Source organism: Myxocyprinus asiaticus, chromosome 34 (genome assembly GCF_019703515.2).
Source record: "Myxocyprinus asiaticus isolate MX2 ecotype Aquarium Trade chromosome 34, UBuf_Myxa_2, whole genome shotgun sequence".
Classification (NCBI taxonomy): domain Eukaryota; kingdom Metazoa; phylum Chordata; class Actinopteri; order Cypriniformes; family Catostomidae; genus Myxocyprinus; species Myxocyprinus asiaticus.
Genome location: NC_059377.1, coordinates 6,547,806 through 6,670,209, shown reverse-complemented (window position 1 = coordinate 6,670,209; position 122,404 = coordinate 6,547,806). Strand labels below are relative to the sequence as shown.

General features: G+C 40.3%; 1 protein-coding gene and 1 pseudogene across 1 annotated transcript; both read left to right on the top strand.

Moving 5' to 3' along the window:
• Positions 1-46,855: 46,855 nt before the first annotated feature.
• On the top strand, positions 46,856-76,523 carry LOC127425754 (uncharacterized; annotated as a pseudogene).
• An 826-nt stretch (positions 76,524-77,349) lies between these two features.
• On the top strand, positions 77,350-87,868 carry LOC127425704 (terminal nucleotidyltransferase 5A-like). The gene is made up of 2 exons (XM_051671956.1): positions 77,350-77,723; positions 85,386-87,868. Exons 1-2 carry the CDS (start codon positions 77,568-77,570, stop codon positions 86,409-86,411), a joined length of 1,182 nt encoding a protein of 393 aa, XP_051527916.1. The 5' UTR covers positions 77,350-77,567; the 3' UTR covers positions 86,412-87,868.
• Positions 87,869-122,404: the final 34,536 nt, after the last annotated feature.

Below are 122,404 nucleotides of genomic sequence, written 5' to 3'. Positions count from 1 at the left end.
TTAAAAAAATTAACTATAGCCTAAACACATTTTGAAACTTTAACTACAACTTTCAAAGTAAAAATGAGTGTTACTATAGTAAAATAAAATTTATAATTTTAGGAAGGGTGATTATATGTAGATTGAAAAGTCTTGTAATTTATGTTGGTACATGCCACAGTGTTGTTTCCCCTTTTCCTCATCAGTGCTGTTTAATGTCAAGGTTGTCTAGCCGTTTGAGATGTTTTACTTCCTTTAAAGCGCTGTAATGTAGAACAATCTGTGTAAAATTTTGAATGGGCTGCATAAATTTTGTGATCTGCAGCACAATATCAAGGGAAGCCTGGTTGAATACAGCATGCCATCAGGTCTGATCTATCCTATCTCTGGAGCATGCATAATGATAATGCATGGATGATGAAGGAAGCCTGGTTCACTCGCATGAGTGATGGCCCATGCCACACTCAAACAAAACAAGGCTTCAATTGCATCGTGCTAAAAAACATATATCGCCTTTGTTTCAGATGAGAAGACTATTTACTGCTTATAAAGCACTGAACGCAAGACGTATATAATTTAATTTGCTTTGGCGGCCCTACATTCACAGAAATTTCAATGCTGGAAAAACCCTGAAAATGTCACCCGCCAAAGTGGCTAGTAAAAGTGACGGGGTTACCCACCACTGCCATTTCTAGCCACATTTGGCTTTAAAGGTGCAATATGTAACAATTCTCATGTAATATTTGTCTTTTTTTGGCCAATGTGTGAACGGCTTGTAATGCAACTTAAAAAATGAGCCCTTCACAGACTTCCTATGTTGCCTGTTAAAGCCTGTAGACTGATTTTCACGCGAAGGGAGCGGGTCACATTTGCCGGGAAAATCCAAAGGATGTGACGTTTATGCATGCTCCCAAAATGCTTCTCTTCCCCTATTCAACAGTGACAACAAACTGCAACACTAGGTAACGTTATCTTAGAGATGGAATCCAGAAAACAGCCGGCTCCCAGCACAACACTGACTCCTTCACAAACTCTGAGTAAGCCAAAAAAACATTTATCTACTGAATCCCGTCTGGCTAAGCGGGAACGTGATTGTGGTCGAGCGAAAACTAGAGTGAACATCGGCAGGGTATTTGATTCCTGGAGGGACCTTCGTTCAGTTTTGGGGATCAAAACCGACCCTGAATTGGCGTTCTTCTTATTGGACAGGTAAGCTCACATAACTGCAAAGCATGTGAAATATAGTGCCATAAGTAATTTTAGCTAAACTACAATAACACATGAAATGAATGCTAGACAATGTTCAAGATAATGCAAAAAGCTCCATTCATTAGTGTAACATGACTTGGTTATACAGAAAATATATACAATCTATTATTATAAAACAATAGCGCATCGATATATCAAAATGACAGTTGTGATGGAATCACATCAATACTGAATTGTCAACATATTTATATATTTATAAACAGCTACTGTCATCATCCATCAAATTTATTGATTTTATTGATAAAGCTGGCTAGCTAGCTAACGCCGACATAGGCTATCGTATAAATGCAGTCAATATATCATGCAAAGAAACGTGATTACTTCAAACTACAGTCTTCGCATAGTCAGACCTATATCCACACTTTGTTTTAGCCCTGTTCCAGCACTGGAGAGTCAAATATAATATACAGTCTCAAAGTTTGTAGTAAAACAATCATAACTGTGTCATTTTAATTATGCTACCTCATCTGTCAGCATGATGCTGGTGAATCACGTTCAGTCTCTTTGTACGTTATGTCATTGTTTTGGTCGATGCTTGCATCCCTATGGAGTGTGTGCACGAGCACCAGCAACAGGTAGCTGGCTACAGTTCACTTAATGGCCACATGTGTCATTAATATCAAGGGTTTCTGAATCTTACATACTGCACCTTTAATGTCAAGCTCTGTTTATCAGGCCAGTCATATAATGAGTCAAGAAAAAGAAATGGAAAATGATGGCTGATATTACTTATGGTTCATTCGTTTGAACATTGCACATGGAAGCATTGCATTGTGGGATACAGTCTTCAGCACAGTGTGTTCTCTTGCATTCTGCACATTTTAGGAAATGTACAGTAGTTGTTATCTGGGTACTCCAAGGTTAAATTCAGAATCACATACTGTACTGCTCTTACTATCTGCCATTTTCTGAATTTAGCCCATGCATACAGAAAATTGGCATTCTACTGACATGTATCGGCGTGGATGGAGCATTAAACCAGTGTTTCCCAATCTTTTTTTTTTTTTTGCCACGGCACACTTTTTACGAATACAAAATCCCATGGCACACCTCTATCCCACTATCCCACATAACCATCGTCAATAGTTTTCCTTTTCAAGAACTTGTCCATGTTTTCTGTCCATCTTAGTAGCGTGTTTACTTGTAAAGTTTGAAATTCGGCTATGCAAAAAACACAAGTCACATAGGCATGCTGTATAATGAGGTCACAGGTGGCAAGAGCACTAATTGGGTAGTGAAAAAACAAGCATATTATTTTTTTAATTAAAATACTCTGACAGTGGGATTGAGCTTTCTTTCACGGTTTCTTTTAATCAGGATCTTATCTGAAAACAAGCAAAGCATTTTTTTCTGCAATCAGAGGGCATTACAAAAGATTGAACACAGAAGGAAATTTCCATTGTATCGATAGTTTTAGCTGTGCAATAAGATCATAGTAACCAAAGGTAAAAGTAAAACTATGATTAGCAGTAACCATAAAACAAATTATGGCATTTTTCGTAATAAAAACACATCCAGAAATTAAATTGTTTTCCCTCACTACCCCGATATATTGATAAGTTCATGGTAAATATTTTTTTAATATCTGTGATGTGTGGATTGAAACCTTACCATTTCTGTCTGTTCATTGGGCAGATTTCTCCTTCATTCCTTTTCAGTGCTGTTTAGAATGTTGGGGCCGTTTAATACGATTTTAAACTAGTTAAACTAGATCATCGACACATTATGGGTTTTCACAGAGGTTTTAAAGAAATAATCAATGCCGAATCCGCGACCCTGCCCGTGCTTCACGCGGCACTTCTCGCACACTCAGCCGATGATCTGCTCAGCTGAGCGCTCGAGACTGGTCCTTGTGTAAATGCACGTCTCTGCACTGATCTGTCCATTGAGCAGCGCTGACTGATCCAGGTAGAGCCGTTTCCTTTCGCATTTCACATTTGCCGTTTGATATTTCTCATACGCAACAAAAAGGATAATGCACTATCAGAGAGTCAGCCAACTTTGTAGTTGCACCGGTGCGACCCCTTGCAATATTTACAGGTGCATCTTAATAAATTAGAATGTTGTGGAAAAGTTCATTTATTTCACTAATTCAACTCAAATTGTGAAACTCGTGTATTAAATAAATTCAGTACACACAGACTGAAGTAGTTTAAGTCTTTGGTTCTTTTAATTGTGACGATTTTGGCTCACATTTAACAAAAACCCACCAATTCACTATCTCAAAAAATTAGAATACATCATAAGACCAATAAAAAAACATTTTTAGTGAATTGTTGGCCTTCTGGAAAGTATGTTCATTTACTGTATATGTACTCAATACTTGGTAGGGGCGCATTTTGCTTTAATTACTGCCTCAATTCGGCGTGGCATGGAGGTGATCAGTTTGTGGCACTGCTGAGGTGGTATGGAAGCCCAGGTTTCTTTGACAGTGGCCTTCAGCTCATCTGCATTTTTTGGTCTCTTGTTTCTCATTTTCCTCTTGACAATACCCCATAGATTCTCTATGGAGTTCAGGTCTGGTGAGTTTGCTGGCCAGTCAAGCACACCAACACCATGGTCATTTAACCAACTTTTGGTGCTTTTGGCAGTGTGGGCAGGTGCCAAATCCTGCTGGAAAATGAAATCAGCATCTTTAAAAAGCTGGTCAGCAGAAGGAAGCATGAAGTGCTCCAAAATTTCTTGGTAAATGGGTGCAGTGACTTTGGTTTTCAAAAAACACAATGGACCAACACCAGCAGATGACATTGCACCCCAAATCATCACAGACTGTGGAAACTTAACACTGGACTTCCAGCAACTTGGGCTATGAGCTTCTCCACCCTTCCTCCAGACTCTAGGACCTTGGTTTCCAAATGAAATACAAAACTTGCTCTCATCTGAAAAGAGGACTTTGGACCACTGGGCAACAGTCCAGTTCTTCTTCTCCTTAGCCCAGGTAAGACGCCTCTGACGTTTTCTGTGGTTCAGGAGTGGCTTAACAAGAGGAATACGACAACTGTAGCCAAATTCCTTGACATGTCTGTGTGTGGTGGCTCTTGATGCCTTGACCCCAGCCTCAGTCCATTCCTTGTGAAGTTCACCCAAATTCTTGAATCGATTTTGCTTGACAATCCGCATAAGGCTGCGGTTCTCTCGGTTGGTTGTGCATCTTTTTCTTCCACACTTTTTCCTTCCACTCAACTTTCTGTTAACATGCTTGGATACAGCACTCTGTGAACAGCCAGCTTCTTTGGCAATGAATGTTTGTGGCTTACCCTCCTTGTGAAGGGTGTCAATGATTGTCTTCTGGACAACTGTCAGATCAGCAGTCTTCCCCATGATTGTGTAGCCTAGTGAACCAAATTGAGAGACCATTTTGAAGGCTCAGGAAACCTTTGCAGGTGTTTTGAGTTGATTAGCTGATTGGCATGTCACCATATTCTAATTTTTTGAGATAGTGAATTGGTGGGTTTTTGTTAAATGTGAGCCAAAATCATCACAATTAAAAGAACCAAAGACTTAAACTACTTCAGTCTGTGTGCATTGAATTTATTTAATACACGAGTTTCACAATTTGAGTTGAAATAAATGAACTTTTCCACGACATTCTAATTTATTGAGATGCACCTGTAATTGCATTGTTAGGAAAAATGGTTGCAAAATTAGTCGCAGTCCGGAGCCCTGATTTAGTTTGTGGAATCTGATCATTTTCCACGGCACATCTGACAATCATTGACGGCACACACACAGTGGTTGGGAAACACTGCATTAAACAACAGCTAAATATTGAAGTGTAGCCATTGTAGAAATGCCCTATTCACAGGTGTATTTCATCATAACCATCAGTGATTTATTCTGTAACTGAAAGCGTCTGATAACAGGAGGTAGCCGAAATAAAGTGAGTGGTTTTCTGCTGGTCATGTGATTTCAACTTGTTGGCCACAGCATGACTCGAGTAAGTGTATATCATTTTAAATAGATTTTTAAAAAGCACTATTATTTTATTTTGATTTATTTTTTTACAGGTAAAACATTTTAAGAGGGTAACTAAGTGTATCTTTAAGGTCGTGGAGAATCACTTCTGACAGAGTAATTTAGTTTGCGACTAGTTAATATCTAGTTCTACTAGTTTAGATGCTAAGAGAGATGATACTGATTTGTAAAAGTAAAAAATGATTACATTTTCGCCTTGTGTATTGTGTTATGTGACCTGTGTTGTCTATTCCTGCCTGATCAGTCTTACAAGCTCACAACAATTGCACACTAGATGGCGATAGTATCCACTAAATCCTTGAGACATCTAGAGAACACGAGGGCCATGAAAAGAGCATTCTGCAAAGCAACTTTCAATTTCAAGTGATTATTCATAGGTGGTTTATTTGGAATCAGTGCGTACATCATGATTAAAAAAAAGAAGAAGCCCAAAATAAAGGATATTCATTCAACAAAGTTATTATCCTGACAGTTGATAGTTTCTGATACCATTAAAATGTTTTATAATCTTCTTCTGGAACTGATTGGAGACACATTTGATATTTTCCAGGGTAACCACATAATTAGATATCTGCACTGCATTTGGAAAAACAGTTTCAAGTATTGCTAAAAGTGTTAGAAATAGCATACTACCATACTACGTGTACTATTTCTGTTGTATATACTATGTGCAGTATATGCACATTTTCTAATATCTACTTATAACCTACTATATTTCCACTTGACCTTCCATTTCTAGTGTGACAAATGAACGTGAAGCAATATCAGCTGCAATTTATAGCATCCCTCATTATTTCATCTGACCGCCAAGAATTAAAACATTTTGACACAAAAGTGGATCAAATATTCAAAATAACTGTATTTTTGAGATGATAAAGGATTCCACTTGCTGAATTAAACATGCAACGTGACCAGGACATGTGACAACAATGTAGCATAATTTTGAAAAAAAATATTAAGAAGAATCCAATATATACTGCACAGTATCCAGTAAGCAAGGAGTACAATTTTATTCCATAGCTAGTGGGTGCCTATTCATGGTGACTCGGTGAGTAACGCAACATTGTATCCGCATTTTCACAATTATATCATCTGAGACATTAAACTGTTAATGTGAAATGAAATGTAGCGAGAGGTAGGCAAACCCTAAATCAGTGCCAACCGCAGAGGAGCAATAGCTGCCAAGGAAATGAGTTCGTATTCGTGTATGCATTTGATTCAGTCATATTATGTGAACTGATCTGTGTTTGACATTTGACAACCACAATTTGTACAGCTCGATTCAGCTGAATGAAGTGAAATCAAATCAAAGCTGATGAAATACATTACCACCACAGCTATTTAAAAAAAAAGAAAAAAGAAGGGTAAATTTAAATTACAGGAGAACAGTGATGCGTAGAAAAAAGGAGTCATGCAGCCAGAGTTTTAAAGAGCTTATAATTGGGCCCTATAAAACATTATAAGAAGTCGTAAAACTCTCTCTCTGGCTGTGTTCGGAATGTAAAACAAACGTACTGCTAAAACTGTTTACTGCATAGTACATACTGTATTTTGCCTGCCATTTCTAAGTCCGTGAAACAATATGCAGTATGAAAAACATTTATGCAAAAGGACGTTTTCAGAATAGCATGCAACCACACAACTCTTACTATTTCTGCGGTATATAGTATGTATACTGTGCATAGTATTCCAATTTTCTATATGCACAGAACACCTGGATGACCTACTTCCTTTTCCAAAATGTGTAGTATACATCACAGAAAACTGTATCCCATAATGCAATGTGCTCACCATAACCTATGTGGAAAGCAGTCCTCAAATACTGCATTCAATTTCATGTGCATGTTTAATTCCTTAAGTGTGGTATCAACTTGTCATCATGTCAGGTAAAAAAATTGTTAGTTTGCATTTTTAATTCAGTTGATCAAATAATGGGTTAAATTTAGCAAATGTAGTAGGTCATTTGGGTATTCTATGCATACAAGAGATACTAAGCAAAGTATACATAGTAGCCTTTCAACCTTTTCAATGACGTACACAATAACAAAGGAATTACAGTGCTACTGCGCATGTCTGGTCCTAACGCATTTTTGGTAGTGGCATTTATATAACCCAGAACTGTCCAAAAAAAAAAAAATGTAAAAAAAAAAAAAAAAATGAATAGCTTTTTTAAAACAAACAAACAAAATTTCTATTTTTTTAGTCTAACTGAAACAGAACAAATAAGATACATACAAAAACAAAAAAATCTATAGGGTCTTATAGGATCTTATAATTTTTTCCTTCCCGGAAAGGTTGGGAATATTTGATAGCTCCCACCATAGTCAATTAAGTCTGCAAGCACGTGACTTGCGCAGCTTTATTCGTTATAATGGGAGGTCACTTTAACTAGCCAGCTAGACTCTACCTATCAAACTTGGAGTTAGTTGGCACAATTTTTGCTTACTTACAAGAGATAAAATGGGTGCTACATAACCTAAAGTATCTCGCTGCAGTCTCGCTAAAGTATTACTGCTCCAGTCCAGACGTCCATTTGTGTTTTGTCTTTCAGAAAATCTAAACACTTTAATTTGTTAGTTCCAGGCTTCCAATGAGCATCAAGCCACCGAACAACATAGTACACATTTTAATGTTGACATTTTATGGCAATCATGTTATTGTCCAAAGTATACTTCGGTTTTGACGTGAACTCTAGGTGTATGTGTACTGAGCAAGTGACATACATTTTGTGATCAGCGGAGTGCTCAAGCACTCTAACTGCATAGTCTGCTAATGCACCTGTAATTATTTGCACTAAGTAGTAGGTCCACAAGGTGGCAACACTCACCATTTGGTCTTTGCTTTCACGAAGAAGGGCAGGAAGACTATGTAAACGCCGGTGACAACATTAGACGAAGGTGGAAACAACAACAGTGGATGTGCACATAAAGAGCGCATGTGTTAAGAGATACCTGCATTTGTATAACTCGAGTCTGAAGGACTATAAAGACATCTTAATGGGTCTAAACTCCTGAAGAGAAATAGTCCAATATCTTATAGTAGTTGTAGCGTGCATGCATCAACCACCTGTGCATGTGCGCACAGTCAAATCGAGTGTACTTTGAAACTAGGTACAAGGGTACTAGACAAATCTAGGGGGGCAATGACCCCCCTCGCCCCCTCAGACCCGGCTATGCTTTGAAAGGCTAGAGCATTCAACTGTACGCATACGCTAGCATTCACATCAAAACCAAAGTTTACTGTGGGCTTAACGTTACCACTATGACTAAGTACTTTCCGTTGTTGCAAATGTGTTTGATAACTAACCAGAAATGTTCTTGGAAGATGTCACTTCTCACACCAATAAATATTTTTTTAAATGGTCTAAATGAAGCAAAAATAGTAAGAGTAGTATGGTATTCTGACTTTCTCTCTGAGATGGGTCCCTGCATGCCGTGTGGCTTTTGTTAGTTGTTTTAGTAGCAGATGAGACCTGTAAGAGGATCTTGACCATCTCCACATGGTGTCTACTGCAAGCGCTCCTGTTTATTGGATCTGATGAGCGACAACTTAAGAGGAGAAAAGTAACTATGTAGCATTTTATGAGCTCTTTAGAAAAATAAATATGGTTTTGGAGAGCAGCCAGGCGGGGGGTTGCGCACATATAGCTGGCTGGTATGAGATGTGAGGGAGATCCCACGTCTGGGGTGCATGAGAGGTACCTTTGTCTGGCCAACGGAGCTCCAGGTCACAACTTTTCAACACAATTTACTATACGCTCCTCGCCGCGTCTCGTGTTACTCCAGTCCTGCCGAAGCATGTCAGATGGCAGCTTTCCAGAAACACGCTAAAAAAAAAAAAAAAAAACGATCAAACGATTTCATTTTTGAAGTGAGATAACATGTCTCTGAGTACACACATGTATGTCTGAGAGTTTCAGATGGAGGCAGTATGTTTACCATGTCAGCCATCAGTACACCCGTTCTCCTCTGTTGACCCTGCTGGAAAAAACAGCTTAAACAAGCTGGTCTGTTGGCTGGTTGTAGTGGAGTTTTAGGCACTTTTCAACTAGTCAGGCTGGAATACCACCTTAAACCAGCTAAGTCCTGCAAACTAGCTTAGGGTCCTTTAAACTGGGTTTTTTTCCACAGGGAACAGAATCATAAAGCTTCTTTATGGGGCAGATTTGTGCCACAGTGAAAGTGACTCTACAGTGGGTAGTCACATATTTCTGGTGTGTGTTTGGAGATGTGGTACATTATGTCTCTTTTTGGGACTGGACAGTGTGTGAACTGCCCTTCCTGTCTGGCTGCCTGTGGCTGAGCGAAAGGAATGGTCTGAGACTCCTTTGTGTGAAAGTTTGCATTTTCTTTGCACAACATTTGTGTGTTTTAATGGAATAGTTCACCCAAAGGTGATGATTTTGGCATTTTTACAAATTTTCTTCCAAAGCCATATGGGATATTTTAAAGAATCTCTGAGCTGCTCTTTTCTCTTTTCAGAAAATGTCAAGCTCCAAAAAGGACAAAAGGTTAAAAGGTAAAATCAGTCATTCAAAAACCCCATATGATTGACCACAAATCTGAAAACTGGGGGGCAAGTTCCCCTTAATTGCTATAGTGGTTACATAAAAGCATCCTTAAAGTACATAAAAGTCTTCAGAAGAATATAGCACTTGAGTCGTATGGAGCTTGACAGTCAATGGTAAAAATATGCTTTTACATTTTTCACCAAATAAATTTTAATTGCCATCGACTGATTATCCAAAAAGTTTAAGAATTCAAAGTCACAACAGTTAAACAAATCACAGGATTAGAAACGAGGTGCATTAATTCTGATCTTGCCTAGGTCTCAAAAAGTAATTGTTTAAATAAAGGGTTTATTTCTTTCAGCTGAGGTGAAACACCCATCATTAGATTGAACAACCAAGACACGTATACACGTGTATACGTATACATACACTCATGCAGTGTTCTAACCCTCTGAAATGATTCTGATCTCAGTTACACTGGCACACTAGGAATGCCTTTGGTCTTTATTCTACAGCACATGATGGTAAAGGTGTGATTGGGTGCCGTAGATGGTTAAATTATTTGATATGACCAACTCTTTGAGTTTCCTAACAGTAGAGTTTCTGCCCAGTCTTCTAGTCAAAACTGCTCTGTCCAGTTGGATGGGAACTGCTCGTAAACAGTAATTTTAAAGTCATTCCACAGATGCACAGTTGGAGTAGTGTCTATGCTTTGCCTGAGCTATTCCAGATCACTAAACTTCTGGTTTAAAGCACTTTGGGTCATTGTCCTTATCGGAAAATGAATAATCTTCCATGTCCCACTGCTCTTATGAAATTCTGCACATCTCATTGGATCTCCACTTAGCTTCATACATTCTTCTTTCAATCTTTATGAGTTTCCCAGTCCCTGGCGAAGAAAAGATTCCAAAAGCATGAAGCTGTCACCACATTAGAGATGGTGTTTTATACAAAGACATTCTTGGTGCCACCTACAGCAATCTGTTGGCCTCTTGATGGGCACCTTCTCTTCAGGACATAGTTAAGAAGGGCAGTCCGCTCTGGGCAAGTTCACAGTTGTCCTACATGTTCTCACATTTTTAACAAAGGTGAAAAATGCCCTCACTGGTATTTTTTAAGATCCTTCCTTCGTGGCAATGTTCTCAGGGAAGATGTTTCCAGACCCATATGTATCTAATGTACTTTGAAATCATATGAGATTTGTAGATCTTGCTATCTATCACAACGCTCTGATTCTACCATATTTAGAGAATCATAGCTCTGCAGGCTCAGGTGTCGTTCTGGAATTATTTCAATCTGTGCTGAAATGTCAACTTGTCAGCTGAGCAATATTGCTAATTGTTCTTCTTCTAACCATTCTCCACCTTATTCAGAAAGTGCATTAGCATCAGTTCTCTTGAAGAGACCTGATTTATAATTGTGACTGCATAAGCTCAAGGTGCATGAATTAAAGTAAAAAAGAATATGGCAGACAGGCTGAACCAGAGTTAAAAAGGTTAGACCTCAAAGTTAACAAAGCCATGTGAATATGTGAAGTGGAGGTCCTCAGTGTGCATAGCATGAGTTATGAGTTAGTTCCAGAAGCTTAAAGGGAAAAATTCAGACACTGTAGGAGATGTGCATGCCAAGCATTTGTAGAGTTTGCCAGAGAAAAAAAACAAACAATTCTCTTTAAGAGGTGGCTAATTTTGAATAGCTTTGAATAGATTTGATTTTTGTTTGAAGACTAATGTCAGCTTAAAGGGGTCATATCACGAGTAATACAATTTTCCTTGATATTTTGACATATAAGAGGTCTTCTACTATAAAAATCATTCTGTACATTTCAGAACTCAAAACTTAATCCCCAATGCAATAAAGGCAATAATTATTGAAACCAAGCTACAAAAATGCCTTGTTCTCTACTTCCTACATCATTTGGGGGCCCTTAAATTCATGACCGCATCTACAGAGAAAAAACATCAACACCTACTTTGTCATTGTATCCTTGGCCCCGCTCACTGGTGCTTCAGTTCGTAAACTGAGAGAGAGCAGGACAGACAGGCCTAGTGTGGCCTAACTATTCCTGAACACCAAAGAGGACCCATTTTGACTATTTTTAATTATTTTTGTATAAGCATGCACTAGACAGATGTCTTTGACCACTGTCATGTATCTGGTGCTACATTTAAAAGATGCGGTGTCAAGTTACAACTCTGAAATGGAGAGCCCATTCGATTTCATCAGCTGCTCTGGGTCTTGCTGTTATGAGCACAAATGCATCTTGGACACATTCTTTCACTCACCTGCGCTATTTTTTATTTGTTGGTATATGTAAACAAGCACGAGATGGATGTCTTTGACCGTTTTGATGCGTTTCCAGCGATGCGATACTGTATGTGTGTGCGTCTACTTCACCGTGTTTTGGACTATGTATGTGTGTTTTTTTCGGCTTATATCAGCATAGATTGCTTGTGAACCAGTCATAATATGATTCAAGCTTTGCAAATGAACTGTTATTGAAGGATGGGATAGTTGAAAACACTTGGACTTGATCAAAAACATAAGTAAACTGCTTCATTCATGAATATTTCAAATGTCATGACTGTTTGATTGTTTATGGTGCTGAGTGTTAACAGTTGTGCTTGAGATGAACAGTGTAATATATTCGGATGCAATGTGTTAGATGTGCATTAAGTATAAACCCTGAAATTTTGTTTTATAACATTGCAGACCTTGTACATTCTCTTCCGATTGAGTTTCAAATATGGCTGTATTTAAGGGGCTGAACGAATAAAAGAGCATTTCATGACCCCTTTAACTGAATATATTTCTATGAATAAAAGGTTTTTCACATGAGAAAGAAAAAAGAGCTGCCACATCTCAAATGCTGCCACAAGTACTCCGAGGGTACAGATTTCATCAGATGAGAAGCAAAGTTTTTTACTGCTCTAAAGCTGATCATTTGTTTGTTTAGATAGCTGAAGACATACAGTAGTGTTGCCCCTTCCTGAAATAGCTGGCCCCAGAGCTGAAAACTCGAATCTGAAACTCGACTTAGACTGACTTGACTTACAAATTAACAAATGACTTGACTTAAACTCCAAATTACAACACAAGTATTTCAATCTACAATGAGCATTTACATGTTCTTACACAACTATGCTTAATAAGCCGACAATGTGTGTGGTAATTTAAATGACTTAAACACCATTTCTTGATCATAAAGGTCATAAACATTTTAAGCACAAACCGTTTGGCACACATATTTTTTTTATTTTTTTTGCCTATATCCTAGACTTTGCATTGAATTTAAACATCTTTACTTTCATCTTTTATTTTCATTCAGGACTTGGGAATAAAGAATAAAGGGAATAAAGAATGTTTATTGAAACTGATATGCATCAAACACTACTCAAATTAGCAGGGAATAAAGCCCACAATGAGCTATGAGCTTAAAAAGCACAATACATAGCTCTTTAAATGATAAAATCACCCACATTAAAGTCAAACAAAAATAATTAATCTGTCACTGCCTGTAACATACTATTGTATTCTTAGCCAATGGAAAATACATAATTTAAGTGTCAAACCTGATATGTGCTCTGCCCGGGCAGGTTTGCATTTTCATGTTGAAGCGAATGCTAGTATTGTCATGTGCATGGAGTTATACTGCCTCTTTATTAACCTATTTGGGATGCTTTGATTTTTAAATGGTTTAGCACACCAGAGTAAAAAACAAACAAACAAAAAAAAAAAAACATTTGATTACCATTTATCAAGTGCTGAAACTTTGCCAAGTGAAAAACAATCTGGAATCATGTGGAATGGTGTAATAGTCATATGAAGTCTCTCTCTGCAACCTGAACTTCTTTGGAATAATTTTTTGTGATACCTGAGTGCAACAAATGGTGAAACAGAACGCAGGTGTCTCATTTATTTATTTATTTATTTTCTTTTTTTATTTTCTCTCCTTTTTCGCCCCAATTTGGAATACCCAATTCCCAATATGCTCTAAGTCCTCGTGGTGGCATAGTGACTTGCCTCAATCTGGTTGGCATAGGATCAAGTTGCCTCCGCATCTGAGACCATCAATCCACGCATCTTATCATGTGGCTTGTTGAGCGCATTACCACAGAGACATAGCACGTGTGGAGGCTTCATGCTGTTCTCCACGGCATCCACGCACAACTCACCACGTGCCCCACCAAGAGCGAACCACATTATAGCAACCATGAGGAGGTTACCCCATGTGACTCTACCCTCCTTAGCAACTGGGCCAATTTAGTTGCTTAGGAGACCTAGCTGGAGTCACTCAGCACGCCCTGGATTCGAACTCGCGACTCCAGGGGTGGTAGTCAGCGTCTTTACTCGCTGAGCTACCCAGGCCCCCCTCGAGATGCATTTATAAACACTGAAGTTATTTTTAACTTGACATGGTATCACGGCACTAGACTCTGACAAAAACAGTGAGATGTGGTGCAAAGCTGTCAGACTAGCGTGTGTTAACATAGAAAAACAATTGAAAAATAGCGCAGACACAGGCAAAAACAATTGTAAACAGCCCCTAACTCGCCCTATACTTGAAAACTGACCTGAACCTGGCCCAAAACCGGTACTGTTGGGCTCATATTGGGTAGAAGACCTCTACTGCATGTGTAGAATAAGCGAATAGTGATTTTGGTATTAGAATACAGGCACTTTGAACGGTTAACCGAATGTCGACTATCCGTAAACATGCCTAGATTTGACATCAAAAGCAGAGAAAAACCCGTTGATTTCAAATCTTATGTAAACATAGTTTTCATGTATTGTAAATGTTTTTATTAAGCTCATTTTTGGTAGTATAAATTTGTACGATTTCATCACGTGCAAATACCCGGAAGTCTAATGCGGAAACGTGAGTTTCGCGCTTAAGGCATTAAGGACATGCTTATTAATATTATGCCCTTACCCAAACCCCTTAACTAAACCTAACTGATCAGTAGAGTGTGTAAACATGATAGGAAGCTGTTGTGTGTGACAGAAGCAAGTCATTGTCGCGTATTAGATGGAAACTATGTCCAGCGATGTCATTGGCTGTAGTGAAAGTCATACAAATTCATACGAGTGCAGTCGTACAATATCATACAAATTAGCCAAATTTAGAAAAGTTGTATGAGTCCTTATGATTTAGCTGTGAGAGTGTGTAGGGTGTGCACATAAACATGCTCAGGAAGAAATCTTTTCTCTGAATATCGTGACACTGTTTAGATAAAAGTGAGTCTTTTGTGCAGTGTTTCTATCCTTACTTGAAAACAACAACTTGAAATATATCTAAGTAAATGTAATTGTAAATTGTAATTAATTGTCCTGCAACATGGTTAATGTAAAACAAACCTGCAAATAGAAAAGTATTAACAAAAGGGATCTGAGACTTGTCTTGGACAAACAAATAAGACTTGAAAGACTTGAGACTTGGACTCATGACAGAACACTTGAACATGCATGACTGGCTCTAAAAGCCTGAATATAAATGATGAAATTGTTAAAAAATTCTTATTACATGTATGTCTACACATGCATAGACTTGTAAAATCAGAGATCATGTCCTAAATCTTCCTGATTTATTTTTGACAAAACATAGCCTTATCCTGACACTAGTGTTTCCATGACCACAAAAGAGCAAAAACCATGACCATAGTTTTTCACAGGTGGTAAGGGTTTGGATGGTTAACATGGGCATTTAGCCTCTGCAGATAGTTGCATAACTAAGCCTAGAAGAGGTAGATGCCATAACACCAATTATGGCAAAATGGTGCAGAAGGGTTGCTAATGAAAGGCTCGGACATCTATGCCTTCTTGTGGTGCCATCAGCCAATCAGCATTATCAGGATGTAATTTTTCAGATACTTCAGAGTAATTAATGGCATGGCATTTAAGGCTCAGGTTATAAAAAATTTGATACCATCACTCAACCAGATTGTTTTCCTCTCCCTCATATGGAGGAATCTGACAGCTTACTATGCACTGTGACAGTACACTGTGATGCCTTTTGGTATGAAGAACGCTCCTGTGACTATTCAGCGCTTGGTAAACCAACTACTACTTGGATTTGCACATTGTGAAGTATAATGGGATGATTTAGTGATCTTCTCTTCAAACTGCACTGAACATATAGGGAAGTGTATATCACTTTGAAAATACCAGCCTCACCATATACCTTGCCAAATACCAGTTTAGAAAGGCAACAGTAATATACTGTATCTTGGCAAGCAAGTTGTAGAGATTGATGGTGCCAAGTGGTTATGGACTTTTTCAGTGTTTTTTTAGTTAGAAATATTCAAAACAACTCTTTCCATTTAGCATTAAATACTTTTTAATAATAACTTTATGTAATTTCCTTTGGCAACTCAGGCCATGTCCCTTTTTTACACTAAATCTTTTTTTGCACTCCCTTTATCAGCAGATAATGAGTAATCCTTTTATGTTGGGGTCTGTTTACGGTTAGACCATAAATATTTGGCGTAACAGAAATCTTATATTTTTACTTCATATTTCACTTTGACATTACAGCATAGTTTAATTTTGGCTGTGCCAAAAACCAAGATGTTAAATACATCATAGTTCCATAAAATCTGTCCAAATCCCATGGTAAGTGAAAACTTTTATAGGCATTGTCTGGATATGTGTGATGGTATAGATGTTATAGTTTATATTGACAGTAAAAGTTTAATGCTTTGTCTGTGGCATTTTCATGTAATTGTTTATCCATATGTCCTGATGACAAGGTTGTCAATCTCTTGATTCTCAACTCACAGACTAGATCGAACTCAATTAGTCTCATTCACTCATGTTGATATTTGAGTCAGGGCCTTTACCACCATAAATGTCCCTGCAATATTCAAGTTAGTGAATCAGTTTTTCAGTGGCAGATTCTTTAACTATTCACAAATTTGCCTTGGCCTTAGTGTGAGAATAAAGGGAATAATATAACTGTCCATTACAAAAAGCACTGTGGCGTTACCATGGTGCAGTGATGATATCAGATGGTAATACCATGGTATGTATACTTCAGTACTGAATGATTAACATATTCATATGCCATGGTATTAACATAGTTTTTGTGCTTGTGCATTCAACATACACAGTAAAAAGAAACTCGAGACACCATTTGGGGTTCCTCACATGCCACACCAGAGATACTTCAGGCACCCTTTAACCCTTAAATGCATACATTGGGTCTTTAGAGACCTGGAACCTCATCCCACCCCCTGTACCTCATCCATTTTTTTGGAGTTGTGCCCACACCTCTTTAGTATTTCTCAAACTATCTCTTATAAATAGTGTGACGCACAAAAAATGACAAAATTGCATAAAAAATAAAATAATTGTTATAATGGTTTAAATGTATAGGGCCTCTAGAGGCCGAGGTATGTAAGAGTGTCTTTTTTATTTTATTTTTTTGCACTAATATAAATTATATATTTTTAAATTATTTAATATATATTTAAGTTTACTATCACAGGATATCGTCTTGGTTACTGATGTAACCTCTGTTCCCTGATGGAGGGAATGAGACGTTGTGTCGATGTAGTGACACTAGGGGTTCCAACGGGGAAGTACACATATGGAATGATACCACAGGAGGACCCTATCTACAGAGAGGGTATGCAGCACAGTGGCCGAGACAGAAAAAGCTTTGATGAGGGGAAACACAGGTTTCACCTAAGGGGGAAACTGAACAGTGGAAACTCATTATACAGGATTACCAAAGGGGAATCACCACGCATGGAGCACCGAGCCCAAGCACATGGGCTCACCTGAAAAGGGGAATACCATGAGTACTGGGCCTGGTGGCGTTACGATCTATTAGGGGTTCAATCTTGAGAGCCCCAATAACCTTTGCTTAAAATAGAAAAGGCCAATAAAAATTGGCGAGTGGAATTTGCATGCCACTCTCTGCCCTGGACATATGGGTATAAAAGGAGATGGCATGCATTACTCATTCAGATTTATGCTGAGGAGCCGATAGAGAGTCCCGGCCATGTCAGCGGCCGGTTCAGTGCCGCGACAGGAGGGACACAACGTCTCATTCCCTCCATCAGGGAACAAAGATTACATCAGTAACCAAGACGTTCCCTGTCTGTCACTCACTCGACATTGTGTCGATGCCGCTGAGTTCGTCACCGGACAGTGCTAAAGAATTAAAGAGGCGTCCGGAGTTCACCGGTGTGGGGAACTGTTGTGGACATAAAGCGCACATTATCACCTTTGAAAAAGGGGAAAGGTGCAATACAAGTGGTACACCCAACCGGCCGCCCGGTCTACCTGCTGTTACCGCGTAACACTCGGGTCGAAACCGGGTCTATGCGTAAGTTATAAAACCTCGAAAAGGTATTGGGCATAGCCCAACCTGCAGCTCTGCATATGTCTGCTAGAGAGACCCCCCTTTCCAGTGCCCAGGAGGAAGCAACACCTCTAGTGGAATGTGCCCAGACCCCCAAGGGGCACAGCAAGTCCTGAGACTGGTATGCGAGAGAAATGGCATCCACAATCCAATGGGCCAACCTCTGCTTGGAGACAGCTTTCTCCTTCTGCTGTCCTCCAAAACAGACAAAGAGCTGCTCTGAGCGTCTAAAGCTCTGCGTGCGGTCCAGATAGATGCGCAGGGTGCGAACTGGACACAGCAATGACAAGGCCGGGTCTTCCTCCTCTGAAGCGCTTGCAGGTTCACCACCTGGTCCCGAAAAGGAGTGGTGGGAACTTTGGGCATGTAACCGGGCCGTGGTCTCAAGATCACGTGAGAGTGTGCCGGCCCAAACTCCAGGCATTCACTGGTAACAGAGAGCGCCTGCAGGTCCCCCACCCTCTTGATGGAAGTGAGCACCACCAGGAGGGCCATCTTCAGATACAGAGTGCTGAGCTTGGCCTGCTCCAGGGGCTCAAACGGGGCTCTCTGTAGGGCAGGTAGGACCACAGAGAGATCCCAAGAGGGGATCAGGCACGGTCTAGGAGGATTCAAACTCCTCACACCTTTGAGGGACTGCCGTCCAGTGTATCACGGTGAGCTGCTATGGCAGCCACGTACACTTTCAGGGTAGAGGGAGACAGCGTCTCTCCAGACCTTCCTGAAGAAAAGACAGCACAGATCCGACGGCACATCTCTTTGGGTCTTCCACACGGGAAGAACACCAGTTAGCGAAAAGATGCCACTTCAAGGCATATAGCCACCTTGTAGAGGGGGCCCTGACCTGAGTGATCGTGTCAATCACCTGCTAGGTCTTCCATGTCCCGTCCAGGAGTCAGATGTGGAGATTCCAGAGGTCCAGCCGCAGGTGCTGGAGTGTGCCTTGCCCCTGAGTGAGAAGGTCCTGCCTCAGGGGAATGCACCAGGGAGGTGCTACTGTCAGGAGCATCAGATCCGAGAACCAAGTCCGGTTGGGCCAGTACGGGTGCTGTGGCGCCATGCCCACCTCTGGACTTGAGTCTGTAGCCAGTGCTGAAGCAGTCTCATATGCATCAACCCGAGGGGGAGGATGCCATATGCCCCAGGAGCCTCTGAAATTGTTTCACTGGCACCGTTACCTTCTGCCTGAAGGTCTTCTGCGTTAACATCCTGAATGGAAGCCTGTGTAAGGCCTTGTTCAGGGCATGCAGGTCCAAGATTGGGCACGACCCTCCCCCTCTCTTGGGCACGATAAAATAAGGGCTGTAGAAGCCCTTGCGCAACTTGGTTATGGGGCCGGGCTCTATTGCTCCCTTCGCCAGAAGGGTGACAACTTCCGCCCGAAGGACGGAAGCATCCTCGCCCTGCACCGTAGTGGAGCGGACGCCACTGGACCGGGGCGGGCATCTGGTGAACTGGATCGCGTAGCCACCATGAGGGACTGGAGAGCTCTAACCAGGCTTCCAGCCTCCCTCCGGGACAGCGGCACCAGGGGGATGACTGGACTTACCGTGCCCAGGTAGGGTGGTTCGCGGAAAGGCAGAGCAGGTGCCCCAGCTGGAAGACAGCCCAGGGGGGACGTGCTGCTCCATAAGCCCGCATTGGTGGCCAGTGACTGGCCCTAGAGACCAGCACACTTACCTGTTCACCGGCTGTCTCTCGACGGAGAACGAGGGAACAGGAAGTACTCACGTTCACCTGATTGACCGGAAAAACATCCAGCGCCTGACCGTTGCGAGTGCGCTAGCCCAGGGAATGAGGAAACTGCTCTTTTATTGACCATGTGGGTGCCGAAGTCCAGAAGGGACTCAGCGATGTCATACTCACCACACGCTGGCCCAGGGGCGATGGTGGGGCTGGAGAGATGTCCCGGGCCAGACCGGTCAGGAGCGGTCACCTCATCCCTGGGCGGGCCATGTCAGGACCGCCTCGAAGCACATTTGGGGTTCTTGGGGGCCGACTGACGGGCAGGTGGAGCCGACTTCCCATGGGAGGATCTTTTTCTCTGAGGCCGGCATACGGGCTCCTATGGTACAGGAGCCGGGGCCGGCACCGCAGGGGAACAGCTCTGGCGAGAAGCAGATGGGGTGCAGGACCTCAGTGGCCTGAAAGCGCGCCATGACAGGATGTGTTTAATTGCCTCAGTCTGCTTTCTCACCGTCGAGAAACTGATGGGTGAAATCCTCAACGGTGTTGCCAAAAAGCCCCCCTTGGGAGATGGGCACATCAAGAAAGCGGACTTCCTCGGCGTCACGCATCTCTGCAATGTTGAGCCACAGGTGCTGCTCTTGGACCACAAGCATGGACATCGTCTGCCCCAGGGCGCACGCTGTGACCTTCATCACACATAAGGCGAGGTCAGTCTCAGTGCGCAGTTCCTGCATCAGCCCTGGGTCGGTCCTACCCTCGTGAAGGTCTTTTAGTGCCTTGGCCTGGTGGACCTGCAGGATGGCCATGGCATGCAGGGTGGAAGCAGCCTGACCCGCGTTCTTGTAAGCCTTCGTCATTAAAGAGGAAGAAAACTTACAGGCCTTGGAAGGGAGCATTGGTCGGTCACGCCAGGTGGCTGCGCCCTGCAGGCATAAATGTACCGCTATGGAACGCTCGACATATCCCTTAGCTGCTCCGCCGTCGAGGGTAGTCAGAGTGGACGAGCCCGCGAAGTGTATACGGGCAGTAAAAGGTACCTTCCACGCCTTCGTTAGCTCCTCGTGCACTTCCGGGAAGAAAGGCACTGGAGCCCAGAAACCAATCATCCAGCCGTGAATGCTCAGGGCAGGGTGGAGGGTTCCACTTCAGCCCGATGTTCGCAGCCACCCAGGCAAGCACGGCTGCCATCTCAGCATCCGACTCATCCTGTGCTCTACCACCCATGGACGGGAGCTCAGAAGATTTGTTCACTTCCAATAGCAGAAGCCCACCCTCTGATGCCGTGACTGAAAACTCATCCTTGTCGCGAGCTGCGAACGACACATTAAACTTGCCTTGAGGCAGACCACCTGCATCGCTCGACAGCTCGTCCGGACAGAACGAGCGTGCTGGGGAATGGGAGGTCTGCAGGGGTTGAGCCGGCGGAAACGCTCCCATGTCCATATCCAGATCGCCCGCGGTGCTTGCCGACCCGGCCGGCTGAGCGTTAGCCCAGGACGGACCAGGTTGGGGAGCAGCCGCGGTGGCTCCTTGCTTCATGAAGGAAGCGACCCGTGACCGCAACGTTCTCATGGGCATGTTCTCGCAATGAGAACATAACCCTTCCACGAAAGCCGCCTCAGCGTGCTGGCGCCCCAGACACTCAAGGCAAATTTCATGGGTATCCGGAGGGGAGAGATAACTGCTACACCCAGTAGTGCAAACGTGGAAGGACATCTTTAAAAAGATGCCAAGCATTTGCGCGAGCTCTTTTAGCAGGAAATATACTCTTTCTAATATACTCTTTTAGCACCGGCAGACTCAGGCTGCCGAAGCACCCAGGGGAAACACAGCACCCAACCGTGTGAGGGTGACCGCCGATATGTGCCGTAAGAATCCAGAAGCGTAGCAAAGAGTGAGAGGACGAACACACATGAATTCGGCTCCGAAGAAAAAATCTGAATGAGTGATGCATGCCATCTCCTTTTATACCTGTATGTCCGGGGCAGAGAGTGGCATGCAAACTCCACTCGCCAATTTTCATTGGCCTTTTCTATTTTAAGTAAAGGTGATTGGGGCTCTCAAGATCAAACCCCTAGTGTCACTACATCGACACAACGTCGAGTAAGTGACAGACTGGGAACTATTTCTTTGTGTATTACAAGAGAAATTAGTACTATATTCATACAAATAAACACTATATCATGTTGACTTTCTGTGCAACAATGAACTATCAGCAATGGAGAATTATCCGTATTTTATATGTATACATATATACATGTTATTTCTTACTCAAGGTGGCACTGATGTTTCAGTGATTGACTTGATTTATATTTTAAATTGCTATTTGATGAAGACACAACACTGAAGTAAACTATAGCAAGTTTAACATCTGAACAGTATGAAATGACTATTGTCATTTGGGTGTACTACTGAAATAATGTAAGTTGTGCATCTATTAAGACTCAACATGTGCCTGAGAAAATACACATAAGATAAACACAAGCTACACATAAGTTACACATACGTAGATAATGTGTTATGTGTAACTCAATATGTGTTTTACAAACAGTTGCATCTCATGAAATTTCAGTGTGAAAATAATGAATCCTGTTCTTGATTCATCCTGATTTGTTGCATTATCTCTTTAATGTTTGAAAAATAATATATTTTATTTGATTATTTTCTAATTGTCTTGAAAATATTTGTAAAATTTGACACTATCTGGGCATTTTGTACATCAATTTTTTTATAGATATAAGTGCCAGGTCTCTAAAGACCCGAATATGTAAGAGTGTTTGGGAAAATTACAATGCATTCAAGGATTAAAGGAGCCTAAAATTTCCTATTTATGTATCAAACGAACTTCAAATACAGATGATACGTAACCAGAATTAGCTCTTCCCCACCGTGGTTGCAGTGACTGTCCACTTGCTGCTCTAAACCGCAAGATGGCACTATAACCATACTGTTTCAACATGCTGACGCTGGACGCATCAAAGCTCATTCTTGTGAGAAGTAGATTGCTACTAAGTTTTATTTTCATAATGCACTAATAAACACCAACAAACTTTGTGTGTCATTAGCTTTTAAAGAATGTGAATGAAAAGGAGGAGGTTGTGGATGAAGCCCTGGTTCATACAGTGTGAGAGACAAGGAGCTTATGTATATGTGATTAATATTTTTAAAGCCACTGTTTTTACAGAGTGACTGTGAACTAAATGTAAATAGCACTGACTGCCTTTACATTCTGACCATTTGCTCTCCAAATCAGAAGGAACAAGTCAAATCTATAGAAAACCACCTGTATTTAGTCAAAGAAGTTCTGTGAAGAGTAGAGTGTTTGAAGTTTGCTTTAGTTACGAGTTACCTTGCTGTTTTCCAATTGACTCATTCCCCATTTAATTTAATCAAAGACATACACTTTATTTTATTATACATTAACAAAGTAATTTTAACATGGAAATAAAATGTCTAAAGGGAGTGTGATAACTGAAAGTAAACATTTTTCTCTCAGTTCTATCAGAAAGACTCGTAGGCTTTTAAGTTGACATGACATTTATTTGATGAAATTATATTGAACCACAGAATATATTTTCTCTGTTGGTGTAAGCCCCGTCTGGCGGTCCCATGAGATTGCTACTCGAACCATCAGATCCTGCCAGAGATAGGAGGCAGGGGGCGAGAAGCCTACCCCCGTGCAGGACGGGACTCGACTGGTGGCGGTGGGGAGATGGAGGTTGCTGTGTTGGCACACTGAAACAGCAACGAGGCAGATTGAAAACAGACTTTTAAAGCAATGGCTGATGTATGATTGGCTAGGAGCTAACTAGATCATGGCATGATGATGTACAGCTGTGAGTCTCCTGCTAGAACTACGCTTATGCTTACATTGATCGGAGGGGCTCAGTGAAGTTAAGGGTCTGGTAAGGGGCTGGGAGGGCGACAGCGGCCGCTTTCTTCAGTGAATCAGCCGTGATGTGCGCTTTCTGTCTGAGGAACGGGTTGGGAATCTCATTCTGTTGACGACAGAATCCCTTCCTTTCATGGACCTGCAAGGATACCATTTGCTGAAGCTGATTTCCCAAGGGACACTGCTTATGACTGTATGACTAATTAACTGTGTTTATAATTATGGAGTGACTATTTGCAGAAAGAGTAAATATCATTGCCCACACAGTGTGTTTACTTGTGCTGCAGGTCAGGTGGAACCAGACAATACTAGCCTTCCTGGGCAGTTCGGTCATTTTTGACCGATTTCATTATATATATAATGATTTCCTCAATTTGAGTGGTACAAGACTGTGACTTTTCCTAGACTTGTAATCTAAACACAAAAAATGTGGACTTGATTGAATGAGTGCAAGTAGTTGTAAAAAAAAAGGTGACATATTTGCTGTTCGTGGTCAAAATTGACCAATCATTGAAAAATATGGGAGAGACCATGACAAAGAGCAACTTTTGTTTTAACAATTTGTCAAATACAGTCAACAAATTAACCTCAATCCAGAAAACACACAAACACAGAAATGAAGAGGTAGGACTAGGGGTGGGCAATATGACCAAAACTTATATCACGACATGAATAATTTTATATCACAATAACGATATATATCACCATATACAGTAGTTAAATCTTTCAAAAAAAATCTATAAAAATTGGTTTATACAGTATATCAAATATCCATATTTTAATGCCTATTTCTGAATAATCCAGTCAGTGAACTAAATACTTTATAAAAGAAAACTACTTACTCTTATTTAATTTTCTCTTCATTTGGAACTTGATAAACATAGTCAAAGTAAAATAAAAAATACAAATAAAAATAAAAAAAATAAAAAATCAATTTGGCTTTAAATCAACCTTACCATAATGCTAAATTTCACATTATGCCAAATTTCAGTCTGATGTTGTTGACTAGTATTATTACTCTTATAAACTTTCCTCAAGACACTCGACATCTTTTGAAAGCAATACAATAAAGAAAATAATCCATAAGTAAAAAAATGTCAAAGAATAACAAAAAAGTTCATTAGGCTCTCAATGAATTAAGTAATCTCTGTAGAGAATATTTGAATATCTGAAGGAAAACATGGCCGGTTTGTTTCCTTATATCAAACATCATTCAAACTGAATTTTATTAAAGGTTATGATGTGTTGTTTAAAAAACCCACATGACACATAATTGTTGGCGCATGACAGTGTTTTAGCTGTTTTCCTCATCAGTGTCAGGCAGTCTCGCTGTTTAAGATGTTTGACTTCATAGCGCTTTAAGGTAAAAAACTCAGTAGAATTCAAATGGGTCATGTAAATTTTGTGGTTTGTGCCGGGATAGGAAGAAATGGGATTAAGTAGCGTGAGTGATCCCGCTTTGCGCTCTCCCGTCTCTGGAGCACAAACGGGAAACCTGCTAGACTCGTGCACATCTGTGTGCTTCAGAGATAGCACGTGACAATCATGTGAAATAAAACTATGCATGTTAGATGAGAAGCATATTTAGAATGCGAGATGAATGTCATTAAATTTGCTTCAGCAGCTCGTATTTTCGCTTGGGAGACGCAAAAAAAATTCTTAAATTCTCACATTCTCACATGAAGCTGCTCCGCCTTCCTTCTCCATTTCTATGACAGAATGTGTACCACGTACATGTAACGTGAATAGAATGAGGGGCACATTTCTTGCCATGAGACGGTAATCCAAAATTTCTACTGGTTTATCAGGTCTACCGGTATATCGCCCACCCCTAGGTGGGAGTATAAAACATCCAGAGTGCAAAACACACACACAAATTAATTGGTGAGACTATAACATAAAAGCAATTTTTTGAAATTTGTCAAATAAAATCAAGAAATCAGCCATAATGCAAAACACACACACACACACAGAAATGTGAGGGTGAGACCACAATACACCCACAATGCAGAACACACAAATGAATGGGTGAGACTAAAGGCCTTTGCACACAAAACGCGGATCTTCGCTGTGATGAAGATTTTAAATAGAAACAATAGATTTCTATAAAGCCATTCACACCTGGAGCGAACATTCACGCACCTACAAAGCAAGTTTTTTTTAATTTATTTTTCTATTTGGAATGCCCAATTCCCAATGTGCTCTAAGTCCTCGTTGTGGCATAGTGACTGGCCTCGGTTGAATCTCAGTTGCCTCTGCATCTGAGACCATCAATCTGCGCATCTTATCACGTGGCTTGTTGGGCACGTTGCCACAGAGACATAGCGCGTGTGGAGGCTTCACGCTATTCTCTGCGGCATCCAAACACAACTCACCACACGCCCTACTGAGAGCAAACTACATGATAGCAACCACGAGGAGGTTACCCCATGTGACTCTACCCTCCCTAGCAACTGGGCCAATCTGGTTGCTTAGGAGACCTGGCTGGAGTCAGCACACCCTGAACTCGTGACTCAAGGGGTGGTAGTCAACGTCTTTACTCGCTGAGCTACCCAGGCCCCCTCAAAGCAAGGTTTTTTTACGGTAAGTGTGTTGAATTTTTTCTTGCCTGCCGACGAAATGACCTGACAAATAGAATCCAATAGCTTTATCAGGAGCTGCTGCAGTAATCAAAACCAGGGCAACTGGTGGCGCTAATACACAGAAAGCTGTTTTGAACTATGACTTTAAATGCTGAAGTAACTTGAGGAAGAAATCTTGAACCAGCAGTGAGAATGTGTATTTTATTTGCGCCAAATGCCTTGAAAAATGAAGGATCTTTTCTCATATGGGTTCTCTTAACATGTAAATGAATTTGCTGCATCTCTGTAAATAAATAAATAAATAAATAAATAAATAAATAAAAAATAGTTTCCCTTACAGAAATTGAGATTTCATTGCAAATTTGCCACTTATGGTATTCACATCCAAATGAGCTTTGCGGCAATCTTGGGGCAAATTGTAATATTAATATTAATACTATTACTGACTAACAGTGCACTCTGCATATATGTCTTTGTATCAAAATGCCTTTGTATACCAAAAATGACTGTGCTGTCATAAGGTCAGACTAAAGATGGGTTTTGTTTGTTGAGATTAGTGTTTTATTGCTTGAATTACTCTTGGATTCCAAGTTTAATTCATAATATAACGTAAGGTTTTTGTACAAATGTAAATAACACAGGTACTGTAGATGAACATGGCAATAAGATATACTCTTGTTCCAACTGACAACATATGTTTTACAGTCATTACTTTATGTGTATCACGCAGTGATTTAAAAAAATATGTTAGATGTATATGGAAGATATTAACAGTATTGTTCTAACTGATAACAGTCGTATATTTTTTAAACAGTCGTTACGCGTTTACATAATACAGTGATTTTAAACAAATGTATATAACACTTAAATGTGCATGGAAAAGGCATATTACCAGTATTGTTCCAACTGATAACATTTGTTTTGAGTTAATATTATTTTTACACTTGATTTTATCTTTTCACCCCTCAGACTGTGGTGAAACCTATAGATGTTCAGTTAACTTTTCCAGCAGGTCAAATTCAATAGTTTGTGAAAGTGGCTTGAAAGTTTTCTTTCTTATTGAGCAAATAAACAACAAACTCACCATCGCTGTGGCAGCTTGTAGAGAATGCATTTTATTTTTTCAGTCGGCTCGCTAGAGAACTTGGTTGTCTTTCTTACTGTGATTTCATTGTTTACTATTGAACTTGTCAAGTAGTTCTTCCCATTCAACCCTCTATGGACATGTTGGAAAAGAAAGAATCGCCATTGGCTAGTACATTTTTGTTTTTACTCACTAGACTTTTGAAGAAGTAATGCAACTGAAAACTAAAAAAGATATTAAGCAAATCAGAAGGGGTCATCTTCACATATCTATGGTATTACTAGCCCAACTGGGGTAGGGAGCCGTTTAGATCTTAGTTTTGAGGTGAAAAATGTGCTGTGTGGGGTTTTGTGACACTCTGTTTCCAAAAGATTGTAGGAGATTTGGACTCGTTGAGATGACATACCTGGAATTTTACACAAATTAAAACTTGAATTACATTTACACACATCCCTCAGTATGATTGTCTCTGCTCTATTAAGACCAGGTTTCCCCGAATCTTGTGTCAGTGGATACATTTTATATTGCAGGGGCATGACTCCATTGTTGCCTGACAAGATCAAACATGATTGATTAGAGTAGCAACAATAAATTGATTTTTTTTTTTTAAATAATAAATTAATTAAACAATTTTATACAACGGAGTCGAAAACAGTGTGATAAATTTACTTAATCAATATATAATATAATCAATATAAAATATTATTATTTATGTGGTCAAATATGTATTTATGCAATAAAGGCATACATATATGCAATAAAGGCAGACATAGCATGTCTGCTGGATGTATTTTACTTTCCACATGTATTCAAACAGAAAAACAAACAAAAAGATAAGTTAAAATAAGTTTCATACCTGCAGTCTGTTGCGCCAGTGCCAAACACGCTACCACACGCTACTCTTGCCATCAGAGAACTATGAACTACTTTTTACTCAGTGCACCCTCTGTTACTTTAAACATATATCATATGTAATAACAAAACAAACACATGTACATGTTTATTTGAACCACTCAATGTTAGTCTACCACTTCTGGCTAGCCGGGTCAAATTATTGCTGTTTTCCAAACTGCATTTTTGCACCCTTGAAGGGCACTTGGCGAAGGGACGCCACTCGAAAGGTCATTTCAAACAAAAGTAAGAAAGTAAATTTTTTCACAAAAGACTCTTTCACAAGACTTTTAGTGAAGGCTTCATTTAAACTGTAATGCTATTCTCCCTTTAGAGTGCCTACATCGAGAGCTCTGTCTTTCGTAGTGAATAGGGCATAAGGATGATCACTTGTGCTCAAAAGTTTGCATACCCTTGGAGAATTGGTAATATATGTATATATACCATATAGGTTATAACAGAATGGCACAATCATAAAGCAAAACATGGCAACAAAGAAAAACATTTTATGACCCCTGTTCAAAAGTCTGCATACCCTTAGTTCTTAATACTGTGTATTGCCCCCTTTAGCATCAATGACAGCGTGCAGTCTTTTGTAATAATTGTTTATGAGGCCCCAAATTCTTGCAGGTGGTATAGCTGCCCATTTGTCTTGGAAAATGCCTCCAGGTCATGCAAATTCTTTGGTCGTCTTGCATGAACTGCACGTTTGAGATCTCCCCAGAGTGGCTCGATCATATTAAGGTCAGGGGACTGTGAAGCCACTCCAGAACCTTCACCTTTTTCTCCTGTAACCACTGGAGGGTCAACTTGGCCTTATGCTTAGGGTCACTGTCATGCTGGAAAGTCCAAGAGCGTCCCATGCGCAGCTTTCGTGCAGAAGAATGCAAATGGTCTACCAGTATTTTCTGATAACATGCTGCATTCATCTTGCCATCAATTTTCACAAGATTCCCCGTGCCTTTAGAGCTCACACACCCCCAAAACATCCATCATGCTTCACAGTGGGGATGGTATTCTTTTCACTATAGGCCTTGTTGACCCCTCTCCAAACATAGCGCTTATGGTTGTGACCATAAAGCTCTATTTTGGTCTCGTCACAATTAGTGTCACAGAAGCTGTGAGGCATGTCAAAGTGTTGTCGGGCATATTGTAACCGGGCTTTTTTATGGCATTGGTGCAGTAAAGGCTTCTTTCTGGCAACTCAACCATGCAGCTCATTTTTGTTCAAGTATCGTCATATTGTGCTCCTTGAAACAACCACACCATCTTTTTCCAGAGCAGCCTGTATTTCTCCTGAGGTTACCTGTGGATTTTTCTTTGTATCCCTATAATTCTTCTGGCAGTTGTGGCTGAAATCTTTCTTGGTCTACCTGACCTTGGCTTGGTATCAAGAGATCCCCAAATTTTCCACTTCTTAATAAGTGATTGAACAGTACTGACTAGCATTTTCAAGGCTTTGGATATCTTTTTATATCCTTTTTCATCTTTATAAAGTTCCATTACCTTGTTACACAGGTCTTTTGACAGTTCTTTTCTGCTCCCCATGGCTCAGTATCTAGCCTGCTCAGTGCATCCATGTGAGAGCTAACAAACTCATTGACTGTGATTTATACACAGGCACTAATTGCAATTTAAAAAGCCACAGGTGTGGGAAATTAACCTTTAATTGCCATTTAAACCTGTGTGTGTCACCTTGTGTGTCTGTAACAAGGCCAAACATTCAAGGGTATTTAAACTTTTGATCAGGGCCATTTGGGTGATTTCTGTTATCATTACGATTTAAAAAGGAGCCACACAACTATGTGATAATAAATGGCTTCATATAATCACTATCCTTAAATAAAAAACAAAAGTTTTTTTTGCATGATCAGTCATATTTTCAAAATCAATGCCAATATTTCACAATTTCTGCCAGGATATGCAAACGTTTGAGCACAACTGTATGTATATATATATATATATATATATATATATATATATATATATATCACCAGTGTTAATCATAATAACTCTTACTTTCTTCACACTATGGTGCAAAAAGTGTCCCTTTGCGCCATCTGGCATTGGTTTTGCAAACGAGTCTCACGTGTGAGAATTCACAGTGTTACGCATGGAAGTATGGATAATATACAGTATCTACTGTATATTTCAGAAGACTCAAATCCTCTCTCTTATGATGGGCTTACTGAAGAAACCGTTGATAGTCCTTAGAGTTCTTTAAAGTTTTCTTTAGAGCAGGAACTAAGAATACATTTCTCAGAGAACCAAAAGGGTGTCTGGAGGACCTCCAAAGGCATCCACCAGTGAGGCAGCTGAAGAACCCCAAATGGTGCCTTGAAAATCTTTTACATTTTACAGCCCCACAGCAGTTTTGGCAAGCCCTCTTATACTTCTAAAAACTGCCACTGAGGAGTCTATAATGGCTTCTGAAGGCAAGCTGATACCTCATGCCTCACTCAGAGTCTCGGAAACTAGTTAAAGGCAACAGACTCCATAACCTCCCCCTCCTTAAAGGGAGATAAATACTTTACTGTTTTCGTCTCATTCCTCTTCTTTCTCTCCTTGTAAATATTCAGTGGCCGGCACCCAGATACCATGTGAATGGAAACTGTAATGGCAGGCCTGGCCAGCACGTGTGTGAAGCTGTCAATTCTCAGTACTGCAAACCCGAGAAAGTGGCAGGATAAGAGATTATGCTTTTCCTTTGGGCTCACCCTGTGATTATCACAGTACCTCTGGTTTTAGGACTTGTGTTGTGATGGAATTCCAGTAAATGGTTGTGGTGGTATGTGCTGGGACTTAAAAAACCTGTCCAATGGAATCCATCATCCTTCAGATCTCTGCCTTTCATTGCCTTATTCTAACTCAACATCTTTGCCAACTCATGCTATCAACTGTATCAGTCCACTCTCTCTTTTGATTTCTTGGTTTATAATATGTTTCTGTTTGCATAATCTCAGCCCCAGATAAAATGTCTACAGATTGCTCACTGACCATCTGATGTAAATTGTGCACAAAACTGGCAAACAGCCAACTGAAATCACCATTTCCAATCAGATTGGCTGGCTGCTAAGCAATTTCCCTGAGAAAGGGTGCACATGTTTAATCAGTCTGTTAGGGAATAAATTAGCACTTCAAAGAATACCATACATGTCCAAAGACATGATAATACCCTGGTAATTTTTGTGGTGTAATATCTAGCAATGAGATATGTAACCCTGCCCATTACCTTTTTGAACTGTTGCCTTCTGGCCGAAGCTTCAGAGCTCTGAGCACCAGAACCGTCAGGCACAGGAACAGTTTTTCCCCTCAGTCTATCCATCTCGTGAACAGTTAAACTGCCCCATTGAGCAATAACTATGTGCAATACACAGTTTAGTCTTTTTTTTATATTTATCTAACACATCCAACCTCTTCTGCCATTTCATTCCTCTGAAAAAAAACAAAAAAACAAAAAAAAAAAAACATTTGCACTGTATATAACAGATTTGTATTTGCACTGTACATAACAGATAACAGATTTGTATTAGATTGCACTACGTATGTGTATGTGTGTATGTATGTATGTGTGTGTCTGTACGTATGTGTATAACTATTTTTTATTTTTTATTATTATCTATGTCTTGCTGCTGTTTTTGTATTATTTTTGTATTGTTGTACACTGGAAGCTCCTGTCACCAAGACAAATTCCTTATATGTGTAAGCATACTTGGCAATAAAGCTGATTCTAATTCTGATTCTGATACTATATAATGTTGATGAGTTGAGGGGTGTGGAACCTTGTTTGGTCTCATCTCCTCATGTTTGAACCAGAAATCATCTATGGGCACAATTTTCATCAACTGGGAACAAACAAGAACTTCTGAGGATCAGTAATTCATTGGATTTGCCAAAGTTGCGAAGGTAATGGCATTAAATCTTTGTAAATATATTGTGGTGCTGCTGACAAGCCAGCATGCCTTGCAGCTGTGTGAGATCCAACCAAGTTTGGTCTAATAACTTGATAAGACTGTAAAGGTGTGTGTAACTGACTTCATAATATTCACTTAGTAACTAGTAAATAATATCCTTAAGTATGTCTGCATATTCTGTTCACACATTGATAAACGTTACATTAAAAAGTGAACTATGGCTGGTCGCTTTCCATGCCAGTCAGATGGCCTCTTACTGTCTAAGTGGGCAGCTTTTGCTCAGAATAAGCTGCACAGTGGACCAGACCTTATTCAGATAGTCAAAAGTTTGGCTACACAAGGATATAGGATACAGAATATTCTCAAAAACATAATTTAACCAAAGCCTTGAAGGTGGGCAGAGCATCGGTACAAGGCTGTGAATTCAGAGAATTCGATTAACCAACCATCCAATACGAAGTACACACCTTTGGCAAAAATGGTTTGAGTCCAATGTGAAAGTGGGTGGGGTTGTTTACTGGCTTGAACCCATTCAACTCAAACTGGTACACTTTTGTTGCCCAAGGTTTTTGGGATAGATGACCTTACAAAAATTGAGAGTTCACTGAAAATTTGCCGCAAACTTGCCGCAAATTCGCCACAGATAATTTTCACATGCAAATGAGGTTTGTGGCAAACTTGCAGCAAATTGTCCATTGTTGCCAAAGGTTTGCTGCAGGTTTACCACTACTGGTAAAGAGCTGCGAACTTCTGGCAAAAATTTGCGGCGAATCACAAGATCATTTGCATGTGAAAATATCAAGCTGCAAATTTGTGGCAAGTCTGCGGCTAGTTTAGATTTTTTTGTAAGGGTTGCCTCTGTCAGGCCTCTACAAACTCATTACAAAGATCACAGACACTTCCTGGAGGCTCAGTTAAAGGCCCCCTGCCTTAATCACTGTTCACCATCAGATATATTACAAAGACTTGGGTGGTCTAGTGCAGTAGCTGATATTAAGGTGCAGGTTGGTTTAAATGTGTTATAATGGAAGATTTCATTGCTCACTGTTTGTTGGGTAAGGGATAGCATTAACTATCTCTTAATGCAATCCCTTACCCAACAAAAAGTGAGCGAAGTAATCTTCCATTATAACACATTTAACCCAACTTGTACCTTGTAGATAGCCTGTGTAACAAAAAATCTAATTTCACATGGGGTTGTAAGAACATGGTGTTAGCAACACCAATGTCATGGATTCGATTCCTAGGGAACTTGCATGCTGGCAAAATGTAAACCTTGAATGCACAATTCTCTTTGGATAAAACAGTCTGCCAAATTCAATGTAAATTTTCTGTCTTCCAGAGGAATGCTAAAAGAGACTTTAAATTGATGTATCAGCCAGATTATGTCACTGAATTGCCTGAGCTTGATTTACTTTCTCTAGGGAACCCCACCTGCCTGCTCTCCAGGTTCCAGGGGCTTGCTGGGTCACTGCCTTCTGACAGAACCCTCTGGTAAAAAACTGCTGTATTTGATCCGTTTCCTATAGTCTTACTCGATAAGGTCCCTTGAAGCAATCCAAACTGTTCAACTCCTTTCTTGTGTTGTTTGCCAAGTGGAAAAAAAGGTTCAGTCCCTCTGAAAGGAGGTATCTTATATAGCCTGTTTGCATGTAGTTGTTCTGTTTGCTTTTGTTACCTTTTGAGTCTTCACAGGACAAACAAGAAGAAGAAAAAGAAAGAAGCCTGTAACCACATGGTTGTCAGAGCAGCAATTGAAAGTTTGAATTTAAACCTTCAATTAAGATTTTTACACCTGGTTGTAACATGACCAATTGTATTTGGATTTCAGACATTTACAGTACTGTATAAGTGCAATGTGGTCACACGTATTGCATGTGACTGAAGTGGATGAATCTAAAAATGGTTTGGATCCTAGGGGTGTAAATCGGATGTTTCATCACAATACGATCTTATATTGATTCTCTTGGCCTGCGATCCGATATTTGCTGATACTTCAATGGCTGCCGCAATACAATTTTGATTTGATTCGATTCAGGGCCCTGCAATCGATATTCCGATATTATATGCCTATTTTACACAATCAATAAAAAAAAAAATTTGCCCTAAAATGCAACAAAAATATAATTTGAATATTTTATTGAGCTCCCTGAAAAGTGCAAACGTAATATCCACATTGGGATATCCACAACAAAATAAGGTACTTCAGATGTTGAAAAAAAAATTATACAGATAATAATATAAAAAATAATGTCACACACAAGTGATCATCAATCGTTTGATTACAGCTTATTCTTCAGTTTAATCAAATTCAAAGTACTTACGTACCCATGACTTGTTTCCAACTATCCGTGCTATCCGCGGTTTTCTTGGCTACAACTTCCACAGTTGTAATGAAAAATTCTGTTACAGTTAACTGGGATAAAGGTAAGTAAGGGTGTTGATGTGTAGATGTGTAAAGTCTTATAACTGATGCTGGAGCTGAGCAGGTGATTTCTCTTTCCCTCATTAGTGCTGTTCAGAATGTCGGTGTTGACAGTAATGTTGATGGTTGAACTGCTCCATGGTACTTTAAAATAGCAAATTCTCATGTAAATTTCAAATGGGTCCCATGCGCAATGATATAGATGGAAGCTGGAATTAATCATGCATGTGAGCTGCTCTGCGTTTGTCATGAGAGCCCAGCTGATGCACTCACATGGATCCTGTCAATGGAGCTCGCACTTCATGGGAATCCCGGTTGACACGTGCACAGATAGCAGAGCACAATTTGGCTTCAAAGACCCCGTGCACATCCGTGTCCCACATGAAAAGCATAAGGTTGCTTCATCACCTGACGGAAATGCGTACGGATGTGGCTGACAAGAGAGTGTATATATTTTTTTCGCACCTTTTCTCCCCAATTTTAGAATGCCCAATGTGCTCTAAGTCCTCGTGGTGGCGTAGTGACTCGCCTCAATCCGGGTGGCGGAGGACGAATCTCAGTTGCCTCTGCATCTGAGACCGTCAATCCGAGCATCTTTCATGTGGCTTGTTGACCACGTTATCACGGAGATGTAGCACATGTGGAGGCCCCTGCTATTCTCCGCAGCATCCACGCACAAATCACCATGCGCCCCACTGAGAGCGAGAACCACACATAACCACGACGAGGTTACCCCATGTGACTCTACCCTCCCTAGCAACCAGGCCAGTTTGGTTGCTTAGGAGACCTGGCTGTAGTCACTCAGCACGCCCTGGATTCGAACTCGCGACTCCAGGGGTGGTAGTCAGCATCAATGCTCGCTGAGCTACCCAGGCCCCCTGACATGAGAGTATTAAAATAAAGGTACATCTTACAAAAAAATGTCTATATCGATATTTACGTGTTGTATCTATAACATTGGATTGTTGGTCATTAGATCGATGCATTGAACCAGATCGATGAATTGTTACACCCCTATTGGACCCTGTTTACTGTACACCTGTCTTCACATCATCCTGTTTCAAACTGATCACCCAAATGCATCTTAATACCAGGTGTATGTCAGAGCTGTAGCCTAGTGGGCTGCACTCATGACATGTGGTGGTGATGCATCACGGGTGACCCGAGTTTGAATCCTTGCTTGTGAGGTCCTTTCCCACTCTTCTCCTTCTCATTTCCTATCACCTCTCTACTTTCCCTATCCCATTAAAAAGCCAAAAGGCCATAAAAAAATACCAGGTGTAAATGGGGTCTTGATCTTGAGATCTCTCAAAACCACAAAACATGGCCTTGGTCTGGGTCTCATTACTAAGTGTCTTAGTTTGGAAACTCTAAATATCTTTCAAAGATTTGATGCCACTAATCTCACAAATGTTGAAAATACAGTGATATGTTTTTCCTCAGAAGTGCTCATTTTATAAGTTTAGAATTAGGGTGTCTGGTATTAATCTGGGTCTTAATAGGTTTTGTATTGGTCTGGTCGGGGTCTTAGGGGGTTAGGTATTGGTCTGAGTTTTAGGGTGTCTGTTATTGGTCTTGGTCTTAGGTTGTTTGGTATTGGTTTAAGCTCGGGTTTTAGGGTGTCTGTTATTGGTCTGTGTCTTAGGTTGTTTGGTATTGGTCTAGGCTCGGATTTAGGGTGTCTGTTATTTGTCTGGGCCTTAGGTGGTTTGGTATAGGTCTGGAATTAAGGGGTTTGTTATTGGTCTGGGTCTTACAGGTTTTTGTATTGGTCTGGGTCTTAGGCTGTTAGGTATTGGTCTGGAATTAGGGTTTTGGGATTGGTCTAGGTCTTACAGATTTTTTTATAGGTCTGGGCCTTAGGCTGTTTGGTATTGGTCTGGATTTAGGTGGTTTGGTATTGGTCTGGGTCTTGGGTTATTTGGTATTGGTCTGGAATTTGGGGTTTGGTATTGGTCTTGGTCTAAGGTGGTTTGGTATTGGTCTGGGTCTTAGGGGAATCGGTTTTAGTCTGGGTCTTAGGGGGTTTGGTATTCTGGGCCATAGTGTGTCTGGTATTGGTTTGGGTCTTAGGTGATTTGGTTTTGTTCAGGTCTAAGTTTTAAGGGGTTTGATATTGGTCTGGATATAAGAGTGTCTGATATTGTTCTGGGTCTTAGGTGGTTCAGAGTTCACAAGGGGGACGCAGAACCTCATATGCTTTGAGGCAGTCAAAGATATATCAAATGCGCTATACCAGAAAGACAGCATCCTCATCTAACTCAATGAGATATAAGCAAAAATTTCAACATAAACATTAAACATCGGGTCCAATTTTTGTGCTTATGTTCTTGTACTTCTGCTCGTTAAAATGCTCTGATCCCAAAAAACGATACCATATGATGTACAAATGTCATTTTGTAAACATTCAGCACACAAATGTATCACTAATGTTTAGTTATGAGATATTCACTGTTATACTACTACTACTAGTAATAATAAATCAATAGTAATTGTATTATATTAAAGCACTATCTCACATCTGTCATGCTCTGTTATGCAGCACTTTATTTGACAAAAATAACTCCAATGTTGTATTTTGGATTGTGCTGTGAGGTTCTGCACAAAACCACTTAATTTGATAAAAATAATATTATGTTGAAAATGTATTGTTCTATTTTCATTTGATTAAAGTTTTAATGAATTCATTTATTTAGACACCATATTGATGATAAAATTGAAATAAACTGCTGATATGGAATTCAGAAAAAAAGCAGGTATCAGTACCGGTGTGTACCAAAAAGGAAGTATCGCTACTCATATAGTTTTTTAATGGTATCGGGACAAATCTTTCCTTTTGTGCGTCTCTCTCTCCCCCACGTCACTCAGCCACACCCCCATCACCACATACCCCATCGCCTGACTCAGGCCGGGGAGCCATCCGGCCTGTCACTTACACCCCTACCCCCCATTTCTGGAGAGGAAATCCGCAACAGACATCTGCGTTCCCGGCCTGTGGACCACCACAAACTTAAAAGGCTGGCGAGTTAGATACAAACAGGTGATCCGCGCATTGGTATCCTTTATGCAATGGAGTCACCGGAGGCGGGCGTGGTCCGAACAGAGGGTGAAAGCTTGTCCCAACAGTAGTACCGGAGGATGAGAACCACCCACTTGATGGCCAAACACTCCTTCTCGATGGTGCTGTACTTAGTCTCTCTCAGCGTGAGCTTGCGACTAATGTACAGGAAGGGACACTCCTCCCCCTCCCCCATCTGGGATAGTACCGCTCCCAACCCCCTGTCCGATACGTCTGTCTGCAAGATAAAAGGGAAAGAGAAGTCAGGTGAGTGTAATAACGTGAACGCCTGCTGACATGGCTCTGTCCACTGGACCTGACCTAGTGCCCCCTTTTTAGTAAGATCAGTCAGTGGGCTGATGACAGTTGAAGAGTTAGGCACAAACCTTCGATAATAGCCAGCCATCCCCAGGAACTGTCTCACCTCCTTTTTGGTCTTAGGTCTCAGGCAGGCTGCAATCGCTGTGGTCTTATCAATTTGGGCCCACACCTGCCCATGACCCAAGTGGAAGCCCAGATACCGTACTTCCACCTGTCCAATTGCACACTTCTTAGGGTTTATCGTGAGTCCCGCCCATCTCAACTTCAGGACAGCCCTCAGATGCTGTAGGTGCAGTGCAAGCGGTGTGTGGTCTAAAGACTCTGTCCATGAGCCGCTGAAATGTAGCCGGGGCCCCAAACAAACCAAAAGGAAGGGTGACAAATTGTGGGTGACTCCGGAACCACCATCGCCAAAGTCACGGGGCCTCTCTCCATGGTTTTATGAGATTGAGGTGGTAAATCTGACGTGCTCCGCCTCTATCCGTCCGATATCCGTCATAATCGATTTCCTTGACTCGCCGTATGATCTCAAAGGGCCTTTATCACTTGGCGAGTAATTTAGAGCTCAATGTGGGGAGTCAATGGAAGGGGGCGTAATGGCACTTTTTGGGGTGGCTGCAGGATTCACAAACTGACATTCACGCCATGCCACACTACACCTGCAAACATCCCCGCAAATGCCCAGGCAATAGAAACAGGCCATCTGACGATCTAGTGTTTTTCCTTGCCCTAAGTGACCTGCCATCAGATTATAATGAGCCATCTGGAATAACATATCCCAATGGCTCTTCAGTACTAACAGTTGGGTTGTATCCTCCTTTGTCTTAGCATCCTGCATCACTCGATACAACCAATCCTTAATAATTGAAAAATACGGATATGCGAGTGCAACGTCCTCCTGACGTGGAGCTGACGTAGACGGCCCTGGCTCTGCATCCCCAGCCAGTGTGTCCCACACCACACATACCGATACACTTTGTTGCAGGATCCATCCACACACATTTCCCTTAATAAGGCAGTAAATGCCAGCCAATTAGTTCCCAAGATTAGTGGATGGGTGAAGCGGGAATAATGGTTTTGTCCCCGAAATTGAATAGTGACTGTCACAACAGGGTAATTTTGGATATCCCCATGCACACACCTTACCTGCACCCACCAGCCAATATCCAAAGCCTCACATTGAACCAAGCTTTGGTGAATGGAGGTTTGATTACAACCTGAATCCACCAAGGCTTGATATGTACCCCCTTAATACTCACAGGTATCCGGTATGCTCCTGCTTGATCGAGGGCGGCCTGTGGTGCATCAGGGATCCGGACCAATATCTCCACCTCCATCATGGGGCATCTGTCCTGGAAATGCCCAGGTTCCCCGCAGCTCCAGCAGACCAGCCCAGACTTCACGCCCACACCTGCAGTGGATTTACCAGCCTGTGGGGGAAGAGCGGAGAGGGTTAGGGAATGGCCAACGGGAGTGGGGAACTGGTTCTGGGGTAGGAATTCCCCATTTCCAGGGAACAGGAACAGGATGAAGGGAAGGAGAAGGGGAGTGAGGAGAGAGAGAGGGAGAAGAAAAGGGCTTGTCGGCCCCCGAATATGCCGCCATATGTTTCTCAGCCAGCTGGACCGCCTCATCCAGCGATGCCAGGCAGTGGCACTGGACCCATTCCACCATCCCTTTTGGTAGTCAGTTGATCAACTGCTCCAGTACCACCAGGTTAACTACTGCCACGGTATCGCATTCTGTTGCCAGCAGCCACCGCCGGCAGGAGTCAAGGAGCTGTTGGGCAAAGGCACATGGGTGGCCAAGCTCGCCAAGCGTCAGTGAGCAGAAGCACAGGCAGTGCTGCTCTGCGCTGTGGCCGACCCATTGCAAGATTGCTCGCTTCAAGTCCTGATACCCCAGGAGGTTGGCGACGGGTAGTTGTTGGGCTGCCAGTTGCACTTCTCCTGACAGCCGCAGCAGCAGGCGGACCACCCAATGGGACTCTGGCCATCCCACTGATTCTGCTGCACGCTCAAACAGCTCCACAAATGCCTCCGGGTCATCCTCTGGTCCCAACTTGGTGAGTGCGAAGTAGGCCATGGCGGGGCGGCGGCTGAGGTCGCGCCGTTGGAATCACCCTGAGGTATCAAGCTCCATAGAACCTGCCAGTCCTCTGCTTGAGCTTGAAGGATAACCCAGAATCGCTGCTCCTGTTCCTGGTGCAGCTCAAGCAGAGCCTGATATTGCATTTGGTGGATGCTGGCGAGGGTCTTGATCAGATCGGCGAAAGGCAAGGACTCCATGACGGCGTATCTTCCTCCAAATTCTCTGGTTTCGGCACCACTCTGACAGGTCTCTAGATTTCTTCTGAAGGAGGAAGTGGGAGCCGGGTAAATGACCAACGTAAGTCTTTTATTTAACAATACTTTTCAGTGTAAACACCAAAATGGTCTTGCTTTTCAGCACAACAAATGCACTCGGTCACACACACAGGTTTGTGCGTCTCTTTCTCTCTCTCCCCTCCGGCGGTCTGGATTGCCTTTTATCCCTATCCACTCTCACTGCAAACACAAAACAGTTGTTAGAGGTGATTTCCCACAGATGCCAATCCTTACCGTTCTGTCTCTCCCGGCCTCGCTCTCTGCAAACATCGCTCGGCCACGCCCCCATCACCACAATTAGGTATTTTTAAGCTTACAGTCAGACTTGCTCTACATGTGTGGAGAAAGAGGTTCATTACAGACTGAAAAGTGATCTGTCAGCAGACTGTGGTCTCCAGCAGTGGAAGCTTTTACACTCAAATGGCTCACCATGAAACACATCAAGCTCCTTCCCTCCCACAAGCTCCAGCAGAGAAGTTCCCAGTACCCTGAGGGAAGCCTGGAGAGAGGGGGGCGCCATCAGTTAGATCTGTATGGAAAACCTCTGAATCAGCTTTGTGAGCAAGTTTCTTATATCTGTGGCTAGTTATAGCAGTTGTAAAGGTATGGCAGGGTTTACTGCTAGTGTAAAATCACTCTTCATCCATCAGAGGGCCGCTATTAATTATTTCCAGTGTCTGATCACACAACAGCACATCTAGAAAACATTTAGTTGACCATAAATACAATGTGACGTGCTTCCTATCTTCCTTTCTGGCTCTATTCATATTTGTTTGCTGCTTAATAACCTCTTAATATGACCCATAATCGCTGAAACATCTCCCATTGTGTCTTTTCCATTAACATTGTGGTCGCAGTTTTTTGCACAGTTGCACAGGTAAAGATCAAAGTCTTATGTAATTGTGTGTAAACATTTACTATGTCATAAATGCTGTCAGCACTTTCAATTTTAATGATTAGATTTAATGTATGTGCTATTCCAAAGCAAAGTATGAATGTTCTTTAGGTAAACACAATGTCATAGCTAAGAATAATTAATTAGGTATGCAAAAAAAGTTTTCAGACCTCAGGCACTTTAGTTTGGTGCATTTTTCTTTGATTGACAAACAAGCAATTTTGAATTAAAGTGATAGTTATCACAAAAATGCCAGATGTGTATGACTTTCTTTCTTTAGTAGAACAAAAATTAAAAATTTTTGAAAAATTTCTCAGCACTTTAGGCCCATACAATGCAAGTGAATGGGTGCCAAAATTTTGAAGCTCTAAAAATCACATAGGTCAGCATAAAAGTAATCCATATTACTCCAGTGGTTAAATCAATGTCTTCAGAAGTGATTTGATAGGTGTGGGTGAAAAATAAGATCAATATTTTAGTCAGTTTTTACTATAAATGATCCTCCCTGCTCAGTCAATCTCCACTTTAACTTTCACTTTCATATTCTTCTCCTTGATACATTCTACATTCATCATACATACGCCCCCTACTGGGTAGGGAGGAGAATTTCTAACAAAAATTGGCTTAAATATTGATCTGTTTCTCACCCACACCAATCATATCACTTCTGAATACATAGATTTAACCACTGGATTCTTATGGATTACTTTTATGCTGCCTTTGTGGTTTTTGGAGTGTCAAGTTTTTGGCACCCATTCACTTGCATTGTGAGGACCTGCTGTGCTGAAATATTCTTCTTAAAATCTTAATTTGTGTTCTGCAGAAGAAAGTTATACACATCTGGGATGACATGAGGATGAGTAAATGATGAGACAATTTTTTTGGGTGAACGGCTCCTTTAAGTATTCTATCCGCAACTCACTTTGTATTTAAATGTTTAGTCATTTATTTATTGAGTCCATGGCATCATATACATTTTACAGGATTCAATTTTAATTGCTTTACAATGCAGAACAGTAAAAAGGCTAGATAGATTTGTACATATTACAGAATATGTTTAATTGTCATGGTTAGACAAAAAGGCCTACAGTATACTAATAAAAATAGACTGTATAAAGCTTGATTTACAGAGGGTCTATTGCTGTAGAGACAATTCACCACAATCTACTTCAAACAAATTTATCTTATGAGAACAAATGTCAATTTATGTAATAAAAACATATATTTTCGAGTTTGTTGGATGGGTTTATTCATTACATAGCTTAACACAGCAACACTACCTAAATCATGCAGGATTACACTGATGGATCAAACTACTAAACTCCAAATCCCTGGTATGATGTTGGAATAAAAGCATGTTGTTGCTGTCCCTGTGCTGTTTTGATGTGTGTTGGCAGGTATAAACGGTGGATGAGGAACTCAAAGCCGTGTAGCTGTGATTACAGGCTGCTTAATGTGAAAGTGTCCCCCTGCAGGGGCAAGACCACCCTCGATAAACCACAGTCTCCACTTACATTTCAGCACATTAATGAGAATTATGCGTGTGCTTATATCGTAATTACAAAAATTACTGCCAAGAGGCATCACACATTCTATCCTGGGATTTTCAACCTTTACGTAATGTTGTTATCTATTTAAGCTAGAAATAGGCTCATCTTTTGTGGTTGGGGACTTTTGAAACATTTACTTCCTTAAAGTTCCTTTCCAGTGAAGGTATGCCTGAATTTTAAAGGAGCACTAAATAATATTTTCCTCATTAAAATAGTCTTACTCATAAAGACCAGTTAATGTAGTTTGAAATTCCAGTAATGTCTGGCAAACTAAAGATGCTTGATTTTGTTGTTGGATGAGAGCAAGAGGCTTTTTTTCTTGAAATCCGCCCAAACAACTTGTGGTGATGTAGGTGACATCTGATTGTAGTTTTGGAGACTTTCTGTCCCCAAGACCCAACTCATTTCTGCAGTTCTCCAGCTGAGAATTTTTGGCCACTCGAACCATCCTCCTCAGCATGCATGGAGACAATATAGACACACGTCCTCTTCCATGCTGATTCTTAACATCTTTAGTTGATTGGAACTTCTGAATTATTGCCCTGATGGTGGAAATGGGCATTTTCAATGCTTTAGCTATTTTCTTATAGCCACTTCCCATTTTGTGAAGCTCAACAACCTTTTGCAGCACATCAGAACTTTATTCTTTGGTCTTACCCATTGTGATGGATGACGAAGGGAATTTGGTTTGTGTGTTACCTCTTATTTATACCCCTGTGAAACAGGAAGTCATGGCTGAACAATTTAATGTTCCTAGTCACCCAGTTTTTTTTTTTAATTTGAATGGGAATATACTTCAGATATGTTTTATTCATAAGAATTTCTAGGGGTGCCAATAATTGTGGCAAACGTGTTTTAGAGAAATTTATTTATTTAATTATGAGATCCCCCCCACACTTTCAATTAGTTGACTTCAATTAAAGGTTATATTTTTGTGAATATTTTGAATGAAAGATCAAAAGGATAAACAAGACATATTTTTTCACAGCCTTCTTTGGGTGCCAATATTTTTGGCCACAACTGTACATAAAAAAATTACTAAATGCACCTTTAATACACAGCAAATTCAACAAGATGTTTACATTTTCAAACCTTATAATATTATGTAATCTTAGGTAAAATTTTCAGGTAACCTAAAAATGTGCTCCATGTGTTAATCTACATTAACTGGTTTTATTCAATTACATTTCTTTATTTAATCAGACTAATTAATAATACATTTGTCAAGGTTGCAGGTAGGAAGAAGGTGAGGACTCAAAAGCAGAGAGCAATATGGGTTTTAAAAAAAACTAAAAAACTACCCCGATGGGGGGAAATAATTCCAGCCCTGCCAGTCGCCTATCCAGGACAGGAGGGTATGTGACTGGCTGGGCTGAAGAGGGAAGCCTAAAAGACAGGAACTGGCAGGGAAACAGAAATGAGGCTTAGAACAGAAACCGACGAACTCAAAAAACAGACCAACCCTTACGAAAATCGAATTCATGGCAAATGCAAATGCAAAAAAAAAAAAAAAAAAAACAGCAAATTTGCCACTGATAATTTTCACATGCAAATGAGCTTTGCAGCAAACTTGCGGCAAATTGTCCATTGTTGCCAAAGGTTTGCCGGAGGTTCACCACTACTGGCGAAGAGCTGCAAACTTCTGGTAAACATTTGCGGCGAATCTCAAGCTCATTTGCATGTGAAAAAATGAGCTTTTTTAAAACTAAAAAGACTTTTTAAGGGTCAGGGAGAACACCAAACCAACAACTAAACAGGGAGAACATCCACAACAAACTGGCACAGGACATAGAACACTGGGAGATTAAATAGGGAAGGAAATGAGGAGGGTAACAAGGGAAGGCAGGTGAAACTAATAACTAATCACAAGGCAAATGAGGTTTCACATAAGACAGCACAGACACAAGTGCAAATGTCAATGAGAAAACCAACAAAGCCATGAGCACTCACACAACAAAAGATGCAACATGAGTGTCAGGATGCAGCCACTGAAAAACTAAAATCAAGACCTGGATCTTAACAAAATTACGTTACAATTACAAAAGTAATTTGTATGGGTTAGACCAAGAATAAATCAATTATTGAGGTAACAATCATAAACCGTAGCAGACTGGCGGACATGGACCCTTGAGCCAAATGCACACTACAGGACTTGCAGTCACTGCCCTGCGACTCACAGTCTTTTTTTCCGTCGTACTGGTGCGCACAGTACACGACTGATCGCAGACTGGGTGTATCAACTACACAACCAGCTCCGCTGCTTGTGGCACTATACGAGCCAAATGTCACACTTTAAAATTACGGGAACGAAATTCATTCACAAACTAGCGCATCATTGAAGAATAGCTCGTGCCCATTTTTTGCGTTTATTTGCAAGGGGAAAAAAAAACTGCAAAAAAAAAAAAACTGCAAAAAAAAAAAAAAAATACACTACACTTATCACATTCTTATGCAATTGTGAGAAACAATAATATAACTTGAAAGATCTTTGACACAGGCTTAAGTGATTTGACTATTTTGTGACCATTTATCTTACATTAGAATGTTATAGACACAGTTATTACCTTATTTAAATTAAGTTAGGACTGAACGATTAATCAAAATAAAATTGAAATCACGATATGACCTACAATGATTATCAAACCACAAGTGTTGTGATATAGTGGACGTCACGCGCCGCTCGCTGCGTTATTGTGTTGCGCAACTGTTTTTTTTTTTCAGTCAGTTCGGTCAAAATCACTTTGGTCTGTCCACTTGGCGGCCATCTTTGGAATGCTCCCGGGCATCTATTATCTATGTAAACAAGTGGCGTAATAGTACTGCTCCAATCTACTTGAATGGGGAAAGACCAAAGTCTCCAAAATGGTTGGTCAAGATTACGATTAAAGAACATATTTCAAATCAGTAGTAAAATTGGACCAACAGCGGTATCATAAATTGTGCTTCTTTAGCTCAGATCGCACAACCCCCACCCCCCTCTGTTTTTCAGGATGGTTTAGCTAATGCGCATGTGTGTTCTCAAGTTGGCTGAGAGGCGATGTCTGTATGTATAAGGTTAGTGGCTCCGTCTTGGCCTTAATAGTCTCTGCTGGTTCGGTGTGCTAATTTACGATGAGCGTGTTATATTTACAGTGCTCTAGAATCACTAATTCCAAATGTGCTTGGCTGCTTAAAGTTAATATCCAAATCGAAATCATATCACCGGGTTTTATTGGACAGAATAGTGGATGAGAGCATTTCACTGCATTAAAAGGCCCTTGTAAACTCAGCTACAAACAGAAACGTCTTCCTGTAGTGTTATTTCCATAATAATTTCTTATAGAACAGACAATGCAACTAAAATCTTATGTGATCTTTTTTTTTCCTTCTGATTAACACTATTTATTGATTAACACAACTGACAAAGAAAAGCAAAACATATATTCACAGAATAACATTTAACCCCCATTATTCCCTTTCCCACTCCCAGTCCCCAACCCCACCCTGACCCTCAACAAATATCCCTGTGGTCACACTTGAATATACACACAAAAAAAAAAGAAAGAAAAAAAGAAAAAAATATTAAAACAAATAATCACACACATTTAAAACTACACTTCTCTCTCCACTGCCCCTCCAAAACAAAACAAAATAATGATGTAAACTGGGCTGAGACCCTATAACAAAGTGAACAAATACAGGTACACAGCAGATACATAAAGGTACATAAAGTCAGCTAAAATCAAAACAGGGTGTTTATTATGCAGTAGTGATGCACTGACAGCTGTCCAATCATACACACATTTTCATGGCAGGGGTACGAAATTCTAGCGAACCATAATCCTACCCCTTCCTCAGAACAAGGAATACCATATGTTTCCAATAAATAGACAATATTATGGTTATATATTTATAATGACTTTCATGTGGATAAATATATAAAGGTAAAAAAATAAAAAAAATAAAAATTCAGTGTAATCAAATGAAGATCACAATTTAAATCTAAAGACAGCAGTGTCAGGAGTGTGCCGTTTACATTACTGACATTGACATTAGGAATAAGAAGAATATTTTGTCTTGATGGTTAAGTTTATTTAACACTTCCCAGATGGCAGTCTTGGGAGTGGCACAGGTGGCAGATGACCTGCAACAGGATCAGTCAGAATCAATCAGGGATGCAGGTACTGTGTGTGTGATTTTTTTTTTATTGTTGCTGTCACCAGCTTTTTAGTAAGGCAAGGTATTTCCTTCTGTGGACATGAAGAAGCAGAGTCCAATGGCAATCAGGGGAACTTTTTTGAGTTGATGAAGCTCATGGAGCAATTTGACCCCTCCCTCCAAAGCTACAAACCACCCTCAAATGCTTCTTACCTCTGTCCTTCCTCTCAAAACGACATGATAAGAGTGTTGCAATGTGGAAGTAACCGCCAGTATAGTCTAATAATACAAAAATGTATGCAGTTATGGCTGATGAAGCAAGGGGTGGCCGTGCTGAGCAGCTTGTTTATGTGTGCGTTATGTCACAACTAATGGCAGAGTAAAAGAGCACTTCAATTAACTGTCCAGCCTTAACAGTTTCAATGAAGAGTCGATCACAGATGCAATCAAAAATATGCTTGAATCAAAGAGTTTGAATAATCTCCTCTGTGTGGCTCAAACCTATGATGGGTCTTCAGTAATGAGAGGTGGAGTTGGAGGTGTTCAAGCTCGATTCCATGAGAAGCACCCTAAATTTGGTACTTTATCACACTTGTAAGGCTGTGCCAGAAGCAGACAACTTTTTTGAAACATTAGGGAGTGTGTATTCTTTCTTCAGTTTTTCACTAGGGAATCATCAAGCATTCCATGACACATAAACACAACTGGGAGAACAGTGAACTTGTCCAGCTGTGTAAAACTAGGTGGGCATGCCAGCTCAACTCAGTCAAAGCTATGCTTAAAAATCTAACTGCTCTGTTAAATTGCAACACCTACAGCAGTTGGACTGCTGTCCAAACTGTCAAGGTTTTCCAGTGTCTACATGCTCGTGATGTTCAAGTGTCTGCCATCTGCTACAGAGGGGCTCCATAAATACCTTCCGGAGAAGTATGTGGTATTGGCACAAGCGACACTCTACAAAGAAGCTGTGTTTGAAACACTGACATTAATGCAGAGCAGTGACGAAATGGCAGAAAAGCTCTGCAAGGAAACAAAAAGTAATTTGTGAGTCCAACAATATATCAGAGACCCTATCTGGTCCCTGGCGTAAGCAGAGGCGAATGGAGGATTACACAGTGGACTCCACTTTGGGTACAAGGGCTCTATGTGATACTGGCAACCAGCTTAGTAATCACCTTTTGTATCCATGTCTTTACTGCATAATAAATAAGAACAACAGATATTCTGGTGTCTGTGAAAAGCTCATGAAGGGCATTCAAGCTTGCAATCCAGCAGCTGATGTCTTTCTCAGTGAGGATTCTCTAATCCTCATTGCAACACATTTCAACATCCCACTTTGTACAGAGGTGAACCTGATAGTGAAACAGTTCCAGGCAAAGAAGAAGAGAGAGGTTGCCATCTCTGACATGGCCAGTATGTACAAACTCCTAGACCCTGACATGTTTCCCACACTGAGATTGGTTCTTCAAGTAGCAGTTACAATACCAGTCAGCCGTTGCAGTTGTGAGAAACCCACAAAGAGATAGAGACAATCAGATTCATCCCTTCAAAACAGAAAGATAAACAGAGCCATATATATAAGATCAAAGAATATTAAAAACAATCATAGAGAAGGATAGAAAAGTCACCAAGAGAAACAAAATCAGGCAGGAGAAAAGACACAAGCAGCAAGACAGCAATGAGAGAAGAGAGGAGAGACTGTAGTAAAGAAAAAATTGAGAGATATACAGTAGTGCCAACATAAAGAGAGGAGTAATGAGAATCATTCTTTCCAAAAAAGTAGAAGGTAGGCATAATAAAGACGAAAGGAAAAAAATATAGCTGCAAGCAGCAATTGTACAGCATTAACCACAACCTGAAGATCACATATGACATAAAGCACAAACACACACATGACATTTCACATCACCTCAGGATGGATTTGAACCTATGACTTTCCATTCAACAGGTCACTGCACTGTCCACTGCACCACAACATTAATGGTCACCAATGGGACATACCAAGCATAGAGCAATCACAGCCAATCATCATAATCAACTTCGTATTCATGTAACTACAACAAACTGAAAATAAAAATTTGATTGGAGAAAAGCCCAGCAAACATTTAGTAAGCATAATGGAAAGATCTCTGTAACAACATACATTTTAACTTCATTTGTCTAGGTGGGGTTTTGATCCAACAACCCTTGAAACTATAATCCAGTGCTATAACACACAGAGCCACTCAGTTGACATGCTCACTGAGTGGCAAAGAGACTTCCTAAGGTTAGAGTCAGTACACAAGTGTAGGTTATCTTTTCAACTATAGGTGGCGCTGTCTCCAAACTGATCAGTTATCCTCAGGACATGATGTTTATAATGCATAACATTTTTCTTTTAAATCTGACAATGCTTTTAAAAGATATATCACTTTTTAGTAAAATTCAATGTGGCGGAGGAACAGTATGGCTGATATGGGAAAAATACCGTTATATCGTATCGTTGAAATCTGCATGACCTAAGGAATCCACAGACACCAACCCGATACTTTTAGGACATACGGTTCAAAAGTTACAGGCAAAAATAGCCATAGGTGATTTTTTTTTTCATAATTTTTTTGACCCATAGGTGGCGCTGTCTCCAAACTTTGCGTGTACCCTCAGATCATGGTCCTGAAGAAACATACCAAGTTTTGTTTGATAGGACAAACCGTTGCCGAGATACAGCCTCACATCCAGTTTTAAATCAACCTTGTTAACTTTGCGCTGCCGTAACATTTAAACAAAGGCAAAAATCTAAATTCTTTAGTATTATTTCTGTGTGGCTCGGTCTGGAGATTTTTTTGAGCCATGGTTTGGACAAATCGGACAAAGTTTGAAGGATGTAAAACTTTCAAACTGTAAACATCAGTATCCAAGATGGCAGCTACTGTAATGGGCAGATTTATAATGTATGCGGGTTCATTGCAAACATTAAGAGGAGAGTATTCAGACAAAAAAATAATTTTGTTTGTAGAACAAATGGTTCAAAAGATACACGCAAAGGAAATTTGAATTTTTGGACTGGTGGTGGCGCTATGGAGTTTGTCCTAAAGGTCCCAAATTTATTATGGGGACTATTCATGACCACCCCTATCAGTGTGCCAAATTTCATCATTTTCCTACAAATGGTTCTATGGCAGATAGCCCCTCATCACAGGCCAGTCTTCGAGAGGACCACATACTAATGACCGAGGTTCCTCTCCTAGCATACAAACTGCCAACGAAACACATGCATTCCCTCTTCTCTGTTTGCTACACAGAGTGTTGTGCAAGATTCGGGAAGACAGGGAAACTGTGTTGCTGGTGGCACACAGTGGCCCAACAGCATTTGGTTTCCAGGGCTGGTAGAGCCCATAGGAAATTCCTTTGAGGGATCTGCTCTCGCAAGCCCGAGACACGGTCTGGCATCCCCCTATGGAGCTGTGGAGACTTCATGTCTGACTCCTGAACGGGGCTCTTCAGGCACAATAGGGTTATCGCACATGGTGCTCAACACCATCCTGTAGGTCATGGCCCCCTTGACAAAGCAGCTGTAGAGATTTTTGGCTGACTGGTGTTCCTCCTGTGGTTAGGACCCAGCACGTTACCCTGTGCAGACGATACTCTGCTTCTTGCAAGAGTGCTTGGATGCAGGACTTACTCCATCTCACTTAAAGTGACTGCCCATGACCCCATGGGTGGTTTGTCTGTGGGGAAACTTGAAAATTGCATGGTGTGAGGTGGCTAAGACCCTCTCGACACGCTACTGTCCCATTCTATGGCTTCGTGCAAGTATAAAATGTACATACGGGTTCCCCGTTTGAGCTATTAGAGGTGGTAATCTTATGCATACTCATTCAAAAGGTTTGGTGTCTCAAAGCAAAGAATTTACCACTGAATAGTGGAGGCCATTGTGCTCGCTTAATGGTCTAGGACTGTTTTTTCCTCTTCTCTTCCCACTATGTGTGAAGCAGAGCTATTCATGCAATGTTCCATTCCCAGAATGGCTAGTGTCAATAGTCTCTTTCCACCATCGGGCCGAACGGTTCTGAGCACGGTGAGGAATGGTTACAGTAGCTTTTCCACCTGGGCACGATTCGGCACGGCACAATTAGAAACCATTCTCGGCCCGGATTTCTCAGCACGGTTAGACAATCGTGCTCAACTGTGCTGGTGGAATGCCTGTAGTGATTTCACGACTCACGATTGGTCATCTTTCAGTTGCCAAGGTTACTCATTTTTTTCTTTGTAGCTGGCTAACGCACTATTTGGGCAAAGTCAACACTTCTCATGTGGTCCTTAAACTCTTGTGTTACCAAACTGATGTATTTCTTGTGTACATTTGAAGTCTGTTTTCAGCACCACAGTGGAAAAAAATCCGTAACTGTGCCAGCTGGCCTGGATCGGCACAGAATAGAACGGTTTCGCAACAAGAACAGTTCGGCCCGATGGTGGAAAAGAGGCTATTGTTATACTATTACCATAATTGGTTTATTTCTTATCCCTCTTCCGTTCTATTTTTCAATACGAGGGGGGAGTAATTTTAATACGTTTTACTACCCTATTGGCTAGTAGGCATTGTCACATGCATGTAAATCAGGAGCATGGCGTTATGGTATATGCCAATATGTACAGTATATATATGCCAACACCTATGTAATTGCCGTGTTTGAATAGGGATTCAAAGTACTCCTAAGAGGAGCTCCCATAGCGTCAGCTACTGACGCAGCATATCATTTCTTCTTTTCAGGGAACTGAGGTTACCAAGTAACTGAGACATTTTCAGCACAGTTTTCTTGTGTTGTTTAATCTTAAGTATTAAATATTAATCTTTAAATGCTTTATACATGTATAAATAATCAATATCAGTAGTATATTCAAATATATATTTTTTTAGTTAAAGCTTGGTCTACTACTTGGTAAACACTACTAGCAAGCTCCAAATACTGTTGTATTACGGCGGTTTCACATATCCTTCTTGAACAGGGCTTGAGCAGGGCGTGAGCAGCGCATTTTCGTTTCGGCGCCCATGTTAACAGATTGCACCCTTTACATTCAAGCATGTGTCACGAAGTGAAGCATCCCAGAAGCATCCAATACGCGGCAGTGAACAGATAGTTTTGGCGCCAGGCCTATTTTTGCCGCTGGACTCAGCGTGAGCCTGCTGTGGGTGCAGTAGAAAACTAAAATAATCAGGAGATTATAGAAAAGAAACAAAAGCAAATAAAAATTATTTAAACCAAATCTACAGCACACTGCAATTTATATGTCCGCATACATGCAAAAACAAAATAACTAATTAAAGGAAATAATAAATAAATAAACTGCAGGACTTTTGCATGTGTTATCTGAACAGAGACAGTTTAGAAGAGACAGACCACTGGTATTAAAATGAATGGGAGAAATTGGAATGCCTGACTTACAGGTAAAAGAGCCAATCACCTTTTAGATAAAGACATGGCTTGTCAATCAACTCAAGAACGTGCATGCGCATTAGCTGATCCAGCCTAAAAAAATGTTTTTAGCGTAATCTGAGGTAAATCAGCACAATTTATGATACTTTTGTTGTCAGATTTACTGCTGATTTTAAATATGTTCTTTGATCGTAATTATGACCAACTGTTTTGGTAATTTATTTTCCCATTCAAGTAGATAGGAGCTGTACATTTATGCCACTTGTTTACAATGAAAGAGCTGCCTAGCCTGCTTGAGAGCGTTCCAAAGTTGACTGCAGAGTGGACTGACTTGCCTTGAAAGACACTTTGATATATTAACCAATCACGACCAAGCATGCTGATAAACAAGTGCAAGTGACTTCCCGCCATTGCTGTAGAAAAGAAACGCGGCCAATGTGAAAGCCCAAATGCAACACGTTGCTCACGCCTTGCTCACACCCCGCTTACAGAGTATGTGTGAATCCGGCGTTTGCCTAATCTTCTATCAGTTCTGACAAGAAATCTTATTTTTCACAGAAATAACAAAACTCTTGCCAAAACCAGGGTGTAAATCAAGTCATTGATTTTATCAGAAAAGCTTTTAAAGATATCAGGATTAATCGCAGATGAACTTCAAAGTGCAGCCGTATGTCAGCTATGTAACGCATGTTTCTCACCATCACTTCAAACACACAGGTCTTGATAAATTTATGTGGCCATAAAAGAGGATTTGTGGCCTCTCGCAAAGTGTTTGACATCTGTGCTCAATTTAAAGCAATCCGTATACAAGCGTGCAGCGGCCCTTTGTTCTCTTTAGGGCAGAGGGGCCATCAGTAGGGGTCCATGCTGTGGCTGCATGCTGCAGTCCAACCGTGCTGGGGCTCATCTGGAGGTGTTGCCTGCAGCAATTTCCCCTTTAGACTCTCAAGGCAGTTTAGCAGGATCTGCTTCTGTTTTGGATTGGAGTGGGGCATAAAAGCTTTATTGTTTATATTCAGTTTTTTTTTACATCTTAAATAAGCACCATAAATATGCTTCATAACACCTTGGTAACTGTGTCATAGGCAGCATTTGTAACTAGTGATGGGAAGTCCAATTCTTTTCCACAAACTGGTTCTTTCACATGGTTCAATCCATGAACCAGTTCAAAAAATGATTCAACATTTCTTTTACGTCATCACGTAATTACATCACTTGTACATAATGCTATCAAACCCGGCATTGTGGAATACACGCTCAAACACATTAAAGTAAAGCCATATGTAAGCGCATTTTGCTGATTAATATATTTTATTCAATTTATATTATAATAATAAGGGTGTTTATTTTCATCAGTGTTTCATTCAGTGATCCTGCACTTTTAATACAAATGACAAATATTGATTACCTTTTGGATACATTTCCTACATTAAAGTTTTACACCTAAAGCACCCAATGCAGACACTGATGTACAAACATTGATGTTATGTGTCAAAAACATATAAAGTGAATACACTAGTCTTCGTCAATTCACCCTTTAAAAAAATAAAAAAAATAAAAAATAAATATTCCAGCTCATAACAATGTTAAATATAATCTGCATGCAGAATACTCAATAGTACAATTCATTTAAATCTCTCGACTGAAAGGTTTTTGCATGTTTTAATAAAAATGTTGTTTAATAAATCTACCCATGAGCTTTGCGTCAAACTTGCAGCAAATTGTTCATTGTTGCCAAAGGTTTGCCGGAGGTTCAACAGTACCGGCGAAGAGCTGCAAACTTCTGACAAACATTTGTGGTGAAAAATCATCTGTTGATAAAACGGTAATACAATCAAGTCATAAACATATTTCCAGTATGTTTTATTTTTACACTTTCTGCTGTTCAGCAAAATACATGGTTCAGAAACATACATTTCGCCCTCCTTAATCACATGACATGCATGCTCAGTATCATCAGTTCATCAGTTTTTAGGATGTCGAACACACACATCCGAAAGATCCAAGTGTATCTGCCTGTGTTCAGCAAGACTACATGGAACACCCACTTCATGACACTTCATCAACACTACACGTAACACCCCCCTTGGATCATAAAGCGATTCTGTTGACTACAAGAACTTTCAAAATCCTATGCAATCGCTATGTTATTCATATTCTCTTAAAGGATTAGTTCACCCAAAAATGTTAATTCTCTCATGATTTACTCACCTTTAAGCCATCCCAGATGTGTATGTCTTTCCTTTTTCAGCAGAACCAAAATGAAGATTTTTATAAGCACATTTCAGCTCTGTTTTATCCATACAATGAAAGCAAATGGGTGCCATTAGACTGCTGGCTATTTGATGGTCCAAAAGGCATATTTAGGCAGCATAAAAGTAATCCACACGACTCAATCAATAAATGCCTTCTGAAGCAAATCGATAGGTTTGTGTAAGAAACAAATCAATAACGAAAATGTTTTTAACTTTAAATCGTTGCTTCCTCCCAATGCTATATTGCTGTTTGAAATGACCTAGCTCTCACATGACGTTCGTTCCTCTGTTGTAAACAAAGCATGTGCTTCCGACTTCTCGCATGAACGTGCCATTGCGCCTATGTCACATGACAGCTCCGTGATGCGTCAACTGATATCAGGAAGCGTTTTTAAAAAGTTAATAATGTTTTAATTATCAATTTATTTTTCACAAACCTATCAATTTGCTTCAGAAGACATTCATTGATCGACTGGAATCTTGTGGATAACTTTTATGCTGCCTAAATATGCCTTTTGGACCATTAAACAGCTGGCACCCATTCGCTTTCATTGAATAGTCAAACAGAGCTGAAATGTGCTTGTAAAACCTTCATTTCGGTTCTGCTGAAGAAGGAAAGATATCTGGGATGGCTTAGAGGTGAGTAAATCATGAGAGAATTATCATTTTTGGCTGAACTAATCCTTTAAATCTTTAAATATGACAAAGAATAACTTTTAAATTATATGCCACATATCATATTATTAAACTAAAGATATAAATGGTAAACTAAACTTTTGTGGAAGTGCTCTTTACTGTATTCCTGAAGGTGTTTGTACAATTTCTGCTTGTACAATTATATATATATATATATATATATATATATAAAAAAGATATAAATTATCAAATAAACATTTCTCTGCTCTGTTTTCTCCAGTTAGCTAACAAACTAATCGGTTAGCCTATTAGCTTAGCATACTGCAAGCTTCTTCTCCTCTTCATTTTCATTACATTTCTCCTCACTGTCACCACCTAGTGATACGGCGGTATGATTGTTTCAAAATAACTTTTAATTTCCTGTATATTTAATGATTTTACAAAATGTTTAAGAATCTTTCTTATTATGGTTAGGTTTACATTTATGGATAGGTGAAGGTGTTAGGTTGCTGCGGGAGTTCTCAGTTCATTGTACTGTTGACATGAGAACTGTTGCGACCGGGGTGTTCAGTCCAATTTGTGAACTAGTTGGAGCGGTTCATTGCAAAGAAGAGTTAGAAAAAGCAGATATCACCAGATCTAGGATCATATTACTCCCAGTTATCAGCTCATTTTGAGTATTAGTGTCAGGCACGTCCAAGAGACAGGTTAAGATGGAGCAACTTGTGGATCAGTGTTGACTCGAGACGCAAACTGTTTCAAATGATTCAGTCCGATTTGGTGAACTGGTTCAACTCGTTCACTGAAATGAACCGGTTTAAAAAACAATTTGTTCATGAACCGGACATCCCTATTTGTTACTGGTGCAACTGCATTGAAACACTCAGAACACCTTAGAAACCACATAACAATGCCCTGGCAACCACCCACAACATCCTAGCGTCATGGAGCTGAGTTTTGCAAAGGCAAGCACATCTCTAAAAAGCTTAAATTCTAAAACTAGAAACTATTCTAAACTTTTTTTTTTTTTTTCTTAAAAGACAGACTCCTTGTCCTCTGTTACCTTTTTTTAAATCCAGGTGCAAGCTTTGGCTTAGGTAGCAATGGTTAAAGTCTGCCAATATAAAGACACTTTGAGTCAACCTGCATCTTTTAGGAGCAGATGTACTCTAAGCAGAGGAAACAAGAAGCAGCAAGAATCCAGGTGTACACATAAACATGTGAATCTTTGGCAACCCCCGTATTCCAAAGGAAAACTCACCCATGTGTTTAAGGTTCGCATGGAATGGAATGGAAAATACTGGAATTTTGTAGCATTTAAAATTTCTATGGAACCAAATAAGAATGTTTCAGCAAAGAAATAAAGGAATTTATTTTGTTAAGTTTAGAAAGCATCTCCTATGAGCATAGTCTAAAATGAATGTTAGAATATTTTTTCTTACGTTTCTAAACTTCTTTTTATGCTTAGTATATTAAGGCTGTTATGTTAAGGAAAAGTGTTGAGTAGAATGTCTGTCTGTTCCAGAGAAAATATATTAAAAGACATGTTTATTTCTGTGAATTTACAAGATCAGATACAATCCCTATTTAAACATGTCATTAGTATCTGTCCTCCCTTAATCCTTCAGCTGAGTTTTAAAGAGAATATCTCCTAAAGTGGAATTTTTTTTTACAATGGTATGCTTCATAATAATGCCTTGCCTTTATTCAGAGTATGAATTAAACACAAATTTGGCATGATACTGCCACATTCATACTGCTGATCCTACTTGTCAGTTTCATGGAATTTCTGCTGTGTTGGATTAGGAAACACATACTGCAAACAGGTAGTTAACATGCAATATGTTTGGAAAATTGTCCATTGGCGTGACGCAATACTCCATCTAAAACTATTTTAAACAGCATTTTGCAATTCTTTTGTGATTATTATGTATGCAATTTTTATGACCATAATAATTGAGAGATAATTGAGACACTTTCCCTTTTATATAACTACCTATGAAAAAAACCTCTTTCTAACCACAAATCGTGTCATGTGACCTGTGTGTCTGTGAAGTGATAGGATGAAAGATAATTTTCCTACTTATACATGTTCTGTATTTTGTTTAATGATTATTATTTTTTTTAATAATCAGAATAAAGACATGAAGTTTGAAATTCTTCCAAGTTTTCTCCAGGTGTGCACAGGATAGCCTTCAGGGCTCAACCAACATTTTTTGTTTTTATCTGATCATCAGTTCTGCTGTCTTTAAACTTGTGTTACTGTGATGTGAATATTAATGTGTTTTTTGTAATAGAATGTTCTATTTCTCTGGCAGTAGATCTAATATGAGCACAGGTTGCATCAGGTAAGCGTTAACACAATAGAGCTAATGCCAAATGGTGTGCAATTTTTTATATTACAATTTTTTCCCCGCATCTGCGATATATGAGCAAATTGTGCCTGTTTAATCACACTCAGAATTATCTTCCATACTTTTCTTCAACAGTTGTGTAACTCACAATCTCCAAAAAAACTCTTGAAAACCGACTATTCCTACACTGAAAAAAAAAAAAAAAAAAAAAAAAATTACTTAAAATATATATGTAGCATTTGAGCATCACACTTTTTAAGTAAATTCAAATTATGGTCATTTAATGTCAGCATAACTAAAAAATCTTTGTTAAATATACACAAACGAATAAGATTAAACAACAAATGAACAAGCATATTGTTTCAAATTAACTTTACAATGATTGTGTCTACCTAGTTTAATTGGCTCGAAAGAAAACAATGATTGAGGTCAGTCATTAAACAATTGATTCCCAAAAGAAGTGCAGATAAAGCTGTACTTCAGCTACACACAATCACATGCGCTATGAATAATTACATGGATTGAACAGGATCCAACTTCAGCAAAGGGAACACTAATCACAACACAAAACAACAAATTACAGTAAAACATCAGTAATACTAAAAAGAGCTTTATGCATCACTCCAAGTTTACCTTATAATTGTGTGCTGTACACATTAATGCAAATTAAGTAAAGCTAAAAATGTTATAAATATGTTTCTGAGTAGAAACTATTTATTTTCTTACGTTATGGTTGTAGAGCCAACAAATCATTTTTTCTCTTCTTTGGAACTTCTAATGTTATCATCTTAAGTTGAATCACTTGTGTTGTACTACTCCTAACTTGTAAATCACTTTGGATAAAAGCGTCTGCAAAAGAAACTCTTATCTGTCTTTTATTTAAAAGACTATTTATGTTCATTTATGCCCAATTACTGTTGTGCTGATTTTTACAGCGGCTTTTATAGATCATTTATTTATGGACTAGAACATTATATGTTGGAATATTTCATGTATTTTATGTTTTGAAAACCCATCAATTACAATTCCGTATGTGTGTTGGTTCTTGTCTGCCTCCAGGATATAATGTGCGATAATTTCAAAACAAAGAAGATGACAAAGACCAAACACATAAAGGCATCATGAAAGTAATCCATAAGACTCCAGTGGTTTATTCCATGTCTTCTAAAGCGATCTAATCAATTTAGGGTGAGAACAGACCAAAATGTACCATAAAATGCTTCATGTCTATTTTTAATTTTTGTTTAATTTTTATCAAGCATATGTTTTAAGTTGCTTATCCAAAGCATCTATTCTATAATATTTTTAAGTGATATATATATTAACTAATAAATTACAAATTTAAATTATATAAATGGAGTCAAGTAAAAGTTTCTGGTCACCTGGTCTACAGAAAATGACACAAAAAATACAAGTATTACACTTTTTGTCTTTCCAATGTTTGTCCATGTCCAGTGCTTTTGTTGAAGAGATTAGCAACAAATAAAATAGAAGAAATAAAACCGGTTTGACATAACTGTTGCATAACAGTGAACCCATTACTGTAGCCTTTAAAGTCATCTGGAGAGTATAACATAACCATTACAATGTCCTCCTACACAGTCTTCAAAAGTTTATGCATATACACAGGTGGCTTTTGCTTGCAGTAAATGTTAATCAAAAGATTAACTCTCCTTTGTAAATGTGAGATAACAATGGGAAATTTGAATGGATATGGATGTCACAGTTGATCATGTTCTTACGAGCTCATCTCACCAAATCAAAAACTATATAATTCTGCTTTAACATGCTATCTGAATTACTTCCCACTTCTAAAGTCATAACTACGAGCATGTCACTTTCAAGTGCTTTGTTGTTGGAAAGAAAAAGAAACATGGAGGACGCCAGGTTCATTCTTGCATATTTAGTGGAGAACTCCTTATTCTGACATTGTAATATATAAAGAACATTTTGGTCAAATAAAGGCTATTTTGTGCATAAAACATGTACAATATGCATCAAATGGTTTCTGATATACGCTAATGTTTATGACCGAAATGTGATAACAAGGTATGGTATGTGCATGCCATCATGTTGCTAGTTTCTGTATGCTCCCAACTTGGAAATTCGGGTATCAAAATGATTTTAGCTACCAGTCATAATTATGACTTGAGAGAACATTCATGAGCAGCTTTCCAGTAGGAAATTTGTATTAACATTAATTCAAGCACATGAAGGTAGCATAACAGTAGTCATTTCCCTGCACACCTCCTTGACCCTAGGAAATGCATTTTACTAAAATAAAACAACCATAATTAATTCAAATCTGATTTTGTAAAGAAAAGACACTTAAATACTCAAAAGTATTGCTCTCACCCAATTAATCAAATGAGTGATCAACATTATAGCTGCCACAACAACTAATTAATAGTGAAAAGTGTCAATTATGTCATGCCTTTTAGGTCTTCTGCAGTTGTGTCAAAAATTATATTTACATGTTTTTTTTTTTTTTTTTTGCAGCAGCAGCTGAGCATTGTAGCAAATAATAGACATGTCTGTTGCTTGATTTTGTGAGATAATGTATTCAAAATTTTAATTATTTGTTAATTGTTTTGTTTTTCATGCTGCTGAGTCTTGATTTAGTGATGTTCTGTATAAAACGGCAATGAATTAAGAAACACGATTCTCAGCTTGTTTTGGATGTGTAGCTTACATTAAAATATGGTGTGCAGTTGCCCCACACAATTTTTTTATTTTTATATATTTTTTTAATTCTTTGTAAATTCTTTTAATTTAAATTAATTCAGTTAGGACAACTCTTGGAGTAGTATGACATATATTTTGTATTCTATATATATGACATGGTATGAGCTTGGTCTTGGCGGACTAGATCTGCTCTACGCATTCAGCTGCTGCTGCTGCTACTACTTGACATGAGTAAATATGCTGCTGCTGTTGCACGGAACCCGTGCACTGCTGCTGCTGACAGAGAAGCATGCTGCTTCTACTGAACAAACATAAAATTCCCCCCGTAGAGCAGATCTAGACAAGTGGTGCTGGGGTGGTGGAGGGAGAAACGCTAAGTGTTACCATGCTGCTGCAGCCATGTGGGTTATATATAATTTGATGAGGAAAAAGGGGGTTCTGATTTGTTAACGTAGCAAGGTGTGACCTATCAGCCTGCGCCACAGAGTTTTCTAACTGAACATAATTTGTCATTTCAGTTAGGACAACTCTTGGAGTAGTATAACATATATATTTTATTATATATATATATATATATATATAAATACATACTGTATATATGACATGGTATGGGCTTGGTCTTGGCGGACTAAATCTGCTCTATGCAAACAGCTGCTGCTGCTACTTGACATGAGTAAATATGCTGCTGCTGTTGCATGGGACCCGTGCACTGCTGCTGCTGACAGAGAAGTGTGCTGCTTCTACTGAACAAACATAAAATCTCCCAAACCACGTTAAAAGAAAATAAATAGACAAGACAAGCAAATAAGTTGATCCCTCCCCCAAATGAGCAGATCTGACTGCCAGACTTGTGGGCTGCAGTGAGGTGGGTTTCAGTCAAGTGTAGCTAGCAGTGTATCCCTAGTGTGTGATGAAAATGTGTTCCCACTGGGGTTTGTTTGTTTATCTAGTTATTAGTTGTTGTTTTTGACAGCACATTTGCACTGTTGCAGTGTCGACCCATAGATGCTGGAGTTGCGGCACCTGGACAACACATTTGCGCTGCTTGAAGGTTGTTGTTTTTTTCCCCCCATTAGTTAGACAAGACTAGCATGGCGCAAGCTGACAGCACACCCTAGCCAGTTTAGATGACGACTAGCATGGCACAGCTGGCAGCATACCCCAGCAACCACTTGAGCAATTGTATGATCAACTGAATTCAGAATTCTATTTCTGCTGAAATACTATTCCAAAGCGTTTAAAACAAATGATTAAAAGCAATTCTTTTCACTTAAAACTGATTTGTGCATGTACAGAGCAGGCTTAACACAGCTATGTAAAGATACCTTTAAAAGCTTGAATTCTATTCTAGAAAAATGAATATAAAATGTATCTCGTTACCTGCTAAAATCTCATACAAAGGATGGTGGTATGCTGCCGCAGAGGGAATCATACAGCTAAAGATAAAGGATTTGCTGCTGCCAAAAGAACGGTGTGATGTCACGATCATCCTGCAGGTGATGCCGGAGATCTTTTATATACTCTTCAATGACATATCTGAAGAAAGATCTTTATTTCCTCTCCAGCCTAGTGCCTATAGTTGACGGTAGACTGCTGCGTTAGCTGAATTAGTAGGCTCCTTTTACAATTCTGGTGATAACTTTGAGTTGTGAAAAAGACATTAGTTTAATGACTTACAATGTAATACACGTGCTTATAACTTTTGACAAATAGGTGGCACTGTCACAAAATGTATATGGTTGTAGAGCTGAGGAGGGCGGGGCCGGGCTGGAATGAGACACACCCGGTCCCCAATCAGCCTGATGGGGCGCGCGAGGGATAAAGGTGGCCGGGGACGACAGTTCGAGAGAGAGAGAATTGCAGGCAGCTGTGCTGTGTTTTTGGTTGTGGTTGGGTTTTTGGTTAATAAATTGTTATTTAAGTTGTCAAGCCGGTTCTCGCCTCCTCCTTTCCTCTAAACCCCCTTACACTGGTGCCGAAACCCAGGAATGAGGAGGGATTCCTGTCGCAGAGTCCTCGACACTGCCGTCCACCCAGGGGAGCGCCGCTGCCGTCCGACGGGGGACGGAGTAGCCCGACTACCCGGACGTGGGGAACGGCCGCCGTCCGCGAGGCGATTGGGGACGGGACTCCCCGACCGCCTGGAGCGAGGGAGCCGCTGCCGGGGGCGGAGGAGAGTCCCCACGGGACGCCGGGAACGCGGAGGGGCGTTCTGTCCGCTGGGGGTTGGAGGTCTGACTCCGGTCCACCCGGGGAGGAGCGGCTGCAGTCCGCCTGAGAGGGTGGAGTAGTGATCGAGGACCACGCGACGGCGCATCAGAGAACCGGTGAGTTTCTTTTTCTCTCTCTCCTCTCTCTCTCTCTGCCGCTCCGTGTTGGCCTTTCCCTCGCCATTTTGTGTTGTTGTTTTTTTTTCCCCTCCTGTCTCCTCCCAGGTCGAGGAAGGCGGGGAGGACCCGCCGGCAGTCGGGGCATAAGGCACGCCCCCCCCACCCGGAGAGGAAGGGTGGGGGGGATGTAAGTCATGCCGGGGGCTCCCCGGCCTGAGGCAACGCCGGGAGGAGTGTAGAGCTGAGGAGGGTGGGGCCGGGCTGGAATGAGACACACCCGGTCCCCAATCAGCCTGATGGGGCGCGCGAGGGATAAAGGCGGCCGGGGACGACAGTTCGAGAGAGAGAGAATTGCAGGCAGCTGTGCTGTGTTTTTGGTTGTGGTTGGGTTTTTGGTTAATAAATTGTTATTTAAGTTGTCAAGCCGGTTCTCGCCTCCTCCTTTCCTCTAAACCCCCTTACAATGGTATTGTCAGGGCTTGGTCACAATGGCACATAAGAAGTTTCATTTCAATACGCCAATGCGTTCATGAAATACAGCCTCAGATCCTTTTTGGCATCTTGCCATATAATCTGTTTATGCTTTACACAAGAACGGTTTGGTCAATCAAAAAACTTTTCATTACTTTTTCTCATGAGTGTCCTTAGATGATGCATGGCAAATTTCGATCAAATTGGATGTAGCACCTAGGAGGAGTTTGAAAAGCAAGTTTTCCATGAAATTCAAAATGGCCAACAGGAAGAATGACCAGCCGTGGCAAACTGGGTATCAGTGGAGGTCACATGACACTATAGATTTGTGGTTAGAAACAAGTTTTTTCATAGGCAGTTGACATATGTCCATGAACTTTTTTAATCAACATAAAGATTTTAGGGTAGAATGTATATTAATATATTAAGTGTATATTTTAGATGCTGTTACTGGTTTTTCTACATTGTCAGTAATAATTTTGCCTTCACTAGTTCTGACCTGCAGAGTGACAAAATTTTTTTTGGGTACAATCGTGGCAAAAATAGCCATTTTCTTGACCCGAGGGGGCACTGTGGCAAAACTGTGCAGATCACCTGAGGTCATGCTTGTAATGATACCAAGTTTTGTGCCATTGGATTTGTTAATGCGGTATACGGTCTACCATCATGAAACTCATAAATTTCTCTGGATGATACATGCAAAATTTTGTGCAAATCGGACATACAGTCGAGGAGGACTTCAGAAAATTAGGTTTTCGGAAAATTAAAAATTGTAGAAAAATGTATTGTTTTGTGGGTGGAGCTTAAAAATGTATCTACTCATCGGGACTCAGCATGACCCAAAGTAAATTATTACAAATAATTATGTTTCTAGTACTTACATTTCAAAAGTTATAAGCCGAAACCGAAGTGAAACTTTGAAATGTTGGTGGCACTAGAGGCATACCCACCCCTATCAGTGTGCCGAATTTTCACATTTTCCTACATAAGGTTCTATGTTAGAGGTCTGCATGGGTCTTAAAATGAAACTCGAACCTGACCCTTACCTGAGACCGTGTGGCCCGACCCGACCCTACCCAGCCAAACAATACAGTCAGATTATAAGCTTGAACACGACCCGAACCCGAAATCACTCACTATCTTTATAATTTCTTCTCCTAGCAAGTACTGTTGCAATAGGCTATATTTTATGTAAGCATACAGGCAACATTCGTAACAGTATTGAAACAGTAAACATACAGTTTTAACAAGGCACGGCAGCCCTACAGTACACCAGAGCAGAACGGAAAAAAAGCATTGACTTGCCTTTTATGCTCTGAAACTTTGCTTGGTGCAGAACAATCTGGAATAATATGAAACAATGCAACAGTCCCCTCTTTACAGCCTGAACTTGTTCAGAACATTGAATCTTTGTGACACCTGTGCTAAAAACAATGTAGACACAGTGTAAATATGCAGGTGTCTCGACAAGCATTTTTGAAAATTTGAAGTTCTTTTTAACTTGACACTGTGGCCGGTCCTGCATGAGGCGCTGAAGAAACAGCGAGACATGGTGCAACAGTCAAAGACATTCATCCAGCATGTGTTTACATAGGAAAACAATGGGAAAACAGAACAGACGTGCACAAAAACACGTTTGCTGTGAACAGCCCCTAACTCGTCTATTCGCGCGTGAGTGAGAGCGCGTGCGCTAAATAAGTTCGTTAGGCCTGTTTCTTTTTTTCATTAATTACAAACCCGATCCGAACCCAAAGTCCTACTTGAAAAACTGACCCGAACCCGGCCCGAAACCCATCGGGTTTTCAGGTCCCGTCTCGTTGGGTTGCAGACCTCTATTCTATGGGCTGCCATAGACTTTAAGAGTGGAAGCAGAATAATATGAAACAGAAACAATAGGTGCCTCAGCAAATTCGGTGCTTGGCCCCTAATTAAAGGAAATAATGGACAATTATGATTTGCAGCCCTACTTTAAAGTTTTGTAATGAGAGAGGATGGATAGAAAGAAAGTGCAGAAATCTGTCAAATGGCTGAGTGGTTGCCCTTGTTGTTGCTTGAATACATTCACAAAAGGTTTCTTCTTCTGTGTGCTACAGTATGTCACACCCTTCCTTGACCTCAATTACACTTTGTACTTCTATAAGTCTCTTGTAGGAGAGGCAAGCTGTTACCATTACAGTATTAATTACAAACAGAAGACAATAATTGATCAACTGGAGTCATGTGGATTACTTTTATGCTGCCTAAATATGCCTTTTTTTTACCATCAAATAGCCAGAAGTCTAATGGCACCCATTTACTTGCATTGTATGGACAAACTGAGCTGAAATGTGCTTATAAAGATTTTCACTTCGGTTCTGCTGAAGAAGGAAAGTCATACACATCTGGGATGGCTTAAAGGTAAGTAAATCATGAGAGAATTTTCAGTTTTGGGTGAACTAACCCTTTAAAGGTGCACTCAGTAATTTTTTCCTCATTTAAAAAGTTTTACTCCGAAAGAAACTAATTTTAATTTTGAAACAAATGTTTAAAATCATGAGCATTCACATGAGATGAAGACTCCAGTCATATCAGTAACCTTATAAAAGCTGTTTTATTCTACATGGAGAGGGTCCACTCATAGGAGCTCCTATGTTAGGATCACATGACCAGCCACATACTACTCGTTTAATTCAGTAACTGCCCTGTTATTGGACCCTTTACTCATAAATTAAGTTAATTTTGTGAATAGTGAATTTCTATAATGGCATTAGTAAGTAAAAACTATTGCGTTTGAATGATGCTGCATCCACACCACTAGGTGTCAGTGTAAGTCCAAGACGACAAATTAAGAAATAAGGAGTGCACATTTAATAGCTTCATATATGCCTCATCAAAGTGAGAGTTGAAATACTTGCTTGAAAATGAATGAAGAGCAGGATGGTTGTATCACTGTTCCTCAAACAGGATAACTTAGAACAGAAGGGTTCTTTCACACTTTAACTTTTGGTGTGGACCCAAATGCGTTTGACACCAGTTTCGGTTCCTTTGGTTGGTTTGAAAGCAGTTTTCCAAACTTAGGTGTGTCCATTTGGGATACTGTTCATGTGAACTCCAGAGCCCTGTTTCACAAAACTAGTTCAACAAACTCAGATTAAATCAAGGTTTATCTGAAAATTCAGTTGCACCAAACCTTGTTTAAAAATAACCTGGGTTACATTTAAACCATTGTTTTGATCCTGATATCTCAATTAACTTCAATCCTGTTGCTCCATTGCTTTAAACTCTTATTTAAATGTCAGTTCGGGATTTACTTTAAACTTGCAGCTCAGTTGTTTAAATAAAAAATTGACCTACAATTAAACATGAGCGACTAGGTACAGTAAGCGACAAATCCAGACAGAGCCAGATCGGTTTTAGCTATCTCAGTATGTTTACTATAAACCTTCTCTGTCAACTCAGATATTGAATCTGAGTTCATGCTTAACCCTGAAGCGAGTGTACATGAACATGTGTCAAGTGTTTACTTGTATGTGAGCTTGCTTGTGTGAATAATCCAATTTTATATTTTAGAAGTCCAGAACAAAATATGCAGTCCAGAAGGAAAAACATACTAAACAAATCATCGGAAATATATGTTATCGATTATTGATTATAAAACATTATACATCATCGCAAAGGGGAGGATCTCAGCTTGTCTGGGATCTGAGCTTATAGTCCACTTAGAGGCTGAGATATTCGATGAAACAATGGTTGAAGTGCAGGGACTAAAAATGAGACTGAATGTCTATGGACGAGCACATCTGTGAGGGCTAAAATGCATTAGAGTGCCACCAACATTTCAGATGTATTCAGATTTTATGACAGAAGGTGATAAGAGAAAAAATTATGTTTTCTTGTACTTGCCACCATCTAGTGCAAAAAAAAAAAATAAAAAAAATAAGACCAATTTTTGGCTATTGGTCCACAGTATGTGTGAGTGTTCTGCTTTTCAATTTGAGTGTGAAAAATTGCAGACGACAGCTCAAAAATGCCCCAGAGTTGAAGAGGTTAGTTACCCCCACATGTCTCTGCATCTCTTTCCAGCCCCCCCCCCCCATGTGCCTCTGGCTTTTCCTTTCATATGTTCCAGTCAGAGTTTTTTTTTCACCCGTAGAGCCAGATTTAAATTCCCAGCTCGTCAGATTGAATCCCAAACCTCTGGCTACCAGCTTCCCACTTCTCCTTTAAAACAGACCTCTAAATATTCCAGTAACTGCCAACATTCCACCTTTTTTTCAGTAATGGCATAAACAACCATTCTTTTCCATATCCATATATTCTCTCTGGCTTATACGTTTGTAATGTTGGTGTGAGTAGGTGTGTACAGTCTGTTGTGTTAGAGTTGTAGTGAATGTAAATAACAGGACTGAGGGCTTTGAAGCATCTTAGTCTAGGAACACTATCGTAACTCTCCAGAGACCTGCATGAACGTTTTATCAAAATCTGACCACTGCTTGTAAGAGAGTGCTTAACTGACAAGAGTTGGTTATGGTTACTGATATATTTTGTTGAAGAAAAGAACATACAGCTTTGTGCAGTATTGTGCAAAGATGGGCCCTGTATGAACTTTATACATTAATTCTAATTAAATGTATAATTCCAACTCAAATTCAAATCAGTTCAAAGCACAATTAAAAGAATATACAGCCTTGTACAGTTCTGTAACAGCTTGATGAAGGTTGGGCTTATAAGACAATTCAAATTCACATCCAATCTCAAACTCAAACCCAAACTAAAATACAAATGCCAATTTTGCAGCAAATGTCACCAAAAACTATTATATCAGAGGCTAGTTGAATAAACTCAGAGTTTAATTTTCAGAGTAAGTTTCAGGTTGACAAAACCAGATAGAGCCAAACCAGTTTAGATCGGGTTCATCGATCTCAAGACACTCATTATAAACATTCTGTCAATTTTCAACAGTTTTATCCTGAGTTCATGCTTAACCCTGAAGCGCATGCACATTAACGAGTGATATTTGCAACAAACAGCCAATGTGCAAAGCTTGGAGAGAGTTTGTATGTTTTACTTCTTGAGAGAAATTCAGCTTGATTCCCTGAAGATCAAGAGAACATTATGAAAATATAAAGAAATAAAAAATGTACACAACATGAAGAAACAGCTGCTGCCACAGAAGTTTGAGGGGACTGCTTGAAAAAATAAGTGAATATAATGTATAATTGAATTTATATAGGTTCACAATAAGAACATATAGGCCTTTTCATTTTAATGTATTTTTTTTTTTATCTCAAAAGGAAAAGCTTTTATATTCATTTAAATTAAAAGCATAATACATTTTAATTAAGTGCAAGCCATGCTACTCTGTGTGATAGTCTACAATATAATTTTACCAGTAATATTTGTTAAGTTGGAAAATCTCATCACACAATAAATGTGTCTTTAAAGTGTGAAAATAACCTTACAAGGTTTTCAGTATGACGCACTGCATTCAGGTGCAATATGTAAAGAAATGCAAAGAAACTCAATAATAAATTTTTAATGTGCTGCTCAAAAGATATAAGGTTCCTCGATCTCTCAAATAAACCATTTTATCTCAAAACCAGTTTAAAGGTCTAGATATGAAATCATATTAAATGACATTTAGCCATGAGGTGCACTTTAATTTGGAGCGAGAGATACAGGGGGAGTGGCTTTATTGCGTCACAGATGTCACTTTACTCACAGCTGATTGGTTCAGCATCAGTTTGCGATCTGTAACCCAGAATAAAACCTGCTATTGTGCAGGTTAGCCATGTAGCGTAAATTGCTATGGCAATGAAAAACCAGACCGAAAAACCAAAGCCAAACTCAAACTTACCTGGATAGCCACTGAAACCATCTTTGTGTAACAGGCCACAGGGTTAAATAAAACGTATTGTTTTAACTTCAAACCCAGACTCTGATACAAACCCAAACCAAATCTCAAATTCATACCCAAACTCAAACAAAATCTTTGACTAATACCCAAACTAAAACTCATCTCCCCACCCCCAAAATCTCAAACTCATACCCAAGCCCAATCTCAAACCCAAACTTAAACCTAAACCCAAGTCAAGGTTTGTATCAAATGCAAATTGTGTTGCCAGTGTCTTTGAAAAACTGTTATATTAGTTAATGTTTTTTATCCTTAACCTTAAACCCAAACTCAAACTCAGACCAAAACTTAAACTCAAAATGAAACAAACTTAAACCCAAACTTAAATTCATTTGTATAACTCAATTGAGTCATCATGTATCATTTAAGTATCAACTTTGTCTTGGATATTTCTCCTAAAATGCCTCAGGAGAAAAAATAGACACAAATGAGTACATTTTTTAAATACAGTAAAAATTATAGAGCTATGAATGTGGATAGCAGATCTTAGATCATTTCTTCTTGGAGATATTTGATGAGAAATGTTTGAGTTCATATGTAAATCTCTGACTTTTGATTGCAGACTTTTTGATTGTTGAGCTCTCTGTTGAAACTCTAGAGGAGACTCATGTGAGACAACTGGGGTCCTTTTCTCAGGGTAAAAAAAATATAAGAACCAAGAAACTTAAGCAAGAGTCTCCATTTGCTCTACATTTAATCTCACTGCTGTCTAGAAGAAAAAAAAAATCAAAACTGAATTCATCTTCATTTGTGATTTTTTTCATACAGGAAAGTTGACAGTGACAAGTAAAAACAACTTAAGATGTTTAAGATGAGGAAGATAACACAGGAGGAACCAAGACAATCATTTATTACAACCAAAATTAAGAAAAAAGTATTAGACAGTTACATTACTCAGCAAAAGTTTTTTTCTTAATTTTGGTCGTAATAAAAGATTGTCTTGGTTCCTCCAGAGTTTTAGACAGTTACATTACTGAGGATCTCTGCCGTTGCCAGATGAGAAAAGAGGAGAGTTGGGCATGAAGTCAGCTACCCTATACCATAAAAAAAAAAAACAGCTACAAAAATGCCTACAAGTGATCAAGACTACTCATCTATGGGGGGCCTGGGTAGCTCAGCAAGTATTGACGCTGACTACCACACCTGGGTAACCTCCTCGTGGTCATGATTATGGGTTCTCGCTCTCAGTGGAGTGCGTGGTAAGTTGTGTGTGGATCGCAGAGAGTAGCATGAGTCTCCACGTGCTGTGAGTCTCCGTGGTGTCATGCACAGCTAGCCACATGTTAAGATGTGCAGATTGACGGTCTCAGAAGCGGAGCAACTAGGACTTGTCCTCCACCACCCGGATTGAGGTAACCTGAACACTGGAGAGATGATGCTATATTCAGGCCATTAGGAAGAGAATAATGCCCCACACACCCAGGGAGTGGCACGATGTTGTCAAGAACAGCACAGAAGGCACCCATTGGATGGGAAGCCAAGAGACCTAGAATTATTAGAGCATCATTCTGGACCAAGAATAAGAAAATCAAGATACATTTCATTCAGTGCTTTGCACCAACCAACGACAGTAATGAGGAAGACCAGTTCTACAACAGACTGCAATCAGTCCTTGAGACCTGCCCCGACAGAGACATCAACATCCTAATGGGGCATTTTAACGACAAGGTGGGAAGGGACAATACTGGGTATAAGGAAGTGATGGGTAAGCATGGACTTGGTGACATGAACAAAATGTAGAGAACCAGATAGACCACATCTGTTTTAGCAAAAGGTTTACAAGATCCCTCCAGGATGTGAGAACAATGAGAGGAGCAGACATAGCCTCGGACCACCACCTAGTTGTGGCAAGACTGAAACTTAAACTAAGGTTAAAAGAGCCACAGAAATTAGAAGAATATAGAGTGACAGTCAGTAATAAGTTCCAGGTGCTTCAAGAATTGATGGAGGAAGAAGAAACTGTAAATATAAGATTGGCAAGAATCAAGGAGTCACTAGTATTAGCATGCCAGGAAGCTCTTGGACCCAGAAAATAACATCACAAAGAGTGGATTACAACAAATTCTTCTAGAAAGGAGAAGAAAGAGAAAAGGCAGCAGTCAACAATAGCTGCACAAGAGCTGAGAAAGCAAAAGCACAGGAAGAGTACACAGCAGCTAACAGGAGAGCCAAGATAATCATTTGAACAGACAACAGGAACTACATTAGATAGGCTGGCGGCAGAGGCAGAACTAGCAACAAGAGCTGGAAGAATGAGAGACCTGTACGACATCACTAAAATGTTATCAGGGAAGTACTGCAGACCTGACAAAACCCTTAAGGACAAGGATGGGAGACAGATTATGGGAGAACAACAGCAATGGAACAGATGGGTGGAGCACTTTGAAGAACTACTGAATAGACCGTTCAGCCCAACCCACCAGAATGGAAATGCAGCTGGTCCAAACAGTATCCCTGCAGAAGCATTAAAGGCTGACATAGAGACCACAGTGGACATGCTCTACCCCCTCTTTAAGAAGATCTGGGAAGATGAGCAAGTGCCATCAGACTGAAAAAAAGGATACCTGATCAGCAAGTTGGATTTCGGAAAGATAGATCCTGCACAGACCAGATTTCAACACTGCAGATCATCACAAAGCAGTCGGCAGAATGGAATTCCCCACTTTACATCAATTTTAATGACTATAAAAAGGCATTTGACAGTATTGATGTGCCTGAAAAGATTGTAAAAATCATCAAGAACTCCTATGAAGTGTTGACGTGCAGGGTCTTGCATTGGGGGAGCATTTGAAGCGAGGACCGAGGTAAGGCAAGGATGTCTACTATCACCATTTTTGTTCCTGCTGGCAATAGATTGGATCATGAAGTCATCAACTGCACAAATAAGAAATGGAATCCAGTGGACCCCCTGGATGCAACTTGATGATCTAGAATTCATGGATGACCTTGCCTTATTGTCCCACACATATCAACAGATGCAGGAGAAGATCAACAGCGTGGCAGCCATTTCTACCAAAGTTGGTCTAAACATCAACAAAGATAAGACAAAAATAATAAAACCAACACAGACTCAATTCACCTTCAATGTGATGCATTGGAAGAAGTAGAAACATTCACCTACCAGGGCAGTGTCATTGGCAAACAGGAAGGCACGGATGCCAATGTCAGGGCCTGAATATGCAAAGGACAAGCAGCATTTATGCAGTTGAAGAAAATTTGGAGCTCCAAGGAGTTGACTCTTCAAACCAAGATAACAATTTTTAACACCAACATGAAGTCAGTTCTGCTGTATGGAGCCGAGATGTGGAAGACAAAAGTATAACCCACCAAGAAGCTGCAAACCTTTGTTAAAATATGCCTACAGAGGATCCTTCAGGTACGTTGGCCTAACACCATCAGCAATGTTGGGCCTCATGTATTCAGATAGAAGACAAAGGCAGGCCTAACACAGTCGAAAAAACCTAACTCAAGCCCCCACATACCAAGTCGTAAATCTTACTGATAAAAATCGTGCCAAAATCAAACAAAGGGAGTCCAAAACAGACTACAAATCCCATGAAGCCTTGCTCACTAAAGGATCAAACTCTCAACTCCTATTGGATGAGGCACACAACAGAACGTCCTTCAAACCATGACATCATCAGGAGTAGAAATACCTCTGAAATGCTTCCGGGATTTGCTTCCAGCAACTTTGTTCGCAGTGTATAGACGCAGCTCATCGCTGCTTTCAGGTGCAACCTCGTGGCACAAGGAAGTAATGTCCGACTTGTAACTGTGGCCATACAATCTCGCTGGACGAGTTGAGATTACTTTGTGTTCAACTGAACACTCTAGAGGATCCGAAGGAGACCACCAAGCAATCCGCATCTTCATCCGTTTGCCTGCAGAAGTGAAGAGATTAAAGATATCTCTTCCATCTTCAATCAAGTCGACATTTCTGATTTCTCCGCCAGCCTGCCGAGAATCAGCAGTCGACAGAGCAAGGAAACGGCCTCCCGTCATCACCCGAGCCTCGAGGAACCGAGTCTAAGTTAAAGGACGGATGAACACACATTCTGCATCCTCATGCGATTCAAGTAAGAGGTTTATGTCTGGGCAGAGATAGAATATTATAGTGTGTTATTCTTGTGTTTCAAGGTTTTTGCTTGTACAGTTTACGGACCGCCATGTCCGCTCATTATTAATACTCAGGGTATTAATTATCACAAATTTGTTTTGCTGTATTGTGGTCCAACCAATCTGGACTGTTGTGCATTTGCGCCATCGTGGGTGAGACCAGCAAACTGAGTTTATCCATTAAAGAGTCAAAGAACGCAGGGTCTCTGAGCGATAAACTAACAGCTGCTTTCTCTCCCACGATTGCAAAATCGGCTTTAGGGCCGTCACTTTATTCTCTCTTTCTCTCTCTCTCGTACTAACCACACACACACACCACACACACACACACACACATGCGCGACCCCTCACAAACATTCTGGCACACATTTTTGGCTCGTAGATAGCTTCGTGGTAAAGCTCAGCATTGTCCCTAAGCTATCGTACAATATCACGGATACACACGGTAACTGGTAGACGCCATTGACTGGTTTCTCTCCGCCCACATTCACGGTCATATTCCCTGGCCGGAAGTCTCGCGTGACATACTCTCCACGAGAGTCACGTCCGCCATTTTGTGTGCGTCCCTCCTTACACACACACACACACACACACACACACACACACACACACACACACACACACACCCTCATGTGTTATAGGATTATTTTGATTTCCATATCTAATCATATCACTGTTTAGTTTGTAGTTTGAAGTTGGAAGTTTATTGACTGCATTGTATTAATTATTAATTGATATTACTGCATAAATAAACTTTGTTTATATTACAAAGAGAAGTGTTTTGGTTTGTTTTGCATACGCCTGTGTCATGCTGATGGGATGTCAGTGCTCAGATTCAAGCCTTCATTCATTGTTTTTTTCCCGAAAATCGATATTCTTCGGATGTCGATTTTCCTAAGAAAACAATCTAATATTGAGACTGTTTTACTATTTGGTTATTAGTCCCTGATTCCAGGGTGGTGCCCCGTCAATGTTAATCCTTATTAATATTCTGTTGATTTTTAATAATTGATAATTATCTTTGATGATTGTTGAATGTGAATGATCAATAAGCTAGTGTTAATTTGAATTAATGTTTCATCGACGTTAACAATTATCTTTGATAATTGTTGTTTTAAAGGATTAGAAAAAGCTAACATTGATTCTCATCAATGTTCTATTGATTTTAATAATTAATAATTGTCTTTGATAATTATTAATTATTGCTAATAACCAAACCCGCTCCTAAACGTAGCGCACTACATTTACTGGAGTCCCATATGAGGTTTTAATGAGTTAGATTCAATTAATTAATTTAAATATTAATTAATAACTAAAGAAATAATTATTAATTATTTCTGATAGTAACACTGATCTAAACAACCAGTAAAGCCCTACAGCAATGACAACCTCTGACAGAGATCAAACTAGATGCCTATAGATGCTGAAACCATTAAATGACGTTGGGGGTGGATAGGCCATACACTTTAAAAATCTACCTCTAACATCACAAGACAAACTCTGACCTGGAATTCCCAAGGCAAAAGAAAACAAGGCCGACCAAGAAACACCTGGAGACGGGACATTGAGGCAGACACCAAGAAGATGGGATATACATGGAATCAGCTAGAGAAGATATTCCAGGACAGAGTTGGTTTGAGATCACATGTCGACGTTCCATGCCCCAGAAGGGGTGAATGGCATTAGTACATTATTAGCCTGTCTGGATCATCTTCCTGGTTCTTTTGTTTAGTAAACACATCTGAAAGGTGTGTTTGAAGTCTCATTACTATCTGCCCAAAAAGCATTTAGACACTTAAGCCACACTTAAAAATTATGAATGCCATTGTACTGTATTAGATAATGAAATATGCAACCAAGAGGCATTTATTTTAAATAAAGATAACACTAGCACACTTTTCTGACCACATCTGACCCAAAATGTTTTAAATACAAAATATACTGTTCAAAAAGAAGACAAAATGTATTTGTGACACCTTTTGGTTATCAAATGCTAATAGAACATGCTTACTCTGTTGGGACACGTGTATATCCACTAAAAATCCCTGGTTGGTCAAATTATTTTAAAAATGGCTCAGAAAAGTATAGTTAGTTCTGAAAAAGGCACTAGTATCATTTGTTTGCAGAGGCCACTTGGTTGGATATATTATTTTCTAATACAATGACATTCACATATTTGCAAGTGTGACTTACAATAACTGTCCAAATATGTTTTGGGGTCATTCTCAGAACATAATTACTGATGTTTAGAGATTGTTTAAAGACATTTAGGTGCAGATCTGCCTTGCAGTGATCAAACATTGTGACATACTTCAGGAAGGAAGAGCTGAAATGTCACCTAATGCACTTTTCCTGTAACCATCACAAAGAATGTTGAAATGTACATATGATGAACAGTTCATTTCCAAAGTGAGTTAAACTATGTTGACGTTATGACATTGAGAATGTAGTGTTAATTGAGTCATGCAAAGCATGTTCGTTATTAAGATTTGTTTAATACAAAAAAATAATGTGAAACAAACAAGGCCTTGGCAAGAAAGCAACTAACCTTCGTTCGTGTGTGTGTATGTGTGTGTTCCAGCCTTTTACAAGATAATCATACCTTAGCTAGATTTATGAGCCAAACAGAGAATAGTCAGAACTCTCCCAACACTAAACACAACCACAGAGCACGTCTTTATCCAAACGCATGTGGAAAGGCACATTTGTCATGCAACAACCTTAGTAACAATACACCTGACCTTCGTTGGGCTAAAAACAAAAAAGAAAAAAAAAAACTACACAGAAAAGACAAATGTTTCAGCTGTAAATATACATATGTGAATGTCATCTAAATGGATTGTGACAGCCTTGACAAGTATTGACAGAGTAGTTTGTCACATCTATATGACTACTTAGATTCTTAACCTGTTCCTTGTGACAAAACAGAAAAAATTTGAAACAGTTTCAAAAGCATTTCTTTTCTGCTATCCTCAAGAGTTTTGTTTCTGTTCCTACAAATGATACTTTGTTCCTTTACACTGAACTGGCCTGTTTACTTGACGACGTCTTTTAAATGCCCAAAAGCTATTGATCATATTTCTATGACGGAATAGAAACAGGATTACAGCCATGTACAAGCAGTGTTTCAAGCCCGGTACGTTCTCTGTTTGCGTATGGAGCCTGGGAAAATAAAGGATGTTTGCAGAGGTAAGGGCCTCGCTAGTTTGATCAGGTTATAAATGGCACATTCAAACTTCCTATCAATAAAATATCAGAGCCCAAGATTAACACTTACAGTCCAGGATCCAAATCAACTAGGTGGTAAACTGTTGTTATTTCAGTTTAACAAGAGGAAGAAAACATATTATTATTTTTAGCTTATTGTTATCCTTACACTAACAAAATAGTACCAAAAGCACTATGGTAATTCATGTTTTTGTTTTTTTTTTTAGACTACCATGGTAATAGCATTTATTCTTTGAGGAATTAATGTATTTGAAATACCTTGCAAATAACATGCTACATGAATACATACCACGTTATGTTTTCTTGTGTGTATAGATGATGGATGGATGGATGGATGGATAGATAGATAGATAGACAGATCTATCATGTTGTGTTCTGTAGCACACAGTACTTCTTTGTTGTATTTTAAATTAATTACTGTGGAGATTTTCTAGTTTAGACTGCTTGAACTATGATCCTGTTTTGTTTAAACTTCTAAAGGATACACCCAGTCCAACATCATCTAAAAAAAAAAAAAAAAGCTTTCCAGTGATTGTGTACAAATGATATCACATTTCTTCACAGTTTCGGTTCTTGTTGAATGGGAGTGAATATTCAGTTGAATGTTCAGTTCTTACAACGGGAGTGAATGGGGCCAATTTTGTAGATGGTTTAAAGGCAGAAATATGAAGTTTATAATTTTATAAAAGCACTTACATTAATTCTTCTATTAAAACTCATGCATTATTTGAGCTGTATAACCAGAAACAATTTTATTTTTTTAATCTATATTTAAAACGCGTTTTTAATTACCAGTGACGATATAAAGATATAATTATTGAAAAAGTCGTGTTTTTAACGTGAAACCTAAGGGATAATCTATATTATAAGTATAAATATGGTTTATGGTTGTGAATTGTGTTTAGCATAAATTAAACACATGCTCCCACACAACAGCATGCTCCTCCTCTAGCCAATGATCGTAGCAAGGATTGTGACGTGAGTGGTTTGGGCGGAGTATGTAAATCTGTCAAGTTTAAATGTATTTGTAAACTTATTCCAGACACAGTGACTGAAGGACAGACTCGTGTGACTGTTGCGACGTGCGACTGTAGGAAACAGAGACACTTGAGTTATTCTGTTGATCGGTAAATATTTGGATTCCTCTTTTTTTATTGGTAAAATAACTTTTAAAGTTAACTGTTTTATTCCTGAACGGAGCTCATTTGGACGTCATACAGTCGGGGCATTCAGCTTACAAGCAGCGGGCAGACTCGTGTCTTTACCGGGCTAGTCACGCCATGTCCTCCCCGGATGTGTCGGAGAAGAACCGTAGCTGTTGTGTTTTGTCGTGGGAGCAGGTGCAGCGTCTGGACTCCATCCTGGGAGAATGTGTCCCGGTCCACGGGCGAGGAAACTTCCCCACGCTCTCCGTCCAACCCCGACACATCGTACAGGTAGCCTACAAGAGCTCTGTTACATTTACAATACTTATTATAAAACCTCAGTTTACATAATTACACACTATCTTGTTTGTCTAGTTTTCAAAAAGGGAATGGAGTAAGAAATTAACAAGATTCCGAATGGAGTTTTTTAGAACTTTGGAAACAATCCTATAGATTTTAATGGTATTTTTTTATACGATTCGAATGTAACAATAAAACAAGCAGACTATTATGATGGCAATGCCTCTGTTGTAGGCTACATTTTATTATGCTGTAAAAAAAAAAGAAAAAAAAAGAAAAGAAAAAAAAAAGCCTTTTCTTTTCTTGCTAAAAGCTGTTCAATGTAAACGAACCAGGTTGCTTTATATTGTAAACTGTTTTTACCAATAAGCAGGGGCGTAGATTCCGGGGGGATTACCCCCCCCCCTCCAATGTTTATACCATGATCAATGGAAACATGTAAATGCTTCACCCTGCAACCCCCCCAATGCTCAAGCCAAATCTATACCCTTGCCAATAAGCCACTCAAGGCACTATTTGACATGATTTTACAATGGCCGTTCTTAGGCACGACCCAAAGCAATATGATAAAAAATATATTCAATTAATAGTGGATTTGTGTAATATTAAGTAACAGCTGTTTATGGTTCCTAAGTAACGTAGCCATCACCGGTGTGCGATTATCGGCGTTTTACAATGACTTCGAACGTGGTGAATCGAATCAGAATTTAGAATCTGAACTATCGATTGAGTATGGCATTGGAGAAACAGCATGTTAGTCAATGTTATTCATTGTCATTTAGAAAACTAATTTATAGGATTAGCTAATAATTTCACAGTCAATGGGGAAAATGAAGCGCTAAAGCCTATGTTTCAATAAAATTTTATTTATTTAATGCTTCAGTTGCTGGGATTAGATTGTGCTGGGGGGTTGTTTTGCGTGTGTCTTCAGTTAGCGCCATGAAGATACAATTCAACCCTTTGTTCTTGAGTTGGGGAGCATAGGTTAGGGTTGTTATCTAACCCTAGCCCACCCCAGCACCCCTCTACATCCGGCCCTGCTAAGAAACGTCTCAATGTCCCCATTTCCACCTGGTATTACGATGCGTCTTGGTTAATCCGATCACGTGCTCAGGTGAGAACCATTGCTGTTTACACCTGGTCACTTAAATGCGTCTCATGTGGCCACTTGTGTTCGGATTTGGAGAGGAGGTTCACTGTTTCATGATGACATACGTAAATCACTATGGCTGCGTCCAAAACCAAAGGTAGCTTGTCTTGTTGCCTCGCTGCCCTAACAGTCAATGACTCAACAGACAGCATTTGCGTTGAAGGGTACCTCCAGGAACTGGTTTCGGACAGGCTACTGAGGCAGCATAATGTCATATCATTGCTAGGACACCAGCAACTGATTATCACCATCTGGTGTCTACTAAAGGTAACACGTCTGCTTCATTCAGTCCAACTGAACCACAATGGTCTAATAATTTAGAACAAAATTAAGAGAGTTTTGGCGATAACCAAGTATATATTTAGTAACAACAATACTACTTTCTAGATAGAAATAGAATCAAAAGTTGGAAAAAGTTAATAAAAACTTACATTTGTACACAACCTGGCTGAAAAATGCCTCTTCGGTCGGCATTTTTTTCCTTCAACTCAACTGCCGTGGATCTGCGTGCACAGAATTGTGGGATTTCATAGGCAGCGGAGGATACATCTATGCTGCCTTCAAAAATCAATCAGATGAAGGTATCTCAGTAGACAAGATGTGACATGAACATTGGATTTGGACGTGCCTTGATCCCTTCCTGCCTCCGTATACAGCCTTCGGAGGCAGCGTTTTCCTGGTTTGGGACACAGCCTATATCAGTGTGTTACTGCATGTTAATAAAACGCAACAAAGTCAGAAAAGCGCGAAAGCGTGAAAAAAACGGCATGCTGTTTCTCCCAGATGCGGTTAAAATTTTATCTAAGCACAAATGCAACATGTCAAGCAGAATTATTTGTTATTTTAGTGGATTACCTGTATTAAAGGAACTTCAGGTGTTCGTGCTGCTCATCTGTGTTTATATCAGACACACTAAAGAAGATCTGTGAAGCTCTCATGATTGTGTATGTATCCGTTTTATAAAATTTTCAGATTGGACAGTTATTTCCTTTTAATGCCGCTCATAAACAGCAAAGTTTAAACTCTTGTTTTAGCACAGCAGTTGATTGACAGGTGAGGGGTGTCGCTTCACTGCCGCCGGGACGCATACAGGACGGATTAGCGTTTACACCTTAAATGCGATGTGGACACATGCGTTTTTGACCACATTCCTATGTGTTTTCTGTGATCCGATCACAAAACGTTTTACACCCCGTTTTGACCTGTATTTAGGACTGACCACATGTGATCAGATCACCCGAAACGCATCTTAATACTAGGTGGAAATGCTGTTAAAATGTTGTTGAAATACTATATTGTCCTGTTTTTATATTTATAAAAAAAAAAAAAAAAAAAATCTTATTCCATATGTAAACTGTACATTTGCACCTCCATTCAATCAGAATTAAGTTATTTTTCCATAATAAATGGAGACAGCAAGCATCATGTATGCATTTTATACTAACATTTCAAACTTAAACATTTAAGAGTGGATATCAAATAAAAAGTATCATCGTCTGCTTATTTAAATTAGGAATAGAACATTTCCCTGCATTTGCTCATTTTATTTACAGCTTCACAATTGCAAGGAATTGCATTTACTGTGAAACAAGATACATGTTTTTTTTTACCCAGCCATATAAAAGAAGGTTTAAAATATAGGTTTTTCTCTGATGACATCATTGACCTTTTAAATGTAAGTGCTCATTAAACTACCATCTGCTTGTGAGGCTCAATATTAAATGTGAGAGCCAAAGGGAAGTCAATTGGGGTTTCAGTCTTACAGTATCTTATCTTTAATTAAATTATATATTCTCTGCCTGTCTTTTTGTAAAAACTACACTCTTTCATTATTTTCATTAAGACTGTTTTTAGACCTCTTGAATTCCACTTGAGACCAGTTAACTCTAGGGTAAATAAATGAATGGAGTGAGTTAAAGAAGAGTTTCTAAGGAGGGAATAAGAAATGAATTGTAATATACAGTATTATTATAAATTGTCTTTATGGCTCAGGAAGTGCTAGTGCATTTCTAGATTCATGTCACTCGGCAGGTGTTTTTCAAATCAATGTATTATTGTCAAATGTAAATAAATATAGCAGCAACAGTACCTATGGAACAGCCCAGGGATGAGACCAAAATATACTTCGGTCAGACGCGAACGCTGAGGGTCCGCGGATGGGACGTGTGACATAAATCTCGTCATCAGCAGAGTGCTCGAGCACTGAATGCACGCAGTTCTAACCGTGTGTCTTTGAACGCACAGAAGGTTTAGGGTAGGGAGCTAGGTTTTGTTCATTTAAAAACTTGATAGAGCATTAACCTTAAAAAAACCTCATCTCTTTGGGAGAAAATTAAAATAGTAAATTAAAATGTTTGCCTTCAGAAATTCAAAGAGATGACTGTACTTCGCACACAGAATATTTCAATTTAGTCCTATATAAATTAGGTAAGGCCTATGTATAAAACTTTTTTACAGATGTTACTGGTGTATCAAGTAAAAATCAAAGCTATACTGTCTTATGTGCATTTCAGCGACAAAATAATATAAAATGTATAACAATGTCACTATTTTTATTAATTTCTATCATTAATTATTATTTTATTTTTATTTTGTCAACAAATCAGGTGCTGGTGCATCCATCTGTAGAACTTGATGGCACCAGTGCCACCGCTCTCATATGTTAGTCTGGAGGCCTGTGGTGACATATATGTTCTGTTAGATAGGTTTATATTTTATATTGGTGTTCATGTTTAATAAACATAGTGAAAATGATTTTCTGAGCACTTCAAGTGTCAAAAGCTCCCAGTAAATAATAAACACACACATGATAAGGTGAACATGAATAACTCATCTATAATGATTCGAAGGTCATTTTAAGCTATTACTCCACCGATGTGCATAAATACAGGTCCGGCCTTGCAGGCTCATGGATGTGCGCACAGCAGCACCACTGCCTAGGGGAAACACTCATGTGAACAAAGTAAAGCAGTTTTATTCCAATTGGATCAAGTAAAAAGAAAAGAAAAAGAAGTTGTTTGAGTCAAAATGACCGGAACACAACATAAGGGTTAAAAGATTTGAAGCCACGACCTTAGTAAAATTGTTCAAACCCAGTGATTAAGTCCTTTGTGTTATAGCATACACCTTTCTCATAGCCAAGTATAGAAAGACCTTTCAGATACAAATCACTTATTTTATTTTTCTCACTGGTATCATTACTTCACTGTTGGATGACTTGCATTGGCCTGTTTGGCAGGTAAAGTTGGCTTGTTTGTGGCACGGAAGGTTAAAAGTGGATTAGTGCTGTTGGAAATGGTAGACTTGTGGGTCAGAGCTGACAAGGCTTCGGTGTGGTAAAGAGGAGCCTGGTGATTGTAAAGTAACCCCTCAGGATTATGTTTTTTTTTTTTTTTTTTTTTTTTTAATCTGAGAAGGATACGCTGACTCCACATATTTCAAAGACCCTCAAAGCCGCTCATGTTGTTCCTGTCTCTGAACAGGTGCTTTTCTGAGTATGTGAGTGGATGTTAAAGGAATTCATCCCTACAGCATGTAACATAAACCTGGTAAATCCAGTGGGGATGGGGGGTTGTATTGTGAAGCGGGGGTTAAAATTACCGAAACTAGTGATCCAGTTGGAGAACAACAACCATTTAAGATATTTTGGAGTAAAATGAATTTCAGGCTCAACTTGTGCAGTTGTTGGCCGTCATATCTTAGAGTAGTTAATGATATTAATGTAACTAACCTCGGACCATCGCCTCATGTCATCTACACACTCAGGCGAGGCACTGTCAATAAAAAACGGTCATCTCGACATCTCGAAGTATTGGCACTATAGAGCCACATGTTTTTGACCATTTTGGCCCATTTGAACATTCTGTCAATGTAATTCAATGACATTTTTGGGGTTTTTGATTGCCCGTTGTGCAAAAAGCGTAAGTCCAAACAGTCTGAATGTCTGTACCAAGTTTGTTGGATGTAGCTTAAAAGCTGTAGGAGGAGTTACATTTAATAATTCTGATCTTTGTTTAGGGATTTTAGAAAAACCGTAGAGGGGGTCGCACACCGGACACATCTGGCAGACGATATGGTGTGTCCTATATTCGAAACAATTGTTTTCTATGAATGTACGCACACTGCCACTGTCGCTCGGCGTCTGTCGAGAGGCTGCTCAAATTTCTGCCGCATCATGGAGCGCAACTCGCATATTTCCCATTAAATTCAACCCAAATCATTATCAACAGACATAGATTATTTACTCTAGCATTGTAGGGAAAAACCTTGTTAACTTTTGTGTGTACTGTCTGCCACCTGAACCGCATCGACTTGCCCTGTGTTTGATACCTGTGCCATGTCTTAGCCATGACATGGCATGGCTCTTCTCGTCCAGTGTGTGACCGTTTTAAGAAGCCAAAATAGTATTACAGTCTGTTGGCTTGTCCAGTTTAATAGCACAGACTTTTGTATGTAACTCTATCGCTGCCTTGAGTACTGAGCATCTGCGAATGCGTACTTGCATAAAATACTGTATGTCTCTGGCCTTTTTTCACTAAATGGATGGACTTCTTTCACTAAGGTGCAACCATCTTGTCACAACCTAGAAAACTCTAGCAACCACTCAAAAGACTATAACAACCACCTACCAATGCCCTAGCAACCACCAAGAACACCAATAGCAATTGAATAAAAAATGCACTATAAATTGCTTAGAACAATTTAGCATCTGCATAGCAACGCCCTGGCAACCATGCAGAACACCCTAGCAACCACATAGAAATGCACTAAAAAGCACTCAAAACACCTTAGCAATATAGAACTGCCCTGGCAACCACCTACAACACCCCAGCATTGTGGCATTTTGCACGGACAAGAAGCACTCGCATTTCCTCAGAAAATTAAAAAATCTAGTGGCACAAAAATTACACACTTCACCTTTAAGGCCATTCAGGGTTTAATGTTTTCTGCCCTGGATCAGTTTGCTACTGAACCTGCGTGACGGTGTCTCCTGTTCTGGCCAGACACTGAACATCCACAAAACTAAACTAAGGAGATTCTCAGAACTTAAGATCATGTTTTTCATCAAATGACAGTCTGAGAGGATATTTTGCATTTTATCATTGCCAAAGGATGGGCTACAGGGCTACAGCGTCAATCTGGAATAGGTGTGTGTTTTTCTGAGAAGACTGTGTGATGAAACTTACTAGTATTACATGGCACTGCATTAAGTCTGATAAAGAAACATGGTCAGTTTATTTTATTTTAGATTGTCTGTCAAAGTTAGGACTTACTGAATTCCCATTCTTCCTTGGATCTAGACTGGTAGAATATTCAAGGGTAAAACTGTTTGTCTTTGGAAGTGCTTTACAGATTAAAATGCAGATGAAGTTACGGACTCACTGTATACTATAATTATGAGCTAATTAAACACTGAGTTCTGTTTGACATTCATTGTAAGCCATTCTGATTTATTCTATAGAGGTGTTAGTCTGAAATATCTGAGAATCAAGCCAGGAATTTGACAATTTTGCATTGTTTCCAATCAGCATCAGGTAGTAGAAATTTTCTAATTTGTTTTACATCACCTTCTCTTATACAATTTTAGACTATTGACTAAAGGCACAAAGTTTGGTCCACTCTGCAGCTCATTCTGGCCAAGAATCACCCAATTAGACAGGAAGACTGACATGTTAAGCAAGCAGCTATAATTTGCCAAACAAAGTGGTAGAGGAAAAAAGTAGTAGCTAATTGAAGTAGTGGCGTAGTCATCTCCATGAAAAATTGTACAAAACACACCAAACAAATTAGTGGAAAATGTGTATAGACTGTTTGCTCAGAATTTCCATTCATCCAAAAGTAGTGAAAGCCAGTTATATCACATACATAACTCCACAAATAAAGAGGAATATACAGGTATACCAGAATGTGTCGGCCATTTTCACACATGAAACCCATTAAACTGCGGTAAATTTCCAGATGAACTTTTCTGGTAAATGTCTTCTATTCAAGAATGCAACGTCATTTATCTATTTTGCTTCCATTCCACATCAGCACCAAAATGCTGTTAAACTTGCATTTAAAAGTAAAAACAAAAAGATACTCTGCACCATTTGGGGTTCCTCAGCTGCCACACTGGCAGAACCCTCTGGAGATCGAAACTTGCTCTTAGATCTTGCAAGAACTCTAAAGAACTCCAAGGAATGTCAACAATTCCTTGAGTGACTTCAATATAAAGTAAGGCTTCAGGGAACTTGAAATACATCTTGAAGTTCCTAGTGTAAATAAATAGGATATTTTAAGCTACTTGAAAGGGTTTCTGGAGGATCTCCATAGGGTTCTGCTGGTGTAGCATGTGAGGAATCCCAAATGGTGCCTTGAGTACTAGAATCACAGAGCCTGTTGTAACTTTAAGTCACAGCTTAAGAAACGTAGAAAAAGTATATAAAGTTGACAAATATGCATAATCACGGTCAACCTTATTAATGCTTCCTCCTGTTTCTCTGTCTGTCTTTCACATATAGGTGGTACGGACTCGGCTGGAGGAGCGTGGAGTGGTGGTGCGTGATGTGAAGCTGAACGGCTCAGCTGCCAGTTATGTTCTGTACCAGGACACTGGCCTGGGCTACAAAGACCTGGACCTGATCTTCGGCTTGAGTCTGACCGATGACAAGACCTTCCGTCTGGTGAAGGACGTGGTCCTGGACAGTCTTCTTGAGTTCCTGCCAGCTGGTGTGAGCCGCGACCGCATCACAGCCCTGACCTTGAAGGAAGCATACGTACAGAAACTTGTGAAGGTATGCAACGACACGGATCGCTGGAGTCTCATATCTCTCTCCAACAACACTGGTAAGAACGTGGAGCTGAAGTTCGTGGACTCCTTGCGACGGCAGTTTGAGTTCAGCGTGGACTCCTTCCAAATTGGCTTGGATTCACTCTTACTTTTTGACCGCTGCTCCGAGACGCCCATGTCCGAGAGTTTCCACCCCACTGTACTCGGTGAGAGCATGTACGGAGACTTTGACGAAGCATTGGGGCACCTACATGCAAAAATTATTGCAACGCACAGTCCAGAAGAGATCCGCGGAGGTGGGCTCTTGAAATACTGCCACCTGTTGGTGAGGGGCTTCCATCCAGCCTCTGAGACGCAGATGAAGTCCCTCCAACGCTACATGTGCTCACGCTTCTTTATCGACTTCCCCGACATCAACGAACAGCAGCGGAAGTTGGAGGCGTACCTGCAGAACCACTTTAACGGCATGGAGCATAAGCGTTACGATTGCCTCGTGACTCTACATCAGGTGGTGGACGAAAGCACCGTTTGTCTCATGGGCCACGAGCGGAGACAGACGCTCGCGCTAATCTCGTCTCTGGCGCTACGTGTGCTGGCTGAACAGAACGCAATTCCTGCACTGTGTAATGTCACATGTTACTACCAACCAGCGCCCTACGTCAGGGACGTCAACTTCAGCAACTACTATGTAGCACACGTGCATTCACCCATTTCCACTTGTAACAGCTCCTATCAGACATGGCTGCCTTGTAGCTGAGCCAGAAAATATTTGTAGGCGTCAGATGGTGTTTGGTTGGACAGTTTAGTTTGATCTCCTGGACTTTCCAGAGTTAATCTAACAAAAACACTTCCAGGTCATATTTCACCCCAAAATCAAAGGGAAGGAAGAAATGATATTTTGCTTAAAAAACAAAAACAAAGCCTATTGTAGGACCATAAAGATTTTTTGCTGTGTGTCACACTATTTTTATGGCAATTAAGCAAACTTTCCATGTGTCCAGATGTTTTGCTTTTGAATTCCATATTTCTTAATGGTGATTCTCATTAGAGGTAGATTGGTTTTACAGATTAATCGAACCAATAGTTGCTTTTTGGAACTATCGGTTATCTGCAAAAATCTGTCTATATTGTTTTTTCATTATTTTGTCATTTCAAAATAAGAGTCCCATATGTGTTTTGGGCTTGTTTATACTAATAAATCCTGCATTATGCACCAAATCTTATTATTGGGATTTTGGTTGAAATAAAAACTACACCTGGGATTTTATTCATTTTGGACTCTTTGATGGTCGACCTCTAATTCTAATTATTGATCGATATAGAAGCTCATTACAGTAACAGTCATTTTTACTGTAGTACTGTAGAAATATTGATATACAGTATGTTTTCGGTATAAAATATAAATCATCATAAATTAAAGTACTTCAAAACCTACCATCAAGGGGTGGTATTAGGATGCCATGTTTGGTGAGGAATTTTGATTTTTACAGTGGGCAACTTGCAGGCATTTCGCCATCAGACAGGTGGAAAACAGACTGCATTTTTTTTTTAAGCGAAATATAATTTAGTATTTCTTCTTGATTTTGGTGTGAAATATTCATGTTCTTGACATGTTTTGTTATGTTAACTCTCCAACTGTAGCAGTTTTGTCTAAAACCGGATGGAGATTATGTATAATTTTTTCTTTAATTGATGTCCCCTTCTACTCCCATTATAATGAACACTGCTGTATTGCAAAATGAATCAAACCCTCTTAAGTCCTTTCGGAAACTTGATAATGATTTTCAGAAGGATTTTGGCCAACACGGATGAAAAGTTATGAAAGGACATTGGGGGGAACACGGGAAAATGTCTAAAGCACTTCTCTAATCTGTTCATGTGTAACCCATTCATGTTTTATAAGTGAAATGTTTTTAAGTTATAAAATACAGCTTTTGTGGAAAAAAAAACAAAAAAAAAAAAAACAAAAAAAATACAGTAAAACCGGGAGAGTGTGTTCAGTTCTGACTCTGTTTTCCTGCATTCCTTTTTTTGAGAAACTTAGGACCAAAGACATTATATGTAACAATTTAAGTGGAATGTTCCTTCTGTGATTTCAAGTGCCTGAAAACAACCACAAAACTAAATGTTTGTAAATTAAAAATGCTTAATTTTTTTTTTTTTATTATTCTCTGGGCTACTGTTCGGTACACTATTTTTATTTTCAGTGTCAGGTTATTTCCTTTCCAAATCATTAAAAAAAGAAAAATATCTTCAAGTCTTAAGTCTTTTTTCCTATGTAAAAAGGAAGGAGGTTGATCAAGCAAGAGTTTAATATGTTTAAATAGTAACATCACAGAGAAAGAAAAGAGAAAGGGGGTGAATGAAAGAAGGGGGAATAAGAGGAAGTAGGAGCAATTTTTATGGCTTGTGGAGCAAATAATTTAGCTGAAACATTTACGGTAATTCTATAATCTGGATACATTATAGTAGTCCAAATTTTTTGGGGGTAAATTTTAATGAACATATTACGTGTACAGAATTAGCAGAAACGGGGGTGGAAGGATAAAAAAGGGCACTGATTTTCTTTTTCTTTTAGTAGTAATTATAAATACTTAACAAATTTCTTTGTTTTTTTGAGTATTTAACCATTTTCTTGTATATACAGTATATACTGTCCATAATTTTTAAATTTTTCCTTTATCACAAATAATAGCATATTCTGTTATTTCTCACATAAAGCACCATGGTAATACATTTATTTTCAGACATGGTCTGTGATAACCCCATGTTTATGACATGTGTCATAGTAAAACCATGGTATTTATTAAAGTACCTTGGAGTACCATGAAAGTATCATGAAATATGAACAGGATCAATCATTCAGTACCATGGCATTACCCTGGTAACGTGGTGCACGGTGCAAAGGCGCGATGAGAAAGTGTGAGCGTGAGGCCATCGACGGTTCAACGAATGCTACAGGGTCCTTAAATAGCATATAACATATATTATGGGCATGGGCATGGGTATGAGTATGGGCAGCCGGTGGAACTCTCCCTAGGGAGTTGTTGCGCTATGCAGACTGCGTAATATGCTTATAGGGAGCTGTGGTACATGGTATTTTTCTGAAAGTGATTTGTCTAATGGCTTATTAGTTTCAACAAAACCAAACTGGCTTTGGCTGAACCTGACAGCTCCATCATTTTATGTCAATATCCTATAAAAGATTCATTTAATTTATATCACTGAAAGTGACGTGACCACTCCAATTATAATGAATAAATCTGTCTATGCTAGTGGTAGGTGATGTCGGAAATGCTGTAGCAATCGAGTATTATTCTTTTGATGAACTTACAACACAAGCACTTTGATGTTCCAGGGCGAATTCAAAACTGCATTTTTTGCTACCTTGAAGGGCACTCCTGCGGGAGGGGACGCCACTCGAAAGCTCGTTCAAAATGAAAGTGAGTAAATTCATATTGTGGAGGGCCCTTCCACAAGACTGTTAGCGAAGGGTACATTCATACAGTAATGTCATGTACCCACTTCAAAGGCTCTGCAGTTTGGAGTGAGTATAGGGCATAGGGAGGATCACTTGCGATTGGAATCCTCCCCTGATCTGCTGTAGCGTGCACTCTTAAAGGCACCTCCACTTAATTTTCTTTAATACGCCCACGATTTACAAAGAAATCTCATAATAACACATTATTACTATTATTGTGAGATTATGACGAGATTTTAATTTTGTTTTATTTAACTATTTTAATTTAATTATTAAAAATGTCTCCCCTTTTTCTGGATGACCAAAAGGGCACCTTTAGATTGTGAACAAAATGGGCAGGGGATTGCGCCCCTGCTGCCCCTGTTCTGTGCACGTCAGTGTATACAAATAAGTTGAATTTATTTTATGCAAAACAGCATTTATTTTTCCTTTTGATTTTGGGGTAAAATTGGAACCAAACATGTTTTCAAGATATTGACCAAATAGAGGGTTTCAGCTCTCACTGGCTCTCTGAGGTTGTCTGTGCGTGTCTTTGCTGTGTTGCTCCCATTGTAGCTCAGCACACAGCTGACGAACAGCTGTCAGAAGAGAAGTGAATATGCGTGCTGAATATGCAGTTTAGAAACTCGCTCCACATGTTGTTGTTCTTTGTGTATGTTTAACGCCATCATTCAAGCATCAAACTGGTTCTTCTATAAATGTACTACTAAATAAAAATTGTATTTAGTGTGCTATAATGCAGCAATGCTCAGAGGTTGCCCTTTCAAAGCTCAGGACACCTTATGGAGAGCTGAATTATATTTAATTTAAGAATAACTTAGATGATACTCGAAAAATATAATAGAATTTGGATAGATACAAAATATATATTATTTGTAGGTTATGAGGAATTGCTTAAAGGAATAGCTCCTTTAAGTTTCTGTAGGTCCACTTCTGTAGGCAAGTGAATGGTGGCCAGAATTTTTAATGTCCAAAAAGCACATAAAGGCAACATAAAAGTCATCCATAAGACTCCAGTAGTTTTATCCATGTCTTCTGAAGCGAGCCAATCGATTTTGTGAGAACAGGCCAAAATATAACTCCTTTTTCACAGTACATCTTGCCATTGCAGTCTCTAGGCACGATCAGGATTTCAAGCTCAATTACACTTCCTAGTGCTTGGCGCAGAGCTCTAGATGGCGCTATAGGAAGTGTAATCGAGCTTGAAATCATGTTTGTCAAGGAGACTGTTGATGTCAAGATTTATAGTGAAAAATAAATTATATTTTGGTCTGTTCGCACCCAAAACTGACATTGCTTGAAGTTTCAATTAAAGCTGAAGCATGTCATTTCTGCACTACTAGTGCCACCAAACGGAATAGAGCGCAAAAGTTCCCGCCCGCTTTTCTAACCTCTTACTTTTTTTAAACTGACTTGGTTCCAAAAGTATTTTTCCCATTCATTTTTGTCCTTAGGGATTTCATAAAATCCTTCATAAAAGAATTCTAAGCCATGAACCAAACCAAACAGCACCCCATTAAGCATTGCGGATGATGTAGTCAAATAAAAACGAAAAATAAATAAATAAATAACATAAAACTGTTCATTTAAAGTTGCTGATTGTATGTAACAATATATTTTAATTTTATTGCGTTTTTTCAGATATATACAAATATATTAGTTTGAGAGTGTAGGTAAACCGACTCGATTGCATCATTCACAGTGCATCATTGAAGTGTGCAGTTGCTGCAGAGCTCTTTTAGTGCGCTTTGTTTGCCACGATTCTCTGATTGGTGGACCTTATTCTTCAGGATCATGAGTAGTGTAAAACGTCACCAGGAATTCCAATATTAAACATTAATTGTTTTTAAAATGAATTTGAAAAAACGCAGACTGATGGCTTCAACAGAAGCACATACCATCAATTAACAGCCTCAGAGCTCATGGTAGGTCTCTCTTATAGGTTTATAAGTTATCATAAAAAATCAGTTCCCCTATGGAGAAAATAAATGCGATTTTTACTTCCAGACTTTTTTGCTGTATTGCAAAAATAATAATTGTCTTCAAACAGCGTTCTCTTTGGATTTTATTGTTGAACAGCTGCAGTTTTTTTTTATTTCAACCAGTTGTATTCACGTTACGTAATGTATTATGATGAAAACACTCAACACCATTCTTTGATTAAGCTTGGCCCTGACACTAATGTCACATGCATATGTCATTAAATAAAGCAAAGCACATAACTTTGACTGAAGATGATGATAAGACTTTGGATTAGACAAATCTGATCATTGATCAGTATAAATGTGAAACTTCCACCCAGAGAGTTTTGGCTACAATCAACATGCCCACCATAGATGAACTGCTCTCAATTTTCCAGCCACTTGGGTGGGCGACTTTCCCTAACAAAGGTGAACTCTAACCACAGTTTATCAGCCATCATTTTATGCATTATCACTTTTAGCAGTCAGAGTCATATGACTGGGTGTGTATGTGTGGGTTTTTGTGTGTGTGTGTTATGGCATTAACTCTCTATGGAATGCAGAGTTTGAAGACTTTTTCACTTGTTCTATGAGGGAAGACACCTGTAATGACAGGCCAAGGAATTCTCATATGTGTGTGGCGCTGGGAATCTTTGTTCCCATGGTAACAAGAAAGGAGCACTCAAAGTTCATATGGTTGCCAAGGTAACCAAACAAAACAAACTTAATAAATAAACAACTAGACTAAACAGCACCAAAAGTGCACAATATAATGGGCTAAGTAAAAAAAAAAAAAAAAGAAAACCTACATGTTGCTAGGACATTCTTACCTTCTTTATACATACTACGATGAGCCAACATGATTTGTCTATTTAAGGCCAGAATCCATTGGTGTTCGTTTACTTTTTGCATACTGACATTAAGTGAGTGGAAAAATGTAAGGGAGTTCAAGAGCTACTGTTTGAACTTTCGACCCCAGTTCTATGAGCCTTTAAAAATGTGTCTCTAACCTTTCCTTTACTACAGTCAGTCTGTGTCTGACTGTCTCACAAGGCCAAACTTTTGACTTGGCATGAAGTCTGGTCCACTTTGCAGCTAACGCCCAAAGTATACTTTGGTCAGACAGGACGCGTGACACAAATCTCGTCATAAGCAGAATGTACGAGCACTGAATGCGTGCATCCCAGTTTTTCTGACCGTGCATCTGGAGTTATTTGCACTAATTAATGGGTCCACAAACATTTGGAGCCGTTGCTGTCATGAAGAAGCGCTAGAAGAAGATGTAATCATGGCTAAGCATCAGGAGATGAAGGTAAAAACAACAACAGTGGATGTGCAAGTCAAGAGTGTGTGTGTGAGGAAGTCTGGAGATTCCTGCAATTGTATTACTCAAGTTGGAAGGAATATAACGACATCTTTATGGGTGTAAACTCCTGAAGAGAAAGTCCGGTGTCTCATAGCAGTCGTATCATGCATGCACCAACCGCCTGTGTGTGTGCACACAGATATGGAGTATACTTTACACAGATATGGAGAATTTCTGTCTGTCCAATAGTAATAGTGATTATTTCATCGACATAACCCAAAACAAAGCTATATGTACAGTTCTGCTCATGGATATCTAGTTTACTTGTTACTTAGTGGCTCAACTAAGTGTCTAAACGCCCCGGGATATTCACGGCGAAGTTCTTCTTCATTTTTCACTCAGAGCCAAAAAGAAGTTTGAAACAACTGAGCAACGACATACTGCTTTCGAACATGCAGACACTGGCCACGCCGCTGTGGGAGGCGTTTAGAGAAGCAATTAAATATGAAGACAAGACAACATGTAAAACCTTAAATAATGTGACATTAAAATGTGTTAATGATTTTATGCCTCATTCTATAAGTAGAATTCACATGAGATCAGTAAAAGAAGCTGTTTTACCTACTCGATGATGATTTAAAGCAGTGATTCTCAATTTTTTTGGGTCACGCCACCCTTTGATACAAGAAAAGCGTTCTAATCGAAAATCATTTAGTTTTTACTGAAAATAATGCTTTTAAAAGATTAAACTACATTTTCTTTCATCTTCATTTGACAAAAAAGGTTTTATTTAAAAATACAATGAAAACTGAATGAAAAGTTACACTGAAAAAATAGACCGCAATTTAAGTGTTATTTCACCTTATCACTCATTTGAAACTGGCACGCATGCAAGAATGACCTTGTTTACATGAGTGCACCTGACATCAGTGCTTTGGGCTGTCAAGAGCTGCATGTGCAGGATACACTGCGGTGCCAGACAAAAGTTTAAACAAGGCAGGAGAAAAGGCAGAGGAAAAGAAATTCCGCACATTGGTTCTTATATGTATTTTCACTATTTTTGTTGAATATGTGAAAGTGAATGAGATTTGAGGACGTGTCAGTCTTCCGCGCCCCACAGTTTGAGAACCACTGATTTAAAGTAATATATATGTAGTAGAATCTGTGTAATTTGTAGGCTTGGGATCGATGCCTTTTTCACTCATTGATAATCAGAAAATTTCCTGACGATTATCGATTAAAAAGTGTATCAGGATTTTTTCAGATATACACTATATTGCCAAAAGTATTCGCTCATCTGCCTTTAGACGCATATGAACTTAAAGTGACATCCCATTCTTAATCCATAGGGTTTAATATGACGTCGGCCCACCCTTTGCAGCTATAACAGCTTCAACTCTTCTGGGAAGGCTTTCCACAAGGTTTAGGAGTGTGTTTATGGGAATTTTTGACCATTCCTCCAGAAGCACATTTGTGAGGTCAGACACTGATGTTGGACGAGAAGGCCTGGCTCGCAGTCTTCGCTCTAATTCATCCCAAAGGTGCTCTATTGGGTTGAGGTCAGGACTCTGTGCAGGCCAGTCAAGTTCTTCCACACCAAACTCGCTCATCCATGTCTTTATGGACCTTGCTTTGTGCACTGGTGCGCAGTCATGTTGGAACAGGAAGGGGCCATCCCCAAACTGTTCCCACAAAGTTGGGAGCATGGAATTGTCCAAAATCTCTTGGTATGCTGAAGCATTCAGAGTTCCTTTCACTGGAACTAAGGGACCAATCCCAGCTCCTGAAAAACAACCCCACACCATAATCCCCCCTCCACCAAACTTCACAGTTGGCACAATGCAGTCAGACAAGTACTGTTCTCCTGGCAACCGCCAAACCAAGACTCGTCCATCAGATTGCCAGATGGAGAAGCATGATTCATCACTCCAGAGAACGCGTCTCCACTGCTCTAGAGTCCAGTGGCGGCGTGCTTTACACCACTGCATCCGACGCTTTGCAGTGCACTTGGTGATGTATGGCTTGGATGCAGCTGCTCGGCCATGGAAACCCATTCCATGAAGCTCTCTACGCACTATTCTTGAGCTAATCTGAAGGCCACATGAACTTTGGAGGTCTGTAGCGATTGACTCTGCAGAAAGTTGGCGACCTCTGCGCACTATGCGCCTCAGCATCCGCTGACCCCTCTCTGTCATTTTACGTGGCCGAGTTGCTGTCATTCCCAATCGCTTTCACTTTGTTATAATACCACTGACAGTTGACTGTGGAAAATTTAGTAGCGAGGAAATTTCACGACTGGACTTGTTGCACAGGTGGCATCCTATCACAGTACCACGCTGGAATTCACTGAGCTCCTGAGAGTGGCCCATTCTTACACAAATGTTTGCAGAAGCAGTCTGCAGGCCTAGGTGCTTCATTTTATACACCTGTGGCCATGGAAGTGATTGGAACACCTGAATTCAATTATTTGGATGGGTGAGCGAATACTTTTGGCAATATAGTGTAAATAGCGTTACCCGTTGCACAATAGTCTGTCTTTTCAAACATATTTCTCAACACAACTTTGGTAAAGTGTGAGCGGCAGAGTAAATTAAAGGGGGTCGCACACCGGACGCGTCTGACGAACGACATGGCGCATTCTAAAATTAAAAACAATTATTTTCTATGAAGGTATGGAAGTATACACCGCGGGTTCTCTTGAGGCTGCTCAAAAATGGAGCTCAACTTGCATAATTTCCATTAAATTTGACCCAAATCATTATCGAAGGGCTAAGATTATTTAGTCTAGACATCAGTGGATGATATATTGTGTATATGCATCTTTCATATGGAGTGGTGGTGGCGTAGTGGGCTAAAGCACATAACTGGTAATCAGAAGCACAGGTTGCTGGTTCAAACCTAAAGCACAGGTTGCTGGTTCAATCCCCACTGCCATCACCATTGTGTCCTTGAGCAAGGCACTTAACTCCAGGTTGCTCCAGGGGGACTGTCCCTGTAATAAGTGCACTGTAAGTCGTTTGGATAAAAGCATCTGCCAAATGCATAAATGTAAATATTCATATAGCCTATACAATGTATTTTCAGTTACAAGTGTGTCATTTTGTGGTTTGACAGCTTAAATGAAATCTATTCAAGGCTATATACAGAGAAATTGCATAATAATTTCTAATCGTTCAGTTTGCGCAGTTACACCAGTTTCATACACTAACTTGCAAACACATCAACATCACTTTCATTCTTGAAGTACAAAAACCTTTGTAACATTTGTGTGTATGCATCCTTCGTCCTATGTTGTGATGCTGTGCCTTGTGTGCCTACTTCAGTAAATGTTACATCATCCTCTTGTGGTCTCCCAACGCTATTACGCTAGACCTTCAGCAGAAGCCCAAAAGAGTGAATTGGAAAGCACGCAAATTAGGCTTCTTATTTAAATGTCGGCTAATATTAATACTATATCGATGCCTCAAAAATATATCGATAAAATAATGTGTCGATAAATAATCGATATATCGACATTTTATGACATGTCTAGTAATTTGTCATGTTTACATTCTACATTCATGGTGCATCATATGCGCCGATTATACTCTGTTATTGTAATTTATGATAACACTGATACTACTGCAAAGATTGGTGTATAGAAGAGTGTTCCCTGTCTGTCACTCACTCGACGTTGTGTCAATGTAGTGACACAAGGGGTTCGATTTTGAGAACCCCAATCAGGCTGCTCACCAACCCACTCCGTCCTGGGCTGATGCTCAGACGGCTGGGTCGGCAAGCACCGTGGTCGATCTGGATGTGGATATGGGAGCGTTTTCGCCGGCTCAACCCCCGCGGACCTCCCATCCCCCAGCGCGCTCGTTATACCCGGAAGAGCTGTCGAGCGATACAGGCGGTCCGCTCAGGGCAGATTTAATGTGTCGTTCGTGGCTTGCGACGAGGATGAGCTATCGGTCGCAGCATCGGAGGGTGGGCTTCTGCTATCAGAAGCAGGCGAATCTTCTGAGCTCCTGCCAACGGGTGGTAGAGCACAGGATGAGGCGGACGCTGAGATGGCAGCCATGTTTACCCGAGTGGCTGCGAACATTGGGCTGAAGTGGAATTCTCCACCCTGCCCTGAGCATTCACGGCTGGATGATTTGTTTCTGGGCTCGGAGTACGACTCACGGCCGCACCCCGCCCTGGTGCCTTTCTTCCCAGAAGTGCACGAGGAGCTAACAAAGTCGTGGAAGGCACCTCTTTCTGCCAGTACACGCTTCGCGGGCTCGTCCATCCTGGCTACCCTCTACAGTGGAGTGGCTAAGAGATATGTCGAGCTTCCCCAGGTAGAGCGTGCCATAGTGGTGCATTTATGCCCACAGGGCGCAGCCACCTGGCGCGATTGACCAAGGCTCCCTTCCAAGGCCTGTAAGTTCTCTTCCTCATTAATGACAAAGCTGCAACACCGTCGAGGATTTCGCCCATCATTTCTCAATAGTGAAGAAGCAGACCGAGGCGATAAAACACATCCTGTTGCGGCGCGACCCGGCCGCCTACAGGCGTTCCCCTGTGGTGCAGGCCCCGGCTCCTGTACCATCGGAGCCCGCACGCCGGCCTCAGAGAAAAAGATCCTTCCGCAGGAAGTCGGCTCCACCTGCCCGTTAGCCAGCCCCCAAGAACCCCAGACGGGCTTCGAGGCGGCCCTGGCACGGGCGACCTGGGGATGAGGTGACTAACTCCGACCGGTCTGGCCCAGGTGAACTCTCCAGCCCCACCATCACCCCTGGGCCAGCGCATGGTAAGTATTATATTGCCGGGTGCCCTCCGGGCCTCGGTGCTCACATGGTCGGTAAAGCAGCAGTCTCCTCGTTCCCTGGGTCAGCGCACTCGTGACGGCCGAGTTAATTGAGAATGCGTATGCTCTTCTCCCTCAGCGGGGCCAGGGCAGCCTCTGCGACCTTGGTAAAGACACGAGGAGACAGGGACAGACCGAAGGGGAGGACCTTGTACTGGTATGCTTGTCCCTCGAAGGCAAACTGAAGAAAGGGTCTGTGTCGAGGAAGGATCGATATGTGAAAGTACGCGTCCTTCAGGTCGATGGCTGCGAACCAATCCTGATGTTGTACTGACGACAGGATGCGCTTCTGCATTAACATCCTGAACGGAAGTCTGTGTAAGGCCTTGTTCAGGGCACGCAGGTCCAAGATTGGGCGCGACCCTCCCCCTCTCTTGGGCACGATAACATAAGGGGTGTAGAAGCCCTTGTGCGACTCGGCTACGGGGATGGGCTTTATTGCTGCCTTTGCCAGAAGGGTGGCAACCTCCGCCCGGAGGATGGAGGCACCCTCGCCCTGCAACGTAGTGGAGAAGATGCCACTGAACCGGGGCGGGCGTCTGGCAAACTGGATCGTGTAGCCGAGGCGAATCGTCCTAATGAGCCACCGCGAGGGGCTGGAGAGCGCTAACCAGGCCTCCAGCCTCCGCAAAAGCGGCACCAGAGGGACGACTGGACTTACCGTGCCCGGGCAGGGTGGTTCGCGGCAGGGCAGAGCAGGCGCCCCGCCTGGAAGACAGCCCAGGGGGGACGTGCTGCATAGCCGAGCACACTTACCTGTTCGCCGACTGTCTCTCAATGGAGAACGAGGGAACGGGAGGTACTCGCATTCACCTGATTGACTGGAAAGACCTCGAGCTTGCCCATGTCCATTCTTCCATGCCTCGTGACACGGTTCAGCGCCTGCAGCGTTTCCTATAGGAACCCCTAGTGTCACTACAGCGACACAATGTCGAGTGAGTGACAGACAGGGAACGTCTTGGTTACTGATGTAACCTCTGTTCCCTGATGGAGGGAACGAGATGTTGTGTCCCTCCTGCTGCGGCGCTAAACCGGCCGCTGACATGGCCGGGTCTCTCTATCGGCTCCTCAGAATAAATCTGAATGAGTGATGCATGCCATCTCCTTTTATAACCGTATATCCGGGGCAGAGAGTGACATGCAAATTCTACACCAATTTTCATTGGCCTTTTCTATTTTAAGCAAAGGTGATTGGGGCTCTCAAGATCGAACCCCTAGTGTCACTACATCGACACAATGTCTCATTCCCTCCATCAGGGAACAGAGGTTACATCAGTAACCAAGATGTTAATGGGCGGAATACAAAAAAATTATGATAAGAGAGGCATACCTTACTATGTGCAGATGTGTGAATGGCTTTCGCTGCAGATGGCACATGAGTGAAGCAGCATATAAAACAACAGAGTGAATGGGCACTTAATAGTATTTGAGTAAATTTGATTCCTTTTGTAGAATAATTAAACAAAAACAGTCGTACAACATGTTCTTGGAAAATGTTTCTACGCATACAGTGTTTTCAATAATTCAACCAATGGCAGTAGGAAGGTGTTTAGCAGCCGTTACTAATTTTTCCTCAAAGTTTTTTCCTGGCGAGCTGTTACAAACCACCAAAACGAACTCAAAAACACCAATTTTAGAATTTATTCCAAATGACGTCACACCCTTTCGTTCTTTGATGTCGTATGAAGTGTGCCTGCGCCTTAAGTCTGAGACTAGCTAAGAGACAGATGATGAAGTAACCAATAATTTATCTATTTATGAATAAACCAAACCAAAATAAATTGAAAGCAGTGAAACCTGACTGCTGGGAAGGAGAAAGTGATGCAGCCAAGTAAGAGCCAAGAGAATGTATTCCTATAAATGAGTTGTTTTACTGTATATATACAGTATATATATATATATATATATATATATATATATATATATATATATATATACACACACAGACCGATGAGCCAAAACATTATAACCACTCACAGGTGAATCGAATAATGCTGATCATCTCCTAACAAGGCCACATGTCAAGGTCTGGGTAGATTAGATGGTAAGTGAACAATCAGTTCTCGTATTCAATGTGCTGAATGCTGGAGAATGGGCAGGGGTAAAGACCTGAGCGACTCTGACAAGGGCCAAATTGTTATGGCCAGAAGACTGGGTCAGTGCATCTCTGAAACGGCAAGGCTTGTGGGGTGCTCCCGGTCAGCAGTGGTGAGTACCTACCGACAGTGGTCCGAGGAGGGATAAACCACAAACAGGCTACAGGGTGTTGGTTGCCCAAAGGTCATCAATGCACGAGGGCAACGAATATCCCTTCTGGTCCGAACTGATAGAAGGTCTACTGTGGCACAAATCACAGAAAATTTTAATGATGGTTACGGGAGGAATGTGTCACAACACACAGTGCATCACACCCTGCTGCGTATGGGGCTGCATAGCAACAGACCGGTCAGAGTGCCCATGAAAGTGCCTACAATGGGCACGTGAGCATCAGAACTGGACCTTGGGGCAGTGAAAGAAGGTCGTCTGGTCCGATGAGTCCCGTTTTCTTTTACATCACGTGGAAGGCAGTGTACGTGTGCACCGTTTACCTGGGTCAGTAATGGCACCAGGATGCATTGTGGGAAGATGACAAGCCGGTGGAGGGAGTGTGATGCTCAGGGCAATGTTCTGCTGGGAAACACTGGGTCCGGCCATTAATGTGGACATCAATTTGACACATGCCACCTATCTAAACATCATTGCAGACCACGTAAATCCCTTCATGGCTATGGTTTTCCCTGATAGCAGTGGCCTCTTTCAGCAGGATAATGCATCCTGCCACACTACACACATTGTTCAGAAATGATTTGAGGAACATGATGAAGAGTTAAAGGTGTTGCCCTGGCCTCCAAATTACCCAGATCTCAATCCGATTACCAACAAGTCCGATCCACGGTGGCTCCACCTCACAACTTACAGTACTTGAAGGATCTGCTTCTAATGTCTTGGTGCCAGATACCACAGGACACCTTCAGAAATCTTGTAGAGTCCATGACTCGGCGAGTCTGCACTGTTTTGGCGGTACACGGAGGACCAACAACATATTAGCCAATGTTTTGGCTCATCAGTGTATATATATATATATATATATATATATATATATATATATATATATATATATATACAGTATATACGTATATATTTTCAAAGCTAAACATTTTCTGATTAAATGAGCAAAGCCAAAAGCCAAATGAATAATTATTGTATTATTAATCATTATTATCTCCAATATTTTATGTAGTTATTCACACAGTGCAGCACTCAAAAGGTTGAGAGGAGCAAGAGTGAAATAATACAGTGTATAATCAACTCATATGTTTGTCATTTTGTTTCCCTCAGTGAATCTGAACACAAACCTTTCAGAAGCATGACAGCCTGTCTAATTGACTTTATGCTCATCTGGAGTTACAACCACACAAATAATCCCACTTATTTTATATTATTGAATAAATATAAGGATGTAGGATACATTTACATATTCTGACCAACAGATTTCTGGTTCAAGATGAAACAACAAAAATGAAATTAAATCAGACCGCAGATAATTTTTTTTAAAAATGAGTTTTTCAGACATGCAAGTACTTCAACTGTCACAACTCATTATCTGCTTTCTTTCACTTTAATTTCCTGAGTGCTTCAGAATATATGTGAAACTATGTAAGAGAGGGGGACCCCTGTATTCTTAGCATACTGTGTGCTGCTGTTTAAACACTGCATCTCTGAAAGCGCTGTCTGTTTGTCTCTCATGGGCCCCTTATACAGCTCATGCATTCTGAATATTAACAAGGCCTAATGTTACAGGGGCCCCTGCATACACTTACTGAACAAGTGAAAGACTCACTGTGTCCATCAGCCATGTCACACATTATCCAGCCAATCTAGAGATGGGTAGTTGACAAATAACATGTCCACAAACCTTTTATTCTTTCAATTGCAATATTTTAGGTTAAAATGTACATATATGGGTGTTTCTTCAACTTCAGGCCAAAAAACATGTCCAAAAACCATTTATTCATACAATTGCAAGATTTTAGTTTTAAATTTAAATATATAGTGTTTCTTCAACTTCAGGCCATTTCATGTCCCAGGTGTTGATTTTCTTCAAAACCAACATATATGGGTCTCATGAAAACATAATTGAAAACTTTTTAACAGGCCTTCATCCTTTATTTTTGTTACTTTTTGAATGCCTTTTCTGTACAGATTGTACTGTTTTAGCCTTGTCCCAGACCCAGACTTTCAGTGTTAAACTGTGAAAATGTATTATATCTATATACTGTATATAAAAATATTACATGTTTGAAACTATGATAATCAATATTTATTGTGTGGAAATTATTACTATTAATATTTCAAAAATTACTACTATCCCACACTTGTGGTGTCATTTCCACCACCAAAAATTTTGCCCCTAATTTTTTTTCTTCAAAAGTTAGTTTACTTTTTAACCAAGTGGACAAAAGGTAAAGTCAAGGTAAATATCACAATAATTTTGCCAAAGCCCACAAAAAGTGTGAATTATTATTTAATTGTGTGTATTTAGGATACATAAAATATTAGCTAGGAAATTAGCCTCAGCAAGACATAGGAGTCAGCTATTTTATTTCAAAAATGAAATTTTCACCATCACTGTCATTTCGACCACAGAATTCTATTAAACACAATAGAGAATTTGAGATGCACTGGAAATGGAAGCATAAGCGGTAGTTCTGGAGTTCTGAAGACCCTGGATCCTTACACTTTCTTCAGTCAGGCATCTCATCCAATCACATTACAGCCACTTTATAAGCCTACTGTCACGCCTCCCTCGGGCTCTCCACCTACCTCAATGTTCCGCTCCTCTTCTCCCGACTTCTAATTCGCCACACCTGCACCCAATCAGCTCACTCATTATGGACTGTTCACCATCAAGTCTCACAAAGGACTCTAGTTTGACCACGCTGCTGTCACGCAGTGTTTACTTACCTTTTATTGTATTGTGCTTAACCTGTAGATTCTCGTTATTGTTTGTTTATTGTTAATCCTTATTCTCTGCCTGATCCCTCCTCTTCAGTTCTGTGGACAGTTTACCTGGAAACTTACCTTGTGATTCCTTCATCTGCCTGTGAAACCTACTTACTGTAAATTACCTGTTTACTCACCTGTGTTATTTCATCTGTGTTTGATCTCACTGTGCATATGCTGTAAATCCTGTGAGTCTCATTAAATGCTCTCGCACCTGGTTTCAACTAACTACAACTTGTGTGGCTTGAGTTCCTAACAGAAGACTTGACCAGCAATGGAACCAGTGAGACCAGACTCACCCAGCAATGATGAAATCCTCGAAGCCCTAGTACAGCAACTTCGGCGATCTCTCACTTCGAAGCGCGCTACTCCTGCAACCAGTCAACCACAGCCCAGTCCTCCAATGCCATTAGCCCCTTCAGTGGACTCCTTACTGTACACACCAGCGCCCCCTTCGCCTACCAGCCACCATTCAGGGCCAGTAGTCAATCCAGCATCATATTCCGGGTCTGCAGTGGATTGTAATGGGTTCCTCTGCCAGTGTTCTCTTGCCATGGAGATGCAGCCACATCATTTCACCACCGACCGCTCGAGAATCATTTTCTGAAATACCAAATTCTCTTTGGGCCCAAAGTTAATATTATGTGGGATTAATGAAAGGCGCTGAACCAGTTGTGATCACTCCAAAATCCACTTTTTGGCCATGCAGAGCACAATATCCAATCAAAACTGAAGCCATGAAAGGCATTCGACCAGTATTTGATTCATTATTAAAATCAGGCATAATTGTGCCATGCCAAACATCACCAGTGCTTACTCCAATTTTTCCAGTTAAGAAAATAAGAGATGCTGGCTAGCCGGTAGAATGGAGATTTGTTCTAGATTTACAAGCTGTGAATGCAGCCATATAAGCTTGTACCCCAAAGGTGCCCAACCCACACACCATTCTGTCTCAGGTTCCATTAAATAGCAAGTGGTTCTCTGTTATCGACATGTCTAATGCTTTCTTTAGCATACCGGTCAATAAAGACTCTTAATATTGGTTTGCGCTTTCCTTCGAGGTGAAAACATACACCTGGACAAGATTGGCAATTTACAATGCGGCCCTAAAAGATTACATAGAAGGCCTTCAGCTCTCAAAAAATAGTGCACTGCTCCAGTACGTCGATTAATTTCATATCTGCTCTCCCACAGAGGAAGCATGCAAAGCTGACACTCTGACCCTTTTGAAACACTTGGCTGAGAATGGCCACAAAGCAAAACAAAATTGCAAAGGTAATGCCTCAAATTACATTCCTGGGCCATGTGATCACAGCTAAGTGTAAGTCCCTCTTGCCCAAAATAATTTTGGCCATACAAAACATTCCACGGCCTATCATCAAAAAACAAGTGATGAGTTTTAGGTATGACATCATTTTGTAGGCAGTGGCTTCCTTATTATGCAGAAATAGAGGTTCCACTGTCTGCAGTGATACATGGTAAAGGCCTGACAGCACATGACAAAGTAGTTTGTCTGAATTCGGACATGAAGCTTTCTCTTCTCTGAAGGTGGCTTTATAATCTGCACCCACATTGGGACTGCATGACATGACTAAGCCTTTTGTGCAGACGGTGGACGAAAAAGGAGGTTACATGACTTCTGTTCTGTCACAAGACCATGAGGGAAAATTAAGGCCTGTAGCTTATTTCTCATCTAAATTAAAGCTGTTGCTGCTGCAGAAAAAGCAGTGCTCGCTTCCAGAGATTTGGTGGGTTATCAACATTTGACCCTATTGGTCCTACATGCAGTATCAATCATACTGTTAGAACAAAAAACAGCTCACCTGTCTGCAGCACGTTGGTTAAGATATAATGCTGTATTATTGGAAATGCCAATAATTACTGTTAAAAGATGTACAGTTCTTAACCCTGCTACTCCTTTACCCACAGCAGACGATGGAGAACTACATGACTGTGTTGCTTCAATAACGGCCATTTGCTCCCCCAGGCCAGACCTCAAGGATACACCACTCTCCAATGCTGAGTTGGAACTGTTTGTTGATGGTTCTGCCTCAATAGACCCTATCATGGGAAAAACTAGGGCTGGGTTCACTGTAGTAACTGCATTTGATACTATCATTGAACTCCTTATCCGAACACACATCCGCACCAGCAGTGGAATTGATAGCTTTAACTGAAGCCTGCAAACACGCGGCTGGTAAGTCCGTTAACATTTACACTGATAGTAGATATGCATTCAGGGTGGTGCATGATTTTGGGGCCATTTGGAAGCAAAGAGACTTCCTTACATCTACAGACAAACCCATCTCTAACGGACCCCTGGTGGCGGCCCTGTTAGAGGCCGTACTGTTACCGTCCTCTGTCACGGTGTGTAAATGTGAGGCGCACACACTATGTGTGAGACACACTCAATTGACCTCATTTCTGTAGGAAATTCACACGCAGATGCTGCAGCAAAGAAAGCTGCTCAAAACAACAGTTTTGTTTCTGTTCCACAAACTGACACACACACACACACACACCAAATGAAGATTTAATTGATTTACAGAGCAGAGCAACAACGGAGGAGAAAGCTGCCTGGAAGAACACTGATTGTTCTAGGTGAGACGGTATTTGGGTTGGTCCAAACGGTAAACCATGCCTGCCACATCATTTATTTCCACATTATGCAAAAGGAGGGATGTTGAGTGAAATAAATAAGTACTGGTTCACAAAGGGGAATTCCATTTATGCCCAAAATTTTGTAAAAAATATGTAATATGTGCCAAATGTTATGTAGGAAGAGGGCAACAGATGCCTATGAGTGCACATCTGCCACCTGAAAAGCCATTTGACCACCTTCAAATGGACTTTATTGAACTGAGTCTGCAAGAAGGCAAATAATTATTTGCCTGGTGATTGTAGATATGTTCTCCAAGTGGGTGGAAGCATACCCCACTAGAAAGGCAGATGCAAGTGCAGTGGCAAAAATTCTAATGCGAGAAATAATACCCAGATGGGGCATTCCAGGGAAAATTAGCAGTGATAATGGAACCCACTTTGTGAATCAAGCCCTATGTCACAAAAGTCAGTATTTGGGAATTGATATGACAACACACTGCGCCTACCACCCTAAGAGTGGGGAAGCAGTGGAAAAAGAAAATGGCACGCTAAAAAACAAATTGGTCAAATGCTCTGTTGAAACTGGACTAAACTGGGTTCAGACATTACCATTGGTGTTAATGCAGATGCGGGTAAGGCACAGGAAACGAAATGGTTTGAGCCCATTTGAAATTTTGTTTGGCAGGCCCTTTAACATGGGAATTGGACCACAACAAATTGCCTGATATTGACCCGTGTGAGGATGAAATGTTGCGTTATTGTGCAAACCTCTCTGCTGTGCTTTGTGGTATTCATAGACAGGTGGAAGCATTCCCTTGAGAAGTGAAAGGGAAATTGCATGATCTGGAGCCCAGAGACTGGGTGGTGGTAAAAGATCAAAGGCGAAAGAATTGGAAGCTGCCAAGGTGGTTGGGAACATTCCAAGTTCTGCTGACAACTGCAACTGCTGTGAAGGTCGCTGAGAGAGCCACATGGATACATGCAAGCCATTGAAAAATGATTACAGAATTAGAAGGCAGCCTATCAAAAGGTGTGCGTCAAACCTCGGCTGATGACCAAAGGGGGTCTCTTCACCACTCTGTGGTGTAGTCTGGGAAGGAGGAGGCGTGTACTTTCAGTGGCAAAAATCCTGGCCCCAGTGAAGAAACCAACAACGTCCTGAGCATAGGAAGGGCCCTCAGCGGAAGCAGTGAGGCAATATGACACCCCTTAAGCACCAGAAGGGTGGCCTCAGGACAATCATGGGTGCCCTGATGGTTACTGTATTGACACTTATCATGGCAATGCAGATTTATGAACTATACTATTGCAGCTCTAGATGCCACAAAACAGCAATTACACGAAACCACATTAATGACAATGCAAAACAGGTTAATCTTAGAAACCATGTGAGCACCTGATGAAGGGGTTTGTACAGTAATTGGTGACCAGTGCTGCACATACATACCCATGAACACTGGACCTGACGGAAATTTGACAAAAGCATTGAAGATGCTAAAAGAACTACGGGATGAACACGTGCAAAACACTGACCCAGGGTCAGATCCAGCCAGTTGGCTGTCATGGCTATTCTCATCAGATTGGAAGGCTACATTGATTAGACTAGGGGCACTGCTTGCTGTTGTAATAATTATGTTGTTTGCTCTATCATATTGTATCATACCCTTGCTGCAAAATATGGTAAAAAGATTGACTGCCTCTTTAGTAGGCCAGTATACAAAGATGACTGATTATAATCCATATGATCCTGAAAAGCAGCCTGTTTTGAACCCAGGATGATACAGGAATATGACTACATAATGATGAATGGATTAGCCTAATGCTTGCAAGAAAGAAAATGTCTTGACAAAAACAGCATTTGGCAATAGAAGTAATGTTTTTCATTGTATTACTATGGTTGAAATTTATGATCAAGTAGATCCTGTTAGGAGGAAATTTCTAATCATTTAGTGAGTATATAATGCTAAAAGGAGGGAATTGTAAAATACATTTGACAATTTATACATGTTTATTCATAATCATATTTACTTTAAGTAGATTATAGTCTTATACTGTGTTTCTCTGTGTGCATGACTGAACTCACACTCCCTACACCTGTGGAGATGGAGTGGCCTTGCACCCCCGCCTCCTGTTGCTTATCTAACAAGTAACTCAAACAGTGTTGAGGAGGTTAGAGCTGTCACAAGGGTGGGGGTGGCTAACCCCAAAGATAAACAAATTATACTGTGTGTGCATCAGCATTTCAGAGGTGCAGAATGATTGAGCCCAGCTGCATCTTGGGGCCTATATACACTGAGGAGGTTGGAGGCTCATTGCTCACTACCAGTCGGAGTTAGAGTCTCTGTATGGTTTTTAGTCCACCTTGCAAGTGTGTTCATTAAATACTTATTAGAAAGGCACCACAGTCTTTGAGTCTCTTATTACAGAATTTCCACCACAGTCCCCCTGCAGGGGTATAGCACAAACCACATCGCCCCATCATGGGGCTCAAATGCAAACAGTGTTTATCCTTTTGCAGGAGTATTGCACAGAAGACGTCGCTCTTATCAAGGGCTCAAATGCAAAACATTGTTTGTACTTTTACAGGGGTACTGCACAACTATGCCCACCTTTTTGCAAGGGCTTAATGACAAGCAAAGACTCAGTCACAAGCATTGTTTACCCCTCTGCAAAGATATTGCACAACAAGGCTCACCCATTCACAGGGGCTCTACAATTCTAATAAGCTTACCTACCCTTCTGCAGGGTCTGGCACAACAGTAGCATGTCGCACAGTCATATACAGGCTTCTGTTTGCACTATTCATTGACATTTCCTCTTCTTTCAGATTTGTCTCTAACCTTCTGAAGACCTGGGTGCTGTCCTGAGTCTAATTATTTGGCTTTATATTTTCTTTTGGGGGCATAGGTTAAATAGATTCTTGTTCCTTTTGGGGTAAACTCCGCTCCCTTGCCATCATCCCCTCCAGCAGGATCTGACGGTTCAAGCAAGTATCTGAGCGCTGAACTGTAGGATGTGGCTTATGCATAATATTATATGTTTCTCTACATTCATAATAATTCCAATCATCCAGAGTCTTTTCTGATAGAAATGGAAGCATAAGTGGTAATTCTAGCAGGAACACTCTGGATTCTTACACTTTCATTCAATCAGGCATCTCATCCAATCACATTACAGACTACACACCTGTCTCTATTGTTCGCATACTTCCGGTGTTTTCACCCCCCTCCACCCCATCTCCAACAGTTTAGGTCCCGTCCTGGGCAGGGGTAAGCTCCGCTCCCATGCTGTCATCACCTCCAGCAGGATCTGATGGTTCAAGCAAGTATCTGAGCGCTGAACTATAGGATGGTTTACACCAAATATGATAAGTTACTCTACATTCATAATAATTCCAATCATCCAGAGTCTTTTCTGATAGAAATTACACTGTGTGACAAAAAAATATGACAAAACATTATATACATTTCCTGAGCTGCATGTACAAACACTGTTGGAAATTGTCAGTAGACAAATAATAATAAAAGAAAATCTAGTGCAAGTATGAAAAGTACGTATTTTTAATAGGATTTTTACTTTCTATAAATTTTTAGGGCTGAAAGAGCCTAAAGTTATATATTCAGTATGTGGATATTGTCACTTGCTGTGCATCTCCACAATGGTCGTGTCATTGTGTGACATCTCAAGAAGAGATGAAGTTGTGACTATGTCACAGTGAGACAAAAAAGCATAAAGTAATCAGGCTCGAAGTTAAAGTTTTTAAGAATGTTGTCCCTCACCATGGATTCACTTCTAAAAGGTTATAAGGAGCTTGTGACTATTCAACAAATGGCACTTTAAAGAACTCAGATTTATTGGCATCCTGACCAAGAGCAAATCTGGATCCCATTCAGGTTTATCATCACAAACTCACAAGCCATTCCGATGAGTTTCAAATGCAAATATACGGTTTCTGGACTGCTGCATCATAAATATTCCTTCTCTCTGGAATACAGAACTCTGAACAGTTCAACTTTTAGACCAAACTTTCAACCCAGCTATTCTGTAGCCCCTGATTCAAGAATATTATGCAACAGAATTATGTAATCGTGGTTAATGGAGTATAAATGCTTCAGTCATGTGATGTAAACTCCACTCTTGCAATTCATCAGGAATAGGCTGAAATGTTTGCCTACTTATTCCAACTCTGCACCCACCAACCCACATTTAGCTGCAAAGAGAAGGTGATTTCTTGATTCCCCTCTCAAAAATAAACTCAGTTCGGTGTGAAATGAAAATATTATGAAAATATTTAGCTTATTGGAGAGGTTAAAAGAGTACGGCTTTGTTGGGTTTGGCCTAACAGTGTTCCCTTTGTTATTTTGAGTCTGTTCAGGTATCTTTGGTTTGGACTTCTATTTTAGTTAATTCAGTGCTAGGTGAAATAGAGCACAACAGCAGCTCCCATTAATTTTTACTGTAGAAAAATTTATTTTTTAACAATAACATATCAACGTAGACCTTCCATGAGCTCCAAGATTGTTATACATTGATAAATACTTATGTAGAAGTCACAAGTAAATGTGATTTCAACTTCTTTATTTAAAATTGTGTTCATTAACCAAATTCACAGTGAAAAACTACACCAATCACAGAAGTTGCTTTTACCATGGAAGGGAAATCACAAAGAGCTCAGCAGTGACTGCCCACTTCTATGAAGCATTGCAAATGACAATCAAATCAATTTCCCTCCACTCCTCCTTCTTATTTTTCTTATATATTTATATTTTCATTATAAATGTAATATATATATATATTTTTAAACTTACTGAAAATAAGCCAATACTTTTATTATGTACCATTGTTTCTGATTGTTTGCCAAGATTATTTTCAAAGATTGTTGCTGTCATTTGCAAAGCTTCATGGGAGGAGCAGGTAATTCTCTCATAAATATGTTTTGGTATGCAGTCTTGTAGCTTCACATATGTTTAATTAGTAAGTAAATCTGAATATTATTTGCTCAGATTATCTTGGGAATGGCTTATACGATATTAATTTTGCATAAACTTGCAAAAATGTCTGAAAGTTGTGATATGTAAAGATTACATATTTTATGCCAAGGGAGTTCCCGAAAACCACTTGGAGTGATGCCTGCAGAGAAAGAGACAACTTCTATTTTTTTTTACAAAAACTCTTAAAGACCCTATGAAATCAAAATGGGAGTTTTTCTGCTTTTAGTTAATGCCAGTTAGCTTTGAGTCCATCTATATGATATTGTACTCTTAAAAGTTGAATAAATTATCTCCTAAGGGGAAGCCTTCAAGTACTGTAAAACAAAGCGTAATGTGGCGGTACACTGGCAAGGAGACCAGAAGCCTTTTGGACATTTGGACTTGATGTCAATGGAGGAGATGCTTCAGTATGCTGAATAAACTGCTTTTGTGAGGAAACAGCTCACCACCTAATAAATGGACCACCTGTCCACTAATCTTCAACATGTTTTATACTAAACAATCCTTTTAGAACAAAATATGTGTGGAGTTTACTAAGATAAATTGCTCTTTTAAAGACACAGGTAGGTGTCAGGTGTAAGAATAGCACTGCACGGAGCAGTGCGCAATACGAGTTGCTGTGTAAACTGAGTAGTTGGTGAATAGACATGGTGTCATGTATGGCAAGGCCTTATAGCTTTTTATTTATTCGCAGGATATTAATTGTCGATATCAACAATTCAAAGTTAAAATTCAAATTCTTGATATCAAGAATGTAATTTTCACTAGTGGAAATGCCAATTGTTGATATCAGTAATTACATTTCCGCTTGTAAAAATGCGAATTCTTGACATAAAAAATGTCATCATCACTCAATGCGATATCACTTGATATCAAAAATGGGATTTCAACTAGTAAAATTCCTATTTTTTGATATCTATAATTCAATTTTCACTAGTAATGTTTCACAGCGATATGTAATTTCTTCCTATTCAAAACGCAATTATTGATATCAAAAATTAGTTTCTTACTAGTTGAAATTCCAATTTCACATATCAACAATTCTTTTCTTACTAGTAAAAAATATAATTGTGTGGAAATGCCCATTTTTGATATCAACAATTGAATTCCAACTAATAAAAATGCAAATTGGTTTTCACTAGTGACTATTTTAATTTCTGATATTTGTAATGTTACTAGTAAGAAAGTCTTTTTAGATATCATTAATTACACTACAAATTATTGATTTGTTGAAATACATTTACAGATATCAAGAATTAGCATATTAACTAGTGAAAATTGAATTGTTTGATATCTGCAATTACCTTTGCGTAGTTTTTAACTTTTAATCACATGTAGGATATGAATTGTTGATATCAAAAATTTAATTAAAATGCTAATTCTTGATATGAGGAATGTATTTTCTACTAGTGGAAATGACAGTTTTTGATATCAGTAATTACATTTCCACTAGTAAAAATGTGAATTCTTGATATCAGCAATGACGTCATCACTCACGGAAATACATTCTTGATATCAAAAATGGAATTTCAACTAGTAAAAACTATAATTCATAATATCTGTAACTATATTCTTACATGTTAAAAAGGAATTGTTACATGTTAAAATGTAATTTTTACTAGTTAAAATGGTCATTTCAAATATCATAAATTCCTTTTTGGATATGTGCATAATAATGAGTACTTACGAGTTCCTTACGCATCTTATGAATATTCAAAAAAGAAAGGTACAGTATTGCCAACTTAGCGACTTTGTCGCTAGATTTAGCGACTTTTCAGACCCCTTTAGCGACTTTTAAGATTTACACATTTCAATTTCATAACACAATAACTGAATGATCTTTAGATAGTATTAAGTTTTATTGATTTAGTATTGTTAATGATTGCTAACTATAATGATGAAATTTTGTTATGAAATTAAAATGCGTAATTATAAAAAATATATATACAGCTCTGTCCAGCAATAAATAGTAAATCCAGAGAAACTGATATTTTGGAGTGTTCTCTTAATTTTTTCCAGAGCTGTATAATATATATATATATATATATATATAAACATACATACACAGTATATATGGTAAAATATTTTTTGAGTTCTACCTGTCAATCGGCTTTGAAGGGAAATAACTGTGCAATCGGCCAATTTGAAATGCGCATACATGACTTTTTCAGTGTACCTGATATCAGCATTTAGCCTATAAGAAGAACCCCCATCTGAAGCGTAGTCAATACATCCCACAAAAATAACTGAGAATTTCCATAATGTTTGTGCTTGGACAAAATGCAAATCTAATTTTGGTTGAAAGGGTCCGCCCATTATTATAATAATTTTTCTTCTTGCACTTTATTACCATACAGAAACACACAGACATACAATATAAGCATTCTAGAACATACATTTATGTTATTATGCACTATTGTAACACCCATTCCTCCTCGATTTTGGCTTCTAGCAGGTATGAAGACTTTTTCCTTGGGCAGACAGCAGCAGATGGGAGGCGTTTAGCGCAGGGAGTGATTCTTTCGTTACTGGTTTCTCATGTCTGAAAAAGCATGAGAGATCAATGTCAATTATAAACGCTCATTTCAGTAGTTTATATGTTAATGTAATCTTGTATAGAAGAGGTAAACTTATTTGGCTTGCTGTCCGTATACTGGAGGGCTCGGAGCTCGAGGCTTGACTCGAGTCCTGATTACCCACAAAAAGGTGTTAAGGTGGAAAATCAGTACCATGACAGTGGCAGGAAATATTTAGGACAGCAAGCTGGCAACAATTCTATATGGTAAATTGGCTTAGTGGGTACTTCTAAAAATGTGCTCTTCCCCCCAAAAACATCTATATAGAGGGAGCACTTTATGCATTTGTTTGAAGGTGCATTCTTATACGATGGCTGGTCAAGGGGGGCTACACTGTGATTCGAATGGGAGACCACCACTCATCATAGAAGTGCATGGGCTCACAGCATTCGAACGGGGAAGGTGAAAACGAGAGTTGGCTCGCACTGCGTTCAAAAGAGAAGGCTCACACTGTGATTCGAACAGGAGACTGCTCTAAAGAGAGCGTAGTTTAGCTCACAGCATTTGAATGGGTAAGCCCAGCATGCAATCGAATGGGGAAGGTGAGAACGAGAATTGGCTCACTCTGCATTTGAAAGGGAGGGCTCACACTGCGATTCGAACAGGAGACTGCTCTAAAGAGAGAGTAGTTTAGCTCACAGCATTTGAATGGGTAAGCCCAGCATGCAATCGAATGGGGAAGGTGAGAACGAGAATTGGTTCACGCTGCTTTTGAAAGGGAGGCACACATACACATACACATGCATATGTGCGTACGCATAAATGCACACGCGTACACATACGTATCTGCATGCACAACTGCGCAAAGAAATACATACACATACGTATGCGTACATATACGCGCATATGCATGTTGGATGTAGCGAGACAGTGGCAGGTGGTGACATGAGTGATTGAGATTGAGGTGGTACTGATAAGTGGATTAGCTGATTAGTGACTGATGAGCTTTCCTGATGTGGAAACGATAAGATCTGATGTAGCTGCGATATGCGTCTGAGGACCAACGACCGAGAGATTCAATTTGTTATTCTGATAAACCTTTTTGGGCAGCTGTGGTTGCTGCGCTGATACGGAATGAATGTATGGAATAAAATTTGGCCGGGATGCCAGATTGTAGGAGGACTGATTTAAGGTGCTTTTGGAACCAGAATCTTGAAGCTGCTTGGTTATTATCATCGGTGAATAACGGATCAAGAGGGGACTTAATGTGGGAGTATCTGTAAGCGAGAAATGATGTGAGAGATTGGTAAGGTTGGATTGGGGTGGACAAGTGGAAAATGTCAATCGAATGCCCCTTTAAACTTGATCTGTTTGCTTTGTTTAATGAAGAGTCTGATTGTTTCATTTGTCTATAATTTGCAGGTTTGAGAAGGTGGGATAAATGTTGGGATCGAACAGTGTATTGACAGTGATTTCTGAGCAACGCAGAAAGCCAAGAAGGCTAGGATAAACATAGCATTGGGCGTTAAAGCTGTGTTTACTGAATGGTAAACAAGGCGGAGGGTGGTTAGACATTTGTTAAGATATCGATGGTTAGAGGCATTCTGGTGCCTGAGCGTTTAATGAGCAGAGAAATTTTGGGGTTATTGATTGCTGGGGCAGACTTGTCGAATATTGATTTATGGAAAAAGGACGCCACTCAGATAGCATTTGTTGGTATCTGGTTAAATGCCTTTGAATTGGTTTAGGAATAGAATGATTGGTGAAATGGATCAAATGCTGTAGTAGAGCCATTGTTAAGTGCAATATATATAATCCCCCAAATGGGTGAAGGAAACACCAAATCAAAGGGTGGCAGAAGTGCTAGATCGTGGTAAGCTGCATTGGAACAGCTGGTTTTCGGATGCAGCCTCACGTGAGGGCCTGCTCTGGGTGGAAGGTTTGTACGAAGGACCTTTATGCGGCTATAGGGGGCTGTACCATTGATATTTTGCATTTAATCAGCCAGCTTACATGGGCAGCCTCACATAAGGGCCTGATCCAAGTGGAAGGTTTAGATTAAAGGACCTGTGTACGGTCGTGGAGTTATACCATAGGTATACTGTCAGATCAGCTGGCTTACGGAGGTAGCCTTACTCAATAATTTACCCAGAGATGGGGAATATGGTACTTTGAAAATAACAGGAGGAGGTGGTGACCACCATCTCCTGTAATGCTTGTTGCAGCTGCTGAGAAGCGAAGATATGGTAAAATGCTGCTCTGGCTGTAGAGTAAGTGGGCTTCCTGCAGGAGCAGAGTTTAAAGTACTGTTGCCGCAGTGGATTGAGTATTTGGGGGCATGGTTAAGGGGCTCCTGTGGGAGTGATGCTGTGTTTCCATGGCTGTAGATGCAGATCTATACATTTATGGAACTTAGGAATTGAAAGTGCCTGTGAAGAAAGTAGAAATAACTCTGTGTCCACACCTGTGTGCAGGGAAGGGAAGTGAAAGTTTAGTTAGGAAAACCTAGCCATTATATTTATACACACCTGCAAGGGAAGCCAAAAGTTAATTAAAAAAAAAAAATGTATCCCCTTTTCACCCCATGAATGAACATTACATTTACATAGTGCTTTTCTGACACTACACTCAAAGCGCTTTACACAGTGAACATGGGGTTCTCCTCAACCATCACCATTGTGCAGCATCCACCTGGATGATGCAATGGCAGCCATAGTGCACCAGTACGCTCACCACACACCAGCTATTGGTGGAGAGGAGAGAGTGGAGTGATAGAGCCAATTAATGGATGGGGATTATTAGGAAGCCATGATTGATAAGGGCCAATGGTGGAATTTGGACAGGACACCAGGGTTACACCCCCTACTCTTTTTGAGAAGTGTCCTGGGATTTTTAATGACCACAGAGATCCCTAATACCTCTTCCAGCAGCAACCTTAGTTTTCCCAGGAGGTCTCCCATCCAGGTACTGACTAGGCTCAGCCCTGCTTAGCTTCAGTAGGAAACCAGTCTTGAGCTACAGGGTGATATGGCTGCTGGCTTACCCCAATTTGGAATGCCCAATTCCCACTACTTAGTAAGTCCTTGTGGTGGCACGGTTACTCACCTCAATCCGGGTGGCAGAGGACAAGTCTCAGTTGCCTCCGATTCTGAGACAGTCAATCCGCGCATCTTATCACGTGGCTCGTTGTGCATGACACCACAGAGACTCCCAGCATGTGGAGGCTCATGCTACTCTCTGCAATCCACGCACAACTTACCACATACCCCATTGAGAGGGAGAACCACTAATCGCGACCAAGAGGAGGTTACCCCATGTGACTCTACCCTCCCTGGCAACCGGGCCAATTTGGTTGCTTAGGAGACCTGGCTGGAGTCACTTATAACACCCTGAATTCGAACTCGCAACTTTAGGGGTGGTAGTCAGCATCGATACTCACTGAGCTACCCAGGCCCCTGAAGCCAGCGGTTAAGATAAACATGACAATTACATTTGTACACACCTGTAGGGGAAGCAAGTGGTTAGATGGAAATACATAACTTAATTACATTTGGCATGGGTGGGGCACTGCTGCGGCAGTGTCAGGTGGGTCACTGTTGCTGCGGTATCAAGTAGGGCACAAATGCCTTTATTACATTTATCAAAACCTGTAAGGGAAGCAAAGGTTAGTTTGTACTTACCTGTAGGGGGAGCAAATGGTTAGTTAGGAATATGTAAATTTATTACCTTTATACACGTCTGTAAGGGAAGCAAAAGGTTAGTTATGGAAACATGTCAATTACGTTTATATGCAGCATTAAGGAAAGCAAATGGTTAGTTAAGAATACAACTTTATTACGTTTGTCGTGGTGGGGCACTACTGTGGCAGTATCAAAATGCGAAAGGGGTGCTGCTGTGGCATTATTGAGAGTATGTGGGTGAAGCTGTGGCAGTATCAAGTGTGGGTGGGTGCTACAGCCCATTTTCTGGTGGGGCACTGCAGCTGCAGTATCAAGTAGGGCACACATGGTTTTATTACATTTATGCACACCTTATTATGTGTTGGGCTTGTTTCAACCATGAGCGAAAGAAATGCCAATGCAAAGGTTAACGGGAAATGCTAAAAGGCTCTTAAGAGTACTGTACCACCACTGCATTCGAACGGGAGAACCTGTGGCTCAAATTGCGTAGATTCACACTGCGTCTGAATGGAAGAGCTCACACTGCATGCGAATGGTAGGTGGTACAGAGTAGAGAACCTTGCAGAGTTGTGGTTTGCGATATGTATATATTTATGAGCTATGCCCCTAGACGTTGATAAGAGGAAAACAGGCCCATGAATGCAGTGCTTGGACAGTGCATTTGCACCATTTTCAGGAATGATGCCGCAGTTGTGGCACCTGTACAGCACATTTGTGCTGCTTAAGGATGTTTTGAGCCAATGGTAGGAGCACTGCAGTTGTGCTTTCTAGCAACTTAAATGTTTGCCATCTTTGGCTCCTTGGAAGGTAACGGTGAAGTCTTGGAATGATACCTAGACAGTGAAAGCAAGAGGAAACCTGTGAACAATCCCGTGGAAGGAATTTCAGAAGGCTCTCGTAGAGACCTGCTGGAAGAATTATTGGTGAAACCCTTGCGGATGGTGCCATTTCAGGTGTTTCTGTAGAAATGACAAAATATTCATATTTAGGTGAAACTTATACACATTTCACAGCCCAAAGAAATCTGTGGAAAGTTAGATCCATGGCCACTGCAGTGTGGACTGCACTTGCACCAGTAGAGGGGTAACCTCAGACTGCTAATGCTTATTTGAGGGGAAAACATGCAGACTGTTAAAGTTTATTAGAGGGGAAAGCATGCAGTCGACGTTTTGGGGACACGAGTCTAGAGAGATGAGAAAATAAATATTAGTAACTTTTAGAAACAATAATGTGACCAACAGCATAAATTATCTAGGAATAAAGAGAGTTGCAGCTCTGCACTGTATACTGAAATGCAGGAGAAATGTGTTGGGAAATACATCTTAATAAACAATGTGAAAAACAGCATAAAATGATCTGAGAAATAAAGAGCTTTGGCTCTGCGCTACATACTGAAATGCATATTGAAGGATTCACTTGTGGCCATTCACTCCTTTGGAGTATGACTGCCAACTGCCATACGATATACGTTTTGCATAGGTAATGCATCACATCTGCTCGATCCCTGGAGAATCAGAGCCCAGGCTTCAGCTGACACTGCGTGTTCAGCTCCTCCAGCTTTCAACCTGAGCTCCTCAAGCTCCAGTGCGTGAGGAGTTTTCTCAGGAGTTTGAGAGAGGAGGCAGCTGAAGCTCTGCAATTAAGCTAAGAAGAACCACCTGTACGCTAGAATGGGATTAAAACAATCAGGCGCGTGGGAATGAATGTGGACAGTTATGATGAAAGGACCTGTGCATGAAACGGTAGCACTGGTATACAGTGAAGTAGTGGCCGGTCTTGCGGAGGCAGCCTGGACATACTGTAATTGGATCTTCTTCAGCGAGTAATGGTTAGAAAGGAAGAAATGGCGGAGTAGAAAAACCATCTACTGCATATTATGATGTCTGAAAATAGTGAGCTGCTGCAGCAGCTTCCATTGAGTAACGTAATGATTGTGATAAAATGGCTTATCTGATGAGGAGGTCGAATGCTTCAAGTGGAGTAATGGGACGTTGCATGGTTCTGTTGTGGATGGGCGAGGCCAATGCCAGAAATACTGTCATCTCTCTGTTCCTCTGTTAATTAACTCTATTTAAAACAATCAAACTATAGCTAAGACTAATTATTTGGACAAAAGGCATCCCAACTGTAACTTCGTTGGCACGCGGACCGCACAATGACCCTTATTTTCGGATAATGAGCAGTATATTGCATCATTCATGAAGATTTTAGTTTATAAAATGTTAGTTGGAATGAATAAAATATACACCTGCTCCTTCTGTACTCCTTTAATCCCATTCACCATTACATTTATGAATACGTCATGAAAACAAATGTATTACAAAATCATATAATTTATTTAATAAAAAAATTATATATTTGTAACAAGGTAAATGGAAAGGAGGAGGCAAAAACTGGCTTGGTTTAATAATAAACTTAACCAAAAGCACAAACACACACAGGTGTTGGACAGCTGTCCATTAATCTTTCTATCTGTCGCAATGCCATCTCCGGTCGGCCTTATCCCATGGCCTTAATCAGCCTAATTAGGGGCCAGGCCGCCCTGCCACATTCCTCCCTCATTCTCTCAGGCCAGGGAGCCCCCGGAATGACGTACATCCCCCCCCTTTCCCTGGGGGGAGGCATGCCCTTCTGGCCCTGTCTGCCGGCAGGTCATCCCCGCCTTCCTGGAACTGGGAGGGGACAAGGGGAGGGAAACAACAACAACAAAAAACATGGTACATACACACCATAACAGTGATAATACCAACTTAAAATATAATAATAATAATAATATTTAAAAAGAGAGGGAAAGGCCAATGCGGAGCGGCAGCAGGAGAGAGAGAGGAGAGAGAAAAAATATATAATAATTTACTCGGCGGTTCTCCGATATGCAGTAGCCTGGTCCTCGGCCACTCCTCCACCCTCGGGTGGACGACAGCTGCACCTCCCAGGGTGGATCGGAGGCAGTCCTCTGGCCCCTGCATTTTCAGCGGCTGGTAGGGGTCTCCTCCGCCCCTGGCAGCGGCCCTGACTGCTCCAGGTGGTCGGTTAGGAGCCCCTCCTCCCCTCGCAGTTGCGGCCATTCCTCCACTCTCAGGCGGCCGGGCTCCTCCGTCCCCCAGCGGATGGCCGCAGCTGCTCCATTGGGGTAGTGGCGAGGACTCTACTACGGTGCATCCCTCCTCCTTCCCGGGTTTCGGCACCAGTGTAACAAGGTAAATGGAAAGGAGGAGGTGAGAACCGGCTTGATAATATAAATAAAGGTTTAATAACAAACTTAACCAAAAGCACAAACACACACAGGTGTCGGACAGCTGTCCGTAACTCTCTCTGTCGCACTGCCATCTCCGGTCAGCCTTATTAGGGGCCGGGTGTGTGGAATCACAACCTGGCCCTGCCCTCCGCCCTGCCACAATATTATATTCAGCTCTGGAAAAAATTAAGAGACCACTCCAAATGATCATTTTCTCTGGATTCACTATTTATAGGCATGTGTTTGAGTAAAATGAAAATGTTTGTTATATTCTATAAACTATTGACAACATTTCTCCCAAATTCCAAATAAAAATATGATCATTTAGAGCATTTATTTGCAGAAAATTACAACTGGTCAAAATAACAAAAAAGATGCCATGTTTTCAGACCTCGAATAATGCAAAGAAAACCACACAATACTAATGTTTTAACTTAGGAAGAGCTCAGAAATCAATATTTGGTAGAAAAACTCTGATTTTCGAGTCACGTGACGCCATGTGAGTTTCGGACAAGTAAACGGCAAGCTCTGCACACTTTGCTAGTTTTAATACTATTATTGTTATAAACCGGTGAGATTCGATACACCCTGTTCCATAACTGTGCTAGGAAGACAATATGTCAAAGAATTCAAAATCCTCTGGCTCTGGAGACATTACAAAACACTTACGTTCTCAAGCTAACACCCTTGATAAGGCCGCGGAGCAGGGAGCAGATTTGGCCGGTGAAGTGCGGGAAATTCGGCGAGAATTGCTGAACTTGTCGGCAATGCTGACGAAGGTCATTGCTGACTTGGAGGATCTTGCTGTAATACATCACTGCCATGGAAACGAAATTCACTGAGGTGGTTATAAGAGTGGGGGACATCAAGAAACGGATCGATTATCTGGAGTCATCGGAGAGGGAATTAGCTGCTAATCCATTAGCGACCAGGGCAGATTTGGAGCGTGTCTGGGAGAAGGTGGAGGATATGGAGAATCATAGTCGGCGGAATAACGTCCGTATTTTTGGAATAACGTGATCGATTCAAGGAATGCAAGAAACTCTTACATCAATGGAAGGTCGCTTTTGCACTGATGTTCCCGGCCAAATTGAGAAAAGATGCTAAGGATTGCTGTACAATATTCACATGTCCCCAGCAAGCATTGTCCTTCATAAAGCCAATGGAGTGAGTAAGTAATTTTGTGGTAGTCACGTTGCAGCCGAGTGGGCCTGACTCACTGAACATTCACTTGACTGTTCGAGGAACTGAGCACCTTTTTTGTTTCTTTTTGTGCTGGTTGCGGCTGGAGTTTGTTTTGTGGAATAACACACCTTCAGGAAAGTGTTGTGGATCAGTCTGCACATTCTTTGTGCTCATTCCTCCTATTGGCTGGAGTTTGTTTTGTGGCGTGTTTCTTGCGGGACATTGGAGTGATTGGGTCATTTGTTGCACTCATGTGGCAGTCGAATGGGCCGGCTAACTGAACATTGACTGTCCAAGGAAAATGAGCGGTTTTCTTTTTTTTTGTGCTGGTTCCGCTAGTGGCTGGAGTTTGTTTTGTGGAGGAACATACCTTCAGGACAGTTATGTGGATGAATTTGCACATCCTTTGTGTTTATTATTGGCTGCAGTTTGTTTTATAGATTATCTTTTGTTGTGTAATTCTGTCTCACAAAATGTTTATTGAAACACCGGACTTGAGCATTCCGACAGCAAAAGTGTCATGGGGGCTCTCATAGGCATACATGGACTGTTGGAGTTTAGAGGGATGGACGCCAGTTGGCGCTGTCATGCACATGGTTAATGCAGATGTTTTTCTTTTTTCTGTTTGTTTGGTTCTGGTGGAAGTTCAGGGTTTGATTGTTGCTCTAATGTTGGAATGTGGTCTTTATAATTTTTGACACACAATAAATTTTTTCTCATATGTCAAAATGTCAAATGTTAATATGAGTGGATTGTCTCTCTCCACGTGGAATGTGAATGGGTTGTGGAACCCCATAAAAAGAAGGAAGGTTATTTCTCTTCTTAAGCGTAAGAAATTTGATATAGTGTTTCTTTAAGAAATGCATCTTTCCCCGCAGGAAGCTGAAAAATTTGGGAAGATATGGGGTGGACATGTTTTCTTCAGTGCTGGCTCAAGTAAGAGCAGGGGAGTCATTACACTGATAAGTAAACATCTACCATTCAAATGTCTCAAACAGATTAAAGATAAATTAGGAAGAGTCATTATTGTTTTAGCAGAAATTCAGGGGCAAAGTCTTATTTTGGCTAATATTTATGCACAAAATGTTGATGATCAGGGCTTTTCATAGATCTTGAAGGGATGTTGCAAGCCACTGGCACCCCTCATGATATAATATTGGGAAGAGACTTTAATCTTTTAATGGACTCAGTCCTTGATCATAGTGAAGCAAAAGTGTGTAAGCCCCCTAGAGCAACACTGACGCTTCACAGGATATGTAAAAATCTTGGTCTTACAAATATTTGGAGACTTTTTAACCCATCTGGTAGGGACTATAAATTTTTTCCAGCAGTCCATAAGATTTACTCTAGAATAGATTTTTTTATATATCTAAGTCCCTCAGTTCATCTGTTGTTGATTGCTCAATTGGAAACATTTTAGTCTCAGATCACACCCTGGTGTGTTTAGAGGTGTTGCCACATACGGAGAAAAAGAAATCATATAGTTGCCACTTTAATGTATCCTTTTTGCGAAATCCTGAATTCCAACAAATGCTAAAGGCTAAAAACCAGTGTTTATATGGAGACCAACTGGTCCTCAGTATCCTCTGTGGGCGTGGCTTGTGAGGCACTTAAGGCGGTTCTTAGGGGCCGGATCATACAGTATGCCTCAGTCACCAAAAAATCCAATGCACAAGAACTCATGGAATTGGACGGGAATATTAAAAGGGCAGAGGCAGAGCTGAAGCGCCAAATTGTCGTCTAATGGCCTCAGAGAACTGACCCGATTGAAATACAGATATAATACTATTTTGTCACGGAAGGTGGAGTTTTGGCTATTCAGGGCAAGACTGTCATACTTTGAGTCGGGGGACAAAGCAGGGAAGCTTTTGGCTAGATATATAAAACAGAGACAGTCTTTTTCTACCATTCCCTCAG

What these genes read in the sequence shown, in the direction of transcription:
- LOC127425704 (XM_051671956.1), top strand. Translation starts at nt 77,568, where the DNA reads ATGTCCTCCCCGGATGTGTCGGAGAAGAACCGTAGCTGTTGTGTTTTG. An exon ending in AACCCCGACACATCGTACAG is followed by an intron (nt 77,724 to 85,385) that starts GTAGCCTACAAG and finishes TTTCACATATAG; the next exon opens with GTGGTACGGACTCGGCTGGA.